The sequence below is a fragment of the Scyliorhinus canicula genome, chromosome 13, assembly GCF_902713615.1.
Source record: "Scyliorhinus canicula chromosome 13, sScyCan1.1, whole genome shotgun sequence".
Classification (NCBI taxonomy): Eukaryota; Metazoa; Chordata; class Chondrichthyes; order Carcharhiniformes; family Scyliorhinidae; genus Scyliorhinus; species Scyliorhinus canicula.
Window position 1 is genome coordinate 155979562 of NC_052158.1, and position 127369 is coordinate 156106930.

The 127369-nt window shown below is 51.7% G+C and overlaps 2 protein-coding genes across 5 annotated transcripts; one reads left to right on the forward strand and one right to left on the reverse strand.

The window, feature by feature from the left end:
- The first annotated feature begins 1496 nt into the window (after positions 1–1496).
- On the forward strand, positions 1497–48426 carry LOC119975801 (choline-phosphate cytidylyltransferase A-like). Of its 4 annotated transcripts, XM_038815661.1 has the most exons (10): positions 1548–1689; positions 17416–17632; positions 17844–17969; positions 27116–27215; positions 29336–29452; positions 32151–32302; positions 36602–36680; positions 40346–40488; positions 42021–42209; positions 44151–48426. In XM_038815661.1, exons 3-10 carry the CDS (start codon positions 17856–17858, stop codon positions 44346–44348), a joined length of 1092 nt encoding a protein of 363 aa, XP_038671589.1. In that variant the 5' UTR covers positions 1548–1689; positions 17416–17632; positions 17844–17855; the 3' UTR covers positions 44349–48426. The 4 variants fall into 4 exon arrangements, with proteins under 4 accessions (XP_038671592.1, XP_038671588.1, XP_038671589.1 ...); XM_038815664.1 differs by lacking the exons at positions 1548–1689; positions 17416–17632 and adding an exon at positions 1497–1517; XM_038815660.1 differs by lacking the exon at positions 17416–17632 and having other exon boundaries at positions 1547–1689.
- An 818-nt stretch (positions 48427–49244) lies between these two features.
- Positions 49245–101241, reverse strand: LOC119976803 (organic solute transporter subunit alpha-like). The gene is made up of 9 exons (XM_038817599.1): positions 101120–101241; positions 89260–89351; positions 87259–87413; positions 86241–86314; positions 85048–85206; positions 74966–75077; positions 60839–60985; positions 55468–55573; positions 49245–49527 (listed from the first exon to the last, which is right to left on the reverse strand). Exons 1-9 carry the CDS (start codon positions 101149–101151, stop codon positions 49319–49321), a joined length of 1086 nt encoding a protein of 361 aa, XP_038673527.1. The 5' UTR covers positions 101152–101241; the 3' UTR covers positions 49245–49318.
- Between the last annotated feature and the right edge of the window lie 26128 nt (positions 101242–127369).

Here is a 127369-nt window from a genome sequence, read left to right on the forward strand (position 1 = left end):
GGAACTGCTGGTTCTGTGCATGGCGGGTGCTGGAACGACAATGCTATTGCTGGAATATTGTCAGGGCCCATAGCCTTGCAGTATCCAGTGCCTTCAGCCGTTTCTTGACATCATTTGGAGTGAATCGTATTGGCTGAAGACTGACACCTGTGATGCAAGGAGACCGAGATGGATCATCCACTCAGCACTTCTGGCTGAAGATTGTAGCAAATACTTCAACGTTACGTTTTGCACTGATAGTAACAGTCGGCCATACAGCCCGTCGAGGCGGCTCTGCCATTCAATAATCACATTTCAGTTTCGTGTTTTTTAAGTCTCATTTGTGTTTTATTTTTGTTTAAGGAAATATCCCTTTTTGGGGCTGGCCCATGGAATCCAGGGCAATGCAAATCGGATCCAAAGTTGTCTAGTGGCAAGAGGCAGAGGGTGATGATCAAAGGTTGTCTTTGGACTAGCAGCCTGTGTCCCGTGGTGTTCCGCAGGAATCAGTGCTGGGTCCTTGCTGCTGGGAGTGCACATTGATGATCTGGACGTGACAGTAGGAGGTATGATCAGTAAGTACGCAGATGACATGAAAATTGGTGGTGTGGTAAATAACGAGGAGGAGATTACAGGACGGTAGACAGGCTGGTTAGATGGGCAGAACAGTAGCAAATGGAGTTTAACCTGAAAAGGTGTGAGGTGATGGATTTTGGGAGGAGGCAATGGGAATACACAATGAACAGTGGGACCAGAGCAATCTTGGGGTGCATGTTCAAATATTCCAAAAGGCAGCAGGATAGGTAGATAAGGTGTTTAACAAGGGATGTGGGATACTTGCCTTTATTAGCTGATGGTTAGAATATAAGAGCAGAGAGGTTATGATGGTATAAGGTGTTTGTTGGGCCACAGCTAGACTACTGCGTGCAGTTCTGGTCGCCGCACTATGGGAAGAAAATGATTGCATGGAGAGGGTGCAGAGGAGATTCACCGGAATGCTGCCAGGCTGGAGCGTTTCAGCTGTGAGGATAGGCTGGGGTTGTTCTCCCTGGAGCCGAGAAGGCTGAGGCATACAAAATGATGAGGGTAGATAGGAACGCACTTTTCCCCTGAGTAGAGAAGTCAATAATCAGGGGGTGTGCATTTTAAGGTAAGGGGCAGGGGATTTGAGGGAAATCGCAGAGGGTGGTGGGAATCTCGATCCCATTGTGTGAAAGGGTGAGGAAGGCCTGGACTGCCGGGGGGGGGGGGGGGGAGGTCAGACCTGAGAGACTCTGTTCCCCTGACGGAGTTGCTGTAGCTTTTACTTCCCTGGTTGTTCATTCAATGTTTGTAGCCAGCCTTTCGTGGGCAGAGGTTGTGTGTGGAATGCTTGTTCCTGTGACATCATGAATGGTCAGTTGCTGCCCACAATCCTCGGGCTCCATTCATGAGCTCACAGGAGTTATAAGGAAGTGACTTTGGACAGATGCCTGCTTGCCGGCTGCTCCCCCAGTCCCAGATCTAAAACGATCAACGGGACAAAGAAAGAGAAACAGGCATGTGTAGTTAACCAGCTTTCTATGGCATCCGAGACTGTCGATCATTTCAATCGTTTTCAGTGGTTAGAGGTGAAGATGAGATTTGCCTGCACCTCGGCGTATAGCTCCAGGTTTCTCTGACATTCCACCGAGCACGGTTTTAATCTGTAGTTTGCAAATGGTCGGTGAGGTCAGCAAAGATTGATTTAATTGCTAATTATTTCTAACAGTGTAAACAGTTTTCTTCAGGGAATGCACTCTTATCTTTTTTGTGTTTGGGCTGCTGGCAGTGGGTCACAATATGCAGGTGGGTCTCGGATCTGTTATTTGCAGGAGCTCCCAGGCACTGTGATTTACACGATGATGCTAGTGTTGGCATTTGCCTGGTGTTCCTCGGGCAGAGTGGTGGTATTGGCACGGCGTTCCCCACAGCAGAGTGCCATTTGCTCTCCCGAAAGCACTTTTCAGACAACGATATCTTTTCAAGTGCGCGGTTTAGGAAAAGCTGCATCTAGTTTGCGCACAGCAAGCTCCCGCCAACGAGCTGAGTGACCGGATCACCTGTTTTAACGATTTAGGATAATTGTCAGCCAAGGATACCCGAGGAGAACTCTCCTGTTGTGCTTTGGAACTGCCGCCCAGGAATGTTTCACAGCTGAGTGGGCATTCGGCAACTCAGTGTCAAGTCTCACCTGCAAGAGGCACCTCTGACAGTGCAGCAGATCCTCAGTACTGCACTTGAGAGTGTCGGCCTGGATGATGTTCAGGACCCTGGAATGGGGGGGGGGGGGATTAACCGACAAATTCCCGACTCGCGGTCAGTAGAATTAGGAATCTCTCGACGAGAGCCAGTCTACAGAAAACAAATGTTGTAACTCAGAGCAAAAGTCTAACTTTGTTTCTCCCCATCCGCCTTGGGGTATAGTGTGTGTGCATCCACACGCGCAGGAATCCGAATATGGTCATTCAAAGCTGCCTATTTGAATTATCGCCTGTCTTTTACTTTAGCGCTGAATCGCTGTTGAGTTGATTTTGTCACATTATTGGATTAGCGGAATTTTTTTAATTCCGTGGGCAGCACAGTAGCATTGTGGATAGCACAATTGCTTAACAGCTCCAGGGTCCCAGGTTCGATTCCGGCCTAGGTCACTGTCTGTGCGGAGTCTGCATATCCTCCCCGTGTGTGCGTGGGTTTCCTCCGGGTGCTCCGGTTTCCTCCCACAGTCCAAAGATGTGCAGGTTAGGTGGATTGGCCATGATAAATTGCCCTTAGTGTCCAAAATTGCCCTTTGTGTTGGGTGGGGTTACTGGGTTATGGGGGTAGGGTGGAGGTGTTGAACTTGGGTAGGGTGCTCTTTCCAGGAGCCGGTGCAGACTCGATGGGCCGAATGGCCTCCTTCTGCACTGTAAATTCTAAATGTGTGTTCCAGAAATGAGATGGCTGATGTTATCAACCTGCGGTGAAATCTTGCTTGAGTCCTGGGGGACAGTATTAGCTTCACCCGCTCACCAGGGAAAATGATTGGATCTGGTGCAAGACAGGTTTTACAGCCTGCCAGAGTTTACTCTCAACAATAACAACCTTGCACTTTATTCTTTCATGGGATGTGGGCATCGCGGGCTTACCCATCCCTAATTGGCCTTGAACTGAGTGGCTTGCTAGGGCATTCAGAGGGCATTTAAGAGTCAACTACATTGCTGTGGGTCTGGAGTCAGATGTAAGCCAGACCAGTTAAGGACGACAGATTTCCTTCCCTAAAGCAGATGGGTTTCATGGTCATCATTAGACTTTTAATTCCAGATTTATTTTTGAATTTATATTTCACTATTACCCACTCTGGTCCCACAGAATTACACTGGGTGTCTGTATTAATAATTAATAATCTTTATTGTCACAAGTAGGCTTACATTAACACTGCAGTGAGGTTACTGTGAAAATCCCCTAGTTGTCACATTCTGGCACCTGTGCGGGTACACAGAAGGAGAATTCAGCATGTCCAATTCACCTAACAGCACATTTTGCAGGCGAAACGAGTTCCGGGGGGAGCCAGAGTGTCATTGGGGATCATGCAGTGTCCTTGCTTGTGCATGTGCAGAGAGCAGGGTATTTAAGAATTCACAAGGAGCAAGGGAGGAAGGTTCAGGAGATAAGTGTCATGTTGAGAAGAGAGAGAGTTGGGAGTCGCTGTCATGGTGGGGGAGGGGAGGGAAGTCACGTTTAACAGTGCAGGAAACACAGCTGTGTATGTGTGCCCAGCAAAGTTTCACAAACAGGAACAAGGCGTGCTGTGCCAAACTGCTTCATTGACTGAACGATGCCCACATTGTCAGGAAAACTGTGCCAATTTGGTGCGGATGTCTCTTTGTTTTAATGATTTGGGGAAATTGTCATAAGGGGAATGGTGCCAGTGACTGGGCGCTCATTTGCTTCCTGCTGTGCTAGCCTTCGAAACCCACCCTTAGTAAAAAAAATCGTAACCACGGTGTAAGCCGCCAGTGCAGAACGAAAGGGATACTGCCTCAGGTAGATGGAAAAGACTCTTAAGCTCCATTGTGATGAGGTGCAGGGGAGTTCTCTCTGGTATTTTCTGGCCAGTGCTTCTTCCAATGTCAGTAAAACAGATGACCTGATCATTTATCTGTCGTTGCCTGTGGGAGCTTGCTATGTGTAGAACGATTGCCACGTTTCCTACACTGCAATGAAAGCCAGAAAAAATTGCAAATTGGTTCCTCCGACATCTCAAAAAGATGTACTTCATTTGGGGAGGGCAAATGCAGCTAGGCAGTACACAAAGAATAAGACATTGAGAGGGCAGAGTCACCTTGGGAGTGCATGTGCACAGGTCCTTGAAGGTGGCAGGACTGGTCGGCAAGGTGAAGAAAATTTCTGCAGTGCTTTCCTTATTTGATGAGTTCTCGGGCGTGATCTAATGAAAATGTTTCTCAGTCTCATTTCTGGCAGGGTTTGCTGGGAGTTTCACATCAGCTCAGTCAGCAGGTTACCCATCGCTGTTTTAAAAAAAAAAAAAAAAATTTTTATTGAAAAATTTTGAATATGTACAACAACATCGAACCGTAATAAAATACCGACAATAACAATAATGATAGCAATCATAAACATTCGTCCCTCCTCAGTGAACAACACAACATATTAACAACAACTTAAATTAACACAATGTTAAGTTACATAACTGTAGAAAAAAAATATAAACTATAATAAGGAACAGCCCCCCCCCCCTATTGACCAAGATACCTATCTTTGAGCCAGGAAGTCCAGAAAAGACTGCCACCGTTTATAGAACCCTTGTATTGATCCTCTCAGGGCAAATTTGACCATCTCCAATTTTATAAATCCCGCCATGTCACTGATCCAGGCCTCCACACTTGGGGGCCTCGCATCCTTCCACTACGTCAGGAGGAGACGGTACTGGGACAGCGCACTGACGTCAGGAGGAGACGGTACTGGGACAGCGCGCTGACGTCAGGAGGAGACGGTACTGGGACAGCACGCTGACGTCAGGAGGAGACGGTACTGGGACAGCGCACTGACGTCAGGAGGAGACGGTACTAGGACAGCACGCTGACGTCAGGAGGAGACGGTACTGGGACAGCGCGCTGATGTCAGGAGGAGATTATTTGGTCAGCGTGCTGACGTCAGGAGAATGCGGTACTGGGACAGCGCGCTGATGTCAGGAGGAGATTATTTGGTCAGCGTGCTGACATAGGAGGAGACGGAACAGGGACAGCGCGCTGACATCAGGAGGAGATGGTACTGAGACAGCGCGCTGACGTCAGGAGGAGACGGTACTGGGACAGCGCGCTGACGTCAGGAGGAGACGGTACTGGGACAGCGCGCTGACGTCAGGAGGCGACGGTACTGGGACAGCGCGCTGACGTCAGGAGGAGACGGTACTGGGACAGCGCGCTGACGTCAGTAGGAGACGGTACTGGGACAGTGTGCTGATGTCAGGAGGAGACGGTACTGGGCTGCGCGCTGACGTCAGAAGGGGTCGGTACTGGGACAGCGCGCTGCCATCAGGAGGAGACGGTACTGGGACAGCATGCTGACGTTAGGAAGAGACGGTACTGGGACAGCGCGCTGACGTCAGGAGGAGATTATTTGGTCAGCGTGCTGACGTCAGGAGGAGACGGTACTGGGACAGCGCGCTGACGTCAGTAGGAGACGGTACTGAGACAGTGTGCTGACGTCAGGAGGAGACGGTACTGGGACAGCGTGCTGACGTCAGGAGGAGACGGTACTGGGCTGCGCGCTGACGTCAGGAGGAGACGGTACTGGGACAGCGTGCTGATGTCGGGAGGAGCGGTACTGGGACAGCGTGCTGATGTCGGGAGGAGACGGTACTGGGACAGCGCGCTGATGTCAGGAGGAGATTATTTGGTCAGCTTGCTGACATCAGGAGGAGACGGTACTGGGACAGCGTGCTGACGTCAGGAGGAGACGGTACTGGGACAGCGCGCTGACGTCAGGAGGAGACGGTACTGGGACAGCGCACTGACGTCAGGAGGAGACGGTACTGGGACAGTGTGCTGACGTCAGGAGGAGACGGTACTGGGCTGCGCGCTGACGTCAGGAGGAGACGGTACTGGGACAGCGCGCTGACGTTAGGACGAGACGGTCCTGGGACAGCGTGCTGACGTCAGGAGGGGTGGTACTGGGACAGCGTGCTGACGTCAGGAGGGGGCGGTACTGGGACAGCGCGCTGACGTCAGGAGGGGGCGGTACTGGGACAGCGCGCTGACGTCAGGAGGAGACGGTACTGGGACAGCGCGCTGACGTCAGGAGGAGACGGTACTGGGACAGCGTGCTGACATCAGGAGGGGGCGGTACTGGGACAGCGCGCTGACGTCAGGACGAGACGGTACTGGGACAGCGTGCTGACGTCAGGAGGGGGTGGTACTGGGACAGCGTGCTGACGTCAGGAGGAGACGGTACTGGGACAGCGCGCTGACGTCAGTAGGAGACGGTACTGGGACAGTGTGCTGATGTCAGGAGGAGACGGTACTGGGCTGCGCGCTGACGTCAGGAGGGGACGGTACTGGGACAGCGCGCTGCCATCAGGAGGAGACAGTACTGGGACAGCGGCTGACGTTAGGAAGAGACGGTACTGGGACAGCGCGCTGATGTCGGGAGGAGACGGTACTGGGACAGCGCGCTGATGTCGGGAGGAGACGGTACTGGGACAGCGTGGTGACATCAGGAGGAGACGGTACTGGGCTGCGCGCTGACGTCAGTAGGAGACGGTACTGAGACAGTGTGCTGACGTCAGGAGGAGACGGTACTGGGCTGCGCGCTGACGTCAGGAGGAGACGGTACTGGGACAGCGCGCTGACGTCAGGAGGAGACGGTACTGGGACAGCGTGCTGATGTCGGGAGGAGACGGTACTGGGACAGCGCGCTGATGTCAGGAGGAGATTATTTGGTCAGCGTGCTGACATCAGGAGGAGACGGTACTGGGACAGCGCGCTGACGTCAGGAGGAGACGGTACTGGGACAGCGCGCTGACGTCAGGAGGAGACGGTACTGGGACAGCGCGCTGACGTCAGGAGGAGACGGTACTGGGACAGCGCGCTGACGTCAGGAGGAGACGGTACTGGGACAGCGCGCTGACGTTAGGACGAGACGGTCCTGGGACAGCGTGCTGACGTCAGGAGGGGTGGTACTGGGACAGCGTGCTGACGTCAGGAGGGGGCGGTACTGGGACAGCGCGGTGACGTCAGGAGGAGATGGTACTGGGACAGCGTGCTGACGTCAGGAGGGGGCGGTACTGGGACAGCGCGCTGACGTCAGGACGAGACGGTACTGGGACAGCGTGCTGACGTCAGGAGGGGGTGGTACTGGGACAGCGCACTGACGTCAGGAGGAGACGGTACTGGGACAGCGCGCTGACGTCAGGAGGAGATGGTACTGGGACAGCGCGCTGACGTCAGGAGAAGACGGTACTGGGACAGCGCGCTGACGTCAGGAGGAGATGGTACTGGGACTGCGCGGTGACGTCAGGAGGAGATGGTCTTCCCCGATTGGCTCCAGGCCTGCGCGCTCCTGGATCGCCTGAGGCTTGCAGGGGACCGCCGGCATTCTTGAATGGCCGTTGGGCGCTTCTCCCATGATCGGGAACACCGTGACCGATCGCTACGCGACCCTCCTGATGCTCACCCGAGCCATGACCTTGACTTTGAGAAATCCTGGACTAGGGTTTGTTTTCCTTGCAACAGAGGAGTCTGAGACTTGAGGAGTACAAAATTGAGTAGCCAGATCGAGGAGACAGGAAAGACCTGTTTCCCCAAGCTGAGAGGTCAGTTTCCAGGTGTCATAGATTCAAGGTTATTGGCAAAATTAGAGGGGACAGGAGGAAAAACCTCTTCACCCAGACAGTGGTGGATGTCTGGAATGCACTACATGGTTTGGTGATTGAGGCTGATGCACTCAATTCATTTGGATCTGCACCTGAAGTGCAGCGACCTGCATGACTACTGCCCAGGTGCTGGAAGGTGGGATTAGAACGGGCAGCTAGCTTTTCCTTTGTCGACCGGTGCAGGCCCGGTGAGCCAAATGGCTTCTTTCTGCGCCGGAGCTTTGCTCTGCTTCTGTTGGCTGGAAAACACACGGTGAGATGCCCTGAGGCCATGAAAGGTGCTACAGAAATGCAAATCCTTCCCCTTGTTCCCATGCAACAGGTCATCCCTGCCACTGCAGCATCGGCACGCGGATTGTGTACAAACTATTAAGTGCAAAGCTTTATTGGAGCAAACTGGGTGTGAGACTGTTTGCACTGGGTGTGACATGTAAAGCTCCTGAGAATGCGAGCTTGTTGAATACCGATGAGACACACTGAATTCTTTGCATTGCAAACTGTGAATAGCTGATATGCAGCCAGATTGCTGGGAAGTACAGAAACAAAGAGCAGTGATGGGACCTTTCAGCTACCTCATCGTAACTGGTTTGATTCAGTGACGGTATGGAATTATTAAAATACTTTCAGGCGAACCTTTTTAGCAAGTATGTAACAAACCCAACAAGACCGCTCTGAGAAACACAGAATCTTTACAGTGCAGGAAGCACCATGTCCACACTGCCTTTCCAAATTAGCACTTTGTCCCCCATAACCCTGCCTTTTTTTTTTCAGTCTTAATTCTTTCTTGAATGTCTTGATTGAACCTGCATCTACCACACTGCCAGGCAGTGCATTCCAGACCATACTCACTCGCTGTGTGGAAAGGTATTTGCTTTTGCTTCTTTTGCCAGTTACTTGCAAGCTGTGCCCTCTTTATCCTGATCCCTTCCATGAGTGGGAACCGTTTCTCCCCGTCTACTCTGTCCAGAATTTAGCTTTAGGGAACGAATGTGAGCAAGTGGAAGGGGAACCGTTTCTCCCCGTCTACTCGGTCCAGAATTTAGTTTTAGGGAACGAATGTGAGCAAGTGGAAGGGGAACCGTTTCTCCCCGTCTACTCGGTCCAGAATTTAGCTTTAGGGAACGAATGTGAGCAAGTGGAAGGGGAACCGTTTCTCCCCGTCTACTCGGTCCAGAATTTAGCTTTAGGGAACGAATGTGAGCAAGTGGAAGGGGAACCGTTTCTCCCCGTCTACTCGGTCCAGAATTTAGTTTTAGGGAACGAATGTGAGCAAGTGGAAGGGGAACTAGTGGCAGAACATCTTAGTGCTGGCGATTATAATTCACTTAGAGTAGTTATGGAAAAGGACAAAGACAGACCAAGAACGTGGGTTTTAAACTGGGGAAAGGCCAATTTTATTAAACTGCGATAGGATTAGGGAAAATTGAATAGGAAACACACTTGGAAGATAAATCAGTGTCGGAGCGTTAGAGAAAGACCGGGCTCAGAACAAATATGTTCCCACAAATTAAAAGTGTCAGAGCCCAAAATCTGGACCCCCTCCCCTCTTTAACGTTAAAGAGTACAAGGGGTAAAGTATAATAAAAATAGGAACGCTTATATCAGGTGCCAAGATTCAATGCTGCAGAATATAGAAAATGCAGGGCTGAAAATTAGGACGGCAAAGAGAGAGCCTGAAAAAAATATTAGCAAGTAAAATGAAAGTGAATTCAATGATGTTTCATATTGACATAAAGAGCAAGAGGATAACTTGGGAAAGAGTAGGATATATTGGAGAAGCGTGCAAAATCAGATGTGGGCAAAGTTCTTTTTAAATTTAGAGTACCCAATTTTTTTTTCCAATTAAGGGGCAATTTAGCGTGGCCATCTTTGGGTTGTGGGGATGAAACCCACGCAAACACGGGGAGAATGTGCAAGCTCCACACGGACAGTGACCCAGGGCCGGGATCGAACCCGGGTCCTCAGCGCCGTGAGGCAACAGTGCTAACCAATTGAAAGAGAAGAAACCAGCAGGTGCGGATGGAATATATTGCAGGTTACTAAGGGAAACAAGGGAAGTAATGGTGGAAGATCTAGGCATTATTTTCCAATCATCTCTGTCTCCAGGTGTGGTGCTGGAGAACTGCTTAGAAAGGGGGGCCAGAACCGGCCTAACCTAAGTGATAGGCACATTGCAGATTAAAATTTGAGACCGTATAAATTTCCATTTTAAAAAGACATGGATTAATCGAGGAAAGCCACCTGGATTTGTTCTGGAGCGGGCCGTGTCTTTAATTTGATTGAATTCTTTGAGGAGGGAAGAAGGAGGGGTGATGAGGAGTAACGGGTTTGATGTCGTCGACAGGGATATTAGCAAGGCGTCTCGAGATTCCGTTCGACAGACTGGTCAGAAAATTAAAAGGCTCATGGCATCCAAGGGAAAGTGGCAAGTTCGTGTAAAAATTGGCTTAGAGGTGAGAAGCAAAGTGTTGTGAGTGATGAATATGTTTGTAAGTGGGAGTGTTTTTGTGACATATATACATATCAATGATTTAGACTTGCGAGGTAGTGTGGTTAATAATGAAGAAAGCTGGAGACTGGACTTGTCAGGTGAGCAGAAAAGTGGATGATGGAATTCAATCTGGAGAAGAGAGAATGTATTTCGGAGGACAAACAAGGTGTAAGGGAATACATGCTAAATGGTAGGATGCTGAAAAGTGTCGAGAAACAGGGATTTGGACCGTAATTCCACAGACCCCTGAAGGTGTCCGTACAGGTAGCTAAAGTGGATAAGAAGGCATATCGGAAACTTGCCTTTATTAGCTGGGGCACAGAATAGAAGAGCAGGGAGGTTAAGCTAGAACTACATAAAACACGAGTTAGACAACAGCCGGAGGAGCATGTACAGTTCTGGTCACCACATTAAGGAAGGATGTGATCACACAGAAGGGTACACAGCAGATTTACAAAGATGGTGCCAGGGATCGAGAATCTTAGCTGTGATGAAAGATTAGATAGGCTGGGTTTGCTTCCTTCGGGGCAGAGGAGTCTGAGGGGAGATTTAATTGAGGTATACAAATTACAAGGCAAAGATTGAGTGCAAAGGAATGACCTGTTTCCATTGAGAGTTCAATAAGCAGAGGTCATGGATTTAAAGTAATTGGGAGAAGGATTTGTGGGGAGTTGCGCAATGTTTTCACCCAGAGGGTGGTGCGGGGTCTGGAACTCGTGGTCTGAAAGAGTGGTAAAGGTAGAAACCCTCTTTGCATTAACAAAATACTTGGGATATATGTACTTGAGGTGTGGTAATCTACGGCTCAAGAGTTGGATGGTGGAATTAGACTGGATAGCTCTTTTCCAGCTGACCTTTCTGTGAGCCATAAATCTCTTTTGTTCTATATTTAACATTATGGACTGAGAGAGTCTTGGCCCAGTAGAGTTGCGCAGGCTGAGTCAGGGGCCGTGGGTTCAGGATCCACTCCAGAGACATGAATCGATGACCTAGGCCAACACTACCAGTGACGGTGCCGGGGGAGGGACGGTGCTGGGTGAGGGGCAGTGACGGTGCCGGGGGAGGGGCAGTGACGGTGCCGGGGGAGGGGCAGTGACGGTGCTGGGGGAGGGGCGGTGCTGGGCGAGGGGCAGTGATGGTGCTGGGCGAGGGGCAGTGATGGTGCCGGGGGAGGGGCCGTGACAGTGCCGGGGGAGGGGCCGTGACGGTGCCGGGGGAGGGGCCGTGACGGTGCCGGGGGAGGGCCCGTGACGGTGCCGGGGGAGGGCCCGTGACGGTGCCGGGGGAGGGGGGCCCGTGACGGTGCCGGGGGAAGGGGGCCCGTGGCGGTGCCGGGGGAGGGGGGCCCGTGACGGTGCCGGGGGGGGGGGCCCGTGACGGTGCCGGGGGGGGGGCCCGTGGCGGTGCCGGGGGAGGGGCCCGTGGCGGTGCCGGGGGAGGGGCCCGTGGCGGGGGAGGGGCCCATGGCGGTGACGGGGGAGGGGCGGTGCTGGGCGAGGGGCAGTGGCGGGGGAGGGCCCGTGGCGGTGCCGGGGGAGGGGCAGTGACGGTGCCGGGGGAGGGGCAGTGACGGTGCTGGGGGAGGGGCGGTGCTGGGGGAGGGGCGGTGCTGGGCGAGGGGCAGTGACGGTGCCGGGGGAGGGGCCGTGACGGTTGCCGGGGGGAGGGACCGTGACGGTGCGGGGGGAGGGGCCGTGACGGTGCCGGGGGGAGGGCCGTGACGGTGCCGGGGGGAGGGGCCGTGACGGTGCCGGGGGGAGGGCCGTGACGGTGCGGGGGAGGGCCCGTGACGGTGCCGGGGGGAGGGCCCGTGACGGTGCCGGGGGAGGGCCCGTGACGGTGCCGGGGGGGGGGGGGCGTGACGGTGCCGGGGGGGGGGGGGCCGTGACGGTGCCGGGGGGAGGGCCCGTGACGGTGCCGGGGGGAGGGCCCGTGACGGTGCCGGGGGGAGGGCCCGTGACGGTGCCGGGGGGGGGGGGGGCCGTGACGGTGCCGGGGGGGGGGGGCCGTGACGGTGACGGGGGGGGGGGCCCCGTGACGGTGCCGGGGGGGGGGGCCCGTGGCGGTGCCGGGGAGGGGGGCCCGTGGCGGTGCCGGGGGAGGGGGCCCGTGGCGGTGCCGGGGGGAGGGCCCGTGACGGTGCCGGGGGGGGGGGGGGCGTGACGGTGCCGGGGGGGGGGGGGGCCGTGACGGTGCCGGGGGGAGGGCCCGTGACGGTGCCGGGGGGAGGGCCGTGACGGTGCCGGGGGGAGGGCCCGTGACGGTGCCGGGGGGGGGGGGGGCCGTGACGGTGCCGGGGGGGGGGGGCCGTGACGGTGCCGGTGGGGGGGGGCCCCGTGACGGTGCCGGGGGGGGGGGCCCGTGGCGGTGCCGGGGGAGGGGGCCCGTGGCGGTGCCGGGGGAGGGGCCCGTGGCGGTGACTGGGGAGGGGCGGTGCTGGGCGAGGGGCAGTGATGGTGGCGGGGAGGGCCCGTGGCGGGGGAGGGCTCGTGGCGGGGGAGGGCCCGTGACGGTGCCGGGGGAGGGGCCGAGGCTGTGCCGGGGGAGGGCCCGTGACGGTGCCGGGGGAGGGCCCGTGGCGGTGCCGGGGGAGGGGCAGTGACGGTGCCGGGGGGAGGGCCCGTGACGGTGCCGGGGGAGGGCCCGTGACGGTGCCGGGGGAGGGCCCGTGGCGGTGCCGGGGGAGGGGCAGTGACGGTGCCGGGGGAGGGCCCGTGGCGGTGCCGGGGGAGGGCCCGTGGCTGTGCCGGGGAGGGCCCGTGGCGGTGCCGGGGTAGGGCCCGTGGCGGTGCCGGGGTAGGGCCCGTGGCGGTGCCGGGGGAGGGCCCGTGGCGGTGCCGGGGAGGGGCCGTGATGGTGCCGGGGGAGGGGCCGTGACGGTGCTGGGGGAGGGCCCGTGACGGTGCCGGGAGAGGGGCAGTGCTGGGCGAGGGGCAGTGGCGGGGGAGGGCCCGTGGCGGTGCCGGGGGAGGGGCAGTGACGGTGCTGGGGGAGGGGCGGTGCTGGGCGAGGGGCAGTGACGGTGCCGGGGGAGGGGCCGTGACGGTGCCGGAGGGAGGGCCCGTGATGGTGCCGGGGGGAGGGCCCGTGACGGTGCCGGGGGAGGGCCCGTGACGGTGCCGGGGGGGGGGGGGCCCGTGACGGTGCCGGGGGGGGGGGGCCCGTGACGGTGCCGGGGGGGGGGGGCCCGTGACGGTGCCGGGGGGGGGGGGCCCGTGACGGTGCCGGGGGGGGGGCCCGTGACGGTGCCGGGGGGGGGGCCCGTGACGGTGCCGGGGGGGGGGGGGCCGTGACGGTGCCGGGGGGGGGCCCGTGACGGTGCCGGGGGGGGGGGCCCGTGGCGGTGCCGGGGGGGGGGGGGCCCGTGGCGGTGCCGGGGGGGGCCCGTGGCGGTGCCGGGGGAGGGGCCCGTGGCGGTGCCGGGGGAGGGGCCCATGGCGGTGCCGGGGGAGGGGCGGTGCCGGGGGAGGGCCCGTGGCGGTGCCGGGGGAGGGGCAGTGACGGTGCCGGGGGGAGGGGCAGTGACGGTGCCGGGGGGAGGGCCCGTGACGGTGCCGGGGGGAGGGCCCGTGACGGTGCCGGGGGGAGGGCCCGTGACGGTGCCGGGGGGAGGGCCCGTGACGGTGCCGGGGGGAGGGCCCGTGACGGTGCCGGGGGGAGGGCCCGTGACGGTGCCGGGGGAGGGCCCGTGGCGGTGCCGGGGGAGGGCCCGTGACGGTGCCGGGGGAGGGGCGGTGCCGGGGGAGGGCCCGTGACGGTGCCGGGGGAGGGGCTGTGCCGGGGAGGGGCCGTGGCGGTGCCGGGGGAGGGCCCGTGGCGGTGCCGTGGGAGGGACCGTGGCGGTGCCGGGGGAGGGGCGGTGCCGGGGGAGGGCCCGTGGCGTTGCCGGGGGAGGGCCCGTGGCGTTGCCGGGGGAGGGCCCGTGGCGTTGCCGGGGGAGGGCCCGTGGCGTTGCCGGGGGAGGGCCCGTGGCGGTGCCGGGGGGAGGGGCAGTGACGGTGCCGGGGGGAGGGGCAGTGACGGTGCCGGGGGGAGGGGCCGTGACGGTCCCGGGGGAGGGGCCGTGGCGGTGCCGGAGGAGAGGCAGTGGCGGTGCCAGGGAGGGGCCCGTGGCGGGGCCGGGGGAGGGGCTGTGCCGGGGAGGGGCCGTGGCGGTGCCGGGGGAGGGGCGGTGCCGGGGGAGGGCCCGTGGCGGTGCCGGGGGAGGGGCCCGTGACGGTGCCGGGGGAGGGCCCATGGCGGTGCCGGGGGAGGGCCCGTGACGGTGCCGGGGAGGGCCCATGGCGGTGCCGGTGCTGGGGGGGGGGCCCGTGACGGAGCCGGGGAGGGGCCCGTGACGGAGCCGGGGAGGGGCCCGTGAGGGAGCCGGGGAGGGGCCCGTGACGGAGCCGGGGAGGGGCCCGTGACGGAGCCGGGGAGGGGCCCGTGAGGGAGCCGGGGAGGGGCCCGTGAGGGAGCCGGGGAGGGGCCCGTGACGGAGCCGGGGAGGGGCCCGTGACGGAGCCGGGGAGGGGCCCGTGACGGAGCCGGGGAGGGGCCCGTGCCGGTGCCGGGGAGGGGCCCGTGCCGGTGCCGGGGAGGGGCCCGTGACGGTGCCGGCGAGGGGCCCGTGGCGGTGCCGGGGGCCGTGACGGTGCCGGGGGAGGGGCCCGTGACGGTGCCGGGGAGGGCCCATGGCGGTGCCGGGGGAGGGCCCGTGACGGTGCCGGGGGAGGGCCCATGGCGGTGCCGGTGCTGGGGGGGGGGCCCGTGACGGAGCCGGGGAGGGGCCCGTGAGGGAGCCGGGGAGGGGCCCGTGACGGAGCCGGGGAGGGGCCCGTGAGGGAGCCGGGGAGGGGCCCGTGAGGGAGCCGGGGAGGGGCCCGTGACGGAGCCGGGGAGGGGCCCGTGAGGGAGCCGGGGAGGGGCCCGTGACGGAGCCGGGGAGGGGCCCGTGACGGAGCCGGGGAGGGGCCCGTGACGGAGCCGGGGAGGGGCCCGTGACGGTGCCGGGGAGGGGCCCGTGACGGTGCCGGCGAGGGGCCCGTGGCGGTGCCGGGGAGGGGCCGTGGCGGTGCCGGGGGAGGGGCCGTGGCGGTGCCGGGGGAGGGGCCGTGACGGTGCCGGGGGAAGGGCCCGTGACGGTGCCGGGGGAGGGCCCATGGCGGTGCCGGGGGTCATGCACTGCTGGAAGTGGCGATTTTCAGATGAGGCGTTAAATAGGCGACCAGCTGCAGACGATTCTGAAGCCCTACTTCAAACGGGCAGCAGACTATCCCTTGGTCACTATTTAAGCCTCGGCCTATATCAGTAATAACAGATTGTTTGTTATCTTATTAGTGAGTACACAAATTGGCTGCTGCATTCCTTACATTACCCATTCCAAGTACTTGATTGGCTGTGAAGCACTTTGGGAAGTCCTGGAGTTGTGACAACAGCTTGGTTCTGTGTAGGCCTTTGCTCTATTCTCTATGATGTTTTGTGCCCATTGCTCTGTGACTCTGTAATGTGTTTTTCATCAATTCTGTTGTTTGTTGAACTGCTAAGACCATTAATTGCTTTGTTTACCAAAGGTGAACTGTGTCAGGATTGGCATGGTATCAATTTGGTCATTATAATCAGTCTGAGTAATGTGATTTCAGGCCAGCACCAACCTGCATTAATATAGCACCTTTAGCCTGATAAAACAGTATTTGGGATGTTGGCAGCAATAGCATTTATTGTCCCATTCTAAATTGCCTTGAGGCTTGATACAATTGAGGGGCCGCTTGGGTGGTAGTTAAGATTTGACCATGCTGGTTTCAGACTGGAGTTCTACATAGACCCTGATCAGTAAGGCAGGGGGCTTGGTGTTCTGTAATATCACTGAACGCGTAACCCAGGATCCCAGGCTAATGCTCTGAAGACCCAGGATCAAATCCCACTATGGCAGATGGTGCAATTTGAATTGAATAAAATCTGGAATCCGAAACCTAATGATAACCATGAAACCATTGTTGATTTGTCGTAAAACCCATCTGGTTCACGAATGCCCTTTCGGGAAGGACATCTTCGACAGAATCCATAGAATCCCTACAATGCAGCAGGAGGCAATTGAGCCCATTGGGTCTGCATCGACCCTCTGAAACAGCACTCCATCTAAGCCCACTCCCGCACCCTATTCCTCTAACCCCCATAACCCCACCTAACCTGCACGTCTTTGGACTGTGGGAGGAAACTGTGGGAGCACCCGGAGGAAACCCACACGGAGAACGTGCAGACTCCACGCAGCCACCCGAGGCTGGAATCGAACCCGGGTTCCAGGCACTGTGAGGCAGCAGTGCTAACCACTGTGCCCTCTTTACCCACTCTGGCCCACTTGTGACTCCAGACCCACAGCAAGGTGGTTGACTCCTAACTGCCCATCTGAAATGGCCCAGTGAGGCACTCCCTTCAAGGGGAATTAGCGACACCCACATCCCCTGAACGAATAGAGAAAGGCAGGTATCTTTCCCTGAAGCATGTGAGTGAACTGCTTGGGTTTCAGTGATGATCCAAGAGCTTCATGGTCACTTACTGACTTTTTTTCTGGATGAAGTCAAATTCTCACAATACCAGGGTGAGACTTGAATTCCCCTGTATTGTTTGGGTTACTACCCACTGACGTAATTGCCTAATCTGTCCGAGTGCCGCAAGATCTCAGCTGGGACAATGTATCCCACTCATTCCATGACTCAGCTCCAGCTTTGAAGACTCTAACTATGCAGCTAGAGGGTGGGGCCTCTGATTTTCCCAGAGGAGTTGCAGGTTTATAATGGTGTGCCACGGTGCAGAAAGTGAGTTCTGCCAACAGTTCTGGGGCCCCAGTTGTCGAATGAAATGGCCACAACTCAATTCACCACCGTCTTCACTGCGACCTATTCTGGATAGAAATTAAGGAACATTTGTTGCCAAGCGGAGTGACTTCCCTGCTGTAGCAAATCTGGGCCTTTGGCACTATGACTGTATCCCACTTTTTAGTTTAAAAAGTGGTGGAGAATTTCTTCTCGTGGGGTTGCTGAGCTGCATGTTTTTTTTTTCTATTCATTTGCAGGATGTAGGTGTCCCTGGTCGGGCCAGCATTTATTATCCATCCCCAGTTGGACCGCACGTCGCAGGGTCAATGCCTGGTTTGAGCTTGAGTTTGCAAAATACCTGGCTGACTTTCAAACCCTGGGAAGGGGCAGAATTTGATCAGGCCTCGGAGCTGTGATTGGACCGAGTTGTTGACCAGTGTCTGCTGCCGAACAGTGTGTGTGTGTGTATGTGAGGTGCGTAGCTGCGTGTGCGAGAGTGCGCGCGTCTGTGTGTGTTTTGTGTACTAATTGTACTGAGTGAAGGTTTGGGGTTTAGATGTGCTGCAGGTCACCATCTAATCTCTGTAATGACCTGACGGTAAAATAAACTCGCCATCCAGCTTTTGTTGGTCAGATTTCCATCACAGAACAACTCCCATTTGTTTATTTTCTTTAATTGTTGCAGGTACCTGATGAGATGGAGACGCAGATTGTTGCCAAATCGAGCTCCAGAAAGAGACGGAAGGACGGAGTAGGACCCAATGGCACCATTGACGATGACGACGTCAGCCCAATGAAAATCGCACGACCCGTAAGTCTGGGAAAAGTCACGTACTTGAGTCTCGTATGGCTAATGAGTCCTTGCTGTCCAATAGCGGGTACACTGATGAAGGATGCTAGGATTGACATTGCGAAGAGTCTAGTACTGGGATATTCACCTGGCAGCAGTTTAAAAATTAGGGGTGGCCCTTGCAGAACAGAAATGAGAAGACTTTTTCCTCTCTCAGTGTTGTACGACTTTGGAACCCTGCCCCAGAAGGCGGTGGAAGAAGGGACATTGAATATTTTTAAGACAGAAGTAGATTGATTCCCTTGCCCAACAAAAGGTACGTTCTTTGGGGTATATGGGAATGTGGAACTCAGAACAGAACAGCTATGAACTAATTAAATGACAGAGCAAACTCGAGGGGCCGAATGGCCTCCTTTTGCTCTGTAAAATCTAGAAGGGTTATGTCTAATTTTCACCCATTCGACTCAACTTGTCCTTGCTGCTGCGTATGCTCCTTACAAGCTCACATCTCACCCATCAACGTAGCGTGTATTCCTTTCCCCCTTCCGCGTTTGCCTAGCTTCCCCTTAAACGCATCTACGTTACTCACCGCGGCTGCACGTTGCAGCGAGTTCCACATTCTCACCAGTCTCCAGGTAAAGAAGTTTGTTCTGAATTCGTTATAGGATTTATGAATGACTACCGTGCCTTCTAGTTTTGGTCTCCCTCACAGATGGAAACAACTTCTATATCTACCCTTTCACAATTTTAGAAACCTCTATTAGATTATCCCGACATCTTCCTGTCTCTACAGACTGCTCTGGTATCATCTTTGTAAATCTTTTTGGTCCCTTCCCCAGTGTCTTTCTATTGTTCTATAATATGCAAGGAAACAAAAGCTATGTACAGTAGCTCCAAGTGTGGTCTAATCAAGGTTTGATACAAGTTTAATATAACTCCTCTTATTTTTCTGTTCTGTTTCTCTGTAGGAATGAACCCCCAGTGTTTTTGTTTTCTTATGGCCTAGTTAATATGCATCGCTACTTTTAGTGCTTTGTGTACCTGTACCCCGAGGACCTTTGTCCCTTGACCACAATAGGCGTGTATTATCCTTGCTGCCAAAATGTAATTAATTAGCCAACTGCGCGAACATTTTGAAAGTTTGTCATGTTTATTTTCATTTTGCCCCTTGTTAACTGCATTCCTCAATTCAGTGCCGTCTGCAATTTTTTAAGTTGTATTTCTGATTCATTGAATTGGTGAACATCAGTGGAAAACCGATTCCTATTGTTTTGCCATTTTGATTAGCTGCCCTTAACCCTTACACACCCCTCCTCCTCTCTTTGCGCCTTGGTCCGAATGTGTTTCAGCAAGTTGCCTCTGGTGCGGCACTAGTGTTGGTCGCTGTTTATTTGTAACGTCAGGCCTGCCATTCAGGATCTGGCCCCTGCCCTTTTTGAAGACTTGACTGTTATCTGTGGCATTGTTGCCCCTCAATAATGGAAACCTAAAGATCAGGCTCCAGTTGTAAAAATCTGTTGCAAAGCTGCAGTGCATTTGCAGGAATTGCAACATCCCTGTTGCAGGTCAACCGGGCATGGGAGTGCTGCATGTCTGAACGAACGCTCCGTTGATCATGGGTTCAAATCCCACCATGGTAAGTGGTTTTTTTTTAAAAGAAAGGGTATCTGTGCGACACCTTTTACAACCCCAGAGCAGTTTAAAGCATTTGAAGTACTTTTTGAAGTGATGTAATGTAGGAAACAAATGAGCCAATTTGGGCACAGAAAGATCCCAAAAACAACAATCAGCTAATCTGGCTGAGGGATAAATTTTGGATGAGGTCATTGGGGAGAATTCCCCTGCTCCTGTTCGAAATAGTCCTGTGGGATCTTATACCTCCATCTGAGGGCCTCGGTTTAACATCTCAACTAAATGGCATCGCTGATGCTGTGACACTCTCCCAGCAGAGTGTCAGCTCGGATTTCACACACCCGTCCCCGGCCTGGGACTTGAACGCTTGACTCAGTGATCCGGCTGCAAGAAAGCCATGGCCAATGCTGAGCAGCAAACGTGAGTGGATTAATGTACCAGTGCCTTCACTAAGCATGGGAGTGGCTGACTTGCTGTGCGACACTTGTGATAAGAAAGCCATTCTTGATGATACAACCAGCCAGAAAACACATCCCTAATTGTTCGTAGACTGTGTATTGATGCTAGATTCAAGGCTGGAGTTTCGGTGACAATTGTACGAGGCAAAATGTTCCCAATTTGATTAGGATTATAGAACATCCTGACGTTGGCAAGTGGCCTTTCGGCCCATCCAGTTCTCGTTGGTTCGTCTTCACTTGAACCAAACCCCCCCCCCCCACCCGCAATCAATCTTTTTATTCATTCGTGGAATGTGATTGTTGCTGGAAAAACAGTTATTGTCTATCCCTGATTGCCTTTGAGAAAGTGGCGGTGAGCAGCCGCCTTAAACTGCTGCAGTCCATGTGGCATACATACACTCTCAGTGCTGTTAAGAAGGAATTCGAATATAATGACCCGTTCTAGTATAATGGCAGCACGGTAGCGCAGTGGTTAGCACAGTTACTTCACAGCTCCAGGGTCCCAGATTCGATTCCTGGCTTAGGTCACTGCCTGTGTTGTGTCTGCACGTTCTTCCCGTGTTTGCGTGGGTTTCCTCCCACTGTCCAAAGATGTGCAGGTTAGGTGGATTGGCCGTGCTAAATTGCCCTTAGTGTCCAAAAGGATTAGGTCGTGTTACTGGGTTAGGGGTATGGGCTTGGGTGGGGTGCTGTTTCCGGGGGCCGGTGCAGACTCGATGGGCCGAATCCTTCTGCAATGTAAATTCTATGAAATGGTGAAGGAACGGCAGTGTGGTTCCAAATTGAGGTATTGTACGTGATTTGGGGAGAGCATGGAAATGACGGTCCCTGTTGCTCCTGACTTCTACATGGTCGAGATGGAAGGTTTGGGTCGTGTCACCTTAATCAGTGGGCCGTGGGTTCAGGTCCCATTCCAGAGACTTGAGCATGAAATCGAAGCTGATGCTGGAGTGCTGCAAGGTCAGCAGTCTTTTAGATGAGGTCCATTCTGCCCCTTCAGACGGACTAAAACATGCCAGTGCACCATTTCTGAGAACAACAGTGGTATTCACCCCAGTGCCCTGGTTAAAATGTTACCCTCAACCAGCATCACTGGAAACATGGGCCGGGATTCTCCCCTACCCGGCGGGGCGGGGGGTCCCGGCGTAGCGGAGTGGCGCCAACCACTCCGGCTAGGCCCGTGCCGGAGTGGTTGGCGCCACGCCGACTGGCGCCAAAACCGGTGCCAACGGCCTTTGACGCCGGCTGGCCGGCGTCGGGGCTGGCCAAAAGGCCTTCGCCGGTTCGCGCATGTGCCGGTGCGTTAGCTGCCGCTGACGTTACCATTGGCGCATGCGCGGTAAGGGGGTTCTCTTCCGCCTCCGCCATGGTGGTGGCGGTGGCACAGGCCCGCCTGCTGATCGGTGGGCCCCGATCGGGGGCCAGGCCACTGTGGGGGCACCCCCCGGGGTCCGATCGCCCAGCGCCGCCCCCCCCCCCCCCCCCTCCCAGGACCCCGGGGGCCCGCTCACGCCGCCAATCCCGCCGCCACCAGAGCTGGTTGAAACCACGGCGGCGGGATTGGCCTCTCAGCGGCGGGACTTCGGCCCATCGCGGGCTGGAGAATCGCCGCAGGGGGCTCACCGATCGGCGCGGAGGGCACGCGATTGGCGCGGCGCGATTCCCGCCCCCGCCAATTCCCGGGTGGCGGAGAATTCCGGCCACGGCGGGGGTGGGATTTTCGCCTGCCTCGGGCGATTCTCCGACCCTGCGGGGGCTTAGAGAATTTCGCCCATGATCTGAGTACTGTTGGTGGGATCTTGCTGTGCCCAGATTGGCTGCAGCGTTTCCTGCATTACGTCAGTGGCTTCACTTCACTTGGTGCGTTGGTATGTGGATCTCGTAGGCGCTGCTGTTGTGTGTGAGTGACAGAGGGAGTGTGAATGTTTATGGTGGTAGATGGGGTATTGGCCAAGCGGGGCTGCTTTGTCCTGGAAGGTGTCCCGCTTCTTTAGAGTTACTGGAGCAGCACTCACCCAGGCAAGCAGAATCACAAAATGGTACCAGCACACGAGGCCATTCGGCCTGTCGTTCCTATGGTTGGTGTGTGCAGGAGCGGTTCACCTAGTGCCATTTTCCCCACAGCCCTACATGATCCTCCTTTTCAGATAATAACCTAATCCCCTCTTGAATGCCTCAATTGAATCTGCCACTACCGCACTGTTGGGCAGTCCATCCCGCATCCTAACTGCTCGCTCCTTGAAACGAGGTTTTCCTTCTGTCTCCAGTGCTCCTTTTGCCAATCACCTTAAACCTGTGTTCTTTGGCTCTCGATCCTTCCATCATTAGGAACAGTTTTTCCCTATCCAGACCCCTCATCATTTTGAACACCTCTGTCAAATCTCCTTTCCACCTTCTTTATGGGGGGCATGGTAGCACAGTGGTTAGCACTGTTGCTTTGCAGCGCCAGAGACCCGGGTTGGATTCCTGGCTTTGGTCACTGTCTGTGCGGAGTCTGCACATTCTCCCCGTGTCTGCGTGGGCTTCCTCCAGGTGCTCCGGTTTCCTCCCACAAGTCCCAAAAGACGTGCTTGTCAGGTGAATTGGGTATTCTGAATTCTCCCTCTTGACCCGAACAGGCGTCTAAAGTGTGGCGACGAGGGGCTTTTCACAGTGCAGTGTTAATGGAAGCCTACTTGTGACACTAATAAAAATTATTATTATTCTCGTCAAGGAAAACAATCCCAACTTTTCCACTAACTGAAGTTTCTCATGCCGAGCACCATTCTCATGAATGATTTCCCACACTCTCTCTAATGCCTTTATATCCTTGCTAAAGTGTGGTACCCAGAACTGGACACCGTTCTCCAGCTGAGGCTAAACCAGTATATTGTACAGCTTTAACATAACCTCCTTGCTCTTGTACTCCATGTCCCGATTAAAAACTAGGATATAATATACTTTACTAACTACTCTCAACCTGTCCTGCCACCTCCGAGACGTATGCACATGAACACCCAGGGCCCCTTGCTCCTGCACCCCCTTTAGAATTGGTGCCTCTTTTACCAGAATCGTTAATGGAAGATTCATTTGATGCAAAATTCATTTAATACCTCCACTATTTCCTCTGTTTCCATATTTAAATCCCCCTTATGGACCCTAGTTTGCCCACTCCTTCTTTTACCACCCTTTAACTATTTATTTGCTTATAGAAGACTTTGTGATTTCCTTTTATGTTGACTGCCAGTCTCTTTTCATACTCCCTCTTTGTTTCTTTAATTTGTTTTTTTTCACTTCCCCTCTGAAGCTCCTGTATTCAGCCTGGTCCTCGGGTGTAAGACAGACCTGGTATCTGCCAGAAGCACACTTTTCTTCTTCTCTCTTGCATCACCCAGGGAGTTCTGGATTTGTTTTTTTCCATGCTTTTCCTCTTTGCGTGAATTACTTTGACAGTGCCTGAACTATCTCTTCTTTGAAGGTAGCCCTATTGTTCAGTTACAGTTTTTCCTGCTGACCTTTGAGTTCAATTTATTTGAATCTGATCCTTTCTTGCCCCATTGAGGTTGGCTTTCCCCCAGAAAATCCTCTGGATTGTTCCTCGTCCTTTTTCATAGCCAACCTAAACTTCACAATACAATGATCTCCTGTCACTTGGTCCATCCCATTCCCAAGAACCAGGTCCAGCAGTGCCTCCTTCCTCGTTGGACTGGAAACGTAACTGCAGTAGAAAATTTTCCTGAACGTACTCTAGGAACTCCTGCCCCACTCTGCCCTTTACACTGCCACCATCCCAGTCTAGATTCAGATAATTAAAGTTCCTCATTATAAACTACTCTAGAAATTTTGCTGCACCTCTGTAATTTCCTTTAGACCTTTCCTAATAATTGGTGGTCTGTCGACTGCACTGAGCAACGTATTTGCTCATCTTTTGTTCCTTAGCTTTAACTAAATAGATTGTGCTTTTGACTGTTGCTTCCTTCCTCTTTCTCCAACACTGCATAATTCTCCTTAATCAGTTCTGCTGTGCCTCCCTCTTTCCTCCCTTTCCTAACTTTTCTGAACATCTTGTGTGACAAAGCATTTAATCCCTAGTCCTGCCATTCTTTGAGCCAGGTCTCTGTTATAGCCACAACACCATATTTTCATGTGGCTACCCGTGCGTTAAACTTAACAATCTTGCCACAAACCATGCATTCACCTACGTGCATAGTATTGCTAAGTTAGACTTCATTGCTTCCCCCCAGCCTTCCACCTTGCGCTGAAGTCACCTAGTAACTTACTATTTCCTACTCGTGCTATCTATCGTTGAGAATGCGGCTGATAGGATATTCCCAATCCCGGAAGGGAAACTTGAAGCAACTGCCCTCTACTGTATTTGACACAATGTGAGAAAAGGTTTGAAATCCCGAGAATAATGTCCCAAACGTTTTGTGACGCTTTTAAATAAAATAGCGGTTTATTAAGCAATAAACTAAACAACAGTACAATAAAGTGGAGGTACCCTGAATCGAGACAATGGCTATGCTTACCCACTTCCAAACAACCTTTATTGCAGAGTCATATGTACTCGAAACGTTAACTGTGTTTCTCTTTTCAGAGATTCTGCCAGACTTGCTGAGTTCATGCAACATTTTCTATTTTTATAACCTTTTAGTGCAGTAGCTTCTGAGCTAATTCTCCCCGAACGTTCCACAACATCTTATAGACATTTAAAAACTTTTTTAAAATCCAGTAACGGTTACCGCACCAGGCAGTTGTATCTCTTTGGGGTTGCTTCTTCAATAAAACCAGCAACTAGCTTCTCAAGACGTTATTTTTTCACAGACACGGCTTGCAGGGTGTGAAACAGCTATTCCTGCTGTGGCTGAGGTCTGAAGCAACTCCCCTTGAATACATTTGACATCTCCCGATGTACAGTTGTTCCCTTTTCATCTTCCCTTATCTGAACTGTGATGTGGAGATGCCAGCGTTGGACTGGGGTGGGCTCAGTAAGAAGTCGCTCTGAGAGCGAGTGATTCCAAATAAACCGGTTGGACTTTAACCTGGTGTTATAAGACTTCTTATCTGAACTAGCCTCTTCAGAAGTCAAATTTAATTACTTTTGTTTTGTTAACTTTTAGAGTGCAAATGCAAAGTTCACACCGTGTCTCCTGCTTTCTCATACATTATTCAAACACTTTTATGTTCTGCTCCCCATTGTCACCAGTTTACCATGGGAATCTGTTTGCAGTGTCGTTAGGCTTATCAACATATCAGAAGCACTTGTTCCGTTAGCATTAGCAAACTGCCCCTGCCTTAAGTGGCTTACACCCAGTGATTTAGCTCAGTGGGCTAGACAGCTGGCTTGTAATGCAGAAAAGGCCAGCAGCACTGGTACACCGATGCCGGCGAGATGCCAGACAGGTCCCCACTCGGCACCTGGAATGACCCCGTGGCATAAAGTTCAGGGCCACTGTAACCTTGACGGCCACAGGGAGAGGGTGTCCTCCCCCAGTGCCACTTTCTTCTTTGATGATGTGACGAGTCACATTGATGAAGGTCGGGCAGTGGATGTGTGTTGTATTCCGCCTGGAGATCGGTGACCAGTGGTGTCCTGCAGGGGGGACCTCTGTTCTTTGTGGGTTTTTATACATGACTTGGATGAGGAAGTGGAAGGGTGTGTTGGTAAGTTTGCCAATGACACAAAGGTTGGTGGAGCTGTAGATAGTCTTGAGGGTTGTTGCAGGTTACAACAGGACATTGAGAGGATGCAGAGCTGGGCTGAGAAGTGACAGATGGAGTTCAACCTAGATAAATGTGGTGATTCAGTTTGGAAAGTCGAGTTTGATGCTGAATACAAGGTAAAAGGCAGGATTCTTGGAAGTGTGGAGGAACAGAGGGATCTTGGGGTCCACGTACATAGATCCCTCAAAGTTGCCATCTAGGTTGATAGGGTTGCTAAGAAGGCATATGGTGTATTGGCTTTCATTAACAGAGGGATTGAGTTTAAGAGCCGCGAGGTTTTGCCGCACTTTTATAAAACCCAGGTTAGAACACACTTGGAATATCGTGTCCAGTTCTGGTCGCCTCATAGGAAGGATGTGGATGCTTTGGAGAGGGTACAGAGGAGATTTACCAGGATGCTGCCTGGACTGGAGGGCATGTCTTATGAAGAAAGGTTGAGGGAGCTCGGGCTTTTCTCACTGGAGTAAAGAAGGAAGAGAGGTGACTTGATAGATGGAATCAAGGTGATGAGAGGCATGGATAGAGTGGATAGCCAGAGACTTTTCCCCAGGATGGAAATGGCTGTCACGAGGGGACATAATTTTAAGGTGATTGGAGGAAGGTATAGGGGAGATGTCAGAGGTAGGTTCTTTACACAGAGAGTGGTGGGTGTGTGGAATGCACTGCCAGCAGGGGTGGTGGAGTCAGAGTCATTAGGGACATTTAAGTGACTGTTGGACAGGCACATGGACAGCAGTAAATTGAAGGGGTGTAGGTTAGGTTGATCTTAGATTAGGATAAGTGGTTGACACAACATCGTGGGCCGAAGGACCTGTACTGTGCTGTACTGTTCTATGTTCTTTGATGACTTTTCCTCCATATATGGTCATGCAGGATATTGAAAGTGTCCGGGCGTTCCCATGTAGCACAGGATTTGCACTGAAGAATCAGAACTACCCTGCCATTTCTCTATTTATTGATAATAAACTTTACTATTAAAACTATATTTTTGTTTGCAAAAAGAGACTCATCAGCTGTTCATTTCCCTTCTCTTAATGTCTTTTAAATATTGGGAAACTGAATCATTTGCTTAACCCCAATTTCTTTTTTAAAAAGTGTAATATTTACTTTCCTAGTTGCTTAGACTAACACTGGAACTAAATGCCGCCGTGATACTCACCAGCCAATCAACTCACAGCCTTTCTGTGATCTTGGTCTGGGAGATGCCAGGCAGCTCATGATCCAGCGTGACACCTCTCAGTTTCCTGGCTGGCCATGTCTTGATGGTGTGCCCGGGTGTGACAGTTTCCTAAGATCCTGTTGACCAGTTGTTAACGGCTGCAGTGCATTCCTGCCAGTGACCGGGTTTGTCTCTCTGCGTCATTGCCATTCCAGACCCTTTCGCAGCCGGCACCCTTCGCGGATGAGAATGGGGTGAGGAGCGACAAAGCTTACGAGCGTTTGACGTTGGAAGAAGCAAAGATTGGGACCTCCTGTGAGTATAGAAACCGCTGGCTTTCTGTCCAACCACCAACAAAAGCACCTTTGCAGAAGGTGGGGAGCAGGGGGGGGGAAACAATCTAACTATAAAGCTCTGGTTAGACTGAACCTCGGGCAACTAAGTTCTATTCTGGACACAGGAGAGATGAACGGACCCTGGAGGGGGCTGTGACATGATAATATTGGGGACCAAAGGAGTTAAATTATGAGGACAGGCTGTGTAGATGAAATTTCTATTCCCTTAAATGGAGAAGTTTAAGGAGTAACTGAATTGATGTGTTTTAAGATGATTCGAGGATTCAGTCGGGTATTATAACCATGTAGTCTAGCGGGTGGAGGCTAGAGCGATGGGTCATAAAGCCTAAAATCGGAGCTAAGCTGTTCATCGATACTGTCAGGAAACACTTCTTCACACAGAGTCCTGGAAATCTGGGATTATCTCTGCCCCTGAAAAGCTGGGGAAGCTGCGAGTAGATTGAAAATTTCACAACTGAGACGTTAGATTTTTGTTAATGGTTACAAAAACGAGGTAAATAAAACGCAAATCAACCACCTCTTTTTCATACTTTGGGGTTGCGTGGGCCAGGCGCGATGTCTTGCAGTGGAGGTCTGAGTTGGGAAAGGACAGATATGATTTGGTAACCGGCCTGCGGAGATGCAAGAGCTGTCAATTCCCTAGTTCAATGCCCAGGAAGCCACCAGGTAAGGTAGCTTTCTCTTATTCTGGTGGTGTGGGAATCACAAATGTTTATTGGCAATCCCTCGGCGCAGCAGCATAGTGGTTATGTTACTGAACGAATAATCCAGAGGCTTGAACTTAAAGGAGACATGAGTTCAAGTCCCACCATGGCAGCTGTGGAATTTATCACCTTGTCTCGTATACCCATCTTTACCCAGTCAGACAGGTGAGGCAGAGAGTGACTGCACTTGACATCAAGGCAGCATTTGGCCAAGTATGGCATTAAGGAGCTCTAGCTAAACAGCAATCAGTGGGGGAAATGGGGGGAAACCCTCTGTTGGTTGGAGGCATACCTGGCACAATGGAAAATGGTTGTGGTGGATGAATGTCAATCAGCTTAATTCCAGGACATCACTGCAGAAGGTCCTTGGGGTAGAGTCCTCGGCCCAACTGTATTCAGCTGCTTCATCAATTACCTTCCTTCCATCATAAGATCAGAAGTGGGGATATTTGCTGATGACTGCACAGTGTTCAGCACTGTTCATGGCTCCTCCGATATTGATGCAACAAGACCTGATCAAGATCCAGACTTGGGCTGACAAGTGGCAAGTAACACTCATGCTGTGTAATTGCCAGGCAATGATCATCTCCAACAAGAGAAAGTCTAACCATCACCCTGGACATTCAATGGCATTACCATCACTGAATCCCTCACTGTCAACAACTGATCAGAAACTGAATTGGACTAGCCATATAAATACTGTGGCTATAAGAGCAGATTAGAGGCAAGGAGCCCTGCGGCCAGTAACTCGCCTCCTGACTCCCAAAACCCGTTCACCATCTACAAGGGACAAGTCAGGAGTGTGATGAAATACTCTCCACTTGCCCGGATGAAAGCAGCTCAACACCATCAAGGATAAAGCAGCCCGCTTGATTGACACCTTTCCATAAAAGCATTCAGTCCCTCCACCACTGACGCACAGTAGCAGCCGTGTGTACCTTCTACAAGATGCACTGCAGCAACTCACCAAGGCTCCTTAGACGGCTCCTTCCAAACCCAGGGACAAAATGCCTGGAAACACCACCAGCTGGAAGTTTCCCTCCCAAGCCACTCATCATCCTGACTTGGAAACATATTGCCGTTCCCTCACTGTCGCTGGGTCAAAATCCTGGATCTCCCTCCCTAACAGCACTGTGGGTGTACCTACAACCCGGGCTGCGGCGATTCAGAAGTCAATTCGCCACCACCTTCTCGAGGGCAATTAGAAGTGGGCAATAAATGCTGGCCTTAGTGGTACTCTTGTTCTGGGAATGATAAGTGACACTGCACAGTAGGAGGAGATTCGGCCCATCGTGCTCGTGTTGGGAATTAATGAAAAAAGACATGATACTGTGATGACGTACTGTATAAGTGAAAATCTTTCTTTTACTTTCAGTGGATCGCCCGGTTCGAGTTTACGCCGACGGGATCTTCGATTTATTTCACTCTGGACATGCGCGGGCACTGATGCAAGCCAAGGGCCTTTTCCCAAACACGCACCTAATAGTAGGCGGTAAGGAAGGAGTTGTAATGGTCAGCAGGAATTTTGTTGTCCGATTAACACTCACTGATTGGCCCATTAAATATCAACTTGATTTGTTTGGTAGCACTTTCCCCAACTGATTCAGAACGTCACTGATGCAAGACCCCATTTAAAACCCTTCACACACAATATGTAATATAACGATAAACCTTTTACTGTCACAAGTATGAAGTTACTGTGAAAAGCCCCTAGTCACCACATTCCGTCGCCTGTTCGGGTGCACAGAGGGAGAATTCAGAATTCTCAGCTGGTACGGGAAATGAATTAGGGTGGCACGGTAGCACAAATGGATAGCACAGTGGCTTCACAGCGCTAGGGTCCCAGGTTCGATTCCCCGCTGGGTCACTGTCTGTGCGGCGTCTGCACGTTCTCCCCGTGTCTGCGTGGGTTTCCTCTGGGTGCTCCAGTTTCCTCCCACAGTCCAAAGACGTGCAGGTTAGGTGGATTGGCCATGATAAATTGCCCTTAGTGACCAAACAGGTTAGGAGAGGTTATTGGGTTATGGGGATAGGGTGGAAGTGTGGGCTTACGTGGGTCGGTGCAGACGCGATGGGCTGAATGGCCTCCTTCTGCACTGTATGTTCTATGAACCGGCGCTGCTGGCCTTGTTCTGCATCACAAACCAGCTGTCTAGCCCTACAGGCTGACACTTCTAGTGCGGGTACCGAGGGAGCGCTGCACTGTTGGGAGGTCCTGTAAGATAGAGACTTCTGTCTCCTTGGATGAATCTAAAAGATCCTTTGGAAGAAGAAGCAAATGGTTTCTGCAAACCTGTGCTCTGCCTTCAATCAAAGCCATCTAAGATCGCTTAACTTGTCATTTGCTGTACCTGGGAGCTTACTGTGCACAACTTGACTTTCGCCAAGGTATCAGTGACTGCACTTAGGATGTATGGCACTACTGTGAAATGCTTGGGACATTCTGAGGCAGGGAAAAGTGCTATTCGTGTTATTTGTAACTGGAGCTGAGTAGAACTCTGCAGGCTGGCTGGCAGAATCAGCTGAAAACTCATTTTACTTGGCCCTGAGTTTCAACTTTTGCCACATTGAAGTAATTTGTAAAACAAAACAATACTGCTGCATCATTCTTTTCAGCAGTAGTCTGGAGGGAATGAAGAAGTTGAAATATGAACTTATGTTTTGTACATCCGTGATATTGGTCCAGTGGGTAGCTCTCTTCCCCATCTGAGTCTGAAGGGTGTAAACCCAAAATCCAGGCTGACACTCCGATGCGGTATTGAGGGAGTGCTGCATTGTCAGAGGTGCAGCGTTCCGATTAAACAAAGCCCTCTCGCAATCCCACTACCACTATTTTGAAGAAGAGTCATGGAATTCTCCGTCATCCTGGCCAATATTTATCCCTCCCTCCCCCAACATCACTTAAATGACTATCTGATGTTTATCACATTGCTCTTTGTGGGAGCTTGCTGTACGTAAATTGGCTGCACATTTCCCACGTCAGAACAGTAATTACACTCCAAAAGTACCTCATTGACTCTAAAGCCCTTTGTAATACCCTGATAGTGTGAAAGGCGCTGAAGATGCCTGGTGCGAGTTCCCGCTCTTATTTGTTCGCACTTGAACTTAGTTTGATCTTCAGTAGCAGCTGCAGACATTGTGCAGATAAAATGCAAAGGAAATGTGGTTGTTCACAATCCAGGAAGCCTATCATTAATATCTGAGGCTGCAGAATTAGTATTCAGTGTCTGCTTCAATCTCTTCGTTGTCTAGTTCAGTAGTGTGGAGAGGCTGGAGAAGCTAGCGCTGTTTTCTTTGGAGCAAAGAGGATTAAGAGGAATAAAAACAAAGAGTGTGGAAAATACTCCGGTCTGGCAGCTTCTGCGGAGAGCGAGAAACAGAGTTAATATTTTGGCTCCAATGTGACTTCTTCGGAATACCAAGTCCCAAAGAAGAATCGTATTGGACTCAAAACATTAACTCTGTTTCTCTGCCCACTGACACTGTCAGATCTGCCGAGTGTTTCTGGCACTTTCTGTTTTTAATTCTAACTTCCAGCATCCTCAGTATTTTGCTTCATATACGGGTTAGGGGGACACTTGACTGAGGAGTTTTGATGGTGTAGACGAGGTGAAGCTGTTTCTGCTTGCAGGAAGGTTGGTAATAAGAGGACCGAGATTTAACACATTTGGCAAGAAGTCCCAGGAGGAAATATGGAATTCAAGACAAAGCAATCTGCTTTGGCTATCCCCAGAAAGAATCCCAATAACCTTCAATCCCAATCCTACCACCTGCTCCAATGATCTTGCTGTTAACATAAGGCACTTTATGGTTGCAGTGTTACATGGGTGTAGGGAGCTTGAGTGTCTCCATGAATTTAGCAGTTGTGCCAGAAGTAAACTCGCTCTTAATTAGGCCGCCACTGTAGAAAGGTTTGGATTAAAAGGAGTGTCAGCCTGGATTATGGGCCGGGGTCTCTTGCGTACTTGTTATACTCGGTTAATTCTTCTGGTGCCCACCCACTGATTTTATGCCATGGTGGCACTTGAACTTGTGATTTCTGGGTCTCTAGTCCAATGTCCTTGGGCATCTTACCTGGAATAGGTGATGCGGTTTTCTGGGTGAGGTTCAGATGAGTTGGAATGCCTGGGCTAAGACATAGCATTAGGCAACTTACTGAAGACTTGCTTCCTTCTTTTAACCTCTTACAGTGTGCAATGATGACCTGACCCACCAGTTCAAAGGCTTCACAGTAATGAACGAGGCTGAGCGGTATGATGCAGTCAGGCACTGTCGGTATGTGGATGAGGTGGTGCGGAATGCACCTTGGTCGCTTTCAGCCGAGTTCCTGGAAAAGCACAGGGTAAGTTTCTTTTTGAGTTAAAAGTATGACGTTTTGGCTGCTTCAGGAAGTTTATACTGCCTCAGCGCAAAGTCCAGCACATCAGGGCGACTCGTTAGTGCTGACCATGAAGAGCTGTCTCACCTTGGCCACAACGGTGGAACCAGAGGACAAAGTCGACACATGATGATGTAGAAATTGTCTGAGCTGGCTCTTTGCAAGTATGATTCATTAAAGAGCACATTACCCAGGTTCCGTACAGAAAATCACACCTCGGGATCTAGTATCTGAGTAATTTGAGATGGGATGTGTGCTGAGTGGATTGGGGAGGAACAGGTATCTTTGGCCCTGTGGTTTCTGAAGCTCTTCCCCCATTGGGGTTTTCCACATCTGTGCAGCCTCAATGATCGAGAACTGATCGCTGTGATTAATTGATGACTCTATGAAGGCCAACATACCATTTGCCTTCTGCACTGCCTGCTGTACCTGCATGCTTACCGTCAGTGGCTGGTGCACAAGGACACTCTGGTCTCATTGCTCCTCTCTCAATCTATAGCCATTCAGTTTTTGCAACCAAAGTGGATAACCTCACATTTATTCAGATTATACTGCATCTGCCATGCATTTAACCACTTGCTCAGCAAGTTCAAATCACACTGAAGGATCTCTCCATCCTCCTCACAGCTCACCCTCCCACCGAGCTTTGTGTCATCTGCAAACGTGGAGATATTACATTTAGTTCCCTCATCCAAATCATTGTTATACATTGTGAATAGCTGGGTTCCTAGCACTGATCCTTGTGGTACCCAACTAGTTTCTGCCTGCCTCTAGGAAAAAGACTTGTTTATTCCTACTCTTTGTTTCCTGTCTGCCAACCAGTTTTCTATCCATCTCAATACCCTACCCCCAATCCCATGCGCTTTACTTTTGCCGGTAATCTCTTATGTGGAACCTTGTTGAAAGCCTTCTGAAAGTCCAAATAAACCACACCCACTGGCTCCCCCTCATCAACAAGTTGTACCCTCGAAGAATTCCAGTAGATTTATCGAGCATGATTTCTCTTTCTAAATCTCTGTCCAAATCTGCTTTCTAAGTGCTCTGCTATTAAATCAGTTATAATGGACCCTAGCGTTTTCCCCACTATCGACGTCAGGCTGGCTGGTCTATAATTCTGTTTTTCCCTTCTCTTTTTAAATAGATGGGGTTACATTAGCTGCACTACTTGTAATTTGCCAAGTAAAATGTTGTCAGAAAAGAGCACGGATTTTCTGGTGATTATTTACAGCTGACGGGTCACTTCCCGCAGCTGCTGGTATTTGGAGCTGTTACCCTGCAGCCATGGCTGGTTGATTCTCTTTCCTCTGGCAGAAAGTGGTGTTTATTTGGAATCGTCCTATTTAAAAACTCACGGCAATAAGTCTTGTGATGGGTTCTCAAACCGCAGGCAGCTCATCTTTGAGAGCGGTTTCAGAAGGAGGGAGTATGGCTGTTGCTACTTCTATCCCAGTGACAGACTCCCTGTTAGTTCAAATCCAGCATGCTTTGCCCATGAGCTGGTTCACGTGACCCCTCTAGTTTCAATCGAGGCTTATGTTAGCCACTGTCTCTGAGAGCTCCGTACACTTGTCTCCATAAGGCAACTTGTGTCTTTTACAAATGCAACATAGATGCTTCTGAAGGCCACTGTCCTCCTTTGTTTCGCAAAAATTTTGTTTTGAAAAAGTTTTTTTTCATAATATATACCACGTAACATAAAAAATAGAAGCAGCAGGGGGCCATTCGGCCCTTTGAGCCTGCATTGCCATTTATTCTGATCATGGCTAATGATCCAACTCAATAACCTGATCCTACATTCCCCATATCCTTTGCTCCTCTTCGCCCCCAAGTGCTATATATTACTGCTTCTGGAAAACATACAATGTTTTGGCCTCAGCTGCTTCCGGTGGTAGCACAGGACGGCCTCCAATCCTCGCAGATCTCTGCGCTCCACCAATCCTGGCATCTTGCACAATCCTGATTTTCATTTGTTTCACCATTGGTTCCTGTGAGCTCTGGCATCGTCTCCCTGACTCTCTTGACTTCTCCACCTCCCTCTCCTGCTTTAAGACGAGCCTTAAAAACCTACCTCTTGGATCAAGCTTTTGCCCTTTTGTGCCACTTGGAATTGTATTGAACAGTGGCCCCTGTGAAGGACCGTGGCATGTTTACTGTGCAATGGCAAGTTCTTGTAAACATTGGAAGGCCCTTGCCACAAGATCTGCCAAGGTTTCTGATGTGTTACTGTTCCATTAACTGCAGTGTAGAACCACTCTGATGTTCCTGGAGATACAGGGCTTACTGCCAGAGTGAGGTTTGAGGAGTTTGATATTTCACTAGAGCTGAGATGGACAATGATCTGGTTGAACACATTGTGGAGAATTCTGGCACCCATTTATGAAAACAGGCGGCCAGGTGTCTGTGCAGTCACGTTCCTTTGATTCTCGGAATTCAACCTGACCTTCAGCTGATTAGCTTTCCCTCAAAACCCTCGAATTCTGAAAATACACTGATTATTGGGTGATGGAACAAGCCCGATAGTGTCCTTGCATGAAGCAAAACATCACTATCTTTAGCAATAATCTCAGCTTTAATCGGGAAATTGCCAAGTAGCATTTCCTTTTCTTCTAAGTCAGCAGATCAGGGGAGTGATTCACATACCCTGACTGGCCCAGTTAGGGACGGGGCCAAGGCTCTTCGCCGCTGTCATTCAATGACTCGTGTGAGAGTGGTCACAGAAAAGACAAATGATATACTCGTTTTGCACGCAGGAGGCATAGCGTAAAAAAGAACAAACTTGCATTTATAAAGCACCTTTCATGAAATTGGGACATTGAGTAAATTAACTACTTTAGAAGTGTATTGACTGTAATTTCGGAACCTGATGCAACCAGCTCGCATACAGCAAACTTCAACAATCAGAAGTGCATTAAAAGGACGGATAAATCGGCATTTTTGTTCATGGTTGGTTAAGGGAAGAGTATTAGCCAGGATCACTTGCCTGCTCCTCTTCAAAGTCGTGTTATGGCATTTTTAAATGTCCACCTCAGAGAGGGGGGAGGGGGGGGGGGGGGAGGGGGAAGGTGCAGAGCCTCAGTTTTACGCTGACCTGAAAGGCAGCATCTGTGACATTACAACATTCCATCAGTAGTGTCAGCCTAGATTTTTGTGCTCTGGCTTTGAATGGGGCATGACTCGGCCGAGATTCGGCAAAGCTAACACTTTGTGGCACGTTTATCTGGCAGTAACTATGCCTGTGACCCTAGCTGCCAGTCCAGTGCCAGTAACTAGTGTGTGGCACTGTCAGCGCAGGTGCCATTACAGGCAGTATGGCACTCCCGCAGGTGGGATGGAGTTATTACCAGATGACATGTTTACATATGCAGTTTCCATTATAAATGTTGGGGCGTTAGCACTGCTGCATCACAGCGCCGAGAACCCGGGTTCAATCCCGGCTCTGGGTCACTGTCCGTGTGGAGTTTGCACATTCTCCCTGTGTCTGTGTGGATCTCACCCCCACAACCCAAGGAAATGCAGGGTAGGTTTATTGGCCTTGCTAAATTGCCCCTTAATTGAAAAACAAAGATAATTGGGTATTCTAAATTTCTATAAAAATAATTTTTTTTAAATGTTGACAGGAATTTATAACAGAAAAGTGGTAATAAAAAATAAGGTGCTGTGAGCAGGAGGTGCTTTCAGACATGAGAGTGTGGATTGTCAAATGTTTCAAGACATTAGAATCTCCACAGTGCAGATGGAGGCCATTCAACCCATTGAGTCCACATGGAAAGACCACCCCACCCGGGCCCACTTCCCCCGCTCTATCCACATAGCCCCACCTGAATTGCACATCTTTAGACACTAAGGAGCAATTTGGCATGGCTAATCCACATAACTGCACATAGAATAGAGTCAGAGAATTGTAACAGTGCAGAAGGAGGCCATTCGGCCCATGTAGTCTGCACCAATCCACTCTGCCCTATTCCCAATAATCCCATGACATAACCTGCACATCCCACGACACTGAGGAGCAATTGATAACGACCAATTCACCTAACCTGCGCACCTTTGGACTGTGGGAGGAAACTGGAGCACCCAGAGGAAACCCACGCAGACACTAGGAGAACGTGCAGACTCTGCACAGACAGTCGCCCAAGGCCGGATTTGAAATGGGTCCCTGGCGCTGTGAGGCAGCAGTGCTAACCACTGTGCCTCCGTGCCGCCCTCTGAAAACCTGAAACTTATTTTTTAATGTGCAGTTTTTAAACAATTTTTTTGTTGCAGATTGACTTTGTGGCTCATGATGACATCCCATATTCCTCCGCAGGAAGTGATGACGTTTACAAACACATTAAAGACGCAGGTATGTGTTCAGTCTTGGCATTGGCCACTCCTGGTTTATTATCTTTATATGTTTAAGAAAAAGCGGCATGGTAGCACAGTGGTTAGCACAGTTGCTTCACAGCTCCAGGGTCCCAGGCTCGATTCCCACTTGGGTGATTGTGCGGAGTCTGCTTAGTCTCCCCGTGTCTGTGTGGGTTTCCTCCTGGTGCTCCAGTTTCCTCCCACAGTCCAAAGACATGCAGGTTAGGTGGAATGGCCAAGCGAAATTGCCCATTGTGTCCAAAAAAGGTTAGGAGGGGATACAGGGCTAGGGCGGAGGTGTGGGGCTAGGGCGGAGGTGTGGGGCTAGGGCGGAGGTGTGGGGCTAGGGCGGAGGTGTGGGGCTAGGGCGGAGGTGTGGGGCTAGGGCGGAGGTGTGGGGCTAGGGCGGAGGTGTGGGGCTAGGGCGGAGGTGTGGGGCTAGGGCGGAGGTGTGGGGCTAGGGCGGGTGCTCTTTCCAAGGGCCGGTGCAGACACAATGGGCTGAATGGCCTCCTTCTGCACTGTAAATTCTATGAAAACCGGTGTTGACACCGGGTTGGATTGTGGCGAATGCTGGAACTCATTTCAAGCACTTCATGATCAGCAAGTGGCAGAATAACTTATTTTCAGTCCCTATCTCACTACTGCTGTTGACCTATTTTAGTTCCGGGTATCCTCATTCTTAAGGTGATTAAGTGTTTGGTTAAAAAAAAGACATGCTGTCAAAGCTTTTCATTTGCACTCATCAGGTCAGATTTACAAGAATACCAAATCGTAAAGGGAGCAATAATTTATACTGCTTGAGAAGAGGGTGATAATTGGTTAGCAAGTGACCTCCTGAGTGGTATGGCGAATGCACCAGGGAACAGTTAACTGCCAAGCTTTTGTTTAAATTCAAACCAGACCGATTGACTCTAGCCACAGCATTGCCATGGGGAATGAACCAGGGAATGGCTGTTCCCACAAACTTTTGTTTAATTGAAAAAGACGCATTACTTGGCCATGTTCTTTCTGTCTGCAAAGAACAGGGACATGTATATGTAGTTTCCATCATGTGTAAGTGAGCCACACTGCGAGCCAGACTCATAATCTTGAATTGGTTGTGGGTGGAAGCTTATCACAATCCGGATTGTTTAGCAAGTGCTATCCAATTGCAGAATCACATCTAATGTTGGACATAATATTTTTGAGTTTTGCAAGCACAGGCTGGTTGTGTACACTCAATACCTTTCCTGTTGGGAGCAGCTGAAGGAGTGTGCTGTTTGATATGGTCCACCAGTCATTGGTACATACAGCCTACATACCTGGCATCACAAAGGCACTGCGAGAACATGTTACCCGTTTATGGGTTTTTATAGTTTGACAGTAGCAGCCTGTTATTGGATAATACCACTCCTGTTGCTACTGCATGTTAGCAGGGGAAAATGGCAACGTTGTCTGTTGCTCAACGTTTTCTGACACATTACCCTTCAGCGTAACCCGAGGTAAACTGGATTCTTTTTTTGGCATCGAAAGTGGTGGCCTCAGACCCATTCATGTGTCTGTGTGATATACAGCGAACAATGCTCTCACAAGGGTAGACGTTACCAGGATGATATTGATGCAGCCTATTTCAGCATCAATTTATATGGTGAGCACATATCTCGGGGCCCTATTTAAGAGGTTGCCAAAAAGGCCAATCTTACTGTGCTTGGAGTTGTAGGAATCCCAACATGCGTATTGACCAGTGGACCTGCAGTGGACAATGGTAGAGACTCCATTGGCAGATTTCTCAATTAATAAGTTGAGGAAATTGAGATCATGTGCTTCATTTCAAAGTTGAATTCGAGCACAGGGTGGAGCTCATTACGGTGTGTAAGGAAATTCTTAAAAAGCTGCAGTTTCAAGAAAGTAAACATATCATCTGTAATCGGAAATATGAAGGGGCAGGAGGTTTAGTTTCATTCCATTGAGGATGCGTTTCTCTTGGAAACCCACAAAGCTGTTTGCAAGAGCTGGGCGAGGAGGGGATCCCATGGCAGCACCATCTATTTGGACATACGTGGTGTTGTTAAACTGGACTCAACTGCACGAATAGCTGTGTTCATAAGCTCAATGAATACAGATTCAGGCGCTGGCAGGCTGTCTAGATCGTCATGATATAGTGCTGCAGTGCAAACGTCCATGGCTTCCTTGAGCGGTACATTAATGAATAGGCCAGCAATGTTGCAATATGAGAGTCCTGGATGGTCTTCACAAAGGTGAAGGAATCCTTCACTGTACATGTGGAAAACCTACTCAACCATTTAGCCAATTTGTGTTGTGTGGAGCCAGTTAAAGATAAGATGAGGCATAAACGCACATTGCTTTTAAGTGTGCCCATATATATATGAATGCAGTTAGCATGAGGACGAATCCTATCATATACACTGCCAGGCAGTTTGATCAAATACAAGTGTTTGTCTAGCTTTCTTTCGAGCAGGGCTGAGGTGTCATGCCTAGCGGCCGGATCAATGGATACAGATTTTGATCCGTCATTAAGAATTTGGTCACATTTGTTTAAAGGATGGCGATTCCAGATCCCGTGTCAGATTTACAAATATGTAGGGCGGCACGGAAACTCTGGGTAGCACTGCTGCCTCACGACGCCGAGGACCTGGGTTTGATCCCGACCCCGGGTCACTATCCGTGTGGAGTTTGCACATTCTCCCCGTGGCTGCGTGGGTCTCAGCCCCACAACCCAAAGATGAGCAGGGTAGGTGGATTGGCCCCACTAAATTGCCCCTTAATTCGAAAAATTTTAAGAAATGGTTTACAGGTATGTAAGTGAGGGTCGGCCTTAAGGTCTCGCAGCACTACCAATTAATGGGTATCCCACAACATGCGTGTGCCAGATCAGCTAGGCACATTATCAAGAGCTCGCTGTCTTCAGTGGACGTTGGTTTTCTGCAGGAGTAGAGCAAATTCCTCTTCCTGTAACGCATCAAAATTGAAGCCTTGCTGGAGAACAAACTCTGCTTTCAGAGAGTACATGGTCAGAGAGATTTATTACGTGTTTGGCTGTGTCATCACTTATGCTACCAAACCATTTCCACTGAAGTGAGTTTACAGTGCGGGCTTGTTTCAAGTGGGTATTATTGATGGTGAGTCAATAAGCCTATTAGTGACAATAAAGATGATTATATAATGGCAAATGGATCAAAATGAAAGAAATTTGCACACCTCGGACCAAACTGTAGGGCGCAGAGTGAATCAGTGACTCTACTACCATAAGTGCAATGAGTACTGGTTCAGAGAATGATGGTGAATCTAGATCAACAAGATATAATGACATGTTGCATATCGCAGGGTAACCAGCTAGTTTGCTGATTTTTGAATAATTGAAAAATCATCATGGTGGCAGGTCTACTGCTCGCTCTCGGTTTTCTATTAGCTTGCCAACAAATGATCAATGGTCTTTAAGTTAATCAAAATCTGATTAATACCACATTCCTGTTTGTGGGAGCTTGCTGTGTACAATTTGCCCCCCAGGTTTCCTGCATTACACCAGTGACTACAAGCCGTTGGTTGTAGATCACATTGGCATCGCCTGAGGCATTGAACAGCATTTTACAAAGTAGCACCAGGGAGCATTTTGAGGCTGGATGATCTCATAAACACTCCTCTACTATGTGTGACTTACAGGCATGTTTGCCCCAACTCAGAGAACGGAAGGAATCTCCACATCCGATATCATTACCAGAATTGTGCGGGACTATGACGTATACGTGCGTAGAAATCTGCAGCGTGGTTACACTGCCAAGGAACTCAATGTCAGCTTTATAAACGTAAGTGATGGCTGCAGTCGTTCGTGGGGCAGGGCGCTTAGGCTGGGAGTTTGATTTCCCATGGTTCATACCCAGTTTGGACATTGGCACTGAAGAGTTTTATCATCAGTGTTACAAAACGCCACTGAGGCCTATGAGGGTAGGGACAAGAATCACCCCCATTTAAATTCCTCTTGTCTTCTATTCTTCTATCCTCGACAGATTGGTCAATCTCCACCTATCTCTAGCCCCCTGTCCAGCCCCACCGCTCTACCCCCCCCCCCCTCCCCCCAACTACAGTATAAATCTGACCCTATTTCCAGTTCTCTCTGGAACAAAGAGTCGCCCAGACTCAAAACGTTAGCTCCCTTCTCTCTCCACAGATGCTGTCACACCTGCTGAGATTGTCCAGTATTTTCCACTCATGTTTCAGATTCCAGCATCCGTAGTAATTTCCCCAGGGAGAAGAATGGTTTCACAGAGTAAATTAGGGGAAACTGTACCACTGGCATGGAGAGTCGTTAGCTAAAGGACACCGGCTTAATTTAATTAGTAAAAAGGCCAGGGGACGATGAGAGTTCTTGAAAGCAGTGAGCTATGATCCATAATGTGCTATTGAAAGGGCGGTGGAAGCAGATTCAGGGGTAACTTTCAAACAATAATCGGACATTGCAAAGCAAGATTTTGAAAGGCCACTGGGAAAGAGTAGGAGAGAAATGGACCGGTTTGCCTCCTTCGTCTCTACTCAATCCTTGTGGCGTGATCTATAGGGTTCAGCAAGCACGGACGATGAACTGACACCAGGGCAGTCACTGCACATACCAGTCGAAGCAGAAACAGGACTGACCCAATAAGGCACTAAAAACAGAAAAGGAGGCCCAAGTCCTGACCAGACTTTTGACATTGACTAACTCAGCAGAGAGGCTGGGAGTGAAGTGGAGCTCGGAAATCAGCGGTTTCACAGCAGAGGCAAAAGGAAACTTAAGATATCGAACTGCACAAATTCTCATGTGTGGTGAATCACAGTAGTGTAATTCACACTGTATTACACATGTTGTACTATGTCTCTGTAAGCTCGGCACACGAGCAGTTGCGCTGCTCTGCCACTAGGGGGAGATGCACTGGGAGTGTACAGGAGTTTGTACTGGGCTCCACCCTTGTCTCCACCCACGGCTCCTACCCCTAACCGGAAGTATAAAGGTTGATGCTGAGAGCCTGCCTGCCAGTTCATCTGGAGTTGATCTTGTCACAGGCAGGCTCTGTTGTAAGACGATTAAAACCACTGTTCACTTCTAACCATGTGTCGTGTGAATTGATGGTCTCATCATCATGCAAGTGAAATTTTATTTCGCAGCTGAGTGATTTGAGAGAGTTGCGAATCAGCAGAGTTAAATAAAAGTCATTCCCTCCTGAATGTGCTCCAACAGTCTTCACCTGCAACCTCTCGCCCGTCTCATGCTGCCTGTATCATTCACTCCGGCGCGCGCACTCCCTCACGCACTCCCTTACACTTCCGCGCTCTCACGCTCTCTCTCTCATTCTCTGCTCCCCAGGAAAAGAAATACAACTTGCAGGAACGAGTTGATAAAGTCAAGCAGAAAGTTAAAGATGTGGAAGAGAAATCGAAGGAGTTTGTCCAGAAGGTGGAGGAGAAGAGCATCGACCTAATTCAGAAATGGGAGGAGAAGTCCAGAGAATTCATCGGAAATTTCCTGGAGATGTTTGGTCCGGAGGGAGCCTTGGTGAGCACTTCACAATAAACAGGGAAGCTTGATAATTGAAGTAACCATGATTGAAATGAAATGAAAATCGCTTATTGTCACGAGTAGGCTTCAATGAAGTTACTGTGAAAAGCCCCTAGTCGCCACATTCTGGCACCAGTTCGGGGAGGCTGGTATGGGAATTGAATCATGCTGCTGGCCTGCCTTGGTCTGCTTTAAAAGCCAGCTCTTTAGCCCAGTGTGCTAAATCAGCCCCTTGATTGCTTGAGGGAGGAGTTTGTTCATTAGCCATGAGAAACTTAACTTCAGGTCCCCAACGCTTGTGGGGGGGTTTGTTGGTTGTGGGGTAAATATTGATCTGGAACACGGGGGAGAAATCCCTTGCTCCTCTTCGAATTAATAGCCTTGGGATTTTTTTAAAGTCCAGATGTAAAAGATCCGATGGATCTGGTTTAACCTCATCTGACAGCGCGCGCATTGGGAGTGCGCGCATTGGGAGTGCGCGCGCCTTTATTTTTACACTTGAGTCTCTGGGCTTTGGGGAAGAGAGTGCTTCATAACTAAACCACAGCTGTCATGGCTGTATGACCAGAGACAGGAAATGAAACCGATTGTTGAGGGAACTGGGGACGCGAGATGAGACGAAGGTACCAAGAAAATCTGTGAATCTGAAAAGCTAATGGGAACTAAGACAGTTAGACATTGACTGATACAGTGTCGGAGGAACAGGAGACGAGTTCAGCATGAAACCAGAAAATGTAACCGTGATGAAGACGCAGTCTGTGAGTGATAGTAGCCACAAGGGAAAGTGCATGCTGAAAGGCGATGCTTCTCTGATGGCGAGTAACTAGAGATAGAGCAGGATCTATCAAACAGCAAGGTTAAGAGGACATGGTAGTGGTGTCTCAATGGGAGAGGTAAAGTCGGGCCATTAAAATCCAGCGGTGTCTGATTACAGTGTATATGTCTAGAACCTTACCCCAGCAGAGAATCTCCTCCCTAAAGCCTTTTGTCTGGACCCTTCAATCCTACCTCTGACTGAGCCTTTGGGTCACTTGTCTTCTAGCTCCTTGAGTAGCTTCAAGTCGGATTTTGTTGGATAACGCTCCAGTCATTACGATACAGAAAGAGTTTCTTCAGCCCATCGTGTCTGTGTCGGCCATCAAGCACCGACTTAGGGATGTTTTGCCAGATTAAATGGGTATTAGGGGCTGGTTTAGCACAGGGCTAAATCGCTGGCTTGGAAAGCAGACCAAGGCAGGCCAGCAGCACGGTTCAATTCCCGTACCAGCCTCCCTGAACGGGCGCCGGAATGTGGCGACTCGGGACTTTTCACAGTAACTTCATTTGAGGCCTACTTATGGCAATAAGTGATTTTCATTTCATGTCATTATTTGAAATTCTCTGCCCCAGAGAGCTGTGTGTGCTCGGGCATTGAACATATTCAAAAATGAGATCAATAGACTTTTGGGCATTTGAGATAATGGTGGGTGGGGGGGGGGGGGGGGGGCAGCAGCAGCAGGGGAATGGAGGGATGGTGGAGCAGCAGGGGAAATGGGGGGTGGAGAGGATGGGGGAGCTGGGGAGTAGGGGGTGGGTTGGGCAGCAGGGGAGTGGTGGGGGTAGTGGAGGAATGGGGGGTGGCAGGGGGGTGTTGGGAGGGATGGGAACAGTGGGGGGGGGGGGTGTTGTGAGGGATGGGAACATCAGGAGAGTGGGGGAGGTGTTGGGCCGGGGAGCTGGCGGGGGGGGGGGGAGGAGAGGTCGGTGCAGGAATGTAGAGTTTTAATACGTCATCCATGATTTTATTCAGTGGTGGAGCGGGAACAGTGGGGGCCTCCTGTATTTTTAACGCTCTTTCAAGATGCTCGTTAAATACAGCTTGTTGTTGAAAGTGTTGATTACGATTTGTGGGTTTAAAAATTTCTGTTGGTTTCTTTCATTGCCCTGCCCATGAAACAGAAACACATGCTGAAAGAGGGCAAAGGTCGGATGTTGCAAGCCATCACCCCGAAACAGAGTCCCAGTAACAGCCCTGCCCGGGAACGTTCGCCCTCGCCCACCTTCCGATGGCCGTTCTCCAAGACCTCGCCACCCTGCTCGCCAAAACCAGAGACGGACGCAGCTGGCTACGACATCAGCGATGACGATTCGGAGTAAAGGTCTCTCTCTTCTCTGCAGGAGTCTTTTTTTCAGCCCCCCATAACACCCGTCCCCGCCAATTCTATCTAGCGATTGCCTGTGACCCACACGGACTGCAGGCTCGAGGCAAGTATCACTGTCTCACACACGCGCAGCGAGAAGGAGTTCAAACAAGCGGGGTCAAGTTGGACTTTGGAATTAAAACATTAAAAACAAATAATTTTCCACAGGGAAACTGCTTGAACGATGTAAACTGGTTTTTCTTTTAGCAAATTAAACTAATTTAAAAGAAACAATTTGAAAAGATCACAGGGAAAACTGGCTTTCTTTTATATTTAAGGCCTTGTATTGTATCTAAGTGCTGTCGGGATTTGCGCGTCAAAGCTTAATGTGTATTCTCGCGTTTACGGTTAGAAATGTACAGCCACCCCTATTCTGTGACTGAGAGTTGGGGAGGGGGGTCTTGTATCCACGCTCGGGCTCCCTCTCTCTTGCGTCTCCGTCCATTTGAACGGCTTTCCCAGTGATGGAGGAATTGGAACATGCCCATTATCTGTAGCTGCCTTACTGGCTTCTGCAGCTCCACCTGTTCCCAACTCCTCCGTGTCTTCTGTCCAGTCTTGCTGTGTTGGGCGGTGGGTGGTTTTTTTAGTGTTGGCTTTGATCGTGGGTATAGAATGACTGTAATTGGCCAGTGACAGAGTGGAGTTCTGGGGTACTGTCTGCCAAGGCTGAACTTCCAATGGGTTAAAAGGTCCGAGAGAACTGGGAGCTGCATCTGCCCTTTCTGTTTGACACGCAGCTTGCACTGTTCAGCACGGCAGCCAGTCACTGGGGAAGTCTGTGCTGTAACACACTTTCACCCACACCTTTCTCTGGCACTTGACCATTTTAACTTTTGGGTCACTTTGGTGTAATATCCATCCCTTTTTGCACTTGGACAGCTTGGGGTAGAGCTCAGACTGGATTTCACTTGTCCTGCACCACGTGAACAGAGTGATCACACTCTCTTTCATGACTGTGCCGATCAGAGCCATTAGGTAAAGGACTGAATTGAAATGACCTTGGGAATCCCATTGGTGTGTGTGTGATGTACATGTCTGCATACTGAGTGGTCTGAGGTGTATGTATTTCGTCTACACATTATGTACATTGTATGCAAACCTATGCATGTTTGCAGGTGAATCCAATGTTTGCATTCAGACCGGTATCTGACCGGCCTCTGTTCTGTACTCTTCCAGTTCACCTTGAGGAAGGTAACTGAAAAGGGGAGAATGAATTAAGTGAGGAAAGCCATCCTGTAAATGCACAGCAGGCTCACCTAGTGCCTGAAAAAGAAAAATCCGGGTAGTGTTCGGGGCAATAGCCCCTTCGTCAGGACTGACCACGTTTAACCAAAACTTTTAAGCTGTCTTTCCTCCAAGGTACAGTTTCTTGCAAGTTCCCCTTCAGCTTTTTTTCTTAAATAAAAAAACACTTGCCGGCAGTACAAATGATTACTGAACATCACAAATGTTCCAAACTAGCAAGCTGGGGGCATAGCAGTCATGAGCACTGTTCACTCACAGGGTGTCGTTGGAAAGAGCAACATTCATTGCTCGTCCTTTGATGAGTTCTTGCTCCTCCACCGTTAGCTATCACCAGCGTCTATCCTGACCCTCTTCTATTTCCTATCTAAGTGTTGGCTCTCACTCCTATGAAGTGCCCTGGGACATTTTTTATTATATCCACAAATATGTGTGTCAGGTTCCACATATACGTTGATTGCACCCAGCTCTACCTCACCACCTCTTCTCTTGACCCCCTCCACCGTCTCAATTTTCAGTCGACTTGTCCGACATCCACTGCAGAGCAAACATTTTCTTCAACTGAATATTGGCACCACCAAAGCCACTGTCTCTGATCCCTGATGCAAATTTAATCCCTTGCTGCCAACTTCATCCCTGGCCACTGCCTGGGACTGTTTGAAACCTTAACGCCTGACCCCCAACGTGAGCTACGTACCACGTCCCTGCTCCATTAATCAGATCTCCTATTTTTAACCTTACTCCCAATGAAGCGACACCTCAATTTTAAAATTCTCATCCTTGTTTTCAAATCCCTCCCTATCTGTGTAATCCCCTACAGCCCCACGAGCCTCTGACACCGCTGCGTTCCCAGAATTCTGGCCTCTTGAACATCTCCAATTCCCCCCCTCCCTCCACCACTGGTGGCCGTGCCTTCAGCTTCCTGGCCTAAGTTCCAGAATTCCCCCCCCTCAACATCTCCGCCTCTCTCTACCTCACTCTCCTCCTTTACGATGCTCCCTCAAACCTACCTCTTTGACCAGGCTTTTGGTCATCGGTCCTAATATCTCTTTGGGTTTCTCAGTGTCAAATTTTGCTTTGTTATGCTCCAGTGGGGCAGGACATAAAGCAGGGATGGTGATAAAGGAGTCATAGATATTGGTCGAAAGGTATGTGTAGTATGATTGGGTCAGGCTGCCTTTGGCCGACTAGTCTGTCGGACAGCTGGTCCTACGTCCACATAAGACCCCAGTTGTTAGTGAAATGGGCTGCGTTGGTCATTCGGCCATTTCAAAGGGCAGTTCAGAGTCCACCACGTTACTGAGGGTCTGGAGTCACATGTAGGTCAGACCATGCAAGGACGGCAGATTTCCTTCCCTAAAGGACATTAGTGAACCAGATGGGTTTTTTAATGACAATCCAGTAGTTTGACCATAGCTGAGGATGGCTTTTAATTCCAGATTTATTTAAATTTCCCAGCTGCCATGGTAGGACACAGAGCCATGTCCCTGGGTCATGAGGCCAGGCTTTGGGTTACTCACCCAGTAACCTAACCACTGTGCTCCAGCAGCCCCACTGACAGGAAACAGTGAGTGCTTTACAGCCAGCAGAGTTGGATTGGGAAAATTTGTTGCCCTGTCAGCTGAGCTTTGCCTGTTTATTTTTCAGAATTTTGTGTAAGTTACAATCTCTTTATTTAAAGCTAAAATGAGACTTTTTAACATCCCTGCACTGTAAATGGGGTTACTTGAGAGCACTGTGTGACTGTTATTTTATTACATGCTGTACTGCGAATAGCAATGGATTATAAATAGGCTGCACTGAAATTTGCACTTTGCTGTGTGTCATCTTTGTCTTGGGTTTCTGAAGGTGCTCGCTGGCTCGTGCATGCATATAAAGAGCATCTCTGGTTACCTGCGGATGTCCCAAAGCACTTTGCAGCTGCTGGGGTGCTTTGGCGCTTGCTGTTGTAATGTCAGGAGACTGGGGAATGTTGCGAGCCCCTGTGGGATTTCCTGGGCCGCAGCCTGATGCACTGGAACCAGCCTGGTGCGTTTCACCCTTGGGTGAAGTGGGTGAGAAATAGAAGACGAGAGCTGTGGCTGCCAGGTCTCTTCTAGCAGTTGAATTGCGGGTTGGGTGGGGGGAGGGTGTGGTGCAGGGGGTTTAAGCGCAGTGCGAGGGGAACTCAGCACGGTAAGAATGGGAGGTCGGGAAATGATAGCAAAGTGGGAATCATCTCCCCCGCACCCCTGATCTATGAGATTTCTCAATGAAGGAGGTCTGGCAGCAATAGACTCCCAAACTGTAGACAATTGTCTCACTCACTAAAACCTGGCCATTAGCCGGGTCTCGCTGATCCTTGATCACCCCCCCCCCCCCCACATTACACGGGAGGGTATGGATCGAAACTGCCCAGGGCCGTCTCTCACTATGACAGTGAAATAAGGAATCCCAAACTGTACAAACCTTCCCTGACTGTTGGGTAGCAGGTGGAGGTGAATTCCCCGCCTGGTATTTGTGGAAAGAATGTGTGTTATTTATGCAACGAGTCTGTTCCTGTGGGGCAATCTTTGTGAATCGTCTAAATTTAAACATTTTTTAAAAAAGACTTGATTTCTCGGTGCGGGGGCGGGAGAGGTTAAATTTAAAACAGTTGAAGGGCGAGGTGCTAAGTGTAAGTTTGGTTCTGAACTGAGATTTTTATTCAACTTGCATGTTGTCAATAAGTGGATTCTGTGCTGATGTTTCAAATCAACCGACAGCTGTCAAACAGTGGGAAATTGTCTGATTAAACTGCATTAAAATTACCCTCTGCCTTGTGTCCCTTTTCTCTTCTGTCAAATTGTTGTATTATTTTTCAATGGGACTTGATATTTGCTTGAGTTACAGGTTCCTTGGGCGCTTTGCTACCGGCTCTTCAAGGTTCCGAGCCTGTCCCAATGCTTCCCCCCCCCCCCCCCCCCCCCCCCCCCAAGTCCAGAGGAACTGGGATGGGAGAGTTTTTTTCTAATCATCTTTATTGTCACAAGTAGGCTTACATTAACACTGCAATGAAGTTACTGTGAAAATCCCCTGGTCGCCACATTCCGGCGCCTGTTCGGGTACACAGAGGGAGAATTCCGAATGTCCAAATTACCTAACAGTACGTCTTTGGGGACGTGGGAGGAAACCGGAGCACCCGGAGGAAATCCACGCTGACACGGGGAGAACATGCACAGACAGTGACCCAAGCCGGGAATTGAACCTGGGACGCTGGAGCTGTGAGGCAACAGTGCAACCCACTGTGCTACCGTGGTTGTCCTGCAAGGGGCAGTAGCGTAGCATAGCATGGGCAGTAGCGTAGCATGGGCCAACGTTCTTTGGCATTCAGATGAATGAGAGGTGATCACATTGCAACATAAAATGCTTGAAAGGATTTGGCAGAGTGGATGCCGAGAGGCTGTAAGATTCTATGATGACATTTGAGGATGTTTCAGGGATTACGCTGACCACGACACGAAGAACGAAGCAGTTCAGCACTCTCTTAGTATTGGGGACTGCCAAGATAGATTGTGCGCTCAAATCTAAAGAGTTGGGTTTGAACCTCTGACTTGGGCGTGAGGGTGCACTACTCTTTAAAAGGAACTTCTTGTAAAATTGTACATTTTAATTCAAGTTTTTTGGGGGGGTTCAAGTTTAGGTTATCGATGCCCGTAGCGTTTACAGATTACAGTGTTTTCCTATATCCACAGGTGAAGGGGTGACCTGGTTGCCGCTATCTTCTGGTGTTTGAGAACCTCTCTCCTCCTGTTTGGGTTGGGCTGTGTCCAGTGCTCTGTAACCTGGTCGATCATCCTTCTTCCTGTAGGACACTTGTGTCAGCACTCCAACAAAGAACATCTCTATAATTAGCAGCTGGTTGTTCATGACTGTGAAGGAATATAAGGTTCTGGAATTACTATCCATGCTAGGCAATGAAACAGTTTCGAGATAAGGTGATGAGAATAGAGGTCAGTTATTCAATCCCTCAACTGTCCCCCCCCCCCCCAATTCAGTTGGATCATGGCTGACCTGTATCTCAACTCCATCTACCCCCTCTTGGTTCCACCAATCTCAGTTTCGTCAATCGACTTCCAACAACCGTATGGGAAAGAGAATTTCAGATTTCCACCGATTTATGTGAGGAAATAGTTCCTGATATCACCGCTCTAAATTTAAAATTCTTAATTCCCCTACCAGAGGAAACGGTTTCCATTTGTCCATCCAATTAACTTCTTAAATCAACTTTTAACAACCTCAATTCCAACATCCTGATTCCTGAACTCAGAATTTGAACTCAGTGCACTGTATCATTCTAGTGGGCTGGTTTAGCACACTGGGCTAAATAGCTGACTTGTAATGAAATGAAATGAAAATCGCTTATTGTCACGAGTAGGCTTCAATGAAGTTACTGTGAAAAGCCCCTAGTCACCACATTCCGGCGCCTGTTCGGGGAGGTTGGTACGGGAATTGAACCGTGCTGCTGGCCTGCCTTGGTCTGCTTTAAAAGCCAGCGATTTAGTCCAAAATGCAGAACAAGGGAGCAGCGTGGGTTCAATTGTAGTGAAGCTGTGGTGTTGGATTGCTAGAGATCATTTCAACCACTCCCAAGAGCAGAGTGGGCAAGTGCAGGGTAAGTAATTTTCCGTTCCAAATCTCATTACTCGTGAGGAAAATGCCAGAAATGATTGCACGATTTGCGGAGAGAAACTATTTTCTCTGCCAGGAGAGTTGAGAAGCTTAAAGAGCCAGGATATTTAGGCATGATGACAGCAAGCATTTCTCCACATCGGCTAGTGGAATATTCTCCAATTGTCTCCCCCAGCTTTGGGGTGGGGCGGGGCGGGGGGGGGTGGTGTGTGGGTGGGTGGGGAGGTTTTCAACTGAAAATTTCTGTGCTATTTGTTGCTATTTAAGTGTTATGGAATAAGGTGAGTTACTGGACTGAAGGTGGGTCAGCCATGATCCAATTGAATGGTTTCTTCCTGTTTCTAACACTGCCCATTGAGGGTCAGTCAATAAAGTGGCCTGTTTAATGTACAGAACTGCAGGGACAGGATGCCCCCAAGCTTGAGCCCTGACCTCTGCTCGGCGAACTTGTTTTCAATGGGGACGGGGGGGGGGGGGGCTATGATTTGTCTCCTAACCCCCAGGTTGAGGCTTTTGGCATACATATGGGGTGGGAATCAGCCAGTATTCTTCTGAATATTGAGCGGGGACCAAGGGTCTGGTGGATTCAAGATTGCGTCCATAGGGCTTGAAGGTTCAGCCAAAGCATCGAGCTTTATTTAGAGTAAGGATTTTCAAAACTCAGGGTCGTGACCCGTGGGTGGGTGGGTGTTGGGAGGGTCGCAGAGCGATCCTGCGGTGGTCCCAATCGTGAGAGACGTTCCTGGCTTTTACATGGCGAATTGCTGCTGCCTTTTTAATGGAGATGCAGATTAGGCTGAAGCAGTAGCGGAGGTTAGTTCACGTGATCTGCACTTCGAATTGATGTGAAGCAGCATGTACTTTTGGCGTCAAAGCAGGGAATGGAGTTGCTTTGATTTTGCTGTGATGGCAAGCGAGGCAAGTGAACTGTGAAGATCTGTGGTTTCTTAAAAGAGATGGCCAGAGACTCAAATGGGCAGTTTACTCATTGGAGAGGATCTCACAACAGAATCTGCTGGAGAGAGCTGCACAGGAGAGTCCAGGGCAGGACAGAGCAGCTGTAGTGTTAGAGCTCCAAGACCTCTGGTTAATGACCTGAAAAACTAAACTTCACTCGGAATAAAGAAGTATAAAGATGATTTCTCGAGGTATGGTTTTGTCAGTTGTGACGATGCAAAGAAGGAGGCAAAGCCTGTGTGTTATATGCAGGGAAGTACTGGCAAATAAGAGAAGTTTCAGAATTTGAAAGAGAAGTAGCGTGTGTAAAATCTATTTTGAGGGTGAGACCACAGAGTCAGTTACTAACTTGAGCTGGCTCCAAATTAAACATGTACCAAAAGCTACAAGGATGTCAGCATTCTGGTTTAGCATCTCCCAGGAGTATCCAGCGCTGAGTAAAATACGCATTTAAATTTAGATGTATTTAGTGTCCCGTGTACCGAGGTACAGTGAAAAGTATTGTTCAGTGTACAGATCTGATCATTCCATACATGAAAAGGGCATTTTTAGTTAAGGCATCACGATCAGCTCAGGCTTGGAGGGTCGATGTGGACATGCTGAATTTCATAGTGTCAACGAGGATGGACCCAGGACAGATTGTTGGTGATGTGCACACCTAGGAATTAGAAGCTGTCAACTATCTCCACCTCGGCACCATTGATGCAGACACGGGTGTGTACAACACCTCGCTTCCTGAAGTCAATGGCTTTCATTGCTGTAGCCCTTTACGATGACCTGCGTTTGCGACGTTGGATTTTCTGTTTTCATAAAGTTGAAGACCGCACAAAGAAACTGGCTGAAGTCTGCACCTGTTTTACACATTGCCCTCTGCTCCTTTGAACTGGATTTCAGTGAGATTGTGAGGACAAAGCAGGCTCCTCTTTCTCAATAAAAAGGTAAGTGAACATGGTGTGCGTCACAAAGGTCAGCCGGTGTGGATCGTGAAGGTCAGCCGGCATGGGTCCTGAAGGTGCGCCAGTTGCTGAAAGTGGTTCCCGGGAAAAAAGTTTGAAAAACACTGATCACTACAGGCTGTGATGTTAGATTGTCCGTTTACTTGCGCAAATGGTCAATGACATCATCATCTCCGATGACGTCACTCAATCGTTCTGTTACACCCTATCTAAACCCACACCTCTACCCTATCCCCGTAACCCAGCAACCCCACCTAATGTGGGCAGCACAGTAGCACAAGTGGATAGCACTGTGGCTTCACAGTGCCAGGGTCCCAGGTTCGATACCCCGCTGGGTCACTGTGCGGAGTCTGCACATTCTCCTCGTGTCTGCGTGGGTTTCCTCCGGGTGCTCCGGTTTCCTCCCACCGTCCAAAGACGTGCAGGTTAGACAGATTGGCCATAGTAAATTGCCCTTATTGACCAAAAAGGTTAGGAGGGGTTATTGGGTTACAGGGATAGGGTGGAAGTGAGGGCTTAAGTGGGTCGGTGCAGACTTGATGGGCCGAATGGCCTCCTTGCGAAAGGGGCTTTTCACAGTAACTTCATTGAAGCCTACTTGTGACAATAAGCGATTATTATATTATTCTGAACTGTATGTTCTTTGTTCTAATGTAAGGGTTTTGTACAGTGGGTTTGTATGGTGTAGGAGACGGGTTTGTCTGCTGAGGTGGTGGCAGCAATCCACTGTTCCCTTGTGGTATAATTTTTTGCAAGAACTTCTTGACCCTGGTGAAAAACGCAACATTTTGCCTTGTTCTCCCACCGTGTGACATGACCTTGCTGTTTTCTCTCCCAATTTCTTTTGTCTTGGGTGGTTTCAGCAAATCGAATGCTGTGTGTGGTTGACGTTTAACTATTGGCTACACTGGAAAATGTTGGGTTGTTAATTGCGCAGTTTTCCTGTACGAGAGCAGGAATTGACTCAAACATTTTGTCAATGAACCTTGTTCTCTGGTTAACTTTAACAACTGTTTCATCCTCTGTACAGAACATCTGCCAGCCTATTAGTGGTTGGGTAATGAGGAGCGGACCAGCTGTGTTGCATTCCGTTCTCCTTCAAGTAATTTATGAACTCTTGAGGTATGAACTGCGGCCCATTATCACTCAGCAGTTTTTCAGGGTAACCAAATCTGCTGAAGATTTCACCCAATCTCAATTATTTCTCCGATGACGTTGTCTTCATGATGGCAACTTCACGTCAATTTGAGTGAGTGCCGAGTACAATGGGAAACATCCGCTCTTCAGTCTGGTGTGATCACCATGTACCCGTTGCCAGGCCTCTTTTGGCCATTCCCCCAGGTGCAACAGGGCTAATGGCGGCAGTTGCCGTACTTGTGCTCGAGATGAATACGTTCCCAACTTAACGATTTTGGAATCTAGCCACAACCACCAAAAATAAAACCCTTTATCTCCTTCAACCTTACAATACCATAGTGGCCTTTGTGTCATTGGATTGATAGATATTTTCTTAATGATGGTGAAATGATGACTCTCTTTCCCCAGAGGAGACAATTTATAGAATTCCTACAGAGGCACAAGGAGGTCATTCAGCCCATCGAGTGCACCAACTCCGTCCCCCCTCCCCCCTATCCCCTTAACCCCACCTAACCTTTGGACACAAAGGGCAATTTATGATGACCAGTCCGCCTAACCTGCATACCTTTGGACTGTGGGAGGAAACCGGAGGAAACCCACGCAGACTCGGGGAGAAAGTGCAAACTCCACGCAGTGACCCAGGATTGGAATCGAACCGGTCCCTGGCTCTGTGAGGCAGCAACACTAAACCCTTGCCTCCATGCCACCCCAAGACAGCCTGCTTCTACAGATAACTCAAATCTTCGGGGAGTCTTGCCTTGAAATGAAATGAAAATCACTTATTGTCACAAGTAGGCTTCAAATGAAGTTACTGTGAAAAGCCCCTAGTCGCCACATTCCGGCACCTGTTCAGGGAGGCTGTTACGGGAATTGAACCGTGCTGCTGGCCTGCCTTGGTCTGCCTTCAAAGCCAGCGATTTAACCGTGTGCTAAACAGCCTCAGAAGCACCATGTTCATAGCCGCTGACAGTACTGGATCACTTCTGGTATGCCTCTTCGCCTATTTTGCGGTTACGTTTTGCCGAAATCTATGTCCTCTTGTTATTGAGCCCTCAACTAAAGGGAAAAGCTTCCTCCCATCTACCCTATCTATGTCCTTCATAATTTTGTACACCTAAGGGCGGCGCAGTGGTTAGCACTGCTGCATACTTGTGACAATAATAAAGATTATTATTAAAGATGTACAGGGTAGGTGGATTGGCCAGGCTAAATTGGAAAAAAAGAATTGGGTACTCTAAATTTTTTTACATTTTGTACACCTCAATCAGGTCCCCTTTAACCTCTGTGACAAGAAAACAACCACAGGCAGTGTTTGACCAGTCTTTTTAGGGAAGCTACAAACTGTGTGAATGATTCACCTTCATCTTTGTTGATGTTATGAAACCTGAACTTTTCTGCGATGACTAAAGGTTATGATGAATAGTGACCCTGCAAAATGTCCACAATTTCTTCCGATGTTTTTGCACCTGGCTTTTCCGGCTGTACCAGACTCCTAAAGCAGTTAAATGTGTGCTTTAAAAGTGGCGAGGTTTAGGGAGGAAATTCAAGACCCTGGCAGCGGAAGGCACAGCGGCCAATGGTGGAGTGATGGGAAATCGGGAGTGTGCGAGAGGGGTGCAGAGATTTCTGTGGGTTGTGGCGCCAGAGGAGGTCACAGCGACAGGGCGAGACCATGGAAAGAGGAGAATGTTTCAGTGGAAGCATTGCCGTTGAAAATGAAAATGAAAATGAAATGAAAATTGCTTATTGTCACGAGTAGGCTTCAATGAAGTTACTGTGAAAAGCCCCTAGTCGCCACATTCCGGCGCCTGTTCGGGGAGGCTGGTATGGGAATTGAACCGTGCTGCTGGCCTGCCTTGGTCTGCTTTAAAAGCCAGCGATTTAGCCCAGTGTGCTAAACCAGCCCATTGTGAAAGGTAGCTTAGGTCAGTGAGCCATGGGGCATGATGGGGGGAATGGGACTCGGTGTCAATTAGTTTACTGGCAGCAGAGTATTATGGAAGGGGGGAGAGGGGGAATTAGGTTCTGGCAAAGAGTACACCAGCTGTCGCTACTCGCATCGCCCGCCCTGCTCCCTCGAGGCCCTCTACTCTCCAGGGTAGTTGCTCTGTACCAGGTTGCATTACGTACGTTGGCCTCTGGTCTTTGCAGAGTATGGAGGCGCACACAGGATGTTCCCAGCCCCAGCCAGCGTTCCAATGATTGAATTCTGCAGCGAGGACAGGATCAGAATTGCCTGAGAAATGGGAGAAAGGAAAAGAGTGTGAGAAAGGATTGGGAGAGAGTGAATCTCTTGGAAGGAGCAGATAGATATTGGTGAAAGTTTGACCCATGTCATTGGGACAAGTCCCCCTGATACTCTTCAAATTGTGGCAATGGTCATTTTTACATCTACCTGCGAGGTGAGCGTGGCTCCAGTTTAATGTCTCGCCCCAAAGATGGCATTTCCGGAAGAACAGATCTCCTCAGAACTGCACTGAGTGTGTTGGCCTGAATGATGGGTTCAAATCTCCGCAGTAGGGACTTGAAGCCACGACCTTTGAACTTGGAGGCCACAGTGCCTGCCACCTAGAATTTCGTTAATCTAAAGCACAGAAATAGGCCATTCCTTTGACCCCACTGTTTATCAACTTCCCCTCAGATCCATCATCATCTTCATCACGGGTAGGCAACTCGAGGCAATGGGTGCTCCACGCAACCTGATCCACAGTGGCTGTCCAGCAGATGTGACACAGCCGGCTCCCGAAGGAGTCCGGTTTGCTGTGGCAACGTACACTTTTACAGCTTGTTGCACCCTGGAGCTATGGATCGAGATGGTCAAGCCTGCAATTTCTTTCCATTCCATTGCTTACCAGGAATCTCTCCCAGGAATCTGCCCCTGGTGTCCGCTGGAAGGGTTTGCAGCTTGATACTTGACCTGTTTGGTCACACGACAAAGGTACCTCCCTTGGAATGGAACTTGAACCTGGAACTTCTGCCTCAGAGTGTACTGCAGGGACACTACCCACTGTGCCACAAGACCTTCCTTGCTTCCATACTATCCACCTCATTTACTCCCTGTGGTAGTGAATTCCACATTCTCACCACTCCTTGGGCAAGGAAGTGCCTCCCGAACTCCCTCCTGGAATTACTTGTAACTATCTCATTTTTATTGTATACTGCATGTTGCATTGTAAACTAAAGATAAAGTCACCATAGTCCCAGATGACCACAGGCTGCTTTCCCCTTTGAGAGGGAGAGCTGACTGGTGGTGATTTAACCTGAGGATCACCACACCACAGGCAAGGGGCAAGGTTGAGACCTTCATGATTAATCTTAGCCGTTATGGGAATTGAACCCATGTTGCTGGCCTCGCTCTGCATCATGGGTCAGCTGTCCAGCCAAGTGAGCTAAACCGGCCCTGCATGATACATGGTAAAACATTGTGTTGTCTAACTGAATATATAAGGTTAACATGGCCTATCTACTTTTCGATGGAGGTCACATGATGCAGGGGGTAGTCTATCCCAAGGGTTTTGTTTGCTTTCTTATAGCACTATCAATTTGTGTCACTACTTTTGTGTATCCGTACTCCCATATTCCTCTACTCTTCCCATATCCCTCTACTCCTCCCATACCCTTCTCGTCCTCCCATATCCCTCTACTCCCCTCATATCCCTCTACTCCCCCATATCCCTCTACTCCCCTCATATCCCTCTACTCCCCTCATATCCCTCTACTCCCCCATATCCCTCTACACCCCCCATATCCCTCTACTCCCCCCATATCCCTCTACACGCCCCATATCCCTCTACTCCCCCCATATCCCTCTACTCCCCTCATATCCCTCTACTCCCCTCATATCCCTCTACTCCCCCATATCCCTCTACTCCTCCCATATCCCTTTACTCCCCCCATATCCCTCTACTCCCCCATATCCCTCTACTCCCCACATATCCCTCTACTCCCCCCATATCCCTCTACTCCCCCATATCCCTCTACTCCCCCCATATCCCTCTACTCCTCCCATATCCCTCTACTCCTCCCATATCCCTCTACTCCCCCCATATCCCTCTACTCCCCCATATCCCTCTACTCCCCCATATCCCTCTACTCCCCACATATCCCTCTACTCCCCCCATATCCCTCTACTCCCCCATATCCCTCTACTCCCCCCATATCCCTCTACTCCTCCCATATCCCTCTACTCCCCCAAATCCCTCTACTCCCCCATATCCCTCTACTCCCCATATCCCTCTACTCCCCCATATCCCTCTACTCCCCCCATATCCCTCTACTCCCCCATATCCCTCTACTCCCCCCATATCCCTCTACTCCTCCCATATCCCTCTACTCCTCCCATATCCCTCTACTCCCCCATATCCCTCTACTCCCCTCATATCCCTCTACTCCCCTCATATCCCTCTACTCCCCCATATCCCTCTACTCCCCCATATCCCTCTACTCCCCACATATCCCTCTACTCCCCCCATATCCCTCTACTCCCCCATATCCCTCTACTCCCCCCATATCCCTCTACTCCTCCCATATCCCTCTACTCCCCATATCCCTCTACTCCCCCCATATCCCTCTACTCCCCTCATATCCCTCTACTCCCCATATCCCTCTACTCCCCCCATATCCCTCTACTCCCCCATATCCCTCTACTCCTCCCATATCCCTCTACTCCTCCCATATCCCTCTACTCCTCCCATATCCCTCTACTCCTCCCATATCCCTCTACTCCCCCATATCCCTCTACTCCTCCCATATCCCTCTACTCCCCCATATCCCTCTACTCCTCCCATATCCCTCTACTCCTCCCATATCCCTCTACTCCCCCCATATCCCTCTACTCCCCCCATATCCCTCTACTCCCCATATCCCTCTACTCCCCATATCCCTCTACTCCCCCCATATCCCTCTACTCCCCCATATCCCTCTACTCCCCCCATATCCCTCTACTCCCCCCATATCCCTCTACTCCCCCCATATCCCTCTACTCCCCCCATATCCCTCTACTCCTCCCATATCCCTCTACTCCTCCCATATCCCTCTACTCCTCCCATATCCCTCTACTCCCATATCCCTCTACTCCTCCCATATCCCTCTACTCCTCCCATATCCCTCTACTCCTCCCATATCCCTCTACTCCTCCCATATCCCTCTACTCCTCCCATATCCCTCTATTCCTCCCATATCCCTCTACGCCTCCCATATCCCTCTACTCCTCCCATATCCCTCTACTCCCCCATATCCCTCTACTCCTCCCATATCCCTCTACTCCCCCATATCCCTCTACTCCTCCCATATCCCTCTACTCCTCCCATATCCCTCTACTCCTCCCATATCCCTCTACTCCTCCCATATCCCTCTACTCCCCCATATCCCTCTACTCCTCCCATATCCCTCTAGTCCTCCCATATCCCTCTCCTCCCCCATATCCCTCTATTCCTCCCATATCCCTCTACTCCTCCCATATCCCTCTACTCCTCCCATATCCCTCTACTCCCCCATATCCCTCTACTCCCCCCATATCCCTCTACTCCCCCCATATCCCTCTACTCCCCCCATATCCCTCTACTCCCCCCATATCCCTCTACTCCCCCCATATCCCTCTACTCCCCCCATATCCCTCTACTACCCCCATATCCCTCTTCCCCCCATATCCCTCTACTCCCCCATATCCCTCTACTCCCCCATATCCCTCTACTCCCCCATATCCCTCTACTCCTCCATATCCCTCTTCTCCCCCCATATCCCTCTACTCCCCCCATATCCCTCTGCTCCCCCATATCCCTCTCCTCCCCCATATCCCTCTACTCCCCCATATCCCTCTACTCCCCCCATATCCCTCTACTCCCTCCATATCCCTCTACTCCCCCATATCCCTCTACTCTCCCCATATCCCTCTACTCCCCCCATATCCCTCTACTCCTCCCATATCCCTCTACTCCCCCCATATCCCTCTACTCCCCCCATATCCCTCTACTCCCCGCATATCCCTCTACTCCCCCCATATCCCTCTACTCCCCCCATATCCCTCTACTCCTCCCATATCCCTCTACTCCCCCCATATCCCTCTACTCCTCCCATATACCTCTACTCCTCCCATATCCCTCTACTCCCCCCATATCCCTCTACTCCTCCTATATCCCTCTACTCCTCCCATATCCCTCTACTCCCCCCATATCCCTCTACTCCCCCTATATCCCCCTACTCCTCTTCCCCCATTTACACACTTACTCTCCAAGCATGACCAAAATGTACCACCTCACACTTTTCTATAAGTGTCTATAGAATGCCCATTCTGCCGGTTTCTTAATGTTGTCTGTATATTTGTCACTGTCCTCCTGCATTGACCACATCCTCCATTTATGTTTATAATTAGTCCAAATCCTCCCTGTAAATGGTGAACAATAGTGGCCTCAGCACTAATCCCTGTGGAACATCACTGCTTCTGACCCCCCCCCCCCCCCTCACTATAATCCACATGTTCCGTCCTTAGTCCTGAATCGTCCCCCGTGTCCCCTATCAAAGGCTTTCTGAAAATCCAAATAAATCACACCTGCCGGATCACTTTGTATTTTCGCAGAACTTCATTGAAGTGTTAATGTAAGCCTACTTGTGACACTAATAAAAGATGATTATTACTTGTATCACAGAGCTGCGTTTTAGTCTTCATAAAGTTTGTCGATGGAACAACCAAGCCCTATTTCTTCTACTATCACTCCTGGAATGAATCGATCTTTCCACACCATCTTAAAACTTTAAAAAGTTAAGGCTCTGGTTCAGTCTCTTAGCCAGTGTGGAGAGCTGACCAGGCTTCTGTCCGACTGTTCAGTGCCATTGTCATCACTGAATCCCCCACTATTGACATCCGGGGGGGGTTATCATTGGTCAGAAACTAAACTGGACCAGCCTTATAAATACTGTGGCTACCGGGACAGGTCGGAGGCTGGGAATCCTACGGAGAGTAACTCACCTCCTGACTCCCCAGAGCCTGTCCACCATCTACAAAGCACAAGTCAGGAGTGTGATGGAATACTCTCCACTTGCCTGGATAAGTGCAGCTCCAACAAGGCTAAAAAAAAGTTTGTCACAATGCAGGGCAAAGCAGCCCCGCTTGATTGGTACCTCATCCACCGCTTTACACACTCAATCACCATGACTGAAGCACAGGGGCAGCTGAGTGTACCATCTACAAGATGCACGGCCGTAAGGTCAGCTCCTTCCAAACGTGCAACTTCTTATCACTTAGACATGAGCAGCAGCCACAGGGGAACACCACCAGCTGCAAGTTACCCTTCGAGACACTCAACTACATTCATGCGCCAAATATTGGCCGAGCCAGCAAAGCCCACAATCTATGAATGAACCAAACAAATTGTTCTTTAAAATTCTCATTCATTCCATTGCTCGAACTTTGACTCTCGTCTCCCAATCATTTCAGCTGCTGGCTTGGAGTCTTTCCCACAATTCCCAGCCCCTGGACTTACGTTTGCAGGTGTGGCCCACTCACCTGGAACAGAGCAAACTTTGCTGTCAGGTTCTGACTAGCCATGTGCAGTTTAGCCTCTCGGAACAGGATATTCACCGACCAAAGTCCAAGGATTGTAGACACTCCCAGGAACAGGTCCAACCAGAGGAAAATGCTTGTTAAAGATAACTGGGGGTATAATACAAGAGAAAGAAGCGGCATGTCAGATTTCCCACATACTTGATTCGAACCTGGATAAGGTCTCAAAGTGGCATTGTGCTGTCCTGGGAGTGTTTGATGGGGACAATGTAGAGAGAGCTTCACTCTGTATCTAACCCCGTGCTGTATCTGTCCTGGGAGTGTTTGATGGGGACAGTGCAGAGGGAGCTTCACTCTGTATCTAACCCCGTGCTGTACCTGTCCTGGGAGTGTTTGATGGGGACAATGTAGAGAGAGCTTCACTCTGTATCTAACCCCGTGCTGTACCTGTCCTGGGAGTGTTTGATGGGGACAGTGTAGAGGGAGCTTTACTCTGTGTCTAACCCCGTGCTGTACCTGTCCTGGGAGTGTTTGATGGGGACAGTGTAGAGGGAGCTTTACTCTGTATCTAACCCCGTGCTGTACCTGTCCTGGGAGTGTTTGATGGGGACAGTGTAGAGGGAGCTTTACTCTGTATCTCACCCCGTGCTGTACCTGTCCTGGGAGTGTTTGATGGGGACAGTGTAGAGGGAGCTTTACTCTGTATCTAACCCCGTGCTGTACCTGTCCTGGGAGTGTTTGATGGGGACAGTGTAGAGGGAGCTTTACTCTGTATCTAACCCCGTGCTGTACCTGTCCTGGGAGTGTTTGATGGGGACAGTGCAGAGTGAGCTTTACTCTGTATCTAACCCCAGCCTGTACCTGTCCTGGGAGTGTTTGATGGGGACAGTGTAGAGGGAGCTTTACTCTGTATCTAACCCCGTGCTCTACCTGTCCTGGGAATGTTTGATGGGGACAGTGTAGAGGGAGCTTTACTCTGTATCTAACTCCGGCTGTACCTGTCCTGGGAGTGTTTGATGGGGACAGTGTAGAGGGAGCTTTACTCTGTATCTAACCCCGTGCTCTACCTGTCCTGGGAATGTTTGATGGGGACAGTGTAGAGGGAGCTTTACTCTGTATCTAACTCCGGCTGTACCTGTCCTGGGAGTGTTTGATGGGGACAGTGTAGAGGGAGCTTTACTCTGTATCTAACCCCGTGCTGTATCTGACCTGGGAGTGTTTGATGGGGACAGTGTAGAGGGAGCTTTACTCTGTATCTAACCCCGTGCTGTACCTGTCCTGGGAGTGTTTGATGGGACAATGTAGAGGGAGCTTTACTCTGTATCTAACCCCGTGCTGTACCTGTCCTGGGAGTGTTTGATGGGGACAGTGTAGAGGGATATTTACCCTGTATCTAACCCCGTGCTGTCCCTGTCCTGGGATATCCCCACCCAAGAATTATACTCTATTTCTATAATGAACAAAAATCCCCCAAAATTGTTGAAATAAACATGAATTTGTGGCTTTACGTTAAACTGTCTAATCCAACAGTGTTCCGGTGAGGAGCTGACAGGTGATGTGAATCTCATCAGTAATTGCCCTCAGGACCTCCCTCACTGTCTGTGGTGAACCACTGTGTGCACCTGTATTAGGGGATTTAAGGTAGGACTTGCACTACCTTAGGTTCGCCGGTACCCCTTGCCGGCTAGCTCCGCCCACTAGGAGCCGTATAAATATGCGTGTCCGCCTCTGATCTGCCATTTCGCCAGCTGCAGCAGGAGGCCACGTATCTGACTGTAATAAAGCCTCAGTTGTACCCAATCTGAGTCTTTTGTGCAATTGATCGTGCATCACTGTCTGGCTCAACCTTTCCCCTCTCTTCTGTTTAGCCGACTACTTCCTTCCTCTACTGCTCAAAATCTTCATGTTTTGTTCTTTCTGAGTTCTTTCTGTCCAACCCTATATGATGGAGGGTACCAGAAGCAGCAGCTAACAATGTTCAGCGATGATTGAACAGCCTGGAACGTTTCTAACGAAAAGCAAAAACTTAAGGCTGACCTGATCGAGGTCTGTACAAGAGAGAAAGGATTTGATTAGGTTTATGTCAAAGAGATATTTCGTCTGGTGGATGAAACCAGAATTGGGGACCATAAATGCAAGGAAGTCACGAATAAATCCGACCGGGATTTCCGGAGTATATGGAACTCGCTCCCACAGGGAGTGGTCTAGGTTTGTAACGTGGATACATTTAAGGAGAAGCTGGATAAACACACGAGGGAGTGAGCAATTGGGAATATTGATGGGTTGAGGTGGTTGGAGGCTCCTATCCAACACAGACACCAGCATGGACCCGTTGGGCCGAATGGTCTGCTTTGGTTTTGTATTTTCTATGTAATTCCTCCTCCCAGCACTCTGAAAGGTTAGCGAGAGATCCTGCACTCAGAGGGTGTGAATGGAGCCATAACATTGTCACCCTGGCTCTCCATCATGTGATCCATGAATCGGCCGTCCTCACTGGGGTGAAGCCACAGGATTTATCTCTGGGTGTTCCCGCTTAATTCATTCCCACCTCGGATATGAAGATATCCTCGTTTTCCTCACTATGTCGTGTCTTGGATCCGGATGGGAACTGGGGCTGTGTGATAGTCACCACTGATGTATATATTAGGTGATTTGTGGTAAGGCCCTGTACTACAGGTACGGGGGTAGTTCCCTGCCTGCTGGCTCCACCCAGTAGGCGGAGTATAAATATGTGTGCTCCCCGTACAGCAGCCATTTCACCAGCTGCTGTAGGAGGCCACACATCTTAGTGTAATAAAGCCTGAGTTGTATTCAACTCTTGTCTTTGTGCAATTGTTTTCAGAAGATGGACCTCCGCATCAAGCCGGATCGCCTGCAGCTGGATCCACAATCAGGCAGCGCCAAAAAGGACTTTGAACACTGGCTAGCTTGTTTTGAAGCTTACATCGGGTCTGCGCCAGACCCAATTCCGGAAGCTCAGAAGATTCCGATCCTCTACTCACGGCTTAGCTCCAACGTCTTTCCGCTTATCCAAGACACGCCGACCTACGACAATGCCATGGCGCTACTGAAAGAAAACTACGCTCAGCGGAGTAACGCGCTTTACGCCAGACACATCCCCTCCACTCGTCGCCAATTCCCTGGTGAGTCAGTAGAAGATTTCTGGCGTCCCCTAATCCCCCTAGTCAGAGACTGTGACTGTCAGGCTGTCACGGCCACGGAGCACTCGGACTTGCTTATGAGGGAAGCCTTCGTTACGGGGATTGGGTCAGATTACATCCGCCAGCGCCTCCTAGAAGGGGCCACGCTCGACCTCGTGGCAACCAAAAAGCTTGCGCTCTCACTGACGATCGCCTCTCGCAACATCCAGGCCTACGTCCCCGGCAGCGCGGCCCCCTCCTACGCATCATGGACTCCGCAGACGGCCGCCCCATCAGTGACCCCACTCAGCCAACCCCCAAAACACCCCCGACAACGCTGCCCGGCCCGGAGCGCCCTTTGTATGGCCTGCGGCAAGAAGGGGCACTTCGCTGCGGTGTGCCAGGCCCGCTCAGTCGCCGCTATTGCTCCGACCCCCCCCCCCCCCCCCCCCATCGTAAGGCCAGTGGGCGCCGCCATCTTCCCCTCCTCGGACCACGTGTGACCCGTGGGCGCCGCCATCTTGTCTCCCCCACGGCACGTACGGCACGTGGGTGCCGCCATCGTACGAGGACCCATGCCCCCCGGGCACTCCATCGTCTGCTACCATCAACGACCAGCCGCGTCTTGCCTCGGTCACGATTGATCAGTCTCGCCCACACAACCTAGCAACTGCCTCTACAAACGTGAAAATCGATGGGCACGAGATCTCCTGTCTGCTGGACTCCGGGAGCACCGAGAGCTTCATCCATCCAGATACGGTAAGGCCCTGCTCCCTCGCGGTACACCCCGCTAACCAGAGAATCTCCCTGGCCTCCGGGTCCCACTCCGTGGCGATCCAGGGGTACTGCATAGCCACGCTCACTGTCCAGGGCGTGGAGTTCAGCGGCTTCCACCTCTACGTCCTCCCCAACCTCTGCCCTGCTACTCGGCCTGGACTTCCAGTGCAACCTTCAGAGCCTAACATTGAAATCGGCGGGCCCCTACCACCCCTCACTGTGTGCGGCCTCGCAACCCTAAAGGTCGACCCACCTTCCCTATTTTCAAACTTAACCCCAGGTGGCAAACCTTTCGCCACCAGGAGCAGACGGTACAGTGCCCAGGACGGGACCTTCATCAGGTCCGAAGTCCAGCGACTGCTTTGGGAAGGCATCATCGAGGCCAGCAACAGCCCCTGGAGAGCCCAAGTGGTAGTTGTGAAAACTGGAGAGAAACACAGGATGGTCGTTGACTACAGTCAGACCATCAACAGGTACACGCAGCTCGACGCGTACCCCCTCCCATGCATATCTTTTTTTTTTTTAAATTTAGAGTACCCAATTATTTTTTCCAATTAAGGGGCAATTTAGCGTGGCCAATTCACCTAACCTGCACATCTTTGGGCTGTGGGGGCGAAACCCACGCAGACACGGGGAGAACGTGCAAACTCCACACGGACAGTGACCCAGGGCCGGGATTCGAACCCGGGTCCTCAGCGCCGTAGGCAGCAATGCTAACCACTGTGCCACCGTGCTGCCCTCTCCCATGCATATCTGATATGGTCAATCAGATTGCACAGTACGGGGTCTTCTCAACTGTCGACCTAAAACCCGCCTACCACCAGCTCCCCATCCGTAAGGCAGACCGCCCATACCCTCCCTTCGAGGCAGATGGCCGCCTCTACCAGTTTCTCAGGGTTCCCTTCGGCGTCACCAACGGGGTCTCGGTTTTCCAACAGGAAATGGACCGAATGGTCAACTGGTACGGACTGTGGGCCACTTTCCTGTTCCTTGACAATGCCACCATCTGCGGCCACGATCAGCAGGACCATGAAGCCAACCTTGCCATATTTCTCCGCACCGCCATTCTCCTCAACCTAACTTACAACAAGGAGAAGAGTGTGTTCAGCACGAACCGCTTAGCCATCCTCGGCTATGTGGTCCAGAGCGGACTAATGGGGCCTGATCCCGACCGCATGCGCCCCCTCATGGAGCTTCCCCTCCCCTAGTGCCCGAAGGCCCTCAAACGCTGCCTGGGGTTCTTTTCTTACTACGCCCAGTGGGTCCCAAATTATGCGGAAAAGGCCCGCCCATTCATCCAATCCACTCTTTTTCCCCTGACGGCCGATGCTTACCAGGCCTTCAACCATATTAAGGCTGACATCGCCACGGCCGCGATGCATGCAGTCGACGAGACGTTACCATTTCAAGTCGAGAGCGATGCATCAGACGTCGCTCTAGCCGCCACCCTCAATCAGGCAGGCAAGCCCCGTGGCATTCTTTTCACGAACCCTTAATGCCTCTGAAATTCGGCACTCCTCCCTCGAAAAAGAGGCCCAAGCCATCGTTGAAGCTGTGTTGCATTGGAGGCATTACCTGGCCGGCAGGAGATTCACTCTCCTCACTGACCAACGGTCGGTAGCCTTCATGTTTAACAACACACAGCGGGGCAAGATCAAAAACGATAAAATCTTGAGGTGGAGGATCGAGCTCTCCACCTACAACTACGAGATTTTGTATCGCCCCGGTAAGCTCAACGAACCCCCCGATGCCCTATCCCGAGGTACATGTGCCAGCGCACAGGTGGACCCACTCCGGACTCTGCACGACAATCTTTGTCACCCGGGAGTCACACGGCTGTACCACTTCATCAAGGCCCGCAATCTGCCCTACTCCGTCAGGGAAGTCAGGGCCATCACCAGAGACTGCCAGGTCTGTGCCGAGTGCAAACCGCACATCTACCAGCTGGACCGTGCGCGTCTCGTGAACGCCTCCTGCCCCTTTGAACGCCTCAGCGTGGACTTCAAAGGGCTTCTGCCCTCCACCGACCATAACACGTACTTCCTCAGTGTGGTCGATGAGTACTCCAGATTCCCCTTCGCCATCCCATGCCCCGACAGGATGTCTGCCACAGTCATCAAGGCCCTCAACACTATCTTCGCTCTGTTCGGCTTCCCCGCCTACATCCACAGTGACAGGGGGTCCTCATTCATGAGCGATGAGCTGCGTCAGTTCCTGCTCCACAAGGGTATTGCCTCGAGCAGGACGACCAGCTATAACCCCTGGGGAAACGGACAGGTGGAGAGGGAGAACGGGACAGTCTGGACCGTCCAGCTGGCCCTACGGTCCAGAAATCTCCCGGCCTCCCGCTGGCAGGAGGTCCTTCCCGACGCACTGCACTCCATTCGGTCGCTCCTGTGCACTGCGACTAATGACACACCCCATGAACGTCTCTTTGCCTTCCCCCAGGAAGTCCGCCTCCAGGGTGTCGTTCCCGACTTGGCTCACAGCTCCAGGACCCGTATATGTCCGTCAGCACGTATGACTCCACAAGGCGGACCCGTTGGTTGAAAGGGTACAGCTACTCCACCTCCACCCCAGTACGCCTACGTGGCGTACCCTGACGGCCGCCAGGATACTGTCTCCCTCAGGGACCTGGCACCAGCTGGTTCCCCACACACACACCCCCCCCTCCGACCCGGCGCCACCCTCCCCTTCCCTGGCGCGCCCCACCGCAGCCCCTGCCCCGGGACAATCCGTCCTCCCCCTGCCCACGCCCGCGGATGACGAGGATTTCGGCATGCTCCCGGAGTCACCGAGGACCAGACAGACACCGGAATCGGCGCCATCACTGGCTCCCAGCGGCAGATCAAGGCTCCGGACCGACTGAACCTGTAACTTGATCGGGACTCTTGAAACATCATCCTTCTGTATAATTCTCCACCACCCCCGCCGGACTCTATTTTAACAGGGGGTGAATGTGGTAGTCACCACTGATGTATATATTAGGTGATTTGTGGTAAGGCCCTGTACTACAGGTACCGGGGTAGTTCCCTGCCTGCTGGCTCCGCCCAGTAGGCGGAGTATAAATATGTGAGCTCCCCGTACAGCAGCCATTTCGCCAGCTGCTGTAGGAGGCCACACATCTTAGTGTATTAAAGCCTCAATTGCATCCAACTCTCGTCTTTGTGCAATTGATCGTCCATCAGGCTGTGAGTCTCATATCCCACCAGAGGGAGGCACTGTGGAATTAGATCAAATATTCCAGAAGGCGAGACTCAAAGAAAGAAAGAAAAGTTTGCCTTTATATAGCACCTATCAAACTGAAGGTGGCCCCAAAGCACTGTATTTATAGGCAATGAAGTATTATTTGAAGTATAGCCGCTGTCGGTGGCGGAAACATAACAGCCAATATACACAGCAAGATCCCAAAAATAGCAGCAATGTGACAAAGACCAGATGACCTGTTTTGGTGGTGTGATTGAGGATAGATACTGCGGAGGTCGATGGATAATCAACTTGTAAAACCTTGGACGGAAAATACCTCCATAAACAGGGAGTAACGTATCGGCCAAGTATCAAAGTGAAGTGGCAGTGGGGGTGGGAGTGGGGCTGTGGGTGGGAGTGGGGCTGTGGGTGGGAGTGGGGCTGTGGGTGGGGGTGGGGATGTGGGTGGGAGTGGGGCTGTGGGTGGGAGTGGGGCTGTGGGTGGGAGTGGGGCTGTGGGTGGGGGTGGGGCTGTGGGTGGGAGTGGGGCTGGGGGGGGGGGGGGGGGGGGGGGGGGGGGGGGGGGGGGGGGGGGGGGGGGGGGGGGGGGGGGGGGGGGGGGGGGGGGGGGGGGGGGGGGGGGGGGGGGGGGGGGGGGGGGGGGGGGGGGGGGGGGGGGGGGGGGGGGGGGGGGGGGGGGGGGTGGGGGGGGGGGGGGGGGGGGGGGGGGGGGGGGGGGGGGGGGGGGGGGGGGGGGGGGGGGGGGGGGGGGGGGGGGGGGGGGTGGGGGGGGGGGGGGGGGGGGGGGGGGGGGGGGGGGGGGGGGGGGGGGGGGGGGGGGGGGGGGGGGGGGGGGGGGGGGGGGGGGGGGGGGGGGGGGGGGGGGGGGGGGGGGGGGGGGGGGGGGGGGGGGGGGGGGGGGGGGGGGGGGGGGGGGGGGGGGGGGGGGGGGGGGGGGGGGGGGGGGGGGGGGGGGGGGGGGGGGGGGGGGGGGGGGGGGGGGGGGGGGGGGGGGGGGGGGGGGGGGGGGGGGGGGGGAGGGTGGGGGTGTGGGTGAGGGTGAGGGTGGGGGTGTGGGTGGGGCTGAGGGTGGGGGTGTGGGTGGGGGTGTAGGTGGGGGTATGAGTGGGGGTGGGGTGGGGTGTGGGTGGAAGTGGGGGTGGGGTGTGGGTGGAAGTGGGGGTGGGGTGTGGGTGGAAGTGGGGGTGGAAGTGGGTGGGGTGTGGGTGAAAGTGGGGGTGGAAGGGGTGGAAGTGGGTGGGGGGTGGAAGTGGATGGGGTGCGGGTGAGGTGGGGGTGGGGGTGTGGGTGGGGTGTGGGGGTGTGGGTGGGGTGTGGGGGTGTGGGTGGGGGTGTGGGTGGGGGTGTGGGTGGGGGTGGGGGTGTGGGTGGGTGGGGGTGTAGGTGGGTGGGGGTGGGGGTGTAGGTGGGTGGGGGTGGGGGTGTGGGTGAGGGTGGGGGTGGGGGTGTAGGTGGGTGGGGGTGGGGGTGTGGGTGAGGGTGGGGGTGTGGGTGAGGGTGGGGGTGTGGGTGAGGGTGTGGGTGGGGGTGGGGGTGGGGGTGGGGGTGGGGGTGGGTGGGGTGTGGGTGGGGTGGGGGTGTGGGTGGGGTGCGGGTGAGGTGGGGGTGGGGGTGTGGGTGTGGGTGAGGGTGGGGGTGGGGTGTGGGTGGGGTGGGGGTGGGTGGAGGTTGGGGTTGGGGTGGGGGTGGGTGGAGGGTGGGTGGGGCTGAGGTGTAGGTGGGAATGGGGGTAGGAAGGGGTGAGGTGTGGGTGAGAGTGGGAGTGGGTGGCGTGTGGGTGGGGGTGGTTGTTGCGGTGGGGGTGGGTGGAGGGTGGGTTGGGGTGAGGTGTGGGTGGGGGTGTGGGTGGGGGTGAGGGTGGGGGTGGCCGGGGGTGGGGGAGGCGTGTGGGTGGGGGTGGGCATGTGGGTGGGATTGTAGGTGGGGTGTGGGTGGGGGTGGGAAGGGGTGAGGTGTGGGTGGGAGTGGGGGTGTGGGTGGGGGTGTGGGTGGGGTGCGGGTGGGGGTGGGTTGGGGTGAGGTGGGGGTGGGGGTGGGTGGGGGGTGGGTGTGTGGGTGGCGTTTGGGAGGCGTGTGGGTGGGGGTGGGATTGTGGGTGGGGTGGGTGGGACGGGGGTGGGTGGGGGTGGGGATGGTGGTTGGGGGATGCAATGACTTTGGCCAGGCCTTTGAAATTGTCCAATTGGAATATGAGTTCCCTGATTAGTGGCCCAATCAGGGAACCCCTTTCTGTGTATATAACAGGGAGTGTCAGATCCTGTGCTCTCCCGGTGTAGACAGCAGACTGAATGGCCATGGTTGGTCAACTGTTGGGTCTGTAAATAAAAGGAATTCTGGTGACGGGACTTTTGTCTCCGTGGACTTTATTCCAGTGGGGGTGTGGGTATGGGTGTGGGTGTGGGTGGGGGAGTGGGTGGGGGTAGGGGTGTGGGTGTGGAAGTGGGTGTGGGTGTGGGTATGGGACTGGGTGTGGGGTAGGGGAGTGGGTGTGGAGTGGGTGGGGGTAGGGGTGTGGGAGTGGGTGTGGGAGTGGGTGTGGGAGTGGGTGGGGGTAGGGGTGTGGGAGTGGGTGGGGGAGTGGGTTGTGGGAGTGGGTGTGGGTGTGGGAGTGGGTGGGGATGTGGGAGTGGGTGGGAGAGTGGGTTGTGGGAGTGGGTGGGGGTGTGGGGGTGGGAGTGGGTGGGGGTAGGGGTGTGGGAGAGGGTGGGGGTGGGAGGGGGTGTAGAAGTGGGTGTGGGAGTGGGAGTGGGGGTGTGGGTGAGGGGGTGTGGGTGTGGGAGTGGGAGTGGGTGTGGGAGTGGGTTGGGGAGTGGGTGGGTGGGGGAGTGGGTGGGGGAGTGGGGATGTGGGTGGGAGTGGGGCTGTGAGTGGGGCTGTGGGTGGGGGTGGGGGTGGGGCTGGGGGTGGGGGGTGAGGGTGAGGGTGAGGGTGTGGGTGGGCGTATGAGGTGTGGGTGGGGTGTGGGTGAGGGTGGGGGTGGGGGGGTGGGGTGAGGGTGTGGGTGGGGGTGGGGTGTGGGTGGGGGTGTGGGTGGGGGTGGGGGTGGGTGGGGTGGGGTTGGGGTGGGGGTGGGGGTGTGGGTGGGGGTGGGGGTGGGGGTGTGGGTGTGGGTGAGGGTGGGGGTGGGGGTGTGGGTGTGGGTGAGGGTGGGGGTGGGGTGTAGGTGGGGTGGTGGTGGGTGGAGGTTGGGGTGGGGGTGGGTGGAGGGTGGGTGGGGTTGAGGTGTAGGTGGGAATGGGGGTGGGGGTAGGAAGGGGTGAGGTGTGGGTGAGAGTGGGGGTGGGTGGCGTGTGGGTGGGGGTGGTTGTTGCGGTGGGGGTGGGTGGAGGGTGGGTTGGGGTGAGGTGTGGGTGGGATTGTAGGTGGGGGTGGGAAGGGGTGAGGTGTGGGTGGGAGTGGGGGTGTGGGTGGGGGTGTGGGTGGGGGGTGGGTTGGGGTGAGGTGGGGGTGTGAGTGGGGGTGAGGGTGGGAGTGGGGGTGTGTGGGTGGCGTGTGGGAGGCGTGTGGGTGGGATTGTGGGTGGGGTGGGTGGGACGGGGGTGGGTGGGGGTGGGGATGGTGGTTGGGGGATGCAATGACTTTGGCCAGGCCTTTGAAATTGTCCAATTGGAATATGAGTTCCCTGATTAGTGGCCCAATCAGGGAACCCCTTTCTGTGTATATAACAGGGAGTGTCAGATCCTGTGCTCTCCCGGTGTAGACAGCAGACTGAATGGCCATGGTTGGTCAACTGTTGGGTCTGTAAATAAAAGGAATTCTGGTGACGGGACTTTTGTCTCCGTGGACTTTATTCCAGTGGGGGTGTGGGTATGGGTGGGGGAGTGGGTGGGGGTAGGGGTGTGGGTGTGGAAGTGGGTGTGGGTATGGGACTGGGTGTGGGGTAGGGGAGTGGGTGTGGAGTGGGTGGGGGTAGGGGTGTGGGTGTGGGAGTGGGTGTGGGAGTGGGTGGGGGTAGGGGTGTGGGAGTGGGTGGGGGAGTGGGTTGTGGGAGTGGGTGTGGGGGTGTGGGGGTGTGGGGGTGGGGGTGTGGGGGTGTGGGGGTGTGGGTGTGGGGGTGGGGGTGTGGGGGTGGGAGTGGGTGGGGGTAGGGGTGTGGGAGAGGGTGGGGGGTGGAGGGGGTGTAGAAGTGGGTGTGGGAGTGGGAGTGGGGGTGGGGGTGTGGGTGAGGGGGTGTGGGTGTGGGTGTGGGAGTGGGAGTGGGTGTGGGAGTGGGTTGGGGAGTGGGTGGGTGGGGGAGTGGGTGGGGGAGTGGGGGAGTGGGGGAGTGGGAGTGGGTGGGGGAGTGGGTGGGGGAGTGGGTGGGGGAGTGGGTGGGGGAGTGGGTGGGAGGTGGGTGGGGGAGTGGGTGGGGGAGTGGGTGGGGGAGTGGGTGCGGGAGTGGGTGGGGGAGTGGGTGTGAGTGTGGGGGAGTGGGTGCGGGAGTGGGGGAGTGGGGGAGTGGGGGAGTGGGTGAGGGAGTGGGGGATTTGGTGGGGGAGTGGGTTGGGGAGTGGGGGAGTGGGTGGGGGAGTGGGTGGGGGAGTGGGTGTGGGAGTGGGAGTGGGAGTGGGTGGGGGAGTGGGTGAGTGGGTGTGGGAGTGGGTGTGGGAGTGGGTGGGGGAGTGGGTGGGGGAGTGGGTGGGGGAGTGGGTGGGGGGGTGGGTGGGGGAGTGGGGGAGTGGGTGGGGGAGTGGGGGATTTGGTGGGGGAGTGGGTTGGGGAGTGGGGGAGTGGGTGGGGGAGTGGGTGGGGGAGTGGGTGTGGGAGTGGGAGTGGGAGTGGGTGGGGGAGTGGGTGAGTGGGTGTGGGAGTGGGTGTGGGAGTGGGTGGGGGAGTGGGTGGGGGAGTGGGTGGGGAGTGGGTGGGGGGGTGGGTGGGGGAGTGGGGGAGTGGGTGGGGGAGTGGGTGGGGGGGTGGGTGGGGGAGTGGGTGGGGGAGTGGGGGAGTGGGGGAGTGTGTGTGGGAGTGGGTGTGGGGGAGTAATGGGGGGGTGGGGGAGTGAGGGAGTGGGTGGGGGGTGGGGGAGTGGGGGAGTGGGTGGAGGTGTGGGGGTGGGGGAGTGGGTGTGGGAGTGGGGGAGTGGGGGTGTGGGTGTGGGAGTGGGTGTGGGTGTGGGAGTGGGTGTGGGTGTGGGTGTGGGAGTGGGTGTGGGTGTGGGAGTGGGTGTGGGTGTGCCTTAAACCCTCACACAAAAAACAGAAAATAGGAGGAGGAAGAGGCCATTCAGCCCTTCGGATCTGCTCCACTGTTCATTATGATCATGACTCATCCTATATCTCAACTCCATGCACCACATTCTCCCCAAACCCGTTAACACCTTTAGGCCACTCCCCTTGACTAACCGGAATGTGTACTTCCTGAACGTCATAGACGAGTTCTCCCGCTTTCCCTTTGCTATCCCGTGCCCCGACATGACCTCCCACACAGTCATTAGGGCCCTGCATAGTATCTTCACCCTGTTTGGCTTCCCCAGCTATGTACACAGTGACCGGGGTTTGTCCTTTATGAGTGACGAGCTGCGGCAGTACCTGCTCGACAAGGGCATCGCCTCGAGCAGGACGACCAGCTATAACCCCAGGGGGAACGGGCAGGTGGAGAGGGAGAATGCGACGGTCTGGAAGACCGTCCTACTGACCCTCCGGTCCAGGGATCTCCCGATCTCCCATTGGCAAGAAGTCCTCCCCGACGCGCTCCACGCTATTATGTACTGCTACCAACCAGACCCCTCAGGAGCGGCTTTTTATTTTTTCCAGGGGCACTACCACGGGGGTTTCACTCCTGGCACAGTTGATGACACCGGGCCCAGTACTCCTCCGGAAGCACTTCAGGGCGCACAAAACTGACCCACTAGTAGAGAAAATGCTCCTACTGCATTCAAACCCCCAGTACGCCTTCGTAGAGTTCCCTGACGGCCGTCAGGACACTGTATCCCTCCGGGACCTAGCGCCTGCAGGATCAAACCCCACCACTATCACCGCCGAGGTACCCCTCACACTACATCCCACCCAACTCGCCCCCCACGCCCCCGCACCTACCAGTTCGCTACATTTTCTTTGCGCGCCCACGCCAGCTAACTCCCAGCGCCCCCAGTCCCCAGTCGAACCAGACGGGTACGAAGCTCGGGAGGAATCGCCCCCGGAGTCCGCCATCGTACCCCAACCGACGGTGCTCATCCAGCCACCAGAAGGGGCTGCAACCCCGGTGCTCCGCCGATCACAGCGGACAACTCGGCCACCGGACAGACTCAACCTGTAAGCCACCACCCCCGCCGGACTTGATTTTTTTACAGGGGGTGAATGTGGTGAATCACAGTAGCGTTATTCACACTGTATTACACATGTTGTACTATGTCTCTGTAAGCTCGGCACATGAGCAGTTGCGATGCTCTGCCACTAGGGGGAGATGCACTGGGAGTGTACGGGAGTTTGTACTGGGCTCCACCCTTGGCTCCACCCACGGCTCCTCCCCCTAACTGGAAGTATAAAGGTTGATGCTGAGAGCCTGCCTGCCAGTTCATCTGGAGTTGATCTTGTCACAGGCAGGCTCTGTTGTAAGACGATTAAAACCACTGTTCACTTCTAACCACGTGTCGCGTGAATTGATGGTCTGATCAACCAATAATTCGAGCAGGGGGTGGCGAGACGTGATCAACTTATACTGGAGCCAGTAAAGTGAGATCGTTTTATGAACTGTGTCAACCTAAGAGTTGTGATTTATGGCTATGGTTAGGAGGTGAGAGAGAACTGCCTTGCTCTTTTGCACAGTGCTGTCCTTGGGATCTTTAGCACACTGGGCTAAATCGCTGGCTTTGAAAGCAGACTAAGGCCGGCCAACAGCGCGGTTCAATTCCCGTACCAGCCTCCCCGAACAGGCGCTGGAATGGAGCGACTAGGGGCTTTTCACAGTAACTTCATTTGAAGCCTACTTGTGACACTAAGCGGTTTTCATTTCATTTCATTTCAGCAGACAACGCCTTTAACTTCCCATCCAAAAGTCAGATTTAATAATATTGCTTTTTTACACTCACATCATCCGGGTCGTACAGTCCGTTTGTCCATAAAACGATTCCCAGGAAATAAATGACAGGTCGGAAAAATGCCACTTGGAATGATCCCAACACGAAAATCTTGAACTTCCGTCTGAGCAGAAAGAATTAAACCAATAGATTTCCTGACGACTGGCGATGGATCACAGCTTACAGAAACACCCTCCGAAAGACCATCGTCTTCTGCAACCTGCATTCATGTTAATGCCTTTGACGTTGTGAAACATGCCCCAGGTGCTTCACAGAAACGTCCCCACACAGATATCTCACACTCAGCTACATGTGGCCCACACCTTAGTTGAAGAGGTTTGCTTTAAGGAGGGTCTCACAGGGCAAGGAGAGAGATGGAGATTTTAGGGGAGGGAATACCAGAACTCAGGACCCAGGCAGTCGAAGACAGGGCTGCCAATGATGGAGCAAAGGAAATCGGGGATGGGCAAGTGGCCAGAATTGGTGGAGTGCAGAACTTTTGGGGGAAAAGCCCAAAAGGCCATAAAATGTCGGAGCAGGCCATTCAGCCCATCGAGTCTGATCATGGCTGACCTTTTATTTATGAATTTAGAGTACCCAATTAATTTTTTCCAATTAAGGGGCAATTTAGCATGGCCAATCCACCTACCCTGCACATACCATAGAATGTACAGTGCAGAAGGAGGCCATTCGGCCCATCGAGTCTGCACCGGCTCTTGGAAAGAGCACCCTACCCAAGGTCAACACCTCCCCCTATCCCCATAACCCAGTAACCCCACCCAACACTAAGGGCAATTTTGGACACTAAGGGCAATTTATCACGGCCAATCCACCTAACCTGCACATCTTTGGACTGTGGGAGGAAACCGGAGCACCGGGAGGAAACCCACGCACACACGGGGAGGATGTGCAGACTCCGCACAGACAGTGACCCAAGCCGGAATCGAACCTGAGACCCTGGAACTGTGAAGCCATTGTGCTACCCATAATACTACCGTGCTGCCCTTTGGGTTGTGGGGGCAAAACCCACGCAAACACGGGGAGAATGTGCAAACTCCACGCGGACAGTGACCCAGGGCCGGGTTCGAACCTGGAAACTCGGCGCCGAGAAGCTGCAGGGGTAACCCATGAAGTGTTGGCTAGTGTAGGCTTGAGAGATGAACAGTCACTTCCAACACTGATGAAGGTTCAACTCAATTTTATTGACTATTTCTCACTAACTAACACACGATGACTGTGGGTCTAAATGATGCTAACTTAAACTAGAGACCTAAGCCTTGTCTGAATCAGTTGATTCTCTCAGCACGTGGTGAGAGTCTGTGCTGGGCTGGATGAGTTCTTGTTACACTCAGAGGCAGCACCCAGAATGAGCGGGAACCGTGCTGCCCTCTGCCTTTATAGTGTGTGTATTCTAACTGGTGATTAGCTGCGGTGTTTGTACATGTTGATTGGTCCCTGTGTGTGTCCATCAGTGTGTGTCTGCACCATGATATACTGATGTATATTATGACAACCCACAGCGCCACCGTGCTGCCCGAGGAGGTTACAGCAATAGAGATGGGCAAGGCCTTGAAGGGAAGCTGAAAACAAGGATGAGAATTTTAATAGTGTGATGTTGCCGGACTGGGAGCTGATGTAATTCAGCGAGCACTGGGGAGATGGGGAACAGGACTGGGTGTGAGTTCAGGCAATGACGGCAGAGTTTTGGATGAACTTATGCTGATAAGATGGTGGGGTCGGAGAGCAAGTACTGATTTATCTATTTAAGCAAGAGGCCGGTCATTACAAGCAGGCCATGAGACACAGCTATTTTATTCAGCCTTAGAGCTGCAATACTGCAGGTGTCCACCTAGTGGTGCTGCTGCTCCATGCTCAAAGACTGTTCAGCAGTGCCACCAGCAGAGACATGGGGGTACTGCAGAGAGAATGCACAGGGATTTTAATCCCATGTATTTTCTGCTTTTCTCACTATATTTTTATAATCATAGAACAGTACAGCACTGAACAGGCCCTTCGGCCCTTGATGTTGTGCCGAGCATTGTCCGAATCCAAGATCAAGCTATCCCACCCCCTGTCATTCTGGTGTGCTCCATGTGCCTATCCAATAACCGCAACATTATTATCCCTTGAAGCCGTGTTAAACCTAATCATGATTGCAAAATTATATATTTTTGCAAAGGAATGAAGTTGCATCGATAGAGCACATTCCCAAAATGGGAGCCCATTCGCCCTCAATCCTGTTCCCCAATCTCTTTGCTTTATGGATTGGCTGGGGCAGTGTTTGTTACTCATCCCTAATTTCCCTTGAGCTGGATGAACGGTTTGCTTGGCCGTTTCAGAGTCAACCGCACGTGTTGGGCCGGGCGCAAGGTTTCTTTCCCAAAGGCCATGATATGGGTTTCTGATCGTCCATCAAGGTCGCCAATACTGAGACCTGCTCGACATTCCAGCTTTAACAATTTAAACTCCACCAGCCGCCCTGGTGGGATTTGAACCCCTGTCCCCTGGAGCGTGGGGCTGGATTCCTGATTCCAGTGACTATCCCACCCCACCTCCCCAATCCTACAGCTGACCTGATTTTTAGTTCCACTGACCCACCTTGTGAGTCAGATTATGGGTCATGGAAATAAAAGCACAGCAACGGCACGGATACGGAACTGACTGAGTGGCAGGAAACAGAGATCAACGGATATTGACATTTTTTTAATATTGTAATAAATTTAGAGTACCCAATTCATTTTTTCCAATTAAGCATGGCCAATCCACCTACCCTGCACATCTTTGGGTTGTGGGGGTGAAACCCACGCAGACACGGGGAGAATGTGCAAACTCCACACGGACAGTAACCCAGAGCCGGGATCGAACCTGGGACCTCGGCGCCGTGAGGCAGCAGTGCTAACCACTGCGCCACCGGGCTGCCCAGGTCAACGGATATTTTTTGGGGCAGGTTTGTAGCGGTGTTCCCCAGGGGTCAGTGTTGGGTCCCTTCCCTTTTTCCTGATCTCGATCTCGGTGTGCAAGGAACAATTTCAAAGTTTGAGGTTGATACGAAACTTTGAAGCACTGTAAACTCTGAAGAGGACAGTACAGAACTTCAGGAGCACGCAGGCAAGTTGGTGGAGTGGGCAGATAGGTGGCAGGTGAGGTTCAATGCGGAGAAACATGATGCATTTTTGCAGGAAGAATATGGGGAGAAAATATAAAAGAAAGGGCAAAATTCTTAAAGGGATGCATGAGCAGAGGCAACTGGGTGTAAATGTGTAAAGGTGTTTGAAGGTGGCAGGGATAAGTGGAGAGAGAAGTTAATAGTGTCCGGAAGGAACAAACAGTAAAACAGGGAAAGATGAATATTGTTTCTTTGCTTCCGGGTATGCCTCTGTTAACATATTCAAGAATGTTGTTTGCTTTAGTAAACTGATAAGAACAGATACTACACTTGATCTTAGCCAAAACTGTTCTCAACCTGTTCTGCCACCTTCAATGACTTGTACATACGTCCACCCAGGTCCTCCTGCACCCCCTTTAGAGTTACACTCCCTGTTTTATGTTGTCTCTACGTGTTCTTCCGACCAAGATGCATCATCTCACACTTCTCTCCATTTGCCCCCTTTCCAGGACACACACGATGGGCTGAGTGGCCTCTTTCTGCACTGTAACAATTCTGCGATTTTCTGATTTGCAGATGGAGACTCCACAAATATCCCCATCCTCAATGATGGAGGATCCCGCACCATCAGTGCAAAAGACAAGGCTGAAATATTCACAATAATCTTCAGCCAGAATTGCCGAGTGGATGATCCATCTCGGTCTCCTCCGGAGGTCCCCAACATCACAGGTGTCAGTCTTCAGCCAATATGATTCACTCCACGTGACATCAAGAAACGGCTGAAGGCACTGGATGCTGCAAAGGCTCTGGGCCCTGACAATATCCCAGCAATAGTACTGAAGACTTGTGCTCCAGACCTTTCCGCACCCCTAGCCAAGTTGTTCCAGTACAGCTACAACACTAGCCTCTACCCGGCAATGTGGAAAATTGCCCAGGTGTGTCCTGTACACAAGGAACAGGACAAATCCAACCCAGCCAATTACCGCCCTATCAGTCTAACCTCCATCATCAGCAAAGTGATGGAAGGAATCATCAACACTACAATCAAGCTGCATTTACTCAGCAATAACCTGCTAACAGATGTTATTTTGGGTTCTTCTCCTGACCTCATTACAGCCTTGATTCAAACATGGACAAAACAGCTGAATGCCAAAGGTCAGGTAAGAGTGACTGTGTGGGCAGCACGGGTAGCAGGTTTTGTGGATTGGCCATGATAAATTGCTCTTAGTGACCAAAAAAGGTGAAGAGGGGTTATTGGGTTACGGGGATAGGGTGGAAGTGAGGGCTTAAGTGGGTCGGTGCAGACTCGATGGGCCGAATGGCCTCCTTCTGCACTGTATGTTCTCTGTTCTTGACATCAAGGCATTTGACCGAGTGTGGCATCAAGGAGCCCAAGCTAAACTGGGTTCAATGGGAATCAGGGGGAAAACTCTCCGCTGGTTGGAGTCATACCCGGCACAATGGAAGATGATTGTGGTTCGACAGCATGGTGGCACGGTGGTTAGCACTGCAGCCTCACGGCGCCGAGGTTCGACCCCGGCTCTGGGTCACTGTCCGTGTGAAGTTTGCACATTCTCCCCGTGTTTGCATGGGTTTCACCTCCACAACCCAAAGATGAGCAGGGTAGGTGGATTGGCCATGCTAAATTGCCCCTTAATTGGACAAAAAAGAATTGTGTATTCTAAATTTATTATAAAAGAAGATGGTTGTGGTGGTCGGAGGTCAATCATCTCCGCTCCAGGATATCGCTGCAGGAGTTCCTCAGGGGGGTGTCTGAGGCCCAACCATCTTCAGCTGCTGAGATTTTCCAACATTTTCTCTTTGGTTTCAGATTCCAGCATCCGCAGTAATTTGCTTTTATCCATCTTCAGCTGCTTCATCAATGACCTCCCTTCCATCATAGGGTCAGAAGTGGGGATGTTTGCGGATGACTGCACAATGTGACAGCACCATTCGTGACTCCTCAGATAATGAAGCAGTCCATGCCCAAATGCAGCAAGACCTGGACAATATCCAGGCTCGGGCTGGCAAGTGGCAATTACATTCACACCACACAAGTGGCAGGAAATGATGATCTCTAACAAGAGAGGATCTAACCATCGCCCCTTGACATTCAACGACATTACCATCGCTGAATCCCCCACAATCAATATCCTGGGGGTTACCATTGATCAGAAACTGAATGGAACTCGCCACATCGTGGCTACCAGAAGCTGCGAATTCTGTGGAACCCCCACCACCTGGAGGTTCCCCTCCATGTCAATCACCCTGACTTGGAATACGGGAGTGATTTTGAGCTTCTCCCTCTGTCGTAGCCTCGGAATCCGGACTGAATCTTCACCATCACTGAATATTCACCGGATGTTGGAGTGACGTCGCGGAAATGCCATTTAGACCCGGTTAACGTAAACTTGCGGCCTCGCCTCCAACAAGGAGAGCGGAGCTAAGCAATCCGACAGCCATGAATTTCCAGGCTGGTCACTACCCAGGGGGCACCGGACAGGATGTAGGGGACGATCACCTCGAGGCCAAGGCTGGGGTCAGTCACCCAACCTTGGGGGAAGGGGTCGCGGACAGACCTTACCTTCCATTCACTTTAGGGTGCGCCTTGCTTTAAGGGGTCTGCAGGTTGGCATGCCGGCATCGCTTCCTGTGTCCTGGGCTTTGTGCTCAAATCCCTGCTGAGCAAGTGCCCGTCCTTAGTGGGAGTCGTAAACTGGGGGGGAGGAGGTGAATACTGAGTGGCAGCACTGGGGGCGGCTGTGGGGTTCCATGAGAGGCCAGGCCGTAAGGGCAGAACGGGGGGAGGGGAGGGTCAGGAATGGGTTGCATCCCTGCCTCATGAGGAATGAAGACCCTCTCTCTTTGGGAGGCACGGCAGCAGTGTGGGTAGAACCCCACACTCAGGCAGCACTGTGAGGACCAAGGGGTTAAGCTCGATGGAATTTCAATTCCACTTGTCTGGGAAGCTTGACTGTCAGGAATTAGTGTGTCGGGCTGTGAAATGGGAGAATGAGGGTGCCCTCTCGGTCTGTGCTTGTCATGCTAACTCCAGGCTTCACTCTAATCAGCTGTGACTGGTCCCCCACAAGGGGCAGTCATTTGTGTGGTATGCAACCTCACTCTTCACTGACAAGTCAACTGGGCCAATAAGATCTGAAGAGCTAAACATCACTGCCTTTGATTGAACGCCAAAGTTCATCCAACAGTTCACACCACACAGGATACACTGATGTGAACCCTAAAGGAAGGCTTCATGGTGGAGCTTATCATTACTCACCCCGCTAAAGGTCATAACAAGGGGTGTCTTTGAGATGTCCCATCAGGATGTAGACCCGGGTTCCATACATCCACTCAATTTCCGTGCTTGAAGTTTTGGTTGGAGTTAGGGAAACATCGGGGTGCATTTGCTGCCGAGATTCTCTCGGGTCCAGGCGCCTCCCCCTGGTGGAGTTGAGAGGGATAACTGCGGGGATTTTCCAGTGTGAGGTTTAGTGAAGAGGCCCTGACTCGGAGGGAAGGGCATGAGTGGAGGTCCCAGCGAGGCGGAGGGCTGAGGGTGTGGGCTCTGTGAGGAATCCTCGCTGCTCACTCTAGTGTTACAGGCATACACCAGGGGCAGGGGTCCCTGCCAGCAGCCGGGCGGCTTTACTGAGTCGTCAGTGGGAGAGACACAATGCCACCATTGTCACACTACACAGGGATGAAGAGGTGAGTGTGGGCGGGGTTTACGGAGCATGGCGCTGTGACAGTGAAGGGTCTGCTGGTGATCAGAGTGATATTTATTGAAAATGCTATATGACACTGGTAACCTATCTTAACTATCTTAACCAGTGCCACACCCTTCCTCACCCTTTCGCTATGCCTTGGTATACCCCCAGGATCCACAGCTGAGATTGAGGTGGACTGCTGACTTCCACACCCTGTTACCTGTGGTGACCTTGGCGGGCGTCCCCTGGGGGGGCCGGGTCCTCGAGGGTCCGGGTCTACTTTCGGGCTGCACGGGTGTGACAGTGCCCCCCCCCTCGGTGTGAGGGGATGGAGGCGCATCGCTCACAGGGAGGGGGGTGTCAGATGGGCTGGACACTCCCAGAGTCCCCTGGGAGCCCGGGGGCTCCTCCATGGGATAGGGGGGGCCGCTGGAGTGAGATCCAGAAGCCGTGTCATCCTCTGGCACAGACACGTGCATTCCCACCAGTGCCTGCACCATGGAGGCTGTGAGCTGAACCATTGAGTAGACATCACCCATCATGCAGTGCACCGAGGCCTCCACTGCATGGGCCACCCTCGCAGGTTTGGCCTCGTCGAGTTGGAGAGGCAGCACCATCTCCTCGGACAGAGCGGAATGGGACTCCTCCAGTCCGAGAAGCGGCGCCGTCATCCCTCCCTGATTCTCACAACTCTTTTGCAGTTCTGTGGTGAGATAACCACTGTAGTTATGTGTACTGCAGTAGGGGGATGTATGCCTGTACCTTGCAAATGGAGGGACAACATCGTACAGCAATAAAGCCTCTATTGTACTAGTCTCTCGGCTTTGAGTATAATTGTTAGCGCCACAAGTTCCATCAGCTCTGGACCCAGAGGCACATCATTGGTCTGGGGCTCAGCGAAGCCTTGGGCTCCCACATCCCTGTGAGTGCTGGATCCCTGGGCTCCCACATCCCTGTGAGTGCTGGATCCCTGGGCTCCCACATCCCTGTGAGTGCTGGATCCCTGAGCTCCCACATCCCTGTGAGTGCTGGATCCCTGGGCTCCCACATCCCTGTGAGTGCTGGAACCCTGAGCTCCCACATCCCTGTGAGTGCTGGATCCCTGGGCTCCCACATCCCTGTGAGTGCTGGATCCCTGGGCTCCCACATCCCTGTGAGTGCTGGAACCCTGAGCTCCCACATCCCTGTGAGTGCTGGATCCCTGGGCTCCCACATCCCTGTGAGTGCTGGATCCCTGGGCTCCCACATCCCTGTGAGTGCTGGAACCCTGGGCTCCCACATCCCTGTGAGTGCTGGATCCCTGGGCTCCCACATCCCTGTGAGTGCTGGAACCCTGGGCCGTTCCTGCTTCCACCAGCTGTGGAGCATCAGCCTTGAGATTCTCACCAGCGAGTGACCCGGAAATCTGCCGACTACTTAATCCCACCGATGGTTATGTCGGAAACGTCGCCCCCTCTGAACTGCTCGGGTCAGTGATGTCCAGGGGCTGCCAGCTGACATGGTTGAGGAGTGGCATGAGTGGGACTGGAATGGGAGTGAGGATTTGAGGAGCAGAGTAGAGAATGGGGGGGGGGGGGGGGGGGGGGGGACCATGGGGAGTGGGCTTGGGGGGGGGGGGTGAAGAGAGCCGTGTGACAGGTGGGCAGCCCGCGAGGTGGCTGGCGGAGAAATCACCTTGTAGGTGCGAGGGGTGGGTGAGGGGGTGCAGTGAGAGACTGGAGGTGGCAGAGTACCCTGGCTGCGTGACGAAGATCACTCAGCTTATCCGGCACAGCTTCCCATCATCTGATGCAGCGAGCTGACATTCACCCAGGCGGGGGTGGGGGGGGGGGGGGGGGGGGGGGGTCACCTTGATCGTCAGACACTTTCTGGAAGCGGGTACAGGACATCCCGTCTCTGCCACCCAAAAATCTGGCTCCCTCCCTCCCTCTGGGTGTCACCTCACCTCCAGGAGAACTAGAGCAAGTGCTGGGGGGATGTTTATCTGGAGCTCCCGGTGATGCAGTGATTACGATTCCCCGGGGTGAGCGAATCAGCAGGAAGATGCCAAGACCACGGCGGGATTCACGCGGAGAACAAAAAATCTCAAACTCCCGTGAGAAACCCCGTCAACTTGCACCGTTTTAAATAATAATAATAATCTTTATGTCACAAGTAGGCTGACATTAACACTGCATGAAATTACTGTGAAAAGCCCCTAGTCGCCACATTCCAGCGCCTGTTCGGGTACACAGAGGGAGAATTCAGAATGTCCAATTCACCTAACAGCACGTCTTTCGGGACTTGTGGGAGGAAACCGGAGCACCCGGAGGAAACCCACGCAGACACGGGGAGAACGTGCAGACTCCGCACAGAAAGTGACCCAAGCTGGGAATCGAACCTGCGACCCTGGAGGTGTGACACCACTGTCCTAACCACTGCGCTACTTGTTTTGTTATGCTCTTGACGTAGCATAAGCTGCTTCCTTGATGCGCACTCTGACAAAGGAAGGTTCAGACTTGGAGATAGCTTCAACACATTGATTGAACTGTTAACGATTCTCCTACTTGGATTCGACTCTCCTGTTAATCCTGCTATAGCTACTCAGACTGACTAACCAGTCTGCTACAATCCACGTGGTGGGTGTGATGTGTTTCAATCAACCCTGTGTACTCACTGAGTGTCTCCACTGGAAAGAGGAAGATCATGTATGCTGTGTCCTTTTATATGGGTTGGTGTAATGCCCCCCTGTGGTAGTGTCACCTCTGTGTGTATCGTGAATGCCCATTGCTCGTATCCTATCTTACTGAGCTATTGGTTGAATGTCTGTGTGTCATGTCTCTGATGCTCCCTCTAGTGTCTAGCTAGCCTACATGTATTTACATTAACCCCTTGTGTATCTACAGTGATGCATATCACCACACGACTGAGCTGCCCCACGGTTCTCACCTGTCCTGACGCATTGCCATTTCTTGGTAAGATTTCACCCTAATCGCTGATCCTTCATTGTCGCTGGGTTCCCTCCCTAACAGCACTGTGGGTGTACCTACATCTCAAGGACTGCAGCGGTTCAGCAAGACGGCTCACCACCACCTTCTCAAGGCCAACTAGGGATGGGCACTAAATGCTGACCTAACCAGCGATTCCCACATCCAATAAGACAAGACAAAATGTTGATTCTGTGCTTCACTGGCTGTAAACACTTTGGGAAAACCTGAGGTGGGGAAAGGTACCATCGAAATGCAAACCTTTCTTTCCTTTTTCTCTCATTGGAAATGTTGTGGTTGGTGACCTCTCACCTGGTCATTCTCATGCGAGGGAGACAAGGACAGCAGCAGCAACACGGTCCCGTACTGACTGCGATGGTGACCGTCTCTAAATGTTCCAGCAGAGCTTCCTGTCCCTCGTAACCTTCCACAATTACCAGCAGCAGCAGATAGAAACAAACTGCAAAATACCTGAGGGAAATCGAGCGTGGGAAAGGTGGTTCAGGCACTGCAAATCAAACATGGAGCAAACCAATATCAAACTCAGCATCCATCAATATTTATTTGATTAACTATGGGGCCAAGGGCCATATTGTAGGATCACGGGTCACAGTTCAGTGTCGGGACATAGACTAAAGGTTTGTACTAGGATCAGGGGCGGGTATTAGGGTAGGGCTAGGGATGGACTGTCTAATAGTTGAGCCCATGTTTTCAGGGTGTATTGTGTATACTATCGAGAGAGAGAAAGGGTAATAGAGAGTGTGTGATAGAGAGAGGGTGTGTGATGGAGAGAGAGAGAGAGAGTTACAATGAAAGCAAGTGACAGGGAGAGAGATTCCGGACTGTGTACGAGGGTCCGCACTGTATATTAGGGTTAAATTTGTGTCTGAGGGTATTAGGGTTGGGTTTGTTTATGAGGGTTTGGACTGTGTATTCGGGTTGGGTTTGTGGAATGAGGGTCCGGACTGTGTATGAGGGTTGGGTTTGTGTATGAGGGTCAAGACACTCTATTAGGGTTAGGGTTAGGGTTTGGGTTAGTATTAGGGTTAGGGGTAGGTTTAGGGTTTGGGTCAGGGTTATGGTCCGGACTGTGTGACAGAGGGTCACTGTGATTGGTGAGTTAGGGTTAGGGTTAGGGTTTGGGTCAGGGTTATGGTCCGGACTGTGTGACAGAGGGTCGCTGCGATTGGTGAGTTAGGGTCAGGGTTAGGTTTAGGGTTTGGGTCAGTGTTATGGTCCGGACTGTGTGACAGAGGGTCACTGCGATTGGTGAGTTAGGGTTAGGGTTAGGTTTTACGGTTAGGGTTAGAGTTAGGGTTAGGGTTCGGGGTAGGATTAGGGTTAGGGTTAGGGTTATCGTCCGGACTGTGTGACAGAGGGTCACTGCGATTGGTGAGTTAGGGTTAGGGTTAGGTTTTACGGTTAGGGTTAGAGTTAGGGTTAGGGTTATCGTCCCGACTGTGTGACAGAGGGTCACTGTGATTGGTGAGTGATCTGCTACTTACGTTGCTGCCATCATATTGACAAACATAATTGCCCGAGGAACCCAGAGTCCCAGACAGGATGTGACACCAATGATCTGGAAGAGGATGAGACACTTGCTGAGGATGTGGTCAGAAAGAGGCTGGCGGACAATAGCAACATCTTACACCCTGTTTGTTAATCAATAATAACCATGTGTGTGGACCAACAAAAAGGCAGTGTTCTATCCTGAGATACATTTGATAAACAGTCAGTCCCTGACACATCCTCTGTCTCAAGTGTTAAGTTCCAACCCTGCAATAACTGAGGGGCTGGGGAATGGGAGTGTATGTGTGTGAGATAGCCTCGTTATGGAGTAATGTGTGGATGTGTGTGTACAATGGGTGGAAAATGCATGGACATTGGGTGGATTAGACTGCGCTGTTTAACATTGAAGAATAACCAACCTCCATTCTGTGTAAGGGATGGATGAACTTCATCAGATTGGAAAGTGGTGAATGTGACTCCTCTGTTCAGGTGGGCGGGAGACAGAAGACGGAAAGGACAGGACAGTCAGTTTAACATCTATCCTCAGGAAAATACCAGGATCTATTATTCAGGGGTTATTGCTGGGCAATTTGAAAATCACAATACCATCATGGATGTGGATGTCGCCATCCCCGTTGCCCTGGAACTGAATGGCTTGCCTATTTCAGAGGGAAGTTAAGAGTCAGCCACGTTGCTGTGGGTCTAGAGTCACATGTAGGCCAGACCCGGGTAAGGACGGCAGATTTCCTTCCCTGAAGGACACTAGTGAACCAGATGGGTTTTTACAACAATCGACGATAATTTCATGGGCATTATTCCTGAGATCTTAATTCCAGATTTAAGTTCCACCAGCAGCTTTGAACTCAGATAATCAGACTGGGTCTCTGGGTTATCAGTACAATGATACTATCACTACACCACCACCAGGGATGGCGGGACTGTCATATGAGGAGAGATTGACTAGGTTGGGATTGTTCTCACTGGAGTTCAGAACAATGACCGGGGTAAACTCACCGTTGGCGCTGCGCTGAGCCACACTAAAGTCTTCATCTTAAAGGGACATCTCACTTTCTTCAGTAGATAATAAGTGTTCTCCAGGTAGATGGTGACAGACAACACAGTCATGGCTGTCAATGCAGCAAAGACACCAATATCCAGCCAGGTCAATTCTACACAAGGACAGGGACAAGAAAAATGAAGTCAGAAGTTTGACTCCAGAAGCACTGCTCTCATGGAGCAAGTTCCAGAGTATAAGATCACTTTGAAAGCTCATCATCTATTAAAGAGCGCCAGGCCCAGATGGTAGGCCACCGAGTTAAAAAGCCAAAGTTAAAATCCCAAGTCCACGGACTTGAGCGCATAAGGGGCTGGTTTAGCTCACTCAGCTAAATCGCTGGCTTTTAAAGCAGACCAAGCAGGCCAGCAGCACGGTTCGATTCCCGTACCAGCCTCCCCGGACAGGCGCCGAAATGTGGCGACTAGGGGCTTTTTGCAGTAACTTCATTGAAGCCTACTCGTGACAATAAGCGATTTTCATTTTTTCATAAGCTCGGCCAACACTGAGGGAGTGCTGCAGTGTCGGAGGTGCTTTTTGTGGAGGAGGTCTTAAACGAAAGCTTCCCAAGGTGGATGTAAAAGTGTTCATGTCAACCGCAGGAAGAAGATACTTAGAACCTGGGAAATGTTGCGGCGCAGAGAGAGGCCATTCAGCCCATCGTTTCTGCGCCAGCCAGAAAAAAAAACTAGTTGCTAATTTTAATCCCATTTTCCAGCCGTAGCAGTTAACAACACTTCAGATACGGCTAAATTTAAAATGAGTTGAGTGTTTCAGCCTCACCCGCCAACTGAGGCAGGGAATCCCAGATGCGCACCACCCTCTGGGTGAAAAGATTCTTCCTCATGTCCCCTCTAATTCTTCTCCCAATCACCTGACCCCCTCAGCTGGGGCAAACAGGTCTTTCCTCTTGACCCTGTTTAGGCCCCTCATAATTTTGTTAGTTCACCTTGGTGCCCTGGGCCAATATTTAAAGGTTTGAATAGAATAGAATAGAATCCGTCCCCCGCCATATGTTCTGGGCATGCCCAGAGCTTGGGGGATTCTGGCAGGGGTTTGCAGACGTCATGTCCAAGGTGTTGAAAACAAGGGCGGCCCTGAGTTCAGAGGTGGCGATTTCCGGTGTTCCGGAAGACCTGGGAATCCAGGAGGAGAAAGAGGCAGACATTCTGGCCTTTGCTTCCCTGGTAGCCCGGAGACGGATACTATTAGCTTGGAGAGACTCAAAGCCCCGAAGTCGGAGACCTGGCTATCGGACATGGCTAGCTTTCTCTGTTTGGAGAAAATCAAGTTCGCCTTGAGGGGGTCACTGTTAGGGTTCAGCCGGAGGTGGCAACCGTTCATCGACTTCTTCGCGGAAAATTAATAGTCAGCAGAGGGGGGTGGGGGAGGGGGGTGGGGGTTTAGTTTAGTTTAGTGTAGGGGGTTAATAAAGGTACATGTGAGGGAGGAAGACGGCTTTTGCACTATGTTTATATTTGTATGTATATTGTTTCTTCTGTTATTGTTATCCAACCATAAATACCTCAATAAAATGTTTATTAAAAAAAATGAATCCCTACCACGCAGAAGGAGACCATTCGGCCATCGAGTCAGCACCGACCTTCCGAAAGGGAAGTCTACCTAGGCACACTCCCCCACCTTAGCCCCGTAACCCCACCTCACCTGTACAACTTTGGACACTAAGGGAAATTTAGCATGGCCAATCCCCCTAACCTTTTGATGACCCTTTGTCAGAAATGAGCTAACCAAGCCGTTGACCTGAAATGTGAACTCTGTTCCTGTCTCCACAGGTACTGCCTGATCTCCAGAGTATTTCCAGCTTTGGCTGTTTTTATTCCAGTACCTGTGGGGTTTTCCCTGGTCAGCTCCTGGTGATAATCTCAAAGTGACCTTGGCCTTGACCCCTCCGCCTGGGTTTCTCAATCAAAGACCAATTGTGGACCTTATTTGCGACTTACGTAATATTAGGTTGATGGATCTCGGCGGAGGTAAGAAACAAGCCTCGGAAACATTGAATTTCTCAATTTGTTCGATGATATCAGGAGTAAACCTTCAAAACAAGTTAAACAAAATAAAAACCATTGGTTAAACTCTTACAGTGGGCAAATGCACGGTAGATGCAGTATAATGGGGATAAATGTGAGGTTACCTATTCTGGCACCAACAACAGGAAGCAGATTATTATGAGTGGCTGCAGATTGAGAGAGGGGAATGGGCAACGAGACCTGGGTTTCCTCATACACCAGTCGCTGAAGGTGAGCATGCAGGTACAGTAGGGGGTAAAGGCAAATGGTATGTTGGCCTTCATTGCGAGAGGATTCAAGTACAGGAGCAGGGATGTGTTGCTGCAATTATACAGGGCCTTAGTGAGGCCACACCTGGAGTATTGTGTGCAGTTTGGGCCTCATTATTTGAGGAAGGCTGTTCTTGCTCTCGAGGGAGGGCAGCGAAGGTTTACCGGACTGATTCCTGGGATGGCAGGACTGGTATGAGGAGAGATTGAATTGGTTAGGATTATATGCCCTAGAGTTCAGGGAAGATCTCAAAGAAGCCTCTAAACTTTTAACAACAGGGCTAGACAGGGTAAATGCAGGAAAGATGTCTCTCATGGTAGGGGGTTTCTAGAACCAGGGGACACAGCCTAAGGATACAGGCTAAACCACTTAGGACAGAGGTGAGGAAAAATTCCTTCACCCAGAGAGTGGTCGGCCTGTTGGATTCGCTACCACAGAAAGTTAAGGCCAAAACAGTGTACGTTTTCAAGAAGCAGTTAGATATGGCTCCTAGGGCGAAGGGTATCAAAGGCGATGGGCGGGAAGGTGGGATCAGGCTATTGAGTTGCATGATGAGCCATGATCATAATGAATGGCTGAGCTGGCTTGATGGGCCGAATGCCCTCCTCCTGCTCCTGTTTTCTACGTTACCCTGTGTTGGAGAAACAGGTAAGGGTTGATGCCTTGAGGCTAAAACATTTCGCTATTGTTTTCATTCTTCCTTATGATGTGGGCATCACTGGCTCGGCCATCATTTATTGTCCATCCCTAATTTGTTTTGATAGGTGGTGGCGAGCTGCCTTCTTGAACCGGAGGTGTAGGTACACCTACAGTGCTGTTAGGAAGGGAGTTCCAGGATTCTGACCCAGTGACAGTGAAGGAACGGCCGATATAATTCCAAGTCAGGATGGTGAGTGGCTGGGAGGGGGAACCTCCAGGTGGTGGGGTTCCCAGGTACCTGCTGCTCTTGTCCTTTCAGTGATAGAAATCTTGGATTTGGAAGGTGCTGTAGTCCATCTTGCGGATGCCACATACCGCTGCCACCATGTGACGGTGGTAGAGGGAATGAATATTTAAGATGGTGGATGGGGTGCCAATGAAGCGGAGCTGCTTTGTCCTGGATGGTGTTGAGCTTTGTCAATTGGAGCTGCATTCATCCAGGCAAATTGAAAGCATTCCTTCACACTGCATGGCTTGTAGATGGTGGCAAGGCTTTGGGAAAGACCTGCTTTTATACAGCAGTTTTCACAATCTCAAACCTCTCAATGCATCCTCCAGGCAACTCATTGAGGTTTTTTAGTGTCGGGGACACAGCAGCCAAATTGTGCACAGCACGTTCCCACAGAAATGAGATAATGACCCAGATACTCCGTTCTTGTGATGTTAATTTATTGACCAGGACACAGAGAAGAATTTCCTGACAAGAATGTGCCCTGGGACCTTTTGGAACTCACTTTCTTTTGGAAAAGTACATTTTATTCATAAAATATCTGAAAGAGCATTACAAACAATTCAGAATACATGTAATAGTCATTCAATGTGAATCAGACAGCCCGAGGGGGTTGTATACGCTTCCCCTTCCCTCGGTTCACTATGGCTGAAAGGTCTCAGACAGCGACCTTCCCCCATTACTCCTCTGTGATGGCTACCGCAAGCTTCACTGTGTCCCTCAGCACGTAGCCCTGGCCTTCTCCAGGTCTCTCCTGGTATGGATGTTGCCTTTGTCACACAGCAGGCTGAAACTGCATTTAGACATTTATTCACGGAATCCCCTCCCTATCAGCCCTGGGGGTGTACCTATATCCTATGGGTGGCATGTGGCACAGTGGTTAGCACTGCTGCCTCACAGCTCCAGGGGCCCGGGTTCAATTCCCGCCCCGGGTCACTGTCTGTGTGGAGTTTGCACTTTCTCCCCATGTCTGCGTGGGTTTCCTCCGGGTTTCATCCCACAGAGTGGTAGATAATGGGGAGCCAATGGATGTGGTATATCTGGATTTCCAGAAAGCCTTTGACAAGGTGCCACACAAAAGGTGGCACCTTTGCATAAGATAAAGATGCATGGCATTAAGGGTAAAATAGTAGCATGGATAGAGGATTGGTTAATTAATAGAAAGCAAAGAGTGGGGATTAATGGGTGTTTCTCTGGTTGGCAATCAGTAGCTAGTGGTGTCCCTCAGGGATCCGTGTTGGTCCCACAATTGTTCACAATTTACATAGATGATTTGGAGTTGGGGACCAAGGGCAATGTGTCCAAGTTTGCAGATGACACTAAGATGAGTGGTAAAGCAAAAAGTGGATACCTACACTTGGGCTAGGGTCTGGCAGATGGAATACAATGTTGAGAAATGTGAGGTTATCCATTTTGGTAGGAATAACAGCAAAAGGGGTTGTTATTTAAATGATAAAATATTAAAACATGCTGCTGTGCAGAGAGACCTGGGTGTGCTAGTGCATGAGTTGCAAAAAGTTGGTTTACAGGTGCAACAGGTGATTAAGAAAGCAAATGGAACTTTGTCCTTCATTGCTGGAGTTTAAGACTAGGGAGGTTATGCTGCAATTATACAAGGTGTTAGTGAGGCCACACCTGCAGTATTGTGTTCAGTTTTGGTCTCCTTACCTGAGAAAGGACGGACTGGCACTGGAGGGTGTGCAGAGGAGATTCACTAGGTTAATCCTAGAACTGAAGGGGTTGGATTACGAGGAGAGGTTGAGGAGACTGGGATTGTACTTGTTGGAATTTAGAAGGATGAGGGTGGATCTTATAGAAACATATAAAATTATGAAGGGAATAGATGGAATAGATGCGGGCAGGATTTAGATCATTTGGAGACTTGGGCGGAGAGATGGCAGATGGAGTTTAATCTGGACAAATGAGAGGCAATGCATTTTGGAAGGTCTAATACAGGTCGGGAATATACAGTGAATGGTAGAACCCTCAAGAGCATTGACAGTCAGATCTAGATGTACAGGTCCACAGGTCACTGAAAGAGGCAACACAGGTGGAGAAGGTAGTCAAGAAGGCATACGGCATGCTTGCCTTCATTGGCCGGGGCATTGAGTATAAAAATTGACAAGTCATGTTGCAGCTGTATAGAACCTTAGTTAGGCCACACTTGGAGTATCGTGTTCAATTCTGGTCACCACACTACCAGAAGGATGTGGAGGCTTTAGAGAGGGTGCAGAAGAGATTTACCAGGATGTTGCCTGGTATGGAGGGCATTAGCTATGAGAAGCGGTTGAATAAACTCGGTTTGTTCTCACCGGAACGACAGAGGTTGAGGGGCGACCTGATAGAGGTCTACAAAATTATGAGGGGCATAGACAGGGTGGATAGTCAAGACATTTTCCCAGGGTAGAGGGGCCAATTAGAACATAGAACATAGAACAGTACAGCACAGAACAGGCCCTTCGGCCCTCGATGTTGTGCCAAGAAATGATCACCCTACTCAAACCCACGTATCCACCCTATACCGTAACACAACAACCCCCCCCCCACCTTACTTTTTAGGACACTACGGGCAATTTAGCATGGCCAATCCACCTAACCCGCACATCTTTGGGCTGTGGGAGGAAACCGGAGCACCCGAAGGAAACCCACGCACACACGGGGAGGACGTGCAGACTCCGCACAGACAGTGACCCAGCGGGGAATTGAACCTGGGACCCTGGAGCTGTGAAGCATTTATGCTAACCACCATGCTACCGTGCTGCCCCGAATAATTACTCGGGGGCATAGGTTTAAGGTGCTAGGGGCAAGGTTTAGAGGAGATGTACGAGGCCAAGTTTTTTACACAGAGGGGAGTGGGTGCCTGGAACTCGCTGCCAGAGGAGGTGGTGGAAGTAGGAACGATAGTGACGTTTAAGGGGCACCTTGACAAATACATGAATAGGATGGGAATAGACGTATACGGACCCCAGAAGTGTAGAAGATGTTAGTTTAGACGGGCAGCATGGTCAGCACAGGCTTGGAGGGCCGAAGGGCCTGTTCCTGCGCTGTACTTTTCTTTGTTCTTTGAAAGAGCACACCACCTTGGCCCACACTCCTGCCCTATCCCCACAACCCTGTAACCCCACCCAACCTGCACATTCCTGAACACTAAGGGTAACTTAGCATGGCCAATCCACCCAACCTGCACATCCCTGAACACCAAGGGTAATTTAGCATGGCCAATCCACCCAACCTGCACATCCCTGAACACCAAGGGTAATTTAGCATGGCCAATCCACCCAACCTGCACATCTTTGGACTGTGGGAGGAAACCCACGTAGACAGGGGAAGAACGTGCAAATTCTACACAGACAGTTACCCAAGGTCTGAATTGAACCTGGGTCTGGCGCTGTGAGGCAGCGGTGTTAACCACTGTGCACCACGTCACCCCAATCACTAAGACCACTAATATCTACCTCTGTAACATTGCCCGACTTCACCCTCATCTCAACAATAAGATGATAAGACAGAGGAGCAGGAGTGGGCCATTTGGGGCTCAGGGCTCAGGGCCTGCTCCGCCATTCAGTAAGATCATGGCCGACATGTTTATGCCCCCCCCCCCCCCCCCCCCCCGCAAAACACTTGACTCCCTTGTTGGTCAAAAAAAACTGGCTAACTCAACCATGAATATCTCCAATGGCCCAGCCCCCACTGGGGGAGAGAGTTCCAGAGATTAACAAACCCATCCAAGCTAAGAAATTCCTCCTGATCTGTGTTGTAAATGGGCGATCTCCTCTGCTGATACTGTGGACGCAGTTTTACATTCCGGAGACTAAGTCCAGTAGCAGAAGTGAAAGTCCGGGTGACTCATGCTGGAGAGCAGGATGGCTGAAGATCTGAGATTGTGCCATTCCGTTTAGTAATGATGCAGCTGTGAGGCGCACATCAAATCTTGCGGTGGAGTGGGCAGGAAGTGTTGATTCAGTCTCATCCAGCATGGGTGACAGGCAGCTGACTAAGGCGTGAAAAGGAAGGGGAAGGCAGCCCCCACTGACCTGAACATCCAGGAAGAGGTCCACATCGCCAGTGTCATAATAATGAATGAAAACACATCGAATTGCATCCAGAAATATTGGACTTTAAATAAGACCTGAGTTTCTTTTAAGTGGACACAGAAATCATTGCCTGCATTGTTGCAGTGATCCTCGAAGAGACAATGGGACCAACCCTGTGACCAGACAAAGTACTTCTAAAAGCATCCATAAGCTCATTGCCATCTCTGGTGGAGACAATGGCTACCTTATCAAGAGATTCCCTGTATTATGCTCAGGCGGATGTTTGTGGATTTGCCTTCCCACGTGGAATATACAAAGAATGGGCTAAAAGCCCTTTGAAAGCTGCCCCAGGTTGTCTGGCTGTGTGTGTGTGTGTGTATGCGTGTGTGCTCTGTACGGGCAATTGTTGGAAAGCTTTGACATAGAAATAAAAGCCAATAAACATACTCACAGCATCCCTGCAAATAGCCTTTTTTGCAGAAATATCTCTAGCTCTTTGACTGTGGAAGTCAGCCAAGTCTGCAAGGACGTAACTGAGAGAGATCTGGGAAGTTTCTATGCCAAACTATGGAACACTAGAATCGCAAAACTGACCACTCATCTACTGAAGTCAGCGTCACTGGAATCTCGAATTGCAAAGGCCACATCACGCAATCGTTTACTCCTCACGGGTCAAGGATTGTTCCACATCCCTTTTATAATACATTTCCTTACCTTGAGCTCAGTTCTCCTTTCTAATCTGTACCAATGTTTCTGCAGGCGCTTTACTATTTTCTTGCCTTTCGTAATTAATAAACACGCTCCATCTTCCACTCCAGGGAGCCCGGGTTAAATTGACTCCTTTTAAAACCGAACTATTGGGTTGGAGAAAAGGGATCCTTCGTAGATTAAAATCCAGCAACGGAGGGGATTGAATAAAGACGGGGGGGGGGGGGGGGGGGGGTGGGGGGGGGGAGATCCGGGATTGTAACAATTTGGGGGTATCCCAGCTGGACGGTGACAAGTCGAGGGGTCTCCCCTGGATCAACTATTTTGTGGAGCCTCACCTGGGGTGGGTGTTAAGACCAGGTGCGCGCCACTGATGTACAGTCATGAAGCAGAATGTCCTAAATTCCCGCTGGCGGTGTTGGGTGGCAAAATTTGGTATGGGGGCCAAGATTCCAGAGTGTTGGCCTTTTAGTGAGCATTGATGAGATGCTCTGCGAGGTGCTCAATTGACCTTTAACTTCCTGTGAAAGTCAAGAGAACAAGGTACCAAACTCATTTCCCAATGTCGGCATGCTGATTTTTAGCCTCCCGTTAAATCACCCGCCCGCCCACGTGTCCCGTTGTTGGTGGCAACAGAAATTCTACTCAGCGTTTCGCGGAATGAGAAGGGTTCTTATTGGAACACATGAGATCCCAAAGGGACCTCATTGAATGAATTCCTGGAAGATGCTTCCTCTTGAACTAAAGATAGGGGACACAGTTAAAGAATAACAATGATCTTTATTGTCACAAGTAGCCTTACATTAGCATTGCAATGAAGTTACTGTGAAAATTCCCTAGTCGCCACATTCCGGCGCCTGTTCGGGGACACGGAGGGAAAGTTCAGAATGTCCAATTCACCTAACCTGCACATCTTTCGGGACTTGTGGGAGGAAACCGGAGCACCCGGAGGAAACCCACGCAGACACGGGGAGAACGCACAGACTCCGCGCAGACAGGCCCAAGCCGGGAATTATAAGACCATAAGACATAGGGTCAGAATTAGGCCACTCGGCCCATCAAGTCTGTTCCGCCATTCAATCATGGCTGATATTTTCTAATCCCCATTCTCCTGCCTTCTCCCCATAAGCCCTGATCCCCTTATTAATCAAGAACCTATCTATCTCTGTCTTAAAGACACTCAGTGATTTGAAATCCCTCCTCATCTCTGTTTTAAAGGATCGTCCCTTTAGTCTGAGATGGTGTCATCTGGTTCTAGTTTTTCCTACAAGTGGAAACATCCTCTCCACATCCACTCTATCCAGGCCTCGCAGTATCTTGTAAGTTTCAATAAGATCGCCCCTCATCCTTCTAAACTCCAACGAGTACAGACCCAGAGTCCTCAACCATCCCTCATATGACATGTTCTTCATTCCAGGGATCATTCTTGTGAACCTCCTCTGGACCCTTTCCAAGGCCAGCATATCCTTCCTTAGATACGGGGCCCAAAACTGCTCACAATACTCCAAATGGGGTCTGCCCAGAGCCTTATACAGCCTCAGAAGTACATCCCTGCTCTTGTATTCTAGCCCTCTCGACATGAATGCTAACATTGCATTTGCCTTCTTAACTACCGACTGAACCTGCACATTAACCTTAAGAGTATCGTGAACAAAGACTCCTAAATCCCTTTGTGCTTCTAATTTCCTAAGCATTTCCCCATTTAAAATAGTCTTTGCCTACATTCCTCCTTCCAAAGTGCATAACCTCACACTTTTCCACATTGTGTTTCATTTGCCACTTCATTGCCCACTCTCCTAGCTTGTCCAAGTCCTTCTGCAGCCCCTTGCTTCCTCAATACTACCTGTCCCTCTGCAGATTTTGTATCATCTGCAAACTTAGCAACAGTGCCTTCAGTTCCTTCTTCCAGATCATTAATGTATATTAAGAAAGGTTGTGGTCCCAGCACAGACCCCTGAGGCACACCACTAGTCACCGGCTGCCATCCTGAAAAATACCCCTTTATCCCCACTCTCTGCCTTGTGCCAGTCAGCCAATCCTCTCTCCATGCCAGGATCTTACCCTTAACACCATGGGCTCATAACTTATTTAACAGTCTCCTATGCGGCACCTTGTCAAAGGCCTTCTGGAAATCTAAATATATCACATCCACTGGTTCCCCTTTGTCTAACTTCCTTGTTACTTCCTCAAAGAACTCTAACAGATTTGTCAGACACAACCTCCCTTTACCAAAGCTATGCTGACTCTGTCCTATTTTACCATGCAATCGAACCTGGGACCCTGGTGCTGTAAAGCAATAGTGCTAACCACTGTGCATCCGTCTCCTTGGGTCTCCCGTTTCAGACAGAGATGAGGAGAATGTTTTTCTCCCGAAGTGACGTTAGTGTGGTAAACACCACTAGTGATATATTGTATGTATTACGGCACTGCCCGTATATTAGAGGTACAACGGTAAATCCCTGCCTGCTGGCTCCGCCCAGCAGGAGGCGTATAAAAGTGTGTGCTCTCCGGTGCTGCAGCCATTCCGGTTCCAGCTGCGGGAATAAAGTGCAATAAAGCCTCGATTGTTTCACCATTCTCGGCTTGTGGTAATTGACGGTACATCAGCTAGTCTGTGGGGCCGTGGGGGCCTGAGTCACTGAATATATTCAGGGCTGAATTCGCCAGATTGTGACAGACGAGTGAGTGAGGGATTTTATCCAGTGAGGGAAGTATAATGGGGGGGGGGGGACAGGCAGGAAAGTGGAGTTGAGATCCAGCCAGATCAGCGGTGAATGGTGGAGCTGGCTCGAGGGGCCGAATGGCCTCTTCCTGCTCCCATATGTCACAAAGTACTTCATGGCTCATGGGCTGATCCAGTCGCAATTGTTTCAAAGAGCCGTGGAAGTAGAGCTGGGCATTGATACGCATGGTGGGTGTTTACAGTCCAAACACATTGTCCACTTTGGCGGGAAGGATACAAAGGCAAACTATTCAAATGGGGAGAGACAGACTGCAGAATGTTGCGGCACAGAAGGATCCTGGTGTCCGTGAGCAGGAATCAGAAAACGCCAGCACGCAGGCAGTTAGGAAGGCATCAGGAATGTTGGCCTTGATTACAGAGGGGATGGAGTATGGCTACAACTGTAAGGGGAATTGGTGAGACCTCACCTAGAGCATTGTGAACAGTTAGGGCCCCCTTACAGCAAGACGGACATATTAGCATTGGAAGCAGTTCGCTCGGCCGAATCCTGGACTGACAGGGGCGGTTTCCCGATGAGGAAAGGTGGAGCAGTTGGGACCTATTGGAGTCTTGAAGAATGCGAGGTGATCTTTTTGAACCACGTAGGATTTGAGGGAGCTCTCTCTTTGTGGCGGGATCTGGAACTGGGGGGGGGGGGCACATTTGTAGAATTTCTTTGGAATCCTCTTTCCCAGAAAGCAGTGGGAGCTGGGTCATTGAATATATTCTGGGCTATCGAGGGAGTCAAGGGTTATAGGGGGGCAGGCAGGAAAGTGGAGTTGATACCACAATCAGATTAGCCATGACTTTATCGAACGACAGAGTAGGCCCCGGGGGCTGAATGGCCTCCTTCTGCTCCTATACCTATGTTCACCCTCATTCTGGATTTCCCCAATAGGAAAAACATCCTCTCCGCATCTACCCCATCGTGCCTCTCAGGATTTGACATGTTTCCATAAGGTCAATTCATTCTTCTAAACGCCAATGGGTATAGGCCCAAACTTCCCAACCTTTCCCCATTCCAGGAATCAACCAAATGAACCATCTTTGAATGGTTTTCAATTCAAGTATATCCCTCCTTAAATAAAGAGACCAAAACTGTACCCAGCGCTCAGGGTGTGGTCACCTGCATCTCAAATCCTTATTCAGGCCTTAGTCATCTCTAGATTTGATTATTTCAATGCACCCCTGGGTCAACCCCTCCCATTCTACCCTCGACAAAACTGGAGACCGTCCAAAACTCTTTTGCCGAGGTCATGGGTCACATCAAATCAAAAGCAAAATATCGCCCACATGACTGGGACGAGGATGAGTAGGTTTTTCGGGGGCGAGGACAGTTGTGCTAGGTGCTCGGGGAGCCCAGCGAACCACGCCCATATGTTCTGGGCATGCCCAGCGCTGGGGGAGTTTTGGAAGGGGGTAGCAAGGACAGTGTCGAGGGTGGTGGGATCCAGGGTCAAGCCAGGCTGGGGACTCGCAATTTTTGGGGTTGCAGTGGAGCCGGGAGTGCAGGAGGCGAAAGAGGCCGGTGTTCTGGCCTTTGCGTCCCTAGTAGCCCGCCGGAGGATCTTGCTACAGTGGAAGGATGGGAGGCCCCCAAGCGTGGAGGCCTGGGTCAATGATATGGCGGGGTTCATTAAATTGGAGAAGGTGAAATTTGCCCTGAGGGGATCAGTACAAGGGTTCTTTAGGCGGTGGCAGCCTTTCCTGGACTTCCTGGCGGAACGATAGGGAAATAGGCCGGCAGCAGCAGCAACCCCGGCGGGGGGGGGGGGGGGGGGGGGGGGAGGGTGAGGAGGGGGGGAGGGGGGGGGGGTTTGGATCGGTGGGAGGGAGAACTGTGTACATGGGTTTGTGGGATGTGGCGGGTGTTATCTCGTTCCCTTTTGTTTTGTTTTTTTATTCCTTTTGTTTGTAGTTGCTTTCGAAGTTGGGTGGGTATTGTTCTTGGGGTGTTACCGCGGTTGTTTTGTTAATAGAGTTGAGATGTTTATATTTTGTAAAAATTTCAATAAAAAATTTTTTTTTTTTAAAAAGCAAAATATCGCAGATCCTGGAAATCTGAAATACAAACAGAAAGTGCCGGAAATACTCAGCAGCTCCGGCAGTATCGGTGGAGCGAGAAACAGAGTAAATGGGCTGAATTCTCCCCCGGCGGGATTCTCCGTTTTGCCGGCAGCCTGGGGGGGGGGGGGTTCCCGAGGGTGTGGGGCTGCCCCACAATGGGAAACCCCATTGACCAGCCGGCGAAACGGAGAATCCTGACGGCATGCAGCATCCCGGGATGGAGAAACCCACCCAATGTTTTGAGTCGAATATGGAACTGAAGGAAAGTAGAAACGTGCTGGGTTTTCCGCTGTTGAAAGTGGAGAAGGGCAGGAAGAGCAAGAGGAAAGGTTTGGGATAGAGGGCGGGAGAGATGGAAGGACAAAGATGTCAGGGAACAAAAAGCAAAGGGAGTGGTCATGGAAAACCAATTTCCACTCCAAGTCCCCCTCGCTCATCATTCCTGAGCTCACTGGCCTACATGGGTTCCTAGCTACGTGAAGCTTTGATTTTAAAATTCTTACTCTTGTTTCAAATCCATCCAGGGCCTTGTCCCTCCTTAACCTCTGTAACCCCTCCCTGCCCTCCAGCCCTCTGAGGTCTCTTCGTCCCCAGAATACGTCCACCATCGGGCTCCAAACTCTGGAAGTCCTTTCCTAGCCTCTCCGCCTCTGTTAAGATGCTCCTTTCAAACCTGCCATGTTTTCATTCACCTTCCCGGATATCTCCCCGTGCGTCACATTTTCTTCGGTAGTGCTCCTTTGAGGTGCCTTGGGCTGATTCACTGTGTGAAAGTCACTGGATAAATTCAAGTTGTTAGTGCTGCTGAACCAACTTCACAAAGCTATCATCTAATCGTTTCGCTCTTTGGTGTTTGCGGGATCTTGCTATGCAACAATAGTCCGCCACTTTTCGAACATTGCAACAGAAAGTGCTTCATTGCTTGTGCCGCACTTTGAGCTGGCCGAAGGTTGTGAGAAGTGCAGATTCTTTGCTGTTCAGGATGTAAATTAATCCTGTGTTTCACAGACCGATCCCGCTCTTACTTAGCATTTACGCGTTAACATGTTTTCTCATTCTTGTTACCTGGTCACTTCCTCAGGATAAGAGATTCCCATCGTCTTTCCACTGTTGGGATCCTGTGTGCTCCTGTGTGCAGCCAGTGTGTGTGTGTGTGTGTGTCTGTGTCTGTGCGCTCATGAGAGATCTGTTCATTTGGTCGATGTAGCATGTTTGCGATAACGGGTCAGAAATTCACAGAGCATTGAACTCCAGAAATGCAACAGTAATCAATCTGCAACATTAACAACACTTTATACTTTGGACCTTTGGTGTTCCAAGCGAGGAATTCTGTGCTTCTCAGAGATAACTTTTACCCACCAAAAATTAACTTTGTTTGCAGCCCCCCTCCTACCCCCCCCCCCCCCCCCCCCCCCCCCACTTGTCCACTCACCATATTGTCTCCTGTCTTAGTGTAGAGTGTTGAGGGAGTATCTGTATCTAACCCCGTGCTGTACCTGTCCTGGGAGTGTTTGATGGGGACAGTGTAGAGGGAGCTATACTCTATATCTAACCCTGTGCTGTACCTGTCCTGGGAGTGTTTGATGGGGACAGTGTAGAGCCACCTTTACTCTGTATCTAACCCCGTGCTGTATCTGTCCTGGGAGTGTTTGATGGGGACAGTGTAGAGGGAGCTTTACTCTGTATCTAACCCCGTGCTGTACCTGTCCTGGGAGTGTTTGATGGGGACAGTGTAGAGGCACCTTTACTCTGTATCTAACCCCGTGCTGTATCTGTCCTGGGAGTGTTTGATGGGGACAGTGTAGAGGGAGCTTTACTCTGTATCTAACCCCGTGCTGTACATGTCCTGGGAGTGTTTGATGGGGACAGTGTAGAGGGAGCTTTACTCTGTATCTAACCCCGTGCTGTACCTGTTCTGGGAGTGTTTGATGGGGATAGTGTAGATGGAGCTTTACTCTGTATCTAACCCCGTGCTGTACCTGTCCTGGGAGTGTTTGATGGGGACAGTGTAGAGGGAGCTTTACTCTGTATCTAACCCCGTGCTGTACCTGTCCTGGGAGTGTTGTGGTAGTCACCAATTGTAGTATTTCATATATTATGGTAAGGCCCGTATAGTAGAGATACAAGGGTAAATCCCTGCCTGCTGGCTCCGCCCAGTAGGCAGCGTATAAATGTGTGCGCTCTCCGATGCTGCAGCCATTCTGGTTCCAGCTACAGGAGGCACAACATCTTTGCTCCATAAAGCCTCGATTATTCCACTACTCTCGTCTTTGTGGTAATTGATAGCGCATCAAGTGTTTGATGGGGACAATGTAGAGGGAGCTTTACTCTGTATCTAACCCCGTGCTGTACCTGTCCTGGGAGTGTTTGAGGGGGACAGTGTAGAGGGAGCTTTACTCTGTATCTAACCCCATGCTGTACCTATCCTGGGAGTGTTTGCTGGGGACAGTGTAGAGGATCTTTACTCTGTATCTCACCCCGTGCTGTATCTGTCCTGGGAGTGTTTGATGGGGACAGTGTAGAGGGAGCTTTACTCTGTATCTAACCCCGTGCTGTACCTGTCCTGGGAGTGTTTGATGGGGACAGTGTAGAGGGAGCTTTACTCTGTATCTAACCCCATGCTGTACCTATCCTGGGAGTGTTTGATGGGGAAAGTGTAGAGGGAGCTTTACTCTGTATCTCACCCCGTGCTGTATCTGTCCTGGGAGTGTTTGATGGGGACAGTGTAGAGGGAGCTTTACTCTGTATCTAACCCCGTGCTGTACCTGTCCTGGGAGTGTTTGATGGGGACAGTGTAGAGGGAGCTTTACTCTGTATCTAACCCCATGCTGTACCTATCCTGGGAGTGTTTGATGGGGACAGTGTAGAGGGAGCTTTACTCTGTATCTCACCCCGTGTTGTATCTGTCCTGGGAGTGTTTGATGGGGACAGTGTAGAGGGAGCTTTACTCTGTATCTAACCCCGTGCTGTACCTGTCCTGAGAGTGTTTGATGGGGACAGTGTAGAGGGAGCTTTACTCTGTATCTAAAACCATGCTGTACCTGTGCTGGGAGTGTTTGATGGGGACAGTGTAGAGGGAGCTTTACTCTGTATCTAACCCCATGCTGTACCTGTCCTGGGAGTGTTTGATGGGGACAGTGTAGAGGGAGCTTTACTCTGTATCTAACCCCGTGCTGTACCTGTCCTGGGAGTGTTTGATGAGGACAGTGTAGAGGGAGCTTTACTCTGTATCTAACCCCGTGCTGTACCTGTCCTGGGAGTGTTTGATGAGGACAGTGTAGAGGGAGCTTTACTCTGTATCTAACCCCGTGCTGCATCAGAGAATCACAGAATTGTTATGACACTAAGGGACCATTTGGCCCATCGTGCCTGTATCGGTTCTCCAGCAATCATCATGCCTTAGTGCCATTCCCATCCCCCGCACATTGTTTCTATTCAAATAATCATACCTCTACCAGACTACTTGGCAGCGCATTCCAGACCAAAACTACTCGTATCTCTAAGATGGATCCAAAAGATTGTCCAGAATTATTTGCAGGATATTTCCTCAATATGGCTTTGAAACCAACACTATCAAAACAGATGATCCGGTCATTAAATGATATCTTGCTGTGTATAAATGTTGCATTTCCTAAATTACAAAAGTAACTACACTATAAACGTACTTCTTTGGCATAGGGACGTCCTGAGATTGTGAAAGGTCCCTTTGACATTGCAAGTCTTTTTCTTTCCAATGCATAGCCTCTGATTATGGTGCTTAATCTTAACATAACTCCTCCCAACTCCTGGTCATCGATGCCATTCTTCAGTCTGCCAGTAGATTGTGCTAAAGTGCCACCTCACCTCTGCTCAGTGCTGCCCCCTGATGCTCAATCAATGACTCCAGAAGCGAGATTGGACGACAATTGAAGGCTTTACTGTACTAGATGTTTCTCCAAGCAGCGCAGGTGCAGAATGCGGCTGCTGGGGAGACACAGGCTCTTATACTCCGCCTTCTGGGCGGAACCAGCTGGCAGGCTTCACCAATGATACAGCAGTCTCAGGTACCTCCCACACCAATGGTCTTACAGCATTATCCAGGGTACCGTAATACCCCTAATACCGACTACCACATTCACCCCCTGTTAAAAAAAAGATCCGTCGGGGGTGGTGGTCTCGCGTTATACAGTGGTAGAGGTTGAGGTTATGGTGGTACCCGGTATACATTAGCAGAGAGTTTTGCCTCGTTACATGCCACAACTATTTACAGTATCTATTTACAGTCATAATGAAGCAATTAGTCGATAGAGGGCCCTGGTCGACCTCTGTGATCGCCGTTGCTTCGGCGGTGATGCAGGCGCCGGCGTGGGCATCCCTGGCTTCGGCTTCTTCGGCAGCTTCATCACCCCTGGATGGGACCGGTGGGAGGACCGATCCACCTGGGAAGGGGGCGGTTGTGGGGTGCGCCAGTGGGAGGGAGGGGGTGGTGGTGGTGGGGGTGTGGGTGGGGACCCAGCGGGTGCCAGGTCCTGAAGGGAGACCGTATCCTGTCGGCCGTCGGGGTACGCCACGTAGGCGTATTGAGGGTTAGCGTGAAGGAGCTGGACCCTCTCGACCAACGGGTCTGACTTGTGCACCCGCACGTGTTTGCGGAGCAGGATGGGCCCAGGAGCTGCCAGCCAGGTTGGGAGCGAGGTCCCGGAGGAGGACTTCCTAGGGAAGATAAGGAGACGTTCGTGAGGTGTTTGGTTGGTCGTGGTACACAGCAGTGATTGGATGGAGTGGAGAGCATCAGGAAGGACCTCCTGCCAGCGGGAGACTGGGAGATTCCTGGACCGTAGGGCCAGTAGGACGGTCTTCCAGACCGTTCCGTTCTCCCTCTCTACCTGCTCGTTTCCTCGGGGGTTATAGCTGGTCATCCTGCTCGAGGCAATGCCCTTGCTGAGCAGGAATTGACGCAGTTCGTCGCTCATAAAGGAGGACCCCCTATCGCTGTGTATGTAGGCGGAGAAACCGAACAGGGTAAAGATGCTGTGGAGGGCTTTGATGACGGTCACTGCGGTCATGTCGGGGCAGGGCACGGCGAATGGGAATCGGTAGTACCTGTCAATCACGTTCAGGAAGTAGGTGTTGCGATCGGTGGAGGGGAGGGGCCATTTGAAGTCCATACAGAGGCGTTCAAAGGGACGGGAAGCCTTTACCAGGTGCGCTTTCTCTGGCCTGTAGCAGTGCGGCTTGCACGCCGCGCAGATTTGGCAGTTCCTGGTGGCGGTCCTGATCTCTTCGATGGAGTAGGGCAGGTTGCGGGTCTTGATAAAATGGAATAATCGAGTGACCCCCGGGTGGCAGAGGTCCTCATGGAGGGCCCGGAGTCGGTCCACTTGTGCGTTGGCATATGTGCCGCAGGATAGGGCATCAGGAGGCTCGTTTAGCTTCCCGAGACGGTACAAAATCTCATGGTTGCAGGTGGAGAGTTCGATCCGCCACCGTAAGATCTTATCGTTCTTTATCTTGCCACGCTGTGCATTATCGAACATGAAAGCAACCGACAGTTGGTCAGTGAGGAGCGTGAATCTCCTGCCGGCCAGGTAATGCCTCCAGTGCCGTACAGCTTCTACTATGGCCTGGGGCTACTTTGCAACGGAGGAATGTCGGATTTCTGAAGCATGGAGGGTCCGGGAGAAGAAGGCCACGGTCTGCCCGCTTGGTTGAGGGTGGCTGCCAGAGCTACATCGGACGCATCGCTCTCGACTTGGAAGGGAAGGGATTCATCGATTGCGTGCATCGTGGCCTTTGCGATGTCTGCTTTGATGCAGCTAAGGCCTGGCGGGCCTCTGCCGACAGGGGGAAAACCCGTGGATTGGATTAGTGGGCGGGCCTTGTCCTCATAATTGGGGACCCACTGGGCATAATACGAAAGAAATCCCCGGCAGCGTTTCAGGGCCTTGGAGCAGTGGGGGAGGGGAAACTCCATGAGGGGGCGCATGCGTTCAGGGTCTGGGCCTATAACTCCATAATGCACTACGTAGCCGAGGATGGCTAGGCAATTGGTGCTGAACACGCATTTGTCCTTGTTATATGTTAGATTAAGAATTTTTGCGGTATGGAGGAATTTTCGAATGTTGGTATCGTGGTCCTGCTGGTCGTGGCCGCAGATGGTGACGTTATCGAGATACGGAAATGTGGCTCGCCAGCCGTACCGGTCAACCATTCGGTCCATCTCCTGTTGGAAGACCGAGACTCCATTTGTGACACCAAAGGGAACCCTTCGGAAGCAGTGGAGCCGCCCATCTCCTTGAATGCAGTGTATTTGGGGTCACTAGGGCGGATGGGGAGCTGATGGTAGGCGGATTTCAGATCCACCGTGGAAAAGACCTTGTATTGTGCAATCTGATTGACCAAATCAGATATGCGGGGGAGGGGGTACGCGTTGAGCTGCGTATACCTGTTGATGGTCTGACTATAATCGATGACCATCCTGTGCTTCTCCCCGGTCTTTACAACCACTACTTGAGCTCTCCAGGGGCTGTTTCTGGCCTCGATTACTTCCTTCAGTAACCGCTGGACTTCCGACCTAATGAATGTCCTGTCCTGGGCACTGTACCGTCTGCTCCTGGTGGCAACGGGTTTGCAATCCGGGGTGAGGTTCGCAAAAAGGGAAGGCGGCTCGACCTTGAGGGCCGCGAGGCCGCAGACAGTGAGGGTGGGTATAGGGCCGCCGAATATAAAAGTTAAACTTTGGAGGTTACATTGGAAGTCTAACCCTAGGAGCGTGGCAGCGCAGAGGTGAGGGAGGACGGAGAGGCGGAAATTTTTTAAATCCCTTCCCTGGACCGTGAGGTTTGCTATGCAGAACCCTGTGATCTCTACAGAGTGAGACCCGGAGGCCAGGGGGATTCTTTGATTAACTAGGTGTATGGAAAGAGAACAATGCCTTACCGTGTTGGGGTGTATGAAGCTCTCTGTGCTCCCAGAGTCGATCAGGCAGGATGATTTATGCCCATTGATGAGCACGGTCGGCGTCGCGGTTGAGAGCGTTCGGGGCCGAGACTGGTCCAGGGTCACCGAGGCTAGTCGTGGCAAAAGCTGGAAGTTTTCTTCCGGCGATGTTTGGTCGTCCGATTCGGGATCCTGAGACTCCAGCCAAGATGGCGGCTCCCACTGGTCGCACATGGCTGGGGGTGTGCAAGATGGCGGCGCCAAACCGTCGCACGTGGTCCCTGGAGAACAAGATGGCGGCGCCTGAGGCCCGCACATGGCTCTGGAGAAGGAAGATGGCGGCGCCCGCTGGCTGCTCTTGAGAAGGTTGGGGTGGCAGTCCCCGTTCGCCCCCGGAGACCGCGGCGACCGCCCGGGCCTGACATAACGCCATGAAATGGCCCTTTTTGCCACATCCTTTGCAGGTGGAGGAGTGGGCCGGGCAGCGATGCCGGGGGTGCTTGGCTTGCCCGCAAAAGTTGCAGCGGGGCCCCCCGGGGTTGCCTGGTAGCCGGGCGGCACAAGCTTGTGGGGGGATGGGGGATGCATCGGGGTCGGCCGCGGGTGGTTTCCACGCTGCCCAAGAGGCTGCCGCCCGGTCGGGGATGTACGCGCGGGTATTTCGGGAGGCCACATCCATGGAGCTAGCAAGGGCCAGAGAATTGCCGGGTCTGTGGCCGCGCAAGCGCACGGCAACGACCTGCAGTGGTCAGGCCGCACAGCATGGTGCCGGCCGTATGCGGACCTGACCTGCCTGATAGTTCCCTCCTGGGCACCCCCTCGCCACCCCCAGGCCACCCCCCATCAGTCCCCACAGTCCTCGCCGAATCCCACCCCCCCCCGATCAGCAGCACGCCCGACTGTGGCGGCACTGGACACAGTCTACTGCCACCACGCCGGGTTCCCGATCGCTGAGACGGCATGTCAACCGCGCGGTCGGGAATTCGGCCCATCGGGGACAGAGCATCGGGAATGGCTTTCAGGTGATGTCCTGATGCCGTCCCAAAGGCGTGCGCCGTGCTCCTCGATGATGCTGTTTGGAGGGGGCGGAGCATCCGAAAACCTGATTCGGTCGCAATAAAGGATTCTCCGCCCGATCAGCGATTACGAAATCAGCGTCGCGGACCAGGGACTCCCTCCCCAGTTGTCAGATGCAAATCACTGTGATGGATTGAGGTCAGTGAACTCGTAACTCACCACATAACTTTTTTTAAATTAATTCAAGCGAAGAGTGCTTCACTGGCTTGACCAGCATTCATTGCCCAGCCTTGGCCCAGGCAACGCCCATCTCCAACACCCATCGCTGAATCCTCTTGCATCAACATCCTGGGGGTTACCATTGCCAAGAAACTGAACTGCACTAGCCGTATAAATACTGTGGCTACAAGAGCAGGTCAAAGGCGAGTAACTCACCTCCTGACTCCCCAAGGCCTGTCCACCATCTACAAGGCACAAGTCAGGATTGGGTTGGAATATTCTCCACTTGCCTGGATGAGTGCAGCTCCAAAAACACTCGACACCATCCAGGACAAAGCAACCCGCTTGATTGGCAACCCATCTAACTTATCCTTGTAGGAATATAGGGACATAGGAATAGGAGGAGGCCATTCAGCCCATCGAGCCTGCTCTGCCATTCAAACAGACCACGGCTGATCATCAACCTCAATGCCACTTTCCCGTGCTATCCCAATATCGCTCGATGTCATTAGTATCCAGATAACTATTGATTTCTGTCTCGTTGACTGAGCCTCCAGAGCCTCTGGGATTGAGAATTCCGAAGATTCCACCCTCTGAGTGAAGAAATTCCTCCTCATCTCCGTCTTAATGGTCCACCTCTTACTCTGAGACTGTGTCCCCTGGTTTTAGATTCACCAGCCAGGGGGAACCTCCTATCCACATCTTTAATCTTTATTGTCACTAGTAAGCTTACATTAACACTGCAATGTCGTTACTGTGAAAAGCCCCTAGTCGCCACATTCCGGCACCTGTTCGGGTACACAGAGGGAGAATTCAGAAAGTCCAATTCACCTAACAGCACGTCTTTCGGGACTTGCGGGAAGAAACCGGAGCGCCCGGAGGAAACCCACACAGACACGGGAAGAACGTGCAGACTCCGCACAGACAGTGACCCAAGCCGGGAATCAAACCTGGGACCCTGGTGCTGTGAGGCAGCAGTGCCACCATGCCATCCAATCTCAGACGATTGTGGGGCTGGAGGACACGGCAGCACATTGGTTAGCACTGCTGCTTCACAATGCCAGGGACCTGTGTTCGATTCCCGGCTTGGGTCACTGTCTGTGTGGAGTTTACAAGTTCTCCCCGTGTCTGCGCGGGTTTCCTCCGGGTGCTCCGGTTTTCTCCCACAAGTCCAAAGATGTGCCGGTTACGTGAATTGGCCAGGCTAAATTACCCTTGATCATAGATCACAGAATTTACAGTGCAGAATGAGGCCATTCGGCCCATCGAGTCTCCACCGGCCCAAAAGGTCAGATGGGGTTACTGGGTTACGGGGATAGGGTGGAGGTGTGGGCTTAGGTAGGGGGCTCTGTCCAAGGGCCGGTGGAGACTCGATGGGCCAAATGGCCTCATTCTGCACTGTAAATTCTATGATCTATGATCAAGTTGTTGTTTTTGCTGTTGATGTTAGTTAGGCCCCCCCCCCCCCCCCCCCCCCCCCCCCAGACACTTTGGAGGACAATAATGGCCGTGGGATGTTTTACCTCCACCCGGGAGGGCAGACTGGGCCCTCGGCTAGTCATCTGGTCAGAAAGCTGGCAGGCCAGGCAGCGCAGCACTCCCCCGGGGCTGCACGGGGCCCATTGTCCCCAGCTGGCACAAGGGCACAAGGAGATTGGAGGCTGCCAATTTCAATTCTGAGAAAGTGAAACTCAAAACCAGGAGTTTAAAGTCTGGTGTAAGTGAAACTAACTTTCTGAAAAGACTATAGAATGTCGACACTTGTGTGACTGATGCGGCTATTGTGTTCAAAGGAAAGGCAGAGAGTCAGAGAAAAGCGCAGATTCAATTGTACTCAGCAGCCGCTGACACAATAGAATAATTGTTGTGCACTCAGCTGGAACCAAGTCTGAAAGCAATGGGGTATGAAATGAAAATGAAAATCACTTATTGTCACAAATAGGCTTCAAATGAAGTTGCTGTGAAAAGCCCCTAGTTGCCACATTCCAGCACCTGTTCAGGGTGGCTGGTACGGGAATTGAGCCGTGCTGCTGGCCTGCCTTGGTCTGCTTTCAAAGCCAGCTATTTAGCCCAGTGTGCTAAACCAGCCCCTGATATCGGGCCGCGTGTCGGCCATTGCTCAGTCAGTATATTCACGCTTCTGACTCAGAACATCGTGGGTTTGAACCCTGAGTCTCGAAAGTTTAGTAAAAATTCCCAATTGGTGGAGTTTTTAAAACTCGAGAAGGTGAAGTTTGAGTTGAGGGAAAGGATGGAATGGCTCGACACTTCACGGGCTTTGTTCATTATGCACTTTCTTTTTTTTAAAATCTTTTTATTGGCATTTTCAAAATTATATACATTGCCGTTCGTTTTCATTTATTGTGCAGTCACAAAGGTTCCTTCTTCGATTTCTCTATTTACAGTCTGTTGCCTCCCTATCCACCTTCCCCCCCCCACCCCTCAGCTTCTCTCTCCTTGACCCCCCCTCCCTTCCCCCCTTTTTCACTGCTGTTCCCCATTTTTCTTGCTGGGTTTTGCTACCTCACCTTGTTCCCCCCCCCCCCCCCCCCCCCCCCCCACTCCCCAGTCCTCCCTCGCTTTCCTCTTTCTATCTTGTCCTGGCTATTTCCCCCTGGCTATTGGCTATGTAGAACATAGAACATACAGTGCAGAAGGAGGCCATTCAGCCCATCGAGTCTGCACTGACCCACTCAAGCCAAAAGCAGGTCTCGGAACAATCGGGTGAATGGCTCTCATGTTTGGCGGAAGCCCTCTTTCGATCCACGGATGGCGAATTTGTTTTTCTCCATTTGGAGAGATTCTGAGAGGTCGGACAGCCAGTCTGCGGCTTTGGGTGGTGCTGCTGACCACCAACCGTGCAGGATTCTACAGCGGGCGATCAGGAAGACAAAGGCTGGGATATTTTGCCGTCTACGTTCAGTAGCAAGATGGGCATTATGCACTTTCAAGAATTAGATGACATTGAACATTAGGGGTGGGGGGGGGAGGGGGTGGGTGTTGGACTGTGTATGTCGTTGGTCACTATGTATGGGATGGATGGTGGATTCCCGATTCCATTTCTTTGATGTTTGTATTTAAAATGTTGAGGGTTGTTTGGGGGTTGGTGGGAGGAAGGGATTGTTGGCCAGGGGATTGACATTGTATTTGTTGCTGTTGGATTGTTTGTTGGTGAGTGTAAAATTGGATGCAAATGTGAAAAAGGAGGAGGATAAAAATATTTTTTTTAAAGTAAAAAGTCAAAACTGATCTATGTGTAAATAGTTCCAGTTTTACTTCTTTTGTTTAACTTCCACTGTTTGTTTATTTTGTATACCAAAAACTCAGTAAAAACATTTACATAAAGCAAAATCCCAATTTGTCACACCCAGCGTGAAATGCTGCACTGTCAAATGTGCCATCATTTTTGAAGGGGATGTAAATGATCCCACACCCACTGTTTCAATGGAAAGCTGTCCTACATTTAGACCATAAGATATCAGATTTAGGAGCAGAATTAGGCCACTCGGCCCATCGGGTCTGCTCCGCCATTCAATCATGGCTGATACTTTTCTCATCCCCATTCTCCTCCCTTCGCCCCCTAACCCCTCATTGATCAAGAAATCCCCTTGTTAATCAAGAACACCAGATTTGTGCTCGAGATGCTGTTACCTACAGGGCTACAGACCAGGAGCTGGAAGGCGGAATGAGACAGAATAGTTCTTTCTCCGAACATAATAACTAGGACAGGATCAGCAATTTAACACCTTGAGCCTGCTTCACCATTCAGTACCATCCTGGCTAATCGTATCCTGGCCTCAGCTACACCCTCCTACCCGTTCTCCGTAACCCTTCAACCCATCACCAATTACAAATCTGTCTAACTCCTCCTTAAATTTACGCACTGTCCCAGCATCCACTGGGGGAGCGAATTCCACAGATTCACAGGGAGAAGTAGTTTCTCCCCAAATCGGTTTTAAATTTGCTACCTCTTATTCTAAGATTATGACCTCATTTTAGAATGCCTCACAAGAGGAAGCATCAGTCTGCTTTATCCATACCTTTTAGCATCTTGTACACCTCAAATTGATCTCCCCTCATTCTTCTAAACTCCAGAGTGTCGGCCTAAACAATCTCTCTTCATAAGACAAAGCCCTCGGGCGGAATTCTCTGTTGTCTGACGCCGAAATCGCGAAACACGATCGGGCAGAGAATCGGTTCTCATGCCAAAAATCTCGGCGGGCACCGATTTGATGTCAAATTGAAATTCTCCAGCACCTCGACAGCGGCATCAATGCATTTCACTCTGCAGGTACAGAAAATACCGTTTGCATGTTATTAGAGAGCCTGACCTGGTATTCGCTGGGGCCTCCGCCATTCTCCGCCTCCGATGGGCCTCCCTTTCCTCAGGGCCGCAGACCACGTCCAGGGCCCTCTGCTCTGCCATTGTTAGGGGCCACAGGTCTGGCGGGCTCCAACCGGTCTTCTCCCGCTCCCGACGTTTGAGGCCGGTCTGCTCCTGGGTGGGGAGTGGGGTGGGGAACAGAAGATGACAGCGTGCAGCACAGGGAGCGGGTAGCTGGAGGCCTCAGTGGTCAGGGCACCCGGCCATGGCGGATGGTATGGGTGCTGGCATGTGGTGCAGGGTGGGGGTTTGCTCTCCCTCCGGGTGGGTGGGCTGCCCTCAGGGTTACGGGTGTGCGGGACGCGGGTTAGTGCCGGGGGGGGGGGCGCAGTGCTGCCTACTTACCCTGGCCACCCTGAGGAGGTCGTGCAGTTTCGTCCAGCGCTGCTGTGCGGTCCGGATGGTGTTGCCCACGGCCTCTGCCACCTGTGCTCAAGCACGGCGAATGGCGATGGCTTGTAGCCTCCTTCCCGGGCCGGGGTACAGAGTCAGCCACCTCTCCTCCGCGGCATCCTATACCTGGGGCAACCAGGGCGACGGTTTGTTACAGGAGCTGGTCCCAGTCACGGACCCCAGGTTCGATTCCCAGCTTGGGTCACTGTCTGTGTGGAGTCTGCACGTTGTCCGCGTGGTTTCCTCCGGGTGCTCCGGTTTCCTCCCACTGTCCAAAGACGTGCAGGTTAGGTGGATTGGCCATGATAAATTGCCTTTAATGTCCAAAAAGGTTAGGAGGGGTTATTGGGTTACGGGGATAGGGTGTAAGTGAGGGCTTAAGTGAGTCAGTGCAGACTCGATGGGCCAAATGGCCTCCTTCTGCAATGTGTGTTCTATATCACGGCTGGTAACCAAAAGGAGAAGAGGTTTAGGGAGGGAATGCCTGAGTTTAGGGTGCTGGCATTGAAGATGTAGCCAGCAATGAGGGAACAATTAAAACTGGGGTAGCATTGGAGCTGGGCAAAGATGTCGGAATGAGGGGCAAGAATGTGATGGTTGACTCCGTCCCCCTGAGGTGGGTGGAGAGAATTCTGCGGATGTGAATCAGAGAAATGAAACCTTACTGTTTATCCTTTCCCGATTTCTAGGAATTCAGATTTATGCTCAGTGATGTGATTTACTTGAAATGGAAAGTTTCAGTTTCTATATAACTGGCTGATTCCCATCTTTGAATAATTCCTTCTGATCTCAGGCTGTGGGCAACAATGGAAGATTTTAAAACAGAAACAGGTAGGAAGATTTATGGCACGTTTATGATCCCAAAGTTTGGCACTGCCAAACTTAAAGAACCGTCTAAACTAATCCCACTTGCCAGCCCGTTGTCTGGGGTGCTGTGTGCTTGGGCATTTTAATTGCAAATCCAGGCATTTTTTAAATTAGTTGAGGGTTTGTGCCACTGTTGCCGTGCCAGGCTGTGAGCTCCAGACACCTACCACCCTCTGGGTGAAAACATTTCTCCTAATTTCCCAGACAATCTTCCCATCAATGACTTTAAATACAAAACCTCCTGGTGATATCTGCAAAAGGAAATGACCAATTTACTCGCTCTTGGACTTTCATAATTTTATACAACTTAATTCAATCTTCCTTTGGCCTTCGTTACTCAAAAGAAAATAACCCTTTCAACCAATTCAGCCTTGGTTGTGAACCTTCTCTGTGTAATCTCCCCAGTGTGATCACATCCTTCCTGCATTCCGGTGACCAGAACTATATCTGGTTGATTATATTTTCGTGTGAGTTTGTAAAACTACGAGAGGATTTGAATACAAACTAGTACAGGAGGAGGCCATTCAGCCCATCGAGCCTGTTGCACCAATCAATAAGGGCGTAACAGATCTGTGGCAGGGAGTTTCCAGTCCCGGTACTGTCGGGCGGGCAAGACGGCAAAGGGAACTGATGTGTTGGGTAAGCTGGGTCTGCGAGGACTGCGTTTACTGCAGCAGTGAGAGAGACAGGCTTCCAACACTTGAAGAAATGTAACTCGATTTTATTGAACTCTTAACTATTAAACATACTTTAACTGTGGGTTGACACTATGCTAAGATTATTGGAGACCTGAGGCTAACCTGACCAGACTATCTTACTACCACATGGTGGATGTTCCAGTTGTTGCTCACAGGCTCTGACTGTCTCAGAGGCTGCATCCCGAGAGAGCGGGAAAACTAGTGCCCTCTGGCTTTATAGTGGTCGTGTCCTGTCTGGTGATTGGCTGCTGTGTTCTGTGTCTTCATTGGTCACCCTGTGTGTCAATCACTGCCTGTCTGTGCACCATCATATACCTGTGGGTATATTACGACAGGAACAATCACGAGAAGGCCAAAATTGTGTGAAAGCTTGCTGCGATCATCCCCTCCCCTGTCAGTGGTGGGCCATGTTTCCCACTGTTCAACGTTGGGAACCTCATTATAATACATTTGCATATGATTTTTTTTTTGTTCATGGAACATGGCGTTGCTGGCTATGCCAGCATTTATTGCCCAACCCTATTGCCCTTGAGGAGAAGTTAAGAGTCAACCACATTGCTGTGGGTCTGGAGTCACATGTAGGCCAGACCGGGTAAGGACGGCAGATTTCCTTCCCTAAAGGACATTAGAGAACCAGATGTGTTTTTCCGACAATCGACAGTGATTTTATGGTCATCATTAGGCTTTTTATTGAGTTTACATTCTATCACCTGCTGTGGTGGGATTCGACGTCGGATCTCCAGGTCATTACTCTGGGTCTCTGGATTACTAGTCCAGCGACAATGCCACTATGCCACCTGGCAAAGGCATCCACCTGGAGACAATGGTGAGCACGTGTCTGAGGGGAACTTGGAGGTGAGTGTATTGCTCACGGTGCGGCCCTGTGTATTGAGGAGCCTGACTCAGGGATACGGCTCTGACTGGGGGGTGACCAGTCTTTGACTCGAGGGAGACCAGGGTAACAATGTAGCGAGATTGGGGTAACACAGGAGGGGCAGCGGGTGCCTCGTTAGGGGAGACCGGTGGCAGAGATCAGAGGATTGATTCGAGGGAGGTCAGGGGATTGACTCAAGGGAGATTAGGGGATTGACTCAAGGGAGATTAGGGGATTGACTCGAGGGAATTTGGGGGTTGACCCCGGGGGAGATCAGGAGTTGACCCGGGAAGGGGAGGGGGGGGGGATCAATGGATTGACCCGGTGGGGAAGATCAGGGGATTGACTCAAGGGAGAAATCAGGGGATTGACTCGAGGGAGACATCAGTGCACGTTCTCCCCGTGTCTGCGTGGGTTTCCTCCGGGTGCTCCAGTTTCCTCCCACAGTCCAAAGATGTGCAGGTTAGGTGGATTGGCCATGCTAAATTGCCTTTAGTGTTCAAAATTGCCCTTGGTGTTGGGTGGGGTTACAGGGTTATGGGGATAGGGTGGAGGTGTGGCTTGGGCAGGGTGCTCTTTCCAAGAGCCGGTGCAGACTCAATGGGCCGAATGGCCTCCTTCTGCACTGTAAATTCTATAAATGATTCTATGACTCAAGGGAATTTGGGGGTTGACTCAGGGAGAAATTGGCGGCTTGACTAGGAGGGAGATGGGGGGTTGACTTGAGGGGTGATCAGAGGTTTGACCTGTGGGAGATCAGGGGGCTGAATGGGGAAGAATGGGAAGGGAAGACTGTCGAATGTGAAAAGCACTGTTCCTGAGGTTGTCTCCTTCTGCCGGGCAATGGGCTTCCGGAAAGGGCCTCACAGAGGGAGGGAAGCCTAGGGATGTGTGGTGGGTGTGTGGGCAGCCATCAAAGAATAATGGGCTGGATTCTCCAACTGTGCAGCTATATCCGGAGGAAGCGTCTGGTCTCACAACCGTAAAGTCGGCGCCGCCCCAGCACCGATAATCCGCCCGGTGGGGGACTAGCCGAACCATGTGCAGCTTTACCTGCAGATACGTACGGGGAATGGCCCGGTCCGTGGCTGCGCATGCGTCAGTGGCGACCTGAGCCTGCGAGATAGTATTCCCCCATAAACACCCCCCTCGCCACCCCCACCAGTTCTACTCCATTCTGTGGGGTGGGCCTCTGGACACGGGCTGCGGGATTCTCCGTCAGCGGAATCCTCAACTTCACCAGCAGTGCACCCACACCCATGGGTTTCGCGATGGCATGGGGTGGCCACAATGGGAGACCCCATTGGCCGGCTGGGGAAACGGAGAATCCCGCTGCTGGCGGGGGCACGGCGCGCGGAAAACGGGGCCTCCGGGACGGGGAATCCCGCTGCTGGCGGGGGCATGGCGCGCCGGAAAACGGGGCCTCCGGGACGGAGAATCCCGCTGCTGGCGGGGGCACGGCACGCCGGAAAATGGGCCTCCGGGACGGAGAATCCCGCCCGGAAGTTTACAAGGGCAAGACTAATTGAAAGGCATGTCAGTGATTAGTACCCTGTTGCTGCTGAGGACTTTCAGCTGTGACTCAGTTGACATACCTGGAGTCTGATTACTCATGCGATTATGCCCACCCAAGCACCAATTATGTGTGTGAGTGCCACTGATTGCTGCCAAACAGTTAACCCGTGGCGTATTGACTTCCAAAATTACTGACTGACATGGGGTGCCTGTCCCATTGGCTGACTGGGAAAGCAAATACATTTCCTATAGAGTGGCAATGGCACATTGCCTGAGGAAAGCACGCCTATTCCTTGGCCATGTGCTGAGGTGGGAATTGACGAAGACCCCCATAGTCCGGGATGAGCGCAAGGCCTTTGGACATTGCCTGCACCTGTGATCGGAGCTCAGGATGTAGTAGGGTGTCCAAAGCTGTGGCCACCAGCTCAGGTGGGGTGGGGCAAGGGTGGTTTGGGATCTGGTCCACCCAGCACTTAAATGACGGACTGGGAATCAATGTTGTGGCCAGGAGATGAGTCAATGGGCTTTGAGAGGCAGCTTCAGATGAGGTCCAGCTGTGTGGCTGTGTCACCCTCCTCGGTCTGTGGAGCTGGAGCGGTCACAGTCAGAGAGGGTTTGGATAGTGTCGCATTATATCATGGCTGTTGGCGGACACATCGCCCCTCTTCCTGCTCACCATCGGCCTTTGTCGGTTCCCAAGAAAAGTCCGCCCGTATCCTAAAACCATCTACCTGTCTCTGTTCCATAATCCTCAGTCAAGTAATCATCAATATTAGTTTTGAAATTTGCAATTGAGCGTCATCCTTTGGGGGAAAGAATTGGTGATTTCCACCATCAGCTGCATGAAGGAAGTGTTATCAACCCCTGATTTGCCGAGTTTTAAATTTAAAATAAAGTTGAAAGTAGAGAAATTCAAATAAATCTGCTTATTAGTTAAAATGGGAATGAATGTAATCTGCACAGGAAGTGAGAGGGATCTGGGAGTTGATAATAATTGCTAACGATGAAGGGGATACTGTGTTGTGGATAGATTCGCTGATGGTAGGTAAGAAAGTAAGTTGTGGGGAGGATACAAAGGGATATGGGTAGGTTAAGCGAGCAGACAAACAGATGGAGTATAACGTGGCAGGCTGCACCATGGACTGCCACTAACCTGGCAAAGCCACCTGTTCGCTCCTCTCGCTTTTCTCTGGTTAGGGAGAGGACAATGAAATCTCCGGGAGATGAATAAATAAAAAAAAGGTTGACAGTGGGTGGGATGGAGGGTATCGCCTGTTGCCACAGTTCAGTGTCTCAAAGGATGTGTTGCTAACTTGTTGCCAGGAGAAGGGATATTGGAAGCACTGGAAAGGACCTTGAAAAAAGAGGCGGGATGATCAAGTTATCATGGGAATATCAGGATCCAGGAGCTAAATACAAATTCAATGATTATCTCAGAAGGCGGCACGGTAGCACAGTGGTTAGCATTGTTGCTTCACTGTTGCTCCAGGGTCCCAGGTTCGATTCCCGGTTTGGGTCACTGTCTGAGCGGAGTCTGCATGTTCTCCCCGTGTCTGCGTGGGTTTCCTCCGGGTGCTCCGGTTTCCTCCCACAAGTCCCGAAAGACGTGCTGTTAGGTGAATTGGACATTCTGAATTCTCCCTCTGTGTACCCGAACAGGCGCCGGAATGTGGTGACTAGGGGCTTTTCACAGTAACTTCATTGCAGTGTTAATGTAAGCCTACTTGTGACAAAAAAGACTATTATTATATTATTATTACCTGAGCCCTGTGCGAATTCACATCAGGGCAAACAGACGAGGAAAGTCAGTGAGTGGGATCACTCTCAATGGATCAGGGACAGGGTTCGATGAGGAGAGATTTAGTTGACTGGACCTGTACCGTTGGAGTTTAGAAAAATGAGAGATGATCTCATTGAAACATATCAAATTTTGAGATATTTAACAAGTGTGATGCTGAGAGGCTGAGAGAAAACATGGGGCTGAGTCTCCGGGTAAGGGATGGGCTGTTTTGGAAAGAGGAAAAATGTCTTTATTCAGAGGGATCTGAAGGAGCTGTACAGGGGTGGGCTGTACTGAAACCAGGTTGCTACTAAGGACATAACAGGAGGGGTTAATAACGATTTAAAATCAATAAAATGAGGGGAAGAATTGGGTGAAAATAAAAATCTGGCAATGAAATGAATAGGAGCAAAGGTCAGACTACAAAATGAGATAAAGATCTGGGGCTGGATCCTCCGTCAGTGGGATTGTCTCTCAGTGGGATTCTCCACCAGCGGGATTCTCTGTCAGCGGGATTCTCTGTCAGCGGGATTCTCTGTCAGTGGGATTCTCTGTCAGCGGGATTCTCTGTCAGCGGGATTCTCTGTCAGTGGGATTGTCTCTCAGTGGGATTCTCTGTCAGCGGGATTCTCTGTCAGCGGGATTCTCTGTCAGCGGGATTCTCTGTCAGCGGGATTCTCCGTCAGCGGGATTCTCCGTCAGCGGGATTCTCTGTCAGCGGGATTCTCTGTCAGCGGGATTCTCCGTCAGCGGGATTCTCTGTCAGCGGGATTCTCTGTCAGCGGGATTCTCTGTCAGTGGGATTCTCTGTCAGCGGGATTCTCTGTCAGTGGGATTCTCTGTCAGCGGGATTCTCTGTCAGCGGGATTCTCCGTCAGCGGGATTCTCCGTCAGCGGGATTCTCCGTCAGCGGGATTCTCCGTCGGTGGGATTCTCAGTCCGCGGGATTCTCCGTCGGCGGGATTCTCCGTCAGTGGGATTCTCTGTCAGCGGGATTCTCTGGGCAGGATTCTCAGTTGGCCGGATTCTCCGTCGGCGGGATTCTCCGTCGGCGGGATTCCCTGTCAGCGGGATTCTCTGTCGGCGGGATTCTCAGTTGGCCGGATTCTCCGTCGGTGGGATTCTCTGTCAGTGGGATTCTCCGTCGGTGGAATTCTCCGTCGGCGGGATTCTCCGTTGCGCTGGCAGCGCACTCCCTCAGCGGATTTCCCGATGGCGTGGGAGGTTGCCCACAATGGGAAACCCCATTGGCCGGCTGCCGGGATGGAGAATCCAGCCCTAATTGTCTGAGAACAAAAATGATTGGAGGAAGTATTACCAAAAATACCGATTGCAGAATCAAAACAGGAGTGCTTACAAAGAATAAAACATTTTGAACAATGTACGGAGCAACAGCAGCTAAAATGTGAGGTGTGAAAAAAGTGTGACCAGAACAGGCAGGATGGCAACAGTTATTCAAATAAGAGGACCACTTGCAAATCACCGAAGCTCCGAATGCTAGGCCCCCACCCTATCCCCGTAAACCAACCTAACCCAACCTAACCTACTGGACACTAAGGGCCAATTTAGCACGGCCAATCCACCTAACAGCACATCTTTCGGGACTTGTGGGAGGAAACCGGAGCACCCGGAGGAAACCCACGCAGACACGGGGGAGAACGTGCAGACTCCGCACAGTCACCCGAAGCCGGATTCGAACCCGGGACCCTGGAGCTGTGAGGCAGCAGCACCGCTCCTGGAAAATGTTTCCTGGCAAATATTCCTGTTTTCTGGATATTTTCCAGGAAACGGGGTCGATAGAAATCGGGAAGGGTGGGGAGCAACAGTAGTGATAAAAAGCAACAGTGACAGGAAAAGAGACTATGGTAAGGATAGGTCAGGCAGAGGAAATAACCTTGGTGAGAAAGTGAAAGGATAATGATGGACAGAAAGCTCCGATGGAGTAATCGACAGACCAGGGATCGATGTTTAAATGTGGAGATTAGAAGCTGTGTATCTGGGAAATAGTCTATCTCGACCGCAGGAAGCAGAGAAGCACGATTGATAAAAACAATGAATTTCTAGAATGTACTGTGAGCGTTCTGAGACATATTTTTCCAGAGAACTCTCCCAGTACATTCTAGAAATACTGCCCGCGCCCGTTTCGCGCCGTCGTGAAACGTGACGTCGTTCACGACGGCGCGGACACTCTGTCCCGCGATCCGAGAATCGCACCCAAGGTCCCTCTGGTACTTAGCGCCAGCTGAAACCTATTAGATGATCATTATCACGTTGTGGGACTTTGCTGTATACGCCAATGTTTCCCACTTTACAGCAGTGACCACACTTCAAAAAGTGCCTCATTGACTGTCGAGCGTTTTAGGATGTTCTGAGGTTGCTACATAAATGTCAGGGGCGGGTTTAGCTCAGTGGGCTGGACAGCTGGTTGGTGATGTGGAGCGAGGCCAGCAGCGTGGGTTCAATCCCCGTTCCAACTGTGTTTATCCATAAAGGCCCCGCCTTCTCAACCTTGCCCCTTGCCTGAGGTGTGGTGACCTTAAGGCTAAATCGCCACCAGTTGGCTCCCCCCCTCAAAGGGGAAAGCAGCCTATGGACATCTGGGACTACGGCGACTTTACTATTTCTATCAATGCCAATTTCTTTCTTTCAGAGTGCAGTCTGGATGGAGGACTTTAAATTATTGTTTAATTGTTCAGCTTAGTTATTTGTTAACTGCTCCGTATTGGTTGGGACTATTTAGAGTTTATCAATATTACGAATATGTTTTTTTCACCTCTCATTCCACCTGAGAAGGGGGGGGGGGGTGTGCAGGGGGGTGGTTGGCACAAAGCAAATTGCTCATTGGGAGGGCAGGTGCAGACAGGATGGGCCGAATGGTCTCACCTTGTGTTGTAACAATTCTTTCCATCTGCGCTTCCAAGGACTGGTGGTTTCAGGCGATTAAAGGAAATGGGTGAGGGAATTACAGATGTATTAGTCATTGTTTAGAAGAAGTCACTTGGTTCAGAACTCTATTATTGCAGAAGGGAAAGAGAAATTAGGAAAGTACACAGCTTCAATTTAAGTCAAGATGTGAGTAAGTTACTGGATTGGGTTATCGTAAACACTGATTGAGTGCTTCGGCATGTATGCATTGATCAAAGAGAATCAGAATATATTTGTGAAGGATAGGTCATTTTTGATCTATATTCAGGCATTTATATAAACAACAAACACGACAAATAGGAACAAAAGCAAAATTGTGCAACATAATAAATAACCAACACCCATTCCCCCCTGCCCCTCCTCCTGTCCTGCCTTCCCCATTTTTGTTTTATAAATTTAGAGTTCCCAATTAATTTTTTCCAATTAAGGGGCAATTTAGCGTGGCCAATCCACCTACCCTGCACATCTTTGGGTTGTGGGAGTGAGCCCCACGCAGACACGGGGAGAAGGTGCAAACTCCACACGGACAGTGACCCAGAGCCGGGATCGAACCTGGGACCTCGGCGCCGTGAGGCAGCAGGGCTAAGCACTGCTGCATTCCCCATTTTAACCCCCTTATCCCCCGCCTCCCCTCTGCTGACACCTCAATCCTGCTTAAAGATGTGAATGAGCGGTGACAATCCTGATTCTTTTGCTGCCAGTCTGGTCTCAATAAAATTTGAGACGGATTTGCAGGTATCAATTATTGTTTATTTTAACCAGCTAGCTGGGTGACTCACTCTATTGGGAGAGCAGGACACAAACATGTCTCCTGAATCTTCAACAGCCAGAGTGCACAAAGGGACAAAACATTTCTGTACAGATACATTCAAGTTGCATCAAATTTCACATACATACGACCAAATAAGGCAACAGTAATGAATGCAAAATTCCCATAGGCTATCCCTATACACTTTTTGACCTGGCCATATATCCTGATTGGCTCACTTCACATTCTTCAGCCCTTGGGGGGCCCCTTTCACTCAGCATTCTCATCTTAGCAATTGCCCATTTTGAATCACATTCGTTTGTTCAATTCCTTAGCGGCTTCCGCCTCCGGGTAAACCCCTCAACTGACCCTCTCAAGACGAACTTGATCTTTTCCAACCTCAGGAAGTCCGTCAGGCCGCTCACCCACATCCCTGCTTTCCCCAGCTCTGAGCCCCTCCACCCACGCAAAATCTGTCTCCGGGCTATCAGGGAGGCAAAGGCCAGAACATCGGCCTCTCTCGCTCCCTGGACTCCCGGGTCTTCCGACCCCCCAAATATAGCCACCTCCGGGCTCAGGGCCAGCTTTACCCCCAACACCTCGGACATTACGTCCACAAACCTCTGCCTGAACCCCTTCAGCTTCGGACATACACATAACATGTGGTCATGGTTGGCAGGCTTCCCTGCGCAACATCCACACCTTTCCTCTACTCCCTCAAAGAACCTACTCATCCTCGCCACTGCCTTATGCGCCCTGTGACTGACTTTAAACTGAATAAGGCTGAGCCTTGCACACGACAAATACACATTCTCCACCTCCTCCCACACTGCCCCCCCCCCCCCCCCCCCCGCCTCCAGCTCCTCCTCCCACTTCCGCTTAACCTATCAGGACTCTCTCCCAGTGCATCAGCTCCTTATAAACCTCGGACACCTCCCCTCCCTAACTCCCTCCCTCACAGCACCTCATCCTGCAGCCCCAAGGGCAGGAATCCCGGGAAAGGATCGCACCTGTCTCCTCATAAAATCCTAGACCTGTACGTACCTAAACCCATTCCCCCTGAGCAGCTCGAGTTCCTCCTCCAGGTGCTCTAAGCTGTTAAACCTGCCTCCTACGAACAGATCCCCAAACCGCTCAATCCCCGCTTGCCGCCACCCCCCGAAACCTCTCCTCCAACTCCCCCCAGTAGGCACCCCTCCTTGTCCCCCAGTGCAGACATATGGTTGTCACAAATCGGTGCCCACACCGAGGCACCCTCCAGTTTCAAGTGCTGCCTCCATTGCCCCATACCCTCAAGGCCGACACCACCATTGTGCTCGCGGAGTAGTTGGCCAGTGAGATGAAGGTGCTGTTAACGATGCCCCTAAACTTGTTCCCCTGTAAGAAGCCGCCTCCATCTGCCCCAACCCGGCCCCTCCCCCACTACCCATTTTCTAACCATAGCCATGTTGGCCGCCCAGTAGTAATTCAGTATATTCGGCAACACCAGCCCACCCCCTCCTCGCCCCCGTTCCAAAAATATCCTCTTGACCCGCGGGGTCTTCCCCACCCACACAAACCCTGAGACCAATGCATTGACCTTTTTAAAAAATGACTTCAGAAGGAAGATCGGGAGGTTCTGAAATACAAAGACGAACCTTGGCAGTGCCGTCATCTTCACTGTCTGCACCCCGTCCCGCCAATGACAATGGCAGCACATCCCACCTCTTAAAATCCCCCTTCATCTGCTCCACCGACGAAGCCCTGCGCCACCTGAATGCCCAAGTACTGGAGACTCACCCCTCCCACCTTGAACGGCAACTACCCCAACCTCGTCTACTGCTCTCTGGTCTCAATCGTGAACACCTCGCTTGTTCCCATGTTCAGCTTGTGCCTGGAAAACCGGTTCTCCAAAATCCCCACAATACTGCCAATGCCTCTCAATGTGTCCGAGATATATAACAACTGGTCGTCCCCATCCAACAAAACCCTGTGCTCGATATGTCCCCTCCCCCACACATCATTCCTTTCCAAGCCCTCGACGCTCTAATGGCCATTGCCAATGGCTCTATAGCCAGGGCAAAAAGCAACGGGGAGAGCGGGCACCCCTACCTTGTCCCACGGTGCAACCCAAAATACCCCCAAGCTCACACGGTTCATCCGCACACTTCCTGCCGACACCTTATACAGCAACCAGACCCAATCCACAAACCCCTGCCTGAACCCAAACTGTCCCAAAACTTCCCACAGATATTCCCACTCCACCCGGTCGAAAGCCTTCTCCGCATCCAGCGTCACTAACACCTCCACTCCCTGCACCTCCGGGGACATCATAATCACATTTCAGAAATAATAGTAATCTTTATTAGCTTCACAAGTAGGCTTACATTAACACTGCAATGAAGTTACTGTGAAAAGCTCCTAGTCGCCACATTCCGGCACCTGTTTGGGTACACAGAGGGAGAATTCAGAATGTCCAATTCACCTAACAGCACGTCTTTCTGGATTTATGGGAGGAAACCGGAGCACCCGGAGGAAACCTATGCAGACACAGGGAGAACGTGCAGACTCCCCATAGACAGTCACCCAAGCCAGGAATCGAACCTGAGACCCTGCCACTGTGAAGCAACAGTGCTAACCACTGTGCTACCGTGCCGCTCAAACCCTCTTGGGTAGAGAATTCCAATGATTCACACCTTTTGAATGCAGAAATGTCTCTTCATCTCCGTTCCAAATGATCGTTCCCTTATCCTGGGCCCCGTGTTCTCGATTCCCCGACTAGAAGGAACAACCTCTCAGTATCCGCCCTATCAAAAACGCCGACAGGATTTTGTCGGGTTCAATGAGATTGCCTCTCATTCTTCAAAGCGCCAGAGAATAAAAAAACAATTTGTTCAGCCTCTTATCAAAGGATAACCTCCCCATTCCCAGGAACTAGCCGAGTGAACCTTTGCTGTACCATCTCCAATGCAAGTACATCCTTCCTTAAATGTGGAGACCAAATCCAAGACAATGTTGAAGCATTTGTAACCATCCCCATCCTTCAGCCAATCTTATTCACTCCGCGTGATATCAAGAAATGGCTGAAGGCACTGGATACTGAGAAGGCTATGGGCCTGGAAACCTTTCAGGCAATAGTGCTGAAGACGTGTGCCCCAGAACTATCTGCGGCCCTAGCCAAGCTGTTCCAGTACAGCTCCAACACTGGCATCTACCCTGCAATGTGGAAAATTGTCCAGGTCTGTCCTGTACACAAGGAACAGGACAATTCTAACTCGGACATTACCACTTCATCAGTTGACTCTTGATCATCAGCAGAATGATGGAAGGTTTTGCCGTCATGCTGTCAAGCGGCACTTACTCAGCAAGTGGCACTCAGTTTGGGTTCCGCCGGGGTCACTCAGCTCCTGGCTATATTTCAGCTTTGGTTTAAACCTGGAAAAAAGAGCTGAACTCCACAGGTGAGGTGAGAGTGACTGCCCTTGACATCAAGGCAGCGTTTGATCAAATATGACATCAAGGAGCCCGAGCAAAACTGGTGTCAATGGGATTAGGGAAAAATTCTCCACTGTTTGGAATTATACCTGGCACATGGGAAGATGGTTTTGGTTGTTCGAGGTCTGTAGCCTTGTATGCTCTGGGGCGGGATTCTGCGGGAATCGGCGGGGTGGGAAACTCCGGCGCTAAGGAGTGGCGTGAACCACTCTGCCGTTGGGCCGCCCCCCAGATGCGGAATCCTCCACACCTTCAGGGGCTAGGCCATCGCAGAAGGGGCTCGTCGCCACGCCAACAGGCGCCGAAGGGCCTCTGCCAGCGGGCGCGAGTTGGTGCATGCGCGGGAGCGCCAGCGTGTGCTGGCGTCATCCCAGCGCAAGCACAGGGGGGGTCTCATCTCCACGTCGGCCATCGCGGAGGTCCACAGCAGCCGACGCGGAGGAATAGAGTGCCCCCATGGCACAGGCCTGCCCGCGGATTGGTGGACCCCGATCGCGGACCAGGCCACCGTGGGGGCACCTCCTGGGGCCAGATCCCCCTGCGCCCCCCCCCCCCCCCCCCACCGAGGACCCCGGAGGCCGCCCGTGCAGCCAGGTCCCGCCGGTAAGTACCTGTTGTAATTTACGCCAGTGGGACTGACCTAAAATGGGCGGCCACTTGGCCCATCGCGGGCCAGAGAATCGCTGGGGGGGGACGGACGCTGCCAGTGGCCGCCGACCGGCGCGGCGCGATTCTCGCCCCCGCCAAATCCCCGCCGACAGAGAATTCGGCAGCCGGCGGTGACGGGATTCACGCCGCCCCCCCCCCCCCCCCAGCGATTCTCCGACCCGGCGGGGGGTAGGGTCCTTCCCCCCCCTTACAGATTCCCACCACCCTCTGGGCGAAATGTTTTTTCCTCAAATGCCCTCTGTGGGTGCAGCTTCAGCAGACGGACTGCAGAGGTTGAAGAAGGCAGCTCGACACCACCTTCTCAAGGGGCAATGAGGGATGGCCAATAAACGCTGGCCTCGCCAGCGATGCCCACACTACATGAACAAATATTTTTTAAGAAGTTATAGGGCTGGAGAAAGTTAGTGAGGTTGAGAGGGTCGAGGTCATGGGGTGGGGGGGGGGGGGGGGGGGGGGGGGCGGGGGGGGGGATAGATAAACAAAGTGGGGGACTTTTGAACCTGAGATTTTGGAGGAACTGTGTCACTTCAACGTGGTCAGTAAAATAATTGGGTCCTCAAATCCCAGTGGGGCACCTGCGGAATGTTTGAGGTTTTGTATAGGACTTTGGTTCGGCCACATTTGGAATACTGCGTGCAGTTCTGGTCGCCACATTACCAGAAGGATGTGGATGCTTTGGAGAAGGTGCAGAGGAGGTTCACCAGGATGTTGCCTGACATGGAGGGTGCTAGCTATGAAGAGAGGTTGAGTAGATTAGGATTATTTTCATTGGAAAGACGGAGATTGAGGGGGGACCTGATTGAGGTCCACAAAATCATGAGAGGTATGGGCAGG

Bases quoted from the DNA above. Each gene is read 5' to 3' on its own strand.
- LOC119975801 (XM_038815660.1), top strand. The intron at 36,681-40,345 runs GTATGTGTTCAG...TGTGACTTACAG, and splicing joins CAAACACATTAAAGACGCAG to GCATGTTTGCCCCAACTCAG. The intron at 40,489-42,020 runs GTAAGTGATGGC...TCTGCTCCCCAG, and splicing joins TCAATGTCAGCTTTATAAAC to GAAAAGAAATACAACTTGCA.
- LOC119976803 (XM_038817599.1), bottom strand. From the start codon at position 101,151: ATGGGAATCTCTTATCCTGAGGAAGTGACCAG. The intron at 85,207-86,240 runs GTAAGTAGCAGA...GATTTCCCTCAG, and splicing joins GTCAATATGATGGCAGCAAC to GTATTTTGCAGTTTGTTTCT. The intron at 60,986-74,965 runs GTGAGTGTAAAA...TTATACCCCCAG, and splicing joins GACTGTACGACCCGGATGAT to TTATCTTTAACAAGCATTTT.